Source organism: Salvia splendens, chromosome 11 (genome assembly GCF_004379255.2).
Source record: "Salvia splendens isolate huo1 chromosome 11, SspV2, whole genome shotgun sequence".
Taxonomy (NCBI): Eukaryota; Viridiplantae; Streptophyta; class Magnoliopsida; order Lamiales; family Lamiaceae; genus Salvia; species Salvia splendens.
In genome coordinates this window covers 33852143-33974038 of record NC_056042.1, presented here as the reverse complement: position 1 = coordinate 33974038, position 121896 = coordinate 33852143, and the positions used below count along the sequence as shown (strand labels likewise).

The 121896-nt window shown below is 38.2% G+C and overlaps 19 protein-coding genes across 24 annotated transcripts in view; 8 read left to right on the top strand and 11 right to left on the bottom strand.

Annotated features, from left to right (window-relative positions):
• Positions 1-318: 318 nt before the first annotated feature.
• Positions 319-3538, bottom strand: LOC121754859 (laccase-14). Its single transcript, XM_042150152.1, has 6 exons — positions 3464-3538; positions 3234-3385; positions 2915-3159; positions 2615-2743; positions 1195-2139; positions 319-455 (listed from the first exon to the last, which is right to left on the bottom strand). The coding sequence occupies exons 1-6, from the start codon at positions 3536-3538 to the stop codon at positions 319-321; spliced, it is 1683 nt and encodes a 560-aa protein (XP_042006086.1).
• A 2187-nt stretch (positions 3539-5725) lies between these two features.
• On the bottom strand, positions 5726-7360 carry LOC121754858 (calcium-transporting ATPase 12, plasma membrane-type-like). Its single transcript, XM_042150151.1, has one exon. It carries the CDS (start codon positions 7358-7360, stop codon positions 5726-5728), a length of 1635 nt encoding a protein of 544 aa, XP_042006085.1.
• A 402-nt stretch (positions 7361-7762) lies between these two features.
• LOC121755757 (putative calcium-transporting ATPase 13, plasma membrane-type) lies at positions 7763-15218 on the bottom strand. Its single transcript, XM_042151129.1, has 2 exons — positions 12390-15218; positions 7763-7886 (listed from the first exon to the last, which is right to left on the bottom strand). Exons 1-2 carry the CDS (start codon positions 13710-13712, stop codon positions 7836-7838), a joined length of 1374 nt encoding a protein of 457 aa, XP_042007063.1. The 5' UTR covers positions 13713-15218; the 3' UTR covers positions 7763-7835.
• A 1135-nt stretch (positions 15219-16353) lies between these two features.
• Positions 16354-22644, top strand: LOC121755756 (BRASSINOSTEROID INSENSITIVE 1-associated receptor kinase 1-like). The gene is made up of 11 exons (XM_042151127.1): positions 16354-17044; positions 17387-17519; positions 17607-17678; positions 19255-19398; positions 20159-20230; positions 20321-20392; positions 20489-20565; positions 20757-20888; positions 20971-21312; positions 21629-22023; positions 22104-22644. Exons 1-11 carry the CDS (start codon positions 16963-16965, stop codon positions 22416-22418), a joined length of 1836 nt encoding a protein of 611 aa, XP_042007061.1. The 5' UTR covers positions 16354-16962; the 3' UTR covers positions 22419-22644.
• Positions 22645-22928: 284 nt separating this feature from the next.
• LOC121756220 (protein RAE1-like) lies at positions 22929-27553 on the bottom strand. The gene is made up of 11 exons (XM_042151713.1): positions 27417-27553; positions 27232-27318; positions 26736-26813; positions 26460-26653; positions 26095-26236; positions 25727-25807; positions 25206-25334; positions 24163-24240; positions 24000-24071; positions 23366-23446; positions 22929-23264 (listed from the first exon to the last, which is right to left on the bottom strand). Exons 1-11 carry the CDS (start codon positions 27468-27470, stop codon positions 23214-23216), a joined length of 1047 nt encoding a protein of 348 aa, XP_042007647.1. The 5' UTR covers positions 27471-27553; the 3' UTR covers positions 22929-23213.
• A 9206-nt stretch (positions 27554-36759) lies between these two features.
• LOC121753692 (F-box/kelch-repeat protein At1g22040-like) lies at positions 36760-39730 on the bottom strand. 2 transcript variants are annotated; one of them, XM_042148931.1, is made up of 2 exons: positions 39558-39730; positions 36760-38534 (listed from the first exon to the last, which is right to left on the bottom strand). In XM_042148931.1, exon 2 carries the CDS (start codon positions 38462-38464, stop codon positions 37037-37039), a length of 1428 nt encoding a protein of 475 aa, XP_042004865.1. In that variant the 5' UTR covers positions 38465-38534; positions 39558-39730; the 3' UTR covers positions 36760-37036. The 2 variants fall into 2 exon arrangements, with proteins under 2 accessions (XP_042004865.1, XP_042004866.1); XM_042148932.1 differs by having other exon boundaries at positions 36760-38527.
• Positions 39731-40833: 1103 nt separating this feature from the next.
• Positions 40834-44346, top strand: LOC121754229 (trimethylguanosine synthase-like). The gene is made up of 6 exons (XM_042149604.1): positions 40834-41022; positions 41094-41358; positions 42169-42304; positions 42734-42825; positions 43570-43693; positions 43767-44346. The coding sequence occupies exons 1-6, from the start codon at positions 40950-40952 to the stop codon at positions 43839-43841; spliced, it is 765 nt and encodes a 254-aa protein (XP_042005538.1). The 5' UTR covers positions 40834-40949; the 3' UTR covers positions 43842-44346.
• Positions 44347-45263: 917 nt separating this feature from the next.
• On the bottom strand, positions 45264-46106 carry LOC121754857 (probable CCR4-associated factor 1 homolog 11). Its single transcript, XM_042150149.1, has one exon. It carries the CDS (start codon positions 46104-46106, stop codon positions 45264-45266), a length of 843 nt encoding a protein of 280 aa, XP_042006083.1.
• A 2881-nt stretch (positions 46107-48987) lies between these two features.
• LOC121753947 (chlorophyll a-b binding protein CP24 10A, chloroplastic) lies at positions 48988-50116 on the top strand. Its single transcript, XM_042149247.1, has 2 exons — positions 48988-49308; positions 49504-50116. Exons 1-2 carry the CDS (start codon positions 49094-49096, stop codon positions 50051-50053), a joined length of 765 nt encoding a protein of 254 aa, XP_042005181.1. The 5' UTR covers positions 48988-49093; the 3' UTR covers positions 50054-50116.
• A 306-nt stretch (positions 50117-50422) lies between these two features.
• On the bottom strand, positions 50423-52673 carry LOC121753948 (3-hydroxyacyl-[acyl-carrier-protein] dehydratase FabZ-like). The gene is made up of 4 exons (XM_042149248.1): positions 52300-52673; positions 52172-52232; positions 51935-52079; positions 50423-50861 (listed from the first exon to the last, which is right to left on the bottom strand). The coding sequence occupies exons 1-4, from the start codon at positions 52526-52528 to the stop codon at positions 50610-50612; spliced, it is 687 nt and encodes a 228-aa protein (XP_042005182.1). The 5' UTR covers positions 52529-52673; the 3' UTR covers positions 50423-50609.
• A 3481-nt stretch (positions 52674-56154) lies between these two features.
• On the top strand, positions 56155-57745 carry LOC121756246. The gene has a single exon (XM_042151740.1). The coding sequence runs from the start codon at positions 56230-56232 to the stop codon at positions 57499-57501; it is 1272 nt and encodes a 423-aa protein (XP_042007674.1). The 5' UTR covers positions 56155-56229; the 3' UTR covers positions 57502-57745.
• A 5167-nt stretch (positions 57746-62912) lies between these two features.
• Positions 62913-64531, bottom strand: LOC121753786 (peroxidase N1-like). Its single transcript, XM_042149039.1, has 3 exons — positions 64098-64531; positions 63677-63839; positions 62913-63565 (listed from the first exon to the last, which is right to left on the bottom strand). The coding sequence occupies exons 1-3, from the start codon at positions 64494-64496 to the stop codon at positions 63150-63152; spliced, it is 978 nt and encodes a 325-aa protein (XP_042004973.1). The 5' UTR covers positions 64497-64531; the 3' UTR covers positions 62913-63149.
• Positions 64532-70910: 6379 nt separating this feature from the next.
• On the top strand, positions 70911-72031 carry LOC121754903 (early nodulin-93-like). Its single transcript, XM_042150192.1, has 4 exons — positions 70911-71125; positions 71338-71399; positions 71499-71574; positions 71679-72031. Exons 1-4 carry the CDS (start codon positions 71041-71043, stop codon positions 71774-71776), a joined length of 321 nt encoding a protein of 106 aa, XP_042006126.1. The 5' UTR covers positions 70911-71040; the 3' UTR covers positions 71777-72031.
• A 2739-nt stretch (positions 72032-74770) lies between these two features.
• On the top strand, positions 74771-78000 carry LOC121753645 (5'-3' exoribonuclease-like). Its single transcript, XM_042148876.1, has 5 exons — positions 74771-75377; positions 76223-76347; positions 76591-76905; positions 76994-77163; positions 77379-78000. Exons 1-5 carry the CDS (start codon positions 75105-75107, stop codon positions 77768-77770), a joined length of 1275 nt encoding a protein of 424 aa, XP_042004810.1. The 5' UTR covers positions 74771-75104; the 3' UTR covers positions 77771-78000.
• A 31-nt stretch (positions 78001-78031) lies between these two features.
• On the bottom strand, positions 78032-81263 carry LOC121753736 (endoplasmic reticulum-Golgi intermediate compartment protein 3-like). Its single transcript, XM_042148984.1, has 13 exons — positions 80845-81263; positions 80546-80619; positions 80361-80444; positions 80206-80286; positions 80023-80103; positions 79842-79934; positions 79542-79721; positions 79392-79459; positions 79153-79204; positions 78744-78797; positions 78575-78667; positions 78382-78448; positions 78032-78306 (listed from the first exon to the last, which is right to left on the bottom strand). The coding sequence occupies exons 1-13, from the start codon at positions 80975-80977 to the stop codon at positions 78215-78217; spliced, it is 1152 nt and encodes a 383-aa protein (XP_042004918.1). The 5' UTR covers positions 80978-81263; the 3' UTR covers positions 78032-78214.
• A 913-nt stretch (positions 81264-82176) lies between these two features.
• Positions 82177-87596, bottom strand: LOC121756537 (protein LNK1-like). 3 transcript variants are annotated; one of them, XM_042152105.1, is made up of 9 exons: positions 87447-87596; positions 86902-87006; positions 85178-85752; positions 84780-85101; positions 84458-84539; positions 83844-84316; positions 82854-83002; positions 82619-82745; positions 82177-82531 (listed from the first exon to the last, which is right to left on the bottom strand). In XM_042152105.1, exons 2-9 carry the CDS (start codon positions 86923-86925, stop codon positions 82529-82531), a joined length of 1755 nt encoding a protein of 584 aa, XP_042008039.1. In that variant the 5' UTR covers positions 86926-87006; positions 87447-87596; the 3' UTR covers positions 82177-82528. The 3 variants fall into 3 exon arrangements, with proteins under 3 accessions (XP_042008039.1, XP_042008037.1, XP_042008038.1); XM_042152103.1 differs by having other exon boundaries at positions 82177-82528; XM_042152104.1 differs by having other exon boundaries at positions 82177-82528; positions 84464-84539.
• A 6975-nt stretch (positions 87597-94571) lies between these two features.
• LOC121754076 lies at positions 94572-100797 on the bottom strand. Its single transcript, XM_042149413.1, has 5 exons — positions 98712-100797; positions 98461-98623; positions 96392-96555; positions 95698-95956; positions 94572-95014 (listed from the first exon to the last, which is right to left on the bottom strand). The coding sequence occupies exons 1-5, from the start codon at positions 100256-100258 to the stop codon at positions 94907-94909; spliced, it is 2241 nt and encodes a 746-aa protein (XP_042005347.1). The 5' UTR covers positions 100259-100797; the 3' UTR covers positions 94572-94906.
• A 9036-nt stretch (positions 100798-109833) lies between these two features.
• On the top strand, positions 109834-114546 carry LOC121755152 (CD2 antigen cytoplasmic tail-binding protein 2-like). 2 transcript variants are annotated; one of them, XM_042150432.1, is made up of 10 exons: positions 109834-109987; positions 110295-110520; positions 111332-111454; positions 111524-111676; positions 112307-112433; positions 112525-112566; positions 113252-113416; positions 113499-113541; positions 113915-113992; positions 114226-114546. In XM_042150432.1, exons 1-10 carry the CDS (start codon positions 109911-109913, stop codon positions 114302-114304), a joined length of 1113 nt encoding a protein of 370 aa, XP_042006366.1. In that variant the 5' UTR covers positions 109834-109910; the 3' UTR covers positions 114305-114546. The 2 variants fall into 2 exon arrangements, with proteins under 2 accessions (XP_042006366.1, XP_042006368.1); XM_042150434.1 differs by having other exon boundaries at positions 109876-110017.
• A 542-nt stretch (positions 114547-115088) lies between these two features.
• Positions 115089-121896, top strand: part of LOC121755151 (potassium transporter 7-like) — a 7466-nt gene continuing 658 nt past the window's right edge. The window contains exons 1-10 of one of the 2 annotated variants that reach the window (XM_042150431.1): positions 115089-115566; positions 116483-116711; positions 116825-117073; positions 117189-117239; positions 117711-117971; positions 118855-118907; positions 119018-119132; positions 119505-119759; positions 120908-121430; positions 121760-121896. The exon at positions 121760-121896 is cut by the window's right edge and continues 658 nt beyond it. In XM_042150431.1, coding sequence (XP_042006365.1) covers positions 115321-115566; positions 116483-116711; positions 116825-117073; positions 117189-117239; positions 117711-117971; positions 118855-118907; positions 119018-119132; positions 119505-119759; positions 120908-121430; positions 121760-121896 — 2119 coding nt within the window. In that variant the 5' untranslated portion in view covers positions 115089-115320. Of the gene's footprint in view, positions 115567-116476; positions 116712-116824; positions 117074-117188; positions 117240-117710; positions 117972-118854; positions 118908-119017; positions 119133-119504; positions 119760-120907; positions 121431-121759 lie in introns of both variants that reach the window. The other variant, XM_042150430.1, reaches the window with a different exon arrangement.

Here is a 121896-nt window from a genome sequence, read left to right as displayed (position 1 = left end):
ACAGAGCCCAACAATACCAGTATCCAAGCCCATAATCTGAAATTTAATATAATTGCAAATGCTATAATGCATATTACAAAATATAAATATTTTTCGTTTAAATGTACAATTTCACCCTTAATTCCAGCCAATTACGGCTCAAACTTTGAGGTGGAATTATTTATGAAAATAATTAAAAATAATCACCGAGCATTGGTAACTTGTCTTTTGTTTTTTGTCTGAAAAATAATTAAATCCGGTTTTTAGCGCAAATAACTGTGATTATTTGTTCCACTCCAAACACAAAAGAGAATAAATTGCAACTTAATATTAGGATAATCAAACCGTGCATGAGGGCAAATCATGAGGTGGAGGAAGCAATTTGGTGTCCGAATCTGCACCATCTTTCACCACTATGACTGCACTCATCCCCCACATTTGATGCCTCTCCAAATGGCAATGCATCAACCACACTCCTGCACCATAACCATCATAATTTCATCTCACATCTTCTCATATTCTCAAGCATTCAAGAAAGATGTTAATTGTGATAATTATCTATTTAAACAATGAAATTTGGTCAAATTATGCGTAATTCCATAAGATTGAAAACAAAATATTAAACGATGTCTTTTAGTGAGGTTGAAAAACTGACTAGTTTCGTTGAAAAAGAAAAAAAAAACCACTTGTTCGATGAACAATGTCGTTTTATTTAAGCATTACCGAAAGACGTCGTTTTTTTAGGAGTGTGATCAGTGCAAAAAAGTAAACTTTGTGATTTAATCTCATGTTAATTGCTGAAAGAGCCATGAAATTTAATTAAATTTTGGCTTGTCTTGCAATATTAAACCATGGACAAGTCATGAAGTTTTAATTTGTTCGTAACTATCTCACGATAAAAAATCCGTCCGCACCGTCCGCATACATGTAATATATTAATCATATTTTTCAACTAAATGACGCCATGAATAAATGACATCCGTTAACTCACTAGTGGTAACATCCATGCATGATTTCTTGCTTGCCATGTCAAAAACAATTTATAAAAAAATCTCGTTTGAATAATTGCAAACAAGTCACTATTTCATTGTTTTTCCGACTAATATATATTAGTCCAAATTTCATGAATTTTTGGCTATTTTCTCTTTATTAGTATTTCATTTTGTCAAATTTCGTGATTTAAATGACTATTATTATTTATAAAATAAAACTAACCTGGATTGTCCGCTCTGAACCGGATAGCCACCCACCCGTTATTCGGGATCCCGACCGTCGTCACCTGCGGAGGATCAACCAGATTGTACCCCAACGGCCCGTCTCGCGGATCAAAGTTCCCGAACCCCCACCCGACCACGTAAAATCCATAGCCATGGAGATGCATCGGATGATTGTCGCTCGCCAGCACATTCGTCCCCTGTAGCACCATCTCAACGCTAGCATTGTACTCTAACACCACCGCCCTCGTCCCGAACTCCGGCACCAGAAGCTCCCCCGGCAGATCCCTCCCCGTGTAGTCGAACCCCTTCGGCGGCTTCTCCGGGAAATCCGCCGTGTAAACGCCGTGAATCCTCTTGTAATAAGCTTGCAGGATGTCGACTGAAGCCGGAGGGACGAAGCTCACGTTGTTCAGGCTCGCGGCGAACCGCCGGCCGAAGGGGCCGGCACCACTGCTGTTGAGGAGGTTGACGGAGGCGGCGACGAGGAGGTGCGTGTCGATTTGGGTCGGGACGTTTTGGGGGGAGAGGCTTCTTAGCCTTCTTGTGAATTGGGTGGCGACGGCGGTGGCGTTGGGGGGAGGGAGGGGTGGGGGGCCTTTTATTATTTTCCGATGTGGTATGAGTTTATAATTATTTTTATTTTGGTAGTGGAGGATGGCGGTGGTGGTGGTGTTGTCGAAGCCGGCGCCGAAGGCGCTCGAGTAGGCGGCGGCGGAGAGGTAGTAGGAAGATGGGGGTTGGTCGGCGGTTAGCAAGATGTCCATCGATTGGCCCGGGGAGATCATGATGTGGCCGGTTTCGAACGGTTTCGTGTAGAAGCCATCGGTTCCGACCACGGTGAGTTTGTGGTGGGATAGGGAGAAAAAGAGGCTTTCGTCCATGACGGCGTTTACGAGGCGGACGAGGTATGTTTCCCCGTATTTCACTTCGATCTTGAATGTTTCTATAAAAAAGGAATATGGCAAGTTAAAATTATTAAATCGGTTATTTGACTGGATTGTGACAAAGTTAGACATTTTACGTTGAGAGATAGGACGTGTAAAATTAATATTCATATCAAATTCAACTTGCAAAAGGTTAATAAATATGCAAAAGTTTTTTTTTTTTTGCTAAACATTCTCCGTATTAATCTTATACTTTAACATGCGACAAATTTCAATTTGTCAAATTTAAGTTAGCATCATAAAGTTTTAAAAATATAATTAAATAGGGAAGAAGATATATATAATTAACATTTGGTTTTTCAAGATTAACTTATTCTCAGATTGTCTAAGATTTAATTGGACGGCATTAATTTTGTCACACAGACTCACAACCAAGACTAACTTTACTAATGAGAGTATATATAGGACACTGATCGAACAATCATAAAACTTAATCTTATCTAATCCATTAAACCGAACACCACCTAAGATTACCTTGTCGTGAGCAAGGGTAGAAATCACCCGGTTGGCCATTGATAGTATAAGCATCAGATAACATTGGTTCCCCTCCCGTCTTGATTGCATTTCCTTCTATGTCCATCACGTTCATTTTCCACCATTCGCCTATCATTTCAAACAAGTTTTTTTATGTAACTAGGAGAAATTACACTACCAATACACTGAATATGAATATGGACTACAATGAACAAATCCAACCACACAAATGAGGCTTCTTTTTATAATACCACATCAACACATCCTGCTTTGATACCATGTTGAATTATGATAACATACCTAGAACGAGCGGAACCTCGGCGTAAGGCTTAGGAAAAGGATAGCCAACCCCATGCTTGGGATAAACAATGATGATCCCATGTAATGTAGCCCTTGCCCATCCACTATGTGCATGCCACCATATGGTGCCTTCTTCACTTGTCAATTGGATATTGTAAGTGAAGCTCTTCCCTGGCCTAATCGGGCACTGGTTCACATACTCGGCCCCGTCAGACCACGGGTTCCTCGGCTGCCTCACTCCATGCCTGCCCCAATCATCCGACTTCTAAAATGGTATATATCAATAAATTAACAAACCTTATGGTAAAATTTTACATACCAGTGAAGGGTTAAGTTATATTCCGCCTCGTTGCGAAATTGGACAATCAATTTGTCGCCTCGGTTCGCTCTAAGAGTTGGCCCTGGGAACTTTCCGTTCACCGTCAGAATTTGCTTTGTGCTGCAAAGTCTAGTGTATGAACTTGACTTCACCTACATTGTAAAAGTATCGAATTATTCAGTGATATATAGAGGGGCGGACGTAGAAAAATACGAAGAAAAAAAAGGTACCACAAAAGTGTGGTGATGAGTTTTGCCATAACTCAGTGGAACAAGTATTGCTAGAGAAAATATGGCAGCCAACATGTCTGAAAATCTTGTACTACAATTTGTGAATCCCATGTTTTGAACTGGAAATAAATAATTTCATTGTTTAAATAATAGTACTAGTATGTGAGTGTGTCTGAGTTGAGTTGGTCATTAATTATTTGCCACCGTTATATTGCTTCATGCTGTCCTGTTTTGAAATTTGTATTTGGTGATAATTTGGAAGGTGAATTAATGTAGTTATATTCCACTTTTATGAATCTTAATTATTATTACATGCCACAAAACAAAATACATACAAAGCTAGTGTATTGAAGTGATGGTAATAAATTGTGATGAAACGTGTATCGTTTTATGTCTAGAAGAATATGTTTCATTTTAAAAACGTATCTTTTATCAATTTGATTTAGATATTAGTATAAATTTCTTAGGATATTATTTAGCTTTTAGAATCCTCGAGAAATAAACTACTTACTCGGTCCACCATTAAATATCCAATTTTTTTCTTTTTCGTCGGTCCGCAAATAAATATTTCATTTTATTTTTTTACTATATTTGATAAGTGGATTTCATTCCACTAACTCATTTCAGTCCCATTTTATTATAAAAGTAATATATAAAAGTAAAACTCGCATTCTATCCACTTTTCTTTATAAAGTAAAATAATTTTTTAAAACTCGAGCCGGTTAAATATGGGACATTTGTTCATGGACGGGAGGGAGTAACATCTTTGTCATTCTGGTGAGAATCGTCGACTAACTAGGGATTATCTTCTTCCTTTTAAACTTTGAACGGATATTAAAGCCTGAAATAGCCTGACTATATTTGCAATCAACCTATTTATTCATTTTCTGCTAATAGCATTTTTTTATATTTTTAACTAAACATAGTCTTATAAATATTTTTACTAGTAATATTTTAACGTGACCTTTATTTATATTACTATAGGATGAAAAGAGAATTAGCTCCCAAAATTGAAACAAACTACTTTGCATAACTGATTTTAACAGTCAATGGAAATTCACAGTAATCCAAATGCTTCTTCGATCTCAAACGCCATTAGATCTTTTGAAGATTCATTGCGATTACGGTAGCTCTTTCGATTCTCCATTTTCCAGTTTGCAATTATATTAGTAATTTTATTGAGTTTGGGGAATGAAAGAGCATTTAATTCAACATGATTTTGCTAATTTAGATCTGTTTATGATTATATATTATCTCTATTACCCAGTGCCATTTTATCTGATTTCCTTAATCAATGCGATGCTTTGTTGAAAATTTAAACCATCAGTATTTGGATCCTTTTTTAGATGATTTGATTTGTAAAATGCTTACATCGATTTTCAGTTGGTAGATATTCGACAGTGGTTGTAGCCTTGTAGAAGAGCAAAAAAATTGAAGTCCTTGAAGTGAATATTTGATGGTAATGTAAGGTTAGATTGGGAGGGTAATGGTGTCGATTTACGAGTAATTTGGGCTAATAATTGTGCTGTGATGAAGTTTTAAATGACTATCCTTATGCTCTAGCACAGCCCAATGATTTTAAAAGTAACTTTGAGCTGATGTTGATGTAGCTTACTTATGGAAATTGGTTCACTATTTGAACCTACGATCTAATGGATGTTTGTGTTTGGATAATATTTTCGTTTTACAGCTGATGGTACTAAGTAAGTTGCTGCATAATAGGACTTGATCTCTTGTGGAGTTTCGAGGTATAAATGTATATACGACTATTCTCGTTGTGCAAGGAATTCAATGTCTTCTATGAAACTTCTGAATACATATTTGCTCTATCCTTGGGTCATGCACAACTAAAGATCTTGATGGGTATTTGGAGTTTTTGTCGGTTCAATAGTCGTTATGATGAAGTTGCAAAACTGTGTTCTATTTAGACAAGAATGAGACTTATAGATAGACTTGCTTGATTAGGATATGTGGAGCAAACATGATGGATCTGTTCATCTCGTATCTGCATAAGAAATTAGTGATATGCATCATGTTAAGTAATGCATTATATATTAGATAATGCATAGCTGAACTATGTTAACGGATCATGTTAATGAAAGACTTTCAGAGAAGCAAGGAACTTCTCTTCGTTTCAAATTAATTGAACTACAAGTGAAAAGGAAATTTCAATGACTAGAAAAATGCTAAAGGTCTTTAACAAAATGACTAAAGGAACTCATCTAAACATAAGTAATGAAACATTATTGGTGTGATTTTCAGCTATAGAGAGCACAAGTAAGGCTTCTCAGGAACTGGTATCCTTCTCAATAGCCAACCCACCAGCCAAGATATCATGGCAATTCCGATGCATGAACGCCATTGCGCCCAATTGAGCCTCTCTGTGTCTGCAAACTTTTTCAAAAACTCCACCATAATAACCTGCAGAATAACTATCATGCTTAGTAACATCCAGAATAGCCTTTTCTTTTTCAGTCTCTCAAAGATGTTTTTCCCCTTCACTGTGTTGAATATGGCAAAGATTTGGAAAAGGACGAAGATGTTGAAAATCAAAGTATCCTTTTCTCCACCACTCAGTTTGAAAGTTGCTTCTCCCTCAAACTGTATGATAAGTAAGATAATGATTTGGCACAGAGCTTGTCCTATGATGTCCCTCCACATTATGTTGGTTATAAATGGTTCCCTTTTTTCCACCGGCATCTTTTGCATAAGGGTTTCAGCAGGATTATCAACTGAAAGAGCTACAACAACTAATGTGCCTACTGCCAACTTCACCCATAAGAGTTGGAGAGCTGCATATGGAATCTTACCAGATGAAATGGATGTAACGATGTTGATTCCTGGGGGTTCTCCTGAGAAAATTGCAGTTATAGAGTCTGTTACCAGAGAGGCCATTGTAGCTGTGAGCTGGAATTGTGCATATATCTGGATGTTGTTGTAGATGCCTCTTCCCCACTTCATAGCTTTTGCTATGAGGTCAAAACTATCACCCGCGATGATAATATCTGACTTTTCCTTCATGGAGTGAGATTCTTGGATCTCGAGATAGAAACCCACATCAGCTTCTTCAAAAAGTTTTTCATCGCCTGGGCAGCCTCCAATAACTCCTACTACATGGCCGGAACCTTTCAGGCATTGTACCAGCAGACGCTTGTCCGAAGTAGAGGCTCTGGCAATCACACTACACTTTTTTGCCTTTTCTGACCTCTCTTGACCAGTAAAGCTTCTAAGTTCTCTGCCTTCAATGATGACATCTGTGACTGCTGTTTGATAAGAACTGTCTGAACTGAGTATGCCACATCCTAGAGCGGATATCTGTGCCTTCTGGACATCTTCTGTTGTGATCATTTTGACATATACTCTGGCTTCTTGGCATTCTTTCACAAATTCTATTATACCGTCCCGAAACTGGTCCCGTAGACCTAAAAACCCTATCAAAATGAAACTTTCTTGGTGCCCTGAATGAAAGTTTATGTCACCATTATCTTGAAGGTCTCCCAAAACAACGGCATGTGCATACGCTATGCAGTGGAGACCATTATTCTTCATCTTGTGTTCAATATTCTTCAATGTTTCTCTTGCAGTTTCACTGATATCTTTGATTACCCCGTCTTCTTCATAATAATCAGTGCAAAGAGCCAGAATCTCACCCATTGATCCTTTCATGTGGATGTGTACCCTGTCATCATCTTTTCTTCTTCGTATCCAAATGCGGCCATCTTTCTTCTGTTGGTCGAGGTTTTCAGTATCGAGCACGCTACACTTTTCCTTCAGTTGTTCCAGATTCATCCCCAGTTTTTGACTTGCCCAACTGCAAATTGCCTTTTGAGTTTGGAGCTCGCCGGCAAGAACAGACGAAGCTTCAGAGGTTGTATTCAGATCTATTCCCTCATGCATTAGTTCCAGAACTGATCTTGGTGGGGGTTTCTGCTCAAACCTCACCTGGCCCAGCCAGAACTCTTTCACCAGGGGTGGATTGGACAAAATGTAATGGTATCAAATACGCGACTCAATCTTGCTATCACAACAAGATCGATTCCGGAACAAGAAGAACAAACACTCGATATGAAAATGAATAAAGCCAAGAACAACTCTCGGAGAATTAATGGAAATCTTGTATTCAATTTTGTGGAAGATTACAAACTGATGGATGAAAAATCTTTTTTCTCTCACTCCGCTTGCACAGCTCGGTTATTCACTCTATTTGACTAACACTAATCTAACAACCAAAACAAATCCAACGGCTGTCATTTGAGCTAACTAACTAATCGCATCCGACGGCTCACGTTTGTCTATGCATCAGTTAATAACAACGGCCAACACCGAACTCGACTAAGTTCGGCTAATACCGAGCACTAATCACCGAGCACGATTAAGCTCGGCTAACACCGAGCTTGACTGATTGTGCAGTTTTGCCCCAATCCTCATAACAAATCTCCACCTTGGGACACAACTGGACAATCCACAGAGCATATCCATCTTCCACAATCACTCCAGCTGAATCAGATTCACCAAATCCATGCAATACTTCAACTTAAGTCCGGGTAACACCTTTGTTAGCATATCAGCAGCATTGTGCTCAGTAGCTACTTTCTCAATCTTTACTGAGCCCATTTCAACTTCATCCCTCACAAAATGAAGCTTAACATCCACATGCTTGCTCCTCTCATGGAATGTCTGATGTTTTGATAGACATATGGCACTATTTGAATCACATAATACAGTCACAGCTTCTTGATCGACTCCAAAATCCGAGCAGATTCCTTTCAGCCACATGCTCTCCTTTACAGCCTCAGCCATGGAAATATATTCTGCCTCAGTTGTTGAGAGTGCCACCACAGATTGCAAACTCGATCTCCAACTTACAGCAGCTCCATACATGCAGAAAACATAGCCGGATTGGGACTTCCTTGTGTCAATGTTAGTTGCAAAATCAGAATCACAATATCCCAATAGAGTCTGTGTATCAAAATTCTTACTTCCATCAAACAGTATGCCATAATCCCGAGTGCCATTGAGATACCTTAATATCCATTTTAAAGCTTGCCAATGCTGTATACCCGGATCAGCCATGTACCTGCTCACAACACTTATTGCCTGGCTGATATCTGGCCTTGTACACAACATGGTGTACATGATACTCCCCACTATGTTTGCATATGGGACCTTATCCATTTCTCTTCTCTGTTCATCATCTTTAGGGCTTTGATTGCTGCTGAGCTTGAACTGTGAACTCAGGGGCATGCTCACTGGTTTGCTATGATCCATCTGGAATTTCTTGATCACACTACTGATATAATCCCTTTGAGTCAGCCATATCTGCTTGTGATCTCTATCTCTGATAATTTCCATCCCAAGAATCTTCTTGGCATCACCAAGATCTTTCATATCGAATTCAGATTTCAGATCAGCCTTCACTAACTCCACCTCTTCCTTATGCTCTGCAGAGATCAGCATATCATCTACATATAACAGTAGATATGCTACAGCAACTCCACCTCTTCTCTTGATGAACACACAGTGATCATACAAAGATTTTTCAAACCCAATCTTCTGCATGAACACATTGAACCTCAGGTACCACTGCCTTGAGCTTTGTTTGAGACCATAGAGACTTCTTTTTAGCAAACACACTTTCTTTTCATCTCCTGGCTTCACAAAACCAGGTGGTTGCTCCATGTATATTTTTTCTTCAAGTTCACCATGGAGAAAAGCAGTTTTAACATCAAGTTGTTGCAATTCCCAATCTCTTTGAGCAACTATAGCAAGTAATAGCCTGATGGAGCTGTGTTTGACAACAGGTGAGAAAATTTCATTGTAATCCACACCCTCCCTCTGTGTGAACCCCTTAGCCACCAACCTTGCTTTGAACCTGATATGGTTGTTGTTGAAGGCCTCAACCTTCTTTTTGTAAATCCATTTGCACCCTACTGTTTTCTGATCAGTAGGCCTCAGTACCAAGATCCATGTGTGGTTTTTATACAAGCTATCAATCTCCTCTTGCATAGCTAACAACCACTGATCCTTTTCAGGGCTTCTGATTGCTTCTTTATAAGATGAAGGTTCATGGTAATCCATCTGTTCAGCCATTGCCAGTGCATAGTGCATCATGTCATAATCATTAAATCTAGAAGGGAGCTTAATATTCCTCTTTGCTCTGTTTCTAGCAATCACTCTCTCTGGTGTTCTGATTTCAGCTTGCATTCCAGAAGCTCCACCACCACTGACATCAGATGTAGCATTTAGATCAGTCTGAGTTACATCTGTAGTTACTCTCTGGTTCTCCACCTCAAAATGAACTTTCTGATTATCCTTGTTGAGGAAAGGCATTTCAGATTCTTTGAAGATCACATCTCTGCTAACCACCACTTTCTTGTTTCCTTCCTCACAGCACCACAGCCTGTACCCACTGACTCCCATCTGATACCCAATCATTACACACCTGAGAGCTCTAGGTTCCAATTTACCTTGCTTTATGTGAGCATAAGCTCTACACCCAAATGGCCTCAGTTTTGAATAATCCCCATAAGATCCATACCATTTGCTGTCTGGGGTCTGATTTTCAATGGCAGCTGAAGGACATTTATTGATCAAAACAACAGCAGTAGAGGCTGCTTCACCCCAAAATGGTTTAGACATTCCAGACGCTATTAACATGCACCTCACCCTTTCAAGAATGGTTCTATTGATCCTCTCAGCAACCCCATTTTGTTGTGGGTTGTGAGGGACTGTTCTGTGCCTCTTTATCCCCTTATCTTTACAGAATCCATCAAATTCATGGGACAAGAACTCAAGCCCGTTGTCAGTCCTAAGACACCTCAATGGCTTTCCTTTCTCCAACTCAACACCTACACACCATTCTTGAAACCTCTGGAATGTTTCTGACTTGTCTTTCATTATTACTATCCAAACCTTCCTTGAAAAATCATCAACAAAGGATAAGAAATACCTGCCTCCTCCAAGGCTATTCACTGGTGCAGGTCCCCATATGTCACTGTGAACATATTGGAGAGGCTCTTTCGATGTGTGCTTGCCCACTCCATATGGCAGTTTTTTGCTCTTACCAAGTATGCACTCCTCACAAGATCCAATGTGTCTTTGTACATCAGACTCAGACATCTGAATTATGCCTTGTTTCACCAACTGCATCATCCCAGCAACTCCTACATGTCCGAGCCTTGTATGCCAATTGATGGTTTGTTGAGTTGAATTTGCAGAACCATCAATAGGCTCAGCTTGTAGATAATAGAGTACATTACTTCTGATAGCTCTCATAATCATCTGGCCATCCTTTGTAACAAGCATTTCTCCACCATAAAGGGTCAATCTATAACCTATCTTCTCAAGAAGTCCCAATGAGATCAAATTTCTCTTGATGGATGGGATGTACCTTACATCAGTAAGCTTTCGCAGTGATCCATCTTCCATCCTCAAGCATATGTTCCCAACACCCCTTACATCACACACATGATCATCTCCTAGCAACACCGAGCCTTCAGATTCCTTTAAATCTTGGAACCAGTCAAGGTTGGAGGACATATGGAAACTGCAACCTGAATCCATGATCCACAGCCTTGATAATGGACTATCCTCCACCACATTGAGAGCTCTTGCCTCTTCAATTTCCTCAGTGATAGCTGCTGTACCATCTTCTTTGTGATTTTCAGCTTGTCTTTTCTTCCAAGCAAAGCAATTTTGCTTGATGTGTCCTGGTTTCTTACACCAAAAACAACTTCTTGACTCCTTCTGATCACGTTCCTTCGCACCCCGTGGTCTCCATTTATCAGATGAGGGTTTCTTGAATTTGAATTGTTTCTTTGATGCAGTCTTCACATTAAGGCTTTCAGCAGCTTGATCGATTTGCTTGCTGACAGATTTCTGCATTCCCTTCAGCTTTAATGCAGAATATACCTCCTCTAAAGTCACCTTCGAATCCCTTCCAAGAAGTATTGAGTCTTTGAATTGCTCAAAACTCTGAGGCAGAGCATTCAATAACATCAAAGCTTTATCCTCATCTTTCATGGCATCATCCACACTCTCAAGATCATCTATGCACTTGCGAAAATCTTCTAATTGATCTGCTAAGTTCTTGGAGTCAGAAAACCTGAAATTGAATAACCTTTGTTTGAGATGCAATCTATTTGAGATCGACTTCTCCATATAGATTTTCTCTAACTTCTCCCAAACTCCTGCGGCATCATCTTCCTTTTGAACCTCCCTCAAGACTCTATCGCTGAGGCACAAGACAATCGAGCTATACGCCTTGTATTCCAGTTCTTGAGATTTCGCCGCATCCATTCCTTGAATCTCCTCCTCATCCGCCTTGGATTTGACATAATCCCAGACTCCTTGCTGCATAAGAACAGCTTTCATTTTCAATCTCCACAGGCCGAAATCATTTTCGCCGGTGAACCGCTCAACGTCGAACTTCGTGGTAGACATTGTTGAATGCGTCGTCCTTCTTCGTTTTCCCACAGACGGCGCCAATTTGTAATGGTATCAAATACGCGACTCAATCTTGCTATCACAACAAGATCGATTCCGGAACAAGAAGAACAAACACTCGATATGAAAATGAATAAAGCCAAGAACAACTCTCGGAGAATTAATGGAAATCTTGTATTCAATTTTGTGGAAGATTACAAACTGATGGATGAAAAATCTTTTTTCTCTCACTCTGCTTGCACAGCTCGGTTATTCACTCTATTTGACTAACACTAATCTAACAACCAAAACAAATCCAACGGCTGTCATTTGAGCTAACTAACTAATCGCATCCGACGGCTCACGTTTGTCTATGCATCAGTTAATAACAACGGCCAACACCGAACTCGACTAAGTTCGGCTAATACCGAGCACTAATCACCGAGCACGATTAAGCTCGGCTAACACCGAGCTTGACTGATTGTGCAGTTTTGCCCCAATCCTCATAACACAAAATGGCAACGCTCCTGTCGATACAGATTACTTTAATCGATCCAATTGCCTCACAAGCTGCAAAGTTTCTGACCAGTGCCTTTTCAGCTGCCATTCTCTTGGTTGAATATGCAAGAGTTATTGTGGCAGCGAGTAGTAAACCTTCTGGAATGGCACTTGTTGCAATCACTATTGGCATGACTAGGATCCCAATGATGTCCTTGCAGACTTGAGCGATGCTCTTGTCTGCACTATAATCAACTGCTCCACTGCTATTCTTCATGTTCCGTGTAAAGTATTTGATCAGCTGTATCATGAGGACAATTAACGCCACAGCTAATCCAATCATAGCTATATTATGGGTCAGCTTGTGTAGCTTCACTTGTAAAGGTGTCTTATCTTCAGTAAGGCTTATCGAGCTCATGGTCTCCGCCCGTTTTGTTTCCATGCCTACTGCTGTGACAAGCATTTGAGCACTACCTTTTGTGACTTTGCTTCCAGCCAGCAAGAAGGGGTTATCATCGGTGGGCGAAATGTCCACAATGTCGATGGCTTCATTTACTTGAAATGATTTCCCTCGTATGTACAACCCATCTGCTGGAACTCGATCTCCAATCTGCAAGTGAACAAGATCTCCTACCACAGCTTCACTTGCTGGAATCTGTTGCTCCTTGTTGTCTCTTACGACACGAGTGGTCGTGTGGATGTTGGACTCGGAGAGCGCGTGGAATTGTCTTGTTGGCCAGATATTGCTGAATGAAATGGCAGCCACTACAACAAGTATAGAGACATATATGGACAGCCCATCGGAGACCCCTTCGAACCCTTTTTTGATCCCAAAACACAAGGAAAGCGAAGCAACCAGGAGTAGTACAACAAGGATTGGGTCTTTGAAGGTTTCCAGCACAATCCCTAACATCTTTGAAGATGGCAACTGAACTGTGTTCGAGCCAAAAGTCCGCCGCCGGTGGGAAATGGCTTCAGTGTCAGCCTCAATGCCCTTACTGACATCAGTTTTGAGTTCAGATGCCAGCCCTTGAACCCGTCCAAGCTCCTCCAGATAGTCATGGTTTCTCTCTCTCACGAGCTTACCGAGCCTCGATCCGTCGATCCCCGGGAAGTATTCTGATTCGACATCAATTGCCGTGTAAGAAGGAGTGCGTGAAAACGTTTTGAGCAATGCATCTCGATACTTGCTTGCTTGAGAGAAGGCACTGCTGCTGCGTACAGCTATAGAAAGTTTTTGCCACTTCCTGTGGGGTTTCCTGCGGTCCTCTTCCAGCGCCACGGGCGGCGCTGGTTCTGGTGAGGAAACGGAGGGCCTTTGGTGCATGATGTGGTGATAGTTGAGGAATTCGCAAATGGGATTCTCAAGAAAGGTACGTATCTTACCATGTGTGCTTTTGCCTCATATCTGGTTACTAAATTGCCATGTGTAAAGTGTGTGACATGGAAGCTTGAAGGAATGGTTCAATTTCTTTCATGATATTTAATTGGAAAGTGACATTACTACTTATCTGTATGTGTCCACATTGCTGATAACTTTTGGAGAGTCTTGGTCTGTTTATTGCTCTATGATTAATTTGCTTTACTGGCTTCCACTGCTTTCAAATATTTGTTGTTTTACCAGCCTTTGGCCAAGTCTCTTTCCTCACTACATATGAAAAATACAAAAAAACATGTTACATGGTGCTCATATTCGACTGGTGGAACCGGGCTTGGGTTGGGGTGAGCTTAAACTCACATTTTTATCGATCCATCTTATCGCTCAACGTAAACGCCTCTGGTCGTTTCACAATTCTAACACCGGTTACCACACTATTCATCGTCAGTTTTCTATTTACTTTGCTTTTTCTCAATTCTTTACTGTTGCATCAGTAATGGTATGGTAAATTTCATGGAAATTCCATAATTTCTTTAGAATGGCATGAGTTATTGGTGTTTGTGAGTTGTGGCCTTTTGGTGTCTAATGTATCAGTCTTGGTCTCAAGTCAACCACAGGTCCACAAGCTGCAAACGCGTAAATCAGAATTTAGAATGAAAAGGAAAAGTTGCCTTCAATTAATTATTAATACTACTATACATCATCCATCTCTTTTGCATTAAATGACTAGCATTTTTGGTTATATTTGAGTCTTAGCACATGTAAATTTCATTGTCCATCATCCATATTTTCTTATCTTTACATTTTCCGTTGTCATTAAATAGAAGTTATATGTATATTTGAGCTCCACCGGATCAGTTCTTGTTCAGAAAACTTATCCGAAACTGGATTTTTGGTTAACGGTTCTGAACTGAAACAGTGAGCGGGGTTTATACCGTCCATTTTGGTTCAGAAATTTGAGTACCGGCGGTTCACGATTCCAGACTGTAAACCATTCCAATTTTATTTTGTTTTATTATTTTTGTTTTTCTTTGTTTTGATTGGATGATTGGAGTATGTACAGATTCAAAACTCCACACCAAACTGTCGAGATTGAAGCATTTGGCTCTTCGATGATTTCCGACCATCTTCTACATTTGAGTAAATCCTAACCATCTTCTAACTTTAAGCAAATCTTCATACACTTGTCGGGGTGAAAAAGAAAAAATATGGGCACTAAGTAAGTTTTTTTTCGACATTCTAGTTTAGTTCCATCTCCTTATGTGGAATGTAACTCTACTTATGAGCCAAAATGGTTTGGTAAACGGCACTAAGATCATAACTCTTTTCCATACCGAGTCGTTTTGGAAATCGGTATTTCCTGAAAATAAGCTATACATGTGTAGACAGCAACAACAGTGAAAGATAGTCATGTTTTGTCAATTAAAAATAGTCTTGTTTTTTTTTTTATTTTGGACTGTCTATCAAAAATTAGTTTCCATCTATATACTTTAAGATTTTATCTAATGAGATCATCAGTCTCATTTTTCACAAACAATACTTTAATAACTTTTAGTTTATACCGCTCTCTTTTACTTATTAATTTTACATTAAAATTTGTATCATCTACAATACTACAACCAGGATTAAATTTTGTGGATGGAGGTAGTAAAAAAGTTATGTATTTCAACAATAAAAATTAGAGACAAAATAGGTTGTATCGGACTGGTCCGTGCATTAGCACAACTCTTCTATGCATACATCTTAAGACTACACAAAATGCATTATAAATTATAATATACACTTTTATTCACTATTTCCAAACCAACAAGGGTGCACTACCCTTTTCCTTTCAAGCTTCAAACAAAACATTCAACTAGAATATTTCATATTTGTCCCCTCAGAATAAATTATTCAGATATTATGTTTGACAAAGACCACCATCAAAGAAATAAGTTCCAGTGTTCCACTACTCTTTTTCAAGAATCAAATAAAGTACACTTAGGTTAGATTGTCCTAAATCCTAGAGTTCCAAGAACTTCTCCAAGTGCATATTATCACTATCTCCAAAATAGCAAATAGCACTCATTCACTTAATTTCTTCTTATTATTCAAAAAAATTAAAATATAAAAATTGAATATTCCAAAAACTACTTTCTTCACTAGAAGCCAATGCAATGGTGGTGAAAAAGAACCTTTGACTAAAAGCATCAAACCAGTTTCTATTTCTCCCTATTCCACTATTTCTAGCTAATCTCTCTGTCCCATAAAACAGTATTTTATTCATCTTATTCAAGATGGTTACTTTATTAAATTTCCAAGTATTAAAATAAAGAAAAAATATAATTAATATAACATACAAGAAGTAATACTAAGTTGTAGTTTAAATATGGAAAAGTTATATTTTCACTGGGAAAAATTGGAAAGGAAATTTAAACATCTTAAATGGAACAAATATGGAACAAATAGAGTATATTTTTGTTTGATTAGTGATCAAGAAACACTTTTTAGGATGACATTAAGTCATTCCACTGATTTATTTCCTTTTTGAAATATTGTAGAAAACAAGAAAACAATATTCTCTTTACTAATCTGCAATACCAACATTGCATGAAATTGCAATCGGAAACTTTTGGTCTTAACCTGCAAACTCGGTCGAACATGATTAGTCAGATTCTGCTAAAAGTGAGTTCGATATAATCTGTGCTCAAACTAAAAAAGAAATGCTATATCGTTTTGAGTGGGATGAAAGTAGTTTTGGAGGGACTGTTGGAACACTCTTCCCTCGAATATTATACTGGAAAAAACCGTAGTCTCATTTCTCAGATTCCACTAAAAAAGTGATACAAACACAAAAATTCAATAGAAAATTTGTCTTCCATTCTTTTTACTCTCTTTTTATAGCTGCTTGCAATTTCCGAAATTCAACTCCTCAATTTTGCATTGTTGCTTTGTTCAATTATTCCTTTTTACTGATTTCAGTTGTTGCTCCTATATTGGTGGTTTGGTTCAGCTCATTCTATCGAGTTTTCTGTTTTGTAGCTATTTAAATACATATATATATTTGTTTCTCTCTGCCTTTACCTTTTGGTTTAGTTGAGTTTGTGAGTTGGATGAGTGCGCAATGATTAGCTGCAAAAGCTGGGGTGTGGTACATGTATTGATGAAGCTTTTAGGTGATTAAGCCGTGATTGATTTTTTGAGAGAGACAAATTAATCGATGGATCGGGCGATTGCAGCGATCTTCTGCTGCTTTGTTATTGTATTCACGAGGTTTTCGCGCGTTTCTCCCAACGCCGAAGGTTTGCTGTTGCTATTGTTTACCTTGTGATGATTAATCGCTGCTTTAATTGTCGTTTGCTTCTGATTTGCTTCCACGTGTTGTTCGGGGAATTTGATTTTGGTGTGAGTTAATGCACGTTGACTTCGTAGACCTGAATTGATTGACGATATAGGTAAAATTCTACTTTGATTATTGAATATTAGAATAAAAGGTGTACTACTAATTAGTTGAAAACTTGTAATTTCTGTAAGATTTTAATGAGACGTGAATTTAAAGGACTGTGGATCATTTGAATTTGCTGTTTAAGTTAATCGTAATCTTCCCTTGTTTAAGAGGTGTTAGTGTTTTTTTGCGGGGGCAGGTGATGCTTTGAATGCTCTGAAGAGCAATTTGGAGGATCCTAACAATGTTCTTCAGAGTTGGGATTCGACCCTTGTCAATCCTTGTACTTGGTTTCACGTCACATGCGATACCGAGAATAGTGTTACTCGCGTGTAAGCCTGCTTGTATATCTCTTTTGTAATCTAGCAACGGACTTCGGTGTATTGGTTGATGGAGTTTCTTTGTGTTCATATGCACAGTGATCTCGGCAATGCAAATTTGTCAGGCGAGCTGGCTCCACAGCTTGGTCAGCTCTCAAAGTTACAGTATTTGTAAGTTACATCAAAATCCACCTTGTGATAATTAGCTGAACTATTGTATCTGTTTATTAATGAGCATAAAGTCAGACCTTTATGCACTTTCTCCCTATAGATTATAGTGAGTTGGTAGTGCTGGTCACTTTAGCTGGTTCTAGGACTGATACACACGTTTACTGAAGATGTAAGTGAAAGGGTGGGGGAGTGGTTAGTCTTCAATGCACCCATTATCATTATAATTAATAAATGACAGTTACATGAAGATGGAGGGTTGTTTCTATGCAGCAATTATCACCATCTATATTATTCTCATGAATAAGAGACTTTTGCAATTCCATGGTAGAAGTGCTATAGATTATCCCTAGAAGTCAGAGATATGATCACTTTTTATCTATCATTGTAGTTGAACGGCATTAGCCGGAGGCTTTCCTTGTTGGAAAGAGTTTTCTATTTACTTTCTTGTTATATCCTAATTGTGTTCAACCTAGTTATTATTATGGCGATAGTGCGTTATGCTACTTATGCCGACATACTATCTAGAATTCACGGCCCACCCGCCTTTCACTCCGTATCGAGGACATTGGACTTGAGAATGTCTGGGTTGATGCTGTGTGCTTCAACGTGTTGCTATGCTAGTTTCCCGGATTGGGGTCATTGGCTGCAATGCTTCGTGGGAAAGGATGGTTAAGCTATACATGTCAATTAACATAAGGATATGTGTTTTTATTTTGTCATGCTGGATATGGACCTGGTGTAGAGATTAGTGCAACTAACGAGGTCCGAAATCACCCCTAAATTAGAATGGGGATTAGATGCTATGTCAAGTTGGTGTAGTACCGTTTGGCATCTCCTTTTCTGGAAGATTAAACTTTACCTACACTACAGGCTGAAGCAGATATAGCCATTGCACTATCATTGCACAGTGCACACACATGGATACTGAGTTCACCATTTGCCAACTACTTAGAAGTTGGATGATTGGCCTTACGAGTGTTTCAGTTTGGTGGTCTGAGAAGGAACTGAGATGTGCGACGGTTGTTTATTCAGTCTTTTTAGACACAGAAAATGACGAAACTGAAAAGTGAAAATTTGATGGCTCTAAATTCTGATGTGGAGTGAGTATATACATACAATCCATGTTGGACCACTCTGCATAAATAAAGTGGTTTGATCATGGCGCTTCAAATTTGATAGAATCTTTAGTTCTTCATGAATTCTCTCTTTGAGTACTGGCTAAAGATGAATATAGTTTTTCATGTGACTTCATTTGGTAAGATCCGAACTGTAGTCCAGCATAATGTTAAGCTAGTCATTATGAAATTAAATTAGAATTGAACTCAACTTAGACGGAAGATATTAGTAATAGATTTGAAAATGGCACTTAAAACTAATTTGCTGAATGCTCAGCATTGCATTAAGTACTTACTATGTCTCTTTGTAAAATATTTTCTCTTTCTTTTTTTATTCCTTGGATGTTGAGATGTTCTGTTATCAATGGTTATTATCTGGATTCCCTCTTCTCGGCTGTCCCAACCTGTAACCAAACTAGTTGAGGGTAATAATCTCTTACTCTTTGTTTCTCTCCTTGCAGGGAACTTTACAGTAACAATATAAGCGGAAGAATTCCAAGCGAGCTTGGAAACTTGACAGACTTGGTGAGCTTGGATCTTTATCTGAATAATCTAAGTGGCCCAGTTCCTGGTTCATTGGGCAAGCTTCAGAAACTGCGTTTCTTGTATGTTTTTCTCTTTGTTGAGCTTCTAACTTTATATTCATGTCTTATCCTTTTCCTGAGATTTTATTTCTTATTTCTTTAGACTCTTTAGCTATTACTAGTTACTCCTTCCGTCCAAAATATACAGTAAGTTATTCCTTTTTAGCCTGCCCCACATACATAGTTCCATTTATACTTATTACATTCATTTACAAAAATACCCCTATTTACTCTTCAGCTACATTTAGGATTTAATTATCTGATTAAGCCCTACTCACTAGATAAGAGTATAATAACAAAATTGTATGCATAATATACTGCTCTGAGCTTTCTACAATCTATGGGGAAAAAAATGAGGAATACTGGGATTAGATATTTGTAACTGTCAAGGTGTGTGACACATCTGATTATGATTCATTGTGGATGGCGTTTAATTGGATGATACCATCAAATTTTACTAAGTTAGGCTTTTATGATATGCCATCATGATTTCTGCAACTAAGCAATTAGATTAATAGCAGAGTATGATGCCCAAGAGAACAAGATATCAATGATATTCTGAAGGCAGATTGACAATGATATTCTTTTACTGTCAACATTAAGATCCTGGCAACTAAAAATGTGCACTCAATATTTTTCTCTGGCAAAGAATGAAAGAGAGTTAGGAGGTCGTAGTTGGCTGACAACTGTATACAAGCATAAAACAATTTCAAGTATTTTTTTATTTATGTGTTTCATACTTCTTAGTGTGTGCTTATGCTTCTGAAATCTGAATCCATAGGAGACTCAACAACAACAGTTTGAGTGGAGAAATTCCCAATTCTCTGACAACCGTGTTCACACTTCAAGTCCTGTAAGTGTGAAGTGCTAATATTTAGTATCGTTGTTCTTATTTGATTTTGTCTTTTGACTAATTCATATATGTTTTTCAAAACATATACAGAGATCTTTCAAATAACAAACTCACCGGGAAAATACCAATCAATGGATCCTTTCAGCTTTTCACACCTATCAGGTTTATAGAACCAGTATTTGTATTTATCAAGGTGGACATAGGGATTGAGTTCGGTTTTTAACTTTTAATGATAACTAACTTCCTCCTGTCTGTCAGTTTTGCCAATAATCTCTTGGATCAGCTCCCAGTGTCTCCACCTCCTCCAGTTCTGCAGAACCCCCCTTCTTCTCAAGGTTTGTCAACCAACGCTGCTTAATCATCCATTCACAAAATGTTGAATTGGAAAAAAAGAAGTAATACGAACCTCATTGCAGTGTACTTTATCAGATTTTTGGGTCATTTTTTGTCAAATGAATTCGTAGGATGTATTTGATATGTGAATAAACATTTCAACACTGCTCTTATTTGTAAACTTAAATTGCAGTTGGAAACAGCGCTATTGGAGCAATTGCTGGAGGGGTTGCTGCTGGAGCAGCCCTTCTATTTGCTGTTCCTGCAATAGCACTCGCATGGTATCGGAGAAGGAAGCCACAAGATCATTTCTTCGATGTTCCTGGTTAGTGATGATAAATCTGTGAAAATGTCTTCCACACTGCATATATATTTGACTCCCGGAAATTTTGTTTTTTGTTTACCAGCTGAAGAGGATCCAGAAGTTCACTTAGGGCAGCTCAAGAGATTTTCTCTACGTGAGCTACAAGTTGCAACAGATAACTTTAGTAATAAAAATATTCTTGGAAGAGGTGGATTTGGTAAGGTTTATAAAGGCCGCTTAGCAGATGGATCTCTAGTGGCGGTGAAAAGACTGAAAGAGGAGCGCACACAAGGCGGAGAATTACAGTTTCAAACTGAAGTAGAAATGATCAGCATGGCTGTCCATCGGAATTTACTTCGTTTGCGGGGCTTCTGTATGACACCGACAGAGAGGCTGCTAGTTTATCCTTATATGGCCAATGGAAGTGTAGCATCATGCTTGAGAGGTAAACTCTCTGTTTCAGCTGCTCTTTAACTTGGTCAGAAATTACTTGTATGGCATCAGTTTTCATTATTAGGAATATCGCAGTAAAACATGTTTTGCTAAGAACTGGCCAATCTAAAGGTTAAATATCTTCACCATAATAGTTGCAGTTGATAAGGTGTATTTGATCCAAAAACTATCAATTCAAATGATATTGATGATATGATTCTTCTTGAGTTGCTTATGACGAGAAAGCAGAATGTTATGTACAAATAATGTTTAAGACTCTGGATTTGCCAGTATTTATTTCTAACAAGCTTTTGGGTGCGTTGTTGCAGAACGATCCGACTCTCAAGCTCCTCTTGCTTGGGGGATAAGAAAATGTATAGCATTAGGTTCTGCGAGGGGACTTGCGTATTTGCATGATCACTGTGACCCAAAAATCATCCATCGTGACGTCAAAGCTGCAAACATATTGTTGGATGGGGACTTTGAAGCAGTCGTTGGTGACTTCGGGTTGGCCAAATTGATGGACTACAAAGACACGCATGTAACCACTGCTGTCCGTGGAACAATAGGCCACATCGCTCCTGAGTATCTCTCCACCGGCAAATCTTCTGAGAAAACAGATGTTTTCGGGTACGGAGTCATGCTTCTTGAGCTCATCACCGGGCAGAGAGCATTTGATCTTGCTCGTCTCGCCAATGATGACGACGTTATGCTACTAGATTGGGTAAGCATTTCCTCCGTCTCACAAACTTTTTCTCGTTGGAACTCGTGATTTCAGCCACTGCTATTACCATTGTTATTCAGGTCAAGGGACTGCTGAAGGAGAAAAAATTGGAGACATTAGTTGATGGAGATCTCGCGGGCAATTATATCGACGTAGAGGTGGAGCAGCTGATCCAAGTAGCGCTGCTGTGCACGCAGAGCTCTCCGATGGAGCGGCCGAAGATGTCGGATGTCGTTCGGATGCTAGAAGGCGACGGGCTGGCGGAGAGGTGGGAGGAGTGGCAGAAGGAAGAAATGTTCCGACGAGACTTCCATCCCATCCGTCACCCCAACACTGATTGGTTAATTGATTCCATTTCTAATATTAACGCTGATGAGTTGTCTGGACCACGCTAAATCTTAATGTATATTTCAATCCGACAAAGTAATCTGATTTTTTTTTTCACCTTTGTATATGTACTTTTTGTATTTATTTTTTTTCCTCTTTCGATTTATGTATTTTTTAGAATTCTAGAATTTTGTTCATAGGGATCAATAATTTTTTTTTATACTTGCTAGTGTACCCCAGATTTATGAATCTTAATAGACAAACTTCGTTTAGAAATAAACAATTTTTCTCCTCCTTATTTCTTTCAAAACTGTGTAGGATTATCTAAGTTCTTTTTTTTTGTTCTGTTTGATGATAGACAAACTCTTCATACCCAAAAGGCTTTAGCTTTTTGAAAGATTAACAGCGTTTAATATGTGTAGCTTGAAACAAAAAATAAATAAAGCAGTGGATTGATTATTCACAACCTAATAACAGTAGGAAGAAAAAAAAAAATGGACATCACCTAAAACCAGAAGGCAGAAACAGAAAATAAAGAATGGTATGATTATTTGATCTTGTAACTAAAGGGATGGGGGTTAGTAAATTTCAGATTCAGAAACATTTCACCATTTTTCAAGAATTTGTAGGCTGTTTGGGGCTTTCATCAAGAACTGAGCTACTCTGGTAGAGACAAAATACATGCCTCCATCACAAGTCTTGCCACGATTAACATTATCGAAATGTACGATAAAATAGTTCAGCATAACGGAGATGACTACGGTACAATAACTGTGATTTAAGTATTTGAAGATAAAACTCTTAGCAAAATGGCCCATGTACAGATTCTGTAATTTCTCTTCATTAGCAAAAGGGCAGAAGCTTCACTTTCGGTTGCTTGTTCCGACCCGGGGTTTGCCCTTGACCTCGGCATCCTGCAAAGAAAGATGCAACGTTCAATATTACAAGCGGTGGAACTCGTGAGATGAGAGAAAGCAGAAACCAATACGTAATTTCAAAATTATGAAAATTGCACCAGGGGTTGGTGTAGGTAAATATTGGTCTTTGCTGTTGATGGATTGTGATTTTCAGCACCTTTGCTCCAGTCATAACAAACCTTCATTTCAGAAAGTAGAGAGCCGGATAAGAGCGCAAACGAAAAGGGTAAATAATAAGGCACAGATTGCATCAGAGAGGAAAAACATAGATAGGACATAACTGAGGTTTAAGATAAAGAGTGAAATATAGGAAAAAGATACTGAGATCAGAGAAAGGGGCCGACTCAAAATTCTCAAGTCGAATGCCTAAAAACTGCCTCGACCCAGAAATAGTGAAGGAATTTGGATATGATAACATCACTAGTTATTTTTGAGTAAATAATTTCATTAAGGTTACCTTCAACTATACAAAAATTAGAATACAGGGTACTACCAAGGCATTTACGGAAAAAATGGCCATAATTAACTTTGTTGTTATTATACAAAAGAGTGAGAAATTAAATGTTACTACTAAGTAAGATATATGGAACCACTTCTTTATTCATTGTTAATCAATTCAATAAGGCACAGACAACAGTAACAGATCTGTTAAGAGTGCTATTCTGCTTATCAACGCAACTATATTCATTGATAAAGTCAAAATGTAATTAAAAAAAAGCAGCCAAGGTATACCGAATACGCATATATCGACCCATCGTGGTTGAAAGCACTGGAAGTTATCGGCTGACTGCACCTCAGCATAGCCTAAATAATTAACAAAATAATTAATGGTATTCAGATAAATCTTTGTTAGACACTACAGACAAAATAATCACTGAAGCAGAATCGGTTAAACCTTAAGCCTCTGTTTGCTATCTTTGTCCCAAAAGTTAAAGGCACCATCAGATCCAGCAGTGGCAAATGTCTGGTGCACCTATAGAGTGGCCAAAAGCAGAACCGGTTAAGAAATGTAACTCTAGATAAGAGAGACATCAGAACTACCTTCTAACTAAGACATTATAGAGAGCCTAACAGGAAAGAAATTCAAGAGTTTAGACAAATTTGATGTTTTAACCAATTCATTAGAGGAGGACAAGATTAACCATTTGTAGCCATGTCCGCAATTGGCTGCTAGTAAAAACCTAAGGGATTCTGTTAAGTCTCAGGAACACATAACCATTATCTCATCATACTCATTATAATTAGACTTCTACATTATCTAGCAACGGAACATGCTTCCACATGATGAGACTGGCAACATTTAATAAATTGGCCAAAATAGTGAAGTCATGCAAATCTTAAAATTTTGGGTTGTTATGGCCCGAGAGTCTACAGACAAATACAGGACATTGTTTTAGCTAATTGTCACAGATGATACTAAAACAGCATCACTGCAAGTCTGCAACCCAAATCTTCAAGTGATGAGTCAATGGGCCTCATGTTTCCAATTTAACTAGACCTCATTAGCAATTGACAGACAGCTCGATTCCAGAGTCCTCAAGGGGCAGCATTATTTGCATAGTCAATGACACCATGATAAAATCCATAGACTCCAGCCAGGTTACTATCCTCTAGAAGAAAATACTTGGGATGTGGTTGCAAAAATATAAAATCACAGTTCTTGTCACGAACAACTCTATTTTGTATCATTTTGATGACTATTTGAATGATCATACAGGATAAAAGATGCATGTCCGGTATCTGCTTCACAATAGACTACATGCAATGGCTGATGAAAGTCCCAGTATGGTTTTATTTTACTGTCATTTCACCAATAGTCGGACAACTTAGAAACAATTCATTCATGCAATTGTAAGACAAAATCCAAATCCACAAAGAAGCATAAGAAGACAATAGAAAGGGAAATGGAATAACATGACATTAAGTACAATAGCTTACAGGATGAAAGTTCAGTGAGTTGACAGAGTAAATGTCATTGCCATCTCTGTGACATTTAAAAGTAAAATTTTTACTTGCTTGTGCCTCATCAAGGTGGTGTACCCCAACTCTGCCTTCAATTGAGCCAACCTGCAACAGAAATTAAAATTTTAGCTGAATTACTGTGAGGCGTGAGCAAATTAAACAGTGTGAAACTGAAGGTCAGCAATGTCGAGATTGAAATACCAATGGGGCAGGATGGATTCAAGTGCAAATGGAAATATAACTGAATTCATTAGACTAAAAAAACACTATAATTTGTTAAAGATGGTTTCATTCAAGCTCTAAGACAGCTGGATGCAGTCAACCAAGATTTATATAAAATGGGACAAAAGCCCCAGCAGAAAGTTCCAATTAATGTTAACTTATTGGTGGATTGTTAACAAGTTCAGCCTAAGGTAGCTATGTGAAAGCTAGTATATAGATACTTAGGTAGATACTAGTAAATATTTTCATAACAATTTCAAGATATGGAAACTTACTAAGAAGCCTTGCTGATCTGGGAATGCAGCTAAACACCTAGTCTGGTACTTCAATGGTGACACGACTCTCTTGAACTCTGTCTGCCATAACGAAAAAACAGTTCACCATATATAACCCTTGCTAAATGGGAAACCAGAAATTAAGTGGGCATAGGATAAGCATCTCATCTTTTATAGAAAAACTGACTCCATCTACTCCATCTACTCCATCCAGAAATAGAACATAAGACAATATCTAAAAGCAGGTGTACATTTAGGTTTGATGTTTTTCAAAAAAAATATTAACATTTGGCAATCGGGTGAGTTAAACCTTCATCTGTCTCTCACAAAGCAGATACAAGTGAAAGTAGTGTAGCATAGAAGCATACCTGAGGGTTCTGTAGGTTGAAAATGACAAGATTCCTATCCGCAGTGCCAACAACCATAAGGGGATGTTTAACAGTAAGCGCATAGCACCGCTCAGGAAGCTGCTGCACCCAAGTTGGATTCTGCTGTCTCAGATCCCAATACCTGAAAATATGTTGCACCTTATTAAATACAATGAATGCATCCTGTTTGCTGCAAATCTGGTCCTACTTCAAGAATTAGACTTAGCACCAAACATGCATGGACGGAACATCTTCAAACATGTAAAATAGCATATCTTATGATTACAATATTATATGCGGACATGCCTTTTAATAGTTTAATATTTCTAGCTTACACACAAACTACTAAGACACTAATGAATTACCTAAGTGTCTTATCCCAGCTTCCTGTGACTAAAAGACTCATTTCTGGGATCCAAGCAAGATCTTTAACAGGAGCATCGTGCATGGCTACAGTTACAGGTTGTCCACCGGATAATAATGGCCACATCTTGACTTGTTTGTCACAGCCACCAGAAAATACAGTTGTCCCATCATCCTTCCAAGCTGAGCATAAGACCTGCAAATTTTACAAAGTTAATAATGAGGAAAAGAACACACCAACCATAGTATATTATGAGAAATACTTAAATGATATATACCGGTTGGTCATGTGATATCGAAGCCTTAGGAACAGTGGTGATAGTGGTTCCTTGTTTCTGCACCTCCCAACATCGTACCTAAGAAAAAAATAAGCATATAATGAATGTACCAGCTTGCTCATCCGCAACAAAAAGAGAAAGAGCCAATTAAAAAAAATAGTAAAAAAACACTAATTGATTTTAAGTTCCCTCTGATAAAGAAAAAAAAGGCATCTTCATGAACAATCACAAAGAAAAAGTTTCGCAAATTCCCGTGAAGAACAAAATCGTTAGCTGGAGTTTTTAAAAATGGTAACAAAATTCCAATAAACTAGCAGCTGCAGACACATCTAATGCAGTATACCTTCACCCATTCTGCCTCAATTACAACAAACTAACATAACATAAACCTGATGAATAACTCGATTTCAGCACTGACATTGGACGAAAAATGTCGATACATTACGCACGTATACAGAGCAAAACGAGGCTACAAAAACGAGGAAAGAGACCATACCTGATTATCCCAAGACGTGGCGACCAAGTGATTGGCCTTAGAACTGAAACACAGGCTCGAAACTGAATCACTCGGAGGTGACGCAACCTTTCAGAAAATTCAAAATTAGATTAAACACCAAACGCATTTAAATAAATTTTAGCGAGAATTTGTCGAGTTATTTGAAAAAAAAATTGCTCGATTACCTCAACTGAGCGATTAGGATTGGCGTTAGCCGTTGAACCGCCGAATGCAGACATGTTGATAAACCCTAGTTCTGTAAAATCTTCGAAAGAGGATTTTTCTAGGAGAAATTTCGAAATATGGGTTTAAATTCGCTGACCTTTCGTAATTAGGGATTCAATTTACTGACCTTTCGTAATTTGGGATCGAGGTATGCGTATTTTTCGTAATAAGGGATTTCTGATATTTTAGCTTATTTATGTGCTTTTTAAATATTATTTCACTCTTACCATTTATCAATCGTCTAAATTACCCCTTCAAATTTTTTCCAAAATTCTATAAAAATAGAATCAGTTCCCCGATAACTCAACGGTCTGAATCAATATAAATCAGAATCTGAATCTTTACTTAAATCATAATTAGCTTATCTATCTTTTATAAGCATAATAATTTATACTTCTATAAATAATATTCGTATTTTATCAGTAATTAATATTGACGATGCAAATCGCTCGGGACGAATTGACATCATCATGATTAATTGGAGCAAAAAATAATTATAAATAAGATTTATAAGACTTGTGAAACTAGCAAAATTGACTTTCTAATTAAAAATTTAATGTTGAACTCGTCAATATTAGTAACTAAACCCATCGTGTATTTGTGTGTATCTCTAACTAAAAATATAAAGTTTAATTTGATTACCGACACGATGGAGCAAGAAATTAGGTTTTGAGTTGAGCCACCCCTAATTTTAGACTAATCTATTCATTTTATTTCCCATTTATTAGTTCACACCCCACCATATATATACTTCAAAATCAAATTTGCTAATAGTACGTACTGTTAATTAATCCAACTAGGTGGATGTTGAATTGATCGATCAAAGTCAAAAATTTCTCACAAGAAGTAATAATTGATCTTTGTCTGACAATTTTTTAATTAGGAGGGGCAAAACAATAGTCGATAGCAAATAAATAAATAGAAAGATAAAGAAGAAGATGAAGAAGTAAGATTGAATGGATAGTATTCACATAAATGGTAAGATAAATTTGAAGGGGGTAATTTAGACTATTGATAAATGGTTAGAGGGAAATAATATTTAAAAAACACATAAACAAGCTAAAATATTAGAAAATCCCCTATTACGAAGAATACGCATGCCTCGATGCCAATTTACGAAAGGTCAGTGAATTGAATCCCTAATTACGAAAGGTCAGCGAATTTAAACCCTTATTCCGAAATTTCTCTTTTTCTAGCGAGGGAAATTCACGAGCTTCAGCAAATTAGAGTAATGAATTAGCAATTGTTTGAGGTTTGAAAGAGGAAGGCCGGTTTAAGAGCATCCTCATGACATCTGCAACGGTTGGAATAGCCCAGCAATAGCTCAGCCATAGCCCAGCCACAAACTCCTCCTGCCACATCATCAACACTAAAAATCCTTCTGCCACATCATCAAAACAAGTAAATAGCTCAGCCATAGCCTAGTCATAGCCTAGCCACATCACTCAAAATTATATAAAATAAATAATTAACAATCACACAAAATACGGAATTAAATTTACGACACAGATACGAGAAAATTCAATAATATTATTAAAATTTAAAAAGTACATTAATTAAAAAAGTTAATTAATTAAAAAATGATTAAAGTTCATAATTGGTCCTTTACATTTGCCTTAAAAAACTTTTTAGTCCCTTACATTAAGTCTGCAACTTTTTAGTCCCAAACATTATGTTTTGGTCTAAAGTTAACACCTCCGTTAAAGTTAACGGTCAAATCTAATTTGACCATAATTAATGACTTAATTATGAATTTAATTAACTTAATTAAATTAACATTTTGTTTTTACTTAAATGGAAATTCTCTTTATTAGTTGGACAAAAAAATTTCAAAAATTAGCCTAAAATTTATTCTCATTAATACGTACTCAATATTAGTTGTTTGAGTGAAATTTACCTCAACCATACTCCTCATCATCATTAGTCATATCACCTTCACTTGTTTTTCATACTCCTCATCATCATTAGTCATATCCTCCTGATCATCATCCACTATTAGTTCAATTTCCTCTTCAATGTCAGGCACTTCGACTTCAGTTTCCTTATTAAGATCTGTAACTTCCTCTTGGGTTACTTGGCTAACTAGCATGTTGCCTTCCACAACTTCATCACCAGCATGGACTTGATATTCAACATCAACGACCGGTTCAAGTTCATTCACAACATATAAATCAATCACTCCTATTTCCAGTCCTATTTTCGCCATCTTCATGGAAGATTGGTTGTTGAATAAGCGCGTCAACCCTTCATCCATATTCATTCTTAATTTTAAAAAGTAATACTCCAACCAAGTAACATCAAGTCCTTTTTTTTCAAGCATGTCATCAACTTCCAACTTGGACCATCTATCTGGATCACAATTGCTCATATATTCAACTAAACCACCAATATACTCCTTCCTAGGTGATTTGCTCATCAAACCATTGTAGTGTACTCTGGTTGTGAATGTGCCATCTGCATAACACATTAAATCAGTCCCACACATTATTAAACATAATCAAATTAGTCATAAACATATAAGTGCAGTGTTCAAATTAGTCCCTTTCGACCATTCACCAAAAAGTTGACCAACATATGTGGACCACACTCCCTTTTGACCCATTCCCAAAAATTCAACCAGCATTCCAACAAAAAGTCATTTTGATTTTCCCAAAATAAACCATATTGCCAACTTCAAAAGAAATCCAGTCTTGTTTTCCCCAAAAAATACCATGGAAGAAAAGCACAAACTTATTAGACAATAGTATAAGAAGTCAATTTACAATACGGACAACCCTACTAATTAAACTAACCTATGTTCAGCGGCCGTGGAGGATTTGCAGGCGGCGGAGGATTCGGTGGCAGTGGCGGCGGAAGAGGCGGAGGATTCAGCAACGGAGGAGAAGGTTCGACACTGTCATCCTTCTTCTTTCGTCTATCATATCCTTTGAGGTTTCATTCGCCACCACTGTCATAGTAGAAACAACTCTCCATAATCGTATAATTCTCGCTGCTGCAGTGAGTGTAGAACCGCCGCCCTGCTGCAATTTTTTTTGGTGGAGAAGACTCTTAGTTTGAATTACTTAGGTTAAAATTGGGGATAGTGGGAGGTGAAGGAAGGATTCCCGTAAAACTATCTGTGGGATTTAATTTGATTAACTAATTTACTAATAAGGAGTATATTTGTTCTTTTAAATTAGAATATTAATTAACTATGTTAATTAAGTTAATAATTTAGGATTCCCGATAAATCCATTTGTGGGATTTAATTTGTTTAACTAATATTAATATTTTATCTTTTAAATTAGATTAATAATTAACTTGGTTAATTAAATTCATAATTAAGTCATTAATTATGGTCAAATTAGATTTGACCGTTAACTTTAACGGAGGTGTTAATTTTGGACCAAAACATAATGTTTGGGACTAAAAAGTTACATACTTAATGTAAGGGACTAAAATTTTTTTAAGGCAAATGTAAAGGACCAATTATGGACTTTAGTCTTAAAAAATTACATAATTAAAAAAAAAAACTAACGACGTGCAGTCCTACGCGACCATAACTCTTCAATTAAATCCTTTTGGAGTCGAATATGAGCCTCCGTTTGGCGCATGTCGGCATGTGCTTGGAGGCGGCCGGCTTCATCGTGAGGTACCTCACTCCGTACGTTGGGGGCGGCCACGCCGTGGTTTGGACCGGCTTCATTATCGTCGTTGGTCCAACTAGTCAGTTGTACACCTTCATCTTCGACAATCATGTTGTGCATGATAATACATGCGTACATTATATCAGCAATGCAGTCGACATGCCAAAAACGCGTTGGACCCCTAACTGCCGCTCCACGTCCTTGAGCGCCGACTCCTGCCGTGCCGCAAAGTAGGCCTTCATCTCATCTGATGCGCATCGGATCGTCTTCACAAAGACGGGCCACCTAGGGTATATCTCATCCGCCAAGTAGTAGCCCATATCATGCCGGTTGCCGTTGGCGACAAAACTGATGGCCGGACCGACACCCTGGCACTGCTCGTTGAAAAGTGGCGACGAGTTGAGGACGTTGAGGTCGTTGTTCGAACCGGCTATCCCAAAATACGCATGCCAAATCTGCAGCTGGTAATCAGCTACGGCCTCAAGGATCATCGTTAGATTCTTTCCCTTGTAGCCGGTCGTGTAGAACCCCTTCCAGGAAGCGGGACAGTTCTTCCACTCCCAATGCATACAATCTATGCTGCCTAACATCCCCGGGAACCCATGTTGTTCCCCGTGCATCCGCAAAAGATCCTGGCAGTCTTCGGGGGTAGGGCTTCGAAGGTACTGATCACTGAATATTTCAATCACGCCCAGACAAAAATACTTCATACATTCAAGGGCAGTCGTCTCACCGATGTAGAGGTACTCGTCCCACATGTCTGCCGCGCCACCGTAGGCCAACTGCCAGATTGCCGCAGTGCACTTTTGAATAGGTGTGTGGTCGGGTCTGCTAGCCGCATTGTGCCTGAAGCGGAAATACAGATATCGATGCTCCAAAGCGTTAACAATACGCATATACAGGGCCCTACTCATCCTAAAAAGGCGCCTGAAATGGTTGGCGTTGAACCGCGACTCCTGTGCGAAGTAGTCTTTGTATAGGCGCTGATGTGCAGCTACGTGATCACGATCAATCACTTCTCGGCGGTGGACCACTGGGCGAGGTCGAGGTACCGCCAGCTGCAACGCCCTCTGCATCCATCGATCAATCTTACGGTTCGTATAGGCCTCTAGCGCTTCGTTCATTATACGATCGTACTCCTCAGCATCCCCACCACTACCACCACTACTGCCACCGGCGTTACTCATTTCTCGGTGTTGATCTTGTATAGAAATTAAGATAGAGAGTACTCATTAAAACAAGTAGTGCGAATGAAAATGACGTGCAAACCGCGTATATATAGTGTTTCGAAAATAAAAAAAAATCCGCTCGGCGGTGCGCTACGCGATCCGGGCGCTGCAATAGCGCCGAGCGGATCGCCCAGCGCACCGCCTAGCGCCGCGAAACCGCCGAGCGCTCGGCGGTTTTTAATTCCGAAATCCACTGGGCGGTGCGCTAGGCGCCATTGCGGATGGCCTCAGTGTTGCGGATGTCCCGAAGGACATCCTCACGAACATCCCAAAAACACCTTCTGTCACGTCATAAGGACTTCCCACTGCACTGCCACGTCATAAGAACTTCTCACTGCACTGCCGCGTCATAAGGACATCCCACTGCACAGTGGCGGACATCCCCAAGGACATCTCGACGGACTTTCCACAATAATAAAAATTCACAAATTCATCAAATTAAACAATTTACGGAATTTAAACTTCGACACAAATACGGAGAAATTGCAACCACTTTATTTTAAAAAAACATACATAGTAAAAAAAACATACATAATTATTAAAAAAAATTACATAGTTAAAAAAACTGTAGTCTCACTCCTTGGATTCCCCGCCGCTAGTACCCTCGTCGTCCCCGCCGGTAGTCCCCTCGTCGCCACTCTCCGCCATGTCTCCCAACCCCAAATCGCGCCGCATACTGTTGATGATATCCTTCAGCGCCGACCTATAATGGCGATCGGTCGATGTCTGCCATTCAACCATTGCACGTAATAGGGTTTCATGTTGCACGACGCGAGCGAGTGAGGAGAGCTCGGGATCGTTTTGTGTAGGAGCTGCCGATTGGGCCTCGCGGACCCATTGGCGCTTCCACTCGCCATCCGCGCCGCGGACTTTTGCCCCACCGGCCGACGGCGGCGGCCGACGATGAAGGTGTCGGGAACTCTGCCTCGGCGGGGGGGGAGTTCGTGGGAACCAGCACTGCTACTGTACTCTCCGAATGCGCTGATCTTCGTCCGATTCAGCCTGCCAAATTCAACACCTATAGTAAACTTGGCCGAAGACTGCACCACAAGATACACCTCCCAATATTTGAATTCCCCAAAGCCCGCCGCTGCGTCGATGAACTGATGGTGAGACAGAAGCTTCACATCCTCGGCAGACATGCCGCTAGTTGCCGAGCGGAGGTTGTTTGTGTAAATGCCGGCGAATCGACTGAGTGTAAATGCCGGTGAATCGACTGAGCTGCCTCTTCAGCCGCTCCCACTATTTCCGGTATTACACTCCGTTGTGAGGCTTCCCCCCTGGCGGTTTGAATTGGAGGTAACTTTGGCTAATGCGCCACCACATCCTGTCGATATGCTGGTTAGCCCCGATATATGGATCCTCCACTATACTGATCCACGCATTCGCAAGCGCGATGCACTCCTCTGTGCTCCAGACGGTCCTCTTTTTCCCGCTGGATCCCTCCCCCACCTCAGCGGCCACCGCCTCACTATCGTACCCCGCCGCAGGCGAGGTAGTGCCTCGTCCCCTGCCCCTTCCTCTCCCTGTCCTCCCCCTCCTCCCTGTCGCCGTTGATGCGTCTGTGGGAGAATCTCGGATCGGAGATAGCCATAACTCCTCCATCGAGAACGTCTCGATGGAGGTGAACTGAGTCTCGAGAGGAGTACTCGGAGGGTTTTTCGTCGACAGTAAATCCATATAGGGGCGATGGACATTGTCCACCGGTGATTGAGGGACCCCCTGCTTACTCCCCCCGCAGGGACAGGCGAGCCATGCAGCATCCCCGACATCATCATCCCAGGCATCTGGGCGGCATCATCCCCGGCATTACGAGCATCATCCCCGGCATTGGGGTCATTCCGACACTCACCCCAGGCATTTGGGGCATCATCTCATACCAAGGCGGGTACATGTTGTAGTACCCGGGCATCATCCCCGCTGTCATTTGGGGTTGGGGCATCATCCCCGCCATTCCGAACATCGTGGCGGACATTGGGGTACTTCCGCCAACAGAAAAGATCGGTCCCTGTGACTCGCTCGTGGCGAGGGAATCACTATCGTGGTGCTCCATTTATCTTCGAAAGAGATGTATTTAGAGATAGAGAGATACTCGTTAATACAAGTGGGGCGAATGAAATGAAATTCAACGAGCCGTATTTATAGAATTATCAAAAAAAAAAAATCGGGACGTCCGTGGGGTCAATGCAATGGCGGGCGTCCGCAAGGACGTCGCCACGGACGTCCCGGGAACACCGCGGAACTCCGGTGTCCGCAGCAGACGTCCGTATCCGCGTCATCTTTGCACAATGGTCGGACGTACACCGGGACGGGTGCCATTGCGGATGCTCTTAGGCCATCCGCATCGTGTCTCGATGCTGTCTCTATCTCGTCTCGCAGAGACGAGACGACATCGAGACAGCGATGCAGCCATCCATCTCGGTCTCGTCTCGGTGGGCGTCTCGGCCCGGAGGGTGAGTAGGCGAGACGTCTCGTCACGCTCCAGCGCCACGTGGCGAGCGCTGGCGCTAGGCGTGACGCCCACTCGCCGGCCCGGGAGTGGGTGTCGTCATGCTGACGCAGTAAATAATTTTTTTCAGATTCGATTTTAATAAAAAATAAATAAATAAAAATGAAAAATCTATTAGCAAAGGGCGATAATGAAAGTAACCTAGAATATAAGCCATTTCCCAATTGATTATTGTTTTTAATTATTTTAAATATTACTATACTCAATTCCAATATTACCAAATTGCTAGAAGCTACAAAAATGAATTTCTAAGTAGAAGAAAATGAAATTATTAAAAAGCAATTTCTATATTGATAGAAACACACAACAAATTCCACATGATATAGGTATACACATAACAAGTGACGGATCCAGGACCCGAAAATGGTAGGGGCGGAATTTATATTTAAATATTAAATATTTAATTTAATATTGTTTTTAATAATAAAATAAATAATATTATATTAATATTTAAGTAGCACTAGCTTCGTTAATAAAATATAAACATGCTTTAGCTTGCAAATATGTATTATTCATTTTAAATTATAAAATTATTGTAAATATATATACATTCAAATTCATCATAAATATTATATACAAAAGTGATATAAGTAGAGTACTAAATATTTAGATTTCAAAAATATTTAAAATGTTTATTTTTTGTTACATAGAGAATAATTAAGATGCATAGATCAAATTATAAGTACTTTAGGACAAAAAACTTTAACAGAGGATTAAAAATGATTTTAACTAACGAATAAATATAACAACATGCAGTAATATATGCAACTTAGTAAAAGTTTAGATTTCATAAAGTATTTAAAGGTATTAGTTTGATAATAAGAAGAAATATGAATTGATAAAATAAAAAAGTAAAAAACGAAAAAAATTAGTTTTTGTTGAGGGTTGAACCGTAGACCTTTTAGTTAAAAAAGTGAACTACATAAATGGTACTTGATCTTTCACTTTCGCACATAAATGATACATGATCTTTATTTTATATCGGTTTTGGTACTTATAAATCACATTTTTTGTACCTGATCCAATTTTCACCCCAAAATGACCTCTAAACAAATACCTTTTTCCATTTGTGTCATAAAGAATATTTTTGGCATACACAAAACTAGTAAAAAAATGATATTATAATATATTCTCTCATTCTCCTCACTCTTTATACTATTATTATTAATCAATATTAATATTATTATTTTGATGTTATTAATTTTGATATTTTTTAATATTATTCAAATTTACTTAATTAAAATTATAGTTATAATTTACTAAAAACTAGTATTAATTAATAAACAATTAATGTATAATTATTTAAATTATGAATCATATAATATTATATAATAATAACTATTATTATTATTATTATTTTATATTAAATTAATAACTATTCAATATAGTCTTAATAAAAATTTAAAATTGTGAATTGTATTCATAATGATATAAACAATTGAATATTTTTAGTTAGGTGTTTCAACCCTAAAATGAGTATAAAATAATATAATTAAAATATTTAATTAATTTAATTAGTTTAAATAATTAATTTAGTTAGGTGTTTTGTACTTGATTTATATTATAAATGCAATTAGATGTATGTATAAAACTGAAAAGAAAGAAGAAAAAGAAAAGAAAAGAAAAAAATAGGAAACATAAGCTAAGAAGAAAAAAGAAAGAAGAAAGGAAGATATAATACTAAAAAGAAAGAAGAAAATGAAGAAAATAAGTAATAAGAAAGGAAGAAAAAAGAAATCACATGTTTAGTACTAATTAATTGAAAATTCCAAAAATATCCCCATAACAAAAAAATCACATGTTTGGTACCTAGGGTTATTTTTATCACATGGTACCAAAAACGATATAAAATAAAGATCATGTACCATTTTTGTGCGAAAGTGAAAGAGTAGATATCATTTATGTAGTTCACTCTAGTTAAAAACCCAACAACAAACCATTGGACTACTAATATATATTTATTGAAAACAAATATATTTCTACACTCTACGGATGGAGCGGATATGCTATTTTCAGCTCGATTCAAGAAAAAAATTAGGCTCTCCGGACGGCCGGGGAGGGGCGACCGCCCCTTCCTGCCCCGGATCCGCCACTGCACACAACCCAAGCATTCATTTACAACCCAATATATTTTTCTTCATCTTCAAAAACAGCAATGAGATTATCATCTGCTCCAAATAGTAGAAGATGCACAAGACAAACAGCTTCAAATGTAGCTACACATCAAGGATGACACAGCTCACTAGCTCCGCCGATCGAGCGTCTCTCGTTGCAACGACGTTCCAAACATTATGCGAAGACGGATTTCCAGACATCCGATGCACGCCATCCGCCACAGCAGCAGACGAGGAGGTAGACGGGCCAGAATCGAGCCGGTTCCTCCACTCAGCTTGCATGACCGAGATGGCGTGGTTCGCGTCTTTCGTGACGACGTGCAGCTTCCCGAGGAAACTGGCAAGCAGATACGGAGAGTCTGAATCAGCAAGGTCAGCAACAGGCACGTCTCCATCGATGGTTGTCCAAGCATCGCCTTGCTCGTTGTAAACCTTGATCCTGGCGGTGTCGAGAGAATTGGATGGGTCGAGGGCGTACAAGTCGCCGTCAACGATCACACTCAGCTTCGTCCCCGCCTGCTTGGCCGGCCAGCCGCCCCCCATTCCAGCTGGCATTTCAACCCACGAGTCCGCCTCCGGATCGAACACCTCGCCTCCAACATCCACGAAAAAGGGCCAGCAGTATAAGCTTTGAGGAACGTATAGCTTCCCCTTGTACGACGTCATCCCAGTCGCGATAGGCTTGAGCAGGTCGGATAGGAACGCAGTTGGCAGCACCTGGGCTTTTGAAAACGGCATGCTGGGCACATCGGACCATGTCCCAGAACACGGATCGAAAACCTCAGCCGACTGAAGAGGAGTCAGCCCACCTTGGCCTCGGGTAACGCCTCCAACGACGTAAAGCTTGTTGTTCAATACATCCGTCTTGCAATAAGCCCGGCCTGTGGACATGGGAGCCGCTTGAGTCCAAGCGTTTACAATCGGATCATACTGCCACACGGATTTCATAGCCGTAGCCCTGCAGAATCCACCCATCGCGTAGAGGCGGCCGCCAACAGCTCCAACAGCACAGCCACAGAACGGGACCTCCACCAAGGCATCTCTCCTCCCGAGCCACCTTCTAATCGCGTCCGCAATGCTGCTAGAGCTAACAGTGTTCCACAAACGGAGGCCAGCCACGCCCCTCCTCGCTCCACCTTCTGCAGCAACGTTTGGCATCAGAGGCAACCGTTGCCACACACGGGAAACTGGATCCAGCGCGTGCCACATGAGCTTTTCACCCTCGAGCTTGGTCAGTACGTAGAGCCACTCCTCTGTCGTGCCGAGCTCTCTCCTCACTTCATAGCATTCTCTACTTGTTAGAGCGGCTTTCCAGCTCCTTGAGACGAGCTTCCCGTTGAAATACATGATTCTTGGGATTCTAGCAAGAATCTGCATCGATATCTCATCAGGCAGATTAGGAATCAGCCGGGGATTCTCATCCCAATAGCTCGAAGACGTCCTTTGTCTCTTACACGCCTCATTTGGAGATGCCTCGACTTGCTCACTGCAGCTTGACTTTAGACTGCTCAAACTCAACCTTGCTCCCATGAGGATGCCCTTTTATCGAGTTTTCTTCGATTCTTGTTATGTCACTGCATCTTAAACATTTTCCTGGGAGCTTTGATAGAAGGAAACTAATTAGTCAAATATCCAAAGAGATTAAAGAAAGACTAAGAACATCAAAATAAGAACTATAACCATAATCTAACTATGCTTTTTTCGAGTTTGCTACGACTTAAAACATTTTATTGGGAGCTTTGATAGCAACAAATTAGTCAAATATCCAAAGAGATTAAAGAAAGACTAGGAACATCAAAACGGCAACTATAACCATAATCTAACTATGCTTTTTTCAAGCTTGCTTCGATTTTTGTTATGTCGCTGCAGCTTAAACATTTTCTCGGGAGCTTTGATAGCAACACCATCAGTCAAATATCCATAGAGATTAAAGAAAGGCTACAACATCAATATGAGAACTATAACCATACTCAAACTATGCTTTATCCAAAGAGATTAAAGAAAGACTAAGAACATCAAAATAAGAACTATAACTATAATTTAGCTATGCCTTCTTCATTTTTTTCTATATCAACCCAGTTTCTTGGCAACTTTGCAACAACAAATTAGTCAAACATCCAAAAAGAATTAAGAAAGACTAAGAAAATCCAAGAGCTATAACCATAATCTGACTATGAGTCAACACCAAGTTGTTTTAAACTACTATGATTTGTCATTTAGTCAACATATGGTAGAATTCAAGTTTTCACTGTAGTTTCAAGGAGAATACACAAATGCCTCAATGAAAATGCAAAATACATTCAAAACCCCATCTAAATATTTCAGTTTCATATTTCTGTCAAATATTCCATGTTACTTAAATTGCACAATCAACCATATTAAACCAAAATTCCCAGTCTTAAATGAAAACAAACACAGTAAATCATCAGTTTCTCAAGAATGCAACAAAATCACATCTTTCTGAGAACCCAGTTGATAAATCTTGAAATAAAACAAAAAAAATTCATATTCCATATTTTATAGCTCCACAAATTAATAACTCAATCAATTGAACATCCAAAAATCCTAAACGAAAAAAGAAGGTAAATAAAAATTGTGATCAGCTGAACAATTGCAACGATACCTGTTTATAGATGACAGGAAAAAACCCATTAAAATGGATGGACGACGGAATTTCAGACCAAAAGGTGAAGCTCGGACATGAAAGTGGGATTGTGTCTCAGATATTTGTAGTATGAGCAGTACAACGCAATACTCATTTTTTTTTTCTGAAGAAAGTATAATCCATTTAAGTTAATTTTCGTTTAAAAATAGAGGAAAAGTATTTATTTAATTGGTAAGTTGATGTGTTGCGTCACCGGCGCTGTCTTTAGATTTCATTAATCATAGCAAAGAAAAACCAAAATAAGGGTTTATGTAAAATGCGTTAAAACGCTTAAATAATAGGAGTAATTTACAAGTGTCACAATCATTTGTATTTAAATTTAACACACTGAAGTAAAGTCAATTATTTTTATTACTAGTAATATTTATTATAGCAATTTTCTTTTTAATTATAATAAAAAATTACAATTGAAAACGACAAAAACAGATAATAATAATAATAATAATTTAAAAAAAATACTACTCCACCCGTCTCAAAGAAGATGACACATTTGAGAGATGACACGAGATTTTAGGAGATATTATTTTATATGTTAAGTAGTGAGATAAAATATAATTTTATAATTGATGTGAGAGAAAACTTTTTTCAAAAAAAGAAATGTGATATCTTTTATGGAACAAACTAAAAAGGAAAGTGTGACATCTACTATGGGATAGAGGGAGTACATGACAAAAAAAGTAAAAATGAAAACAATGAAAAACACATCATTTTAATTAAAAACCTACTTCCAACAAAAATAAAATTTATAAAATATCATTAAAAACACAGAACTAAAAAAAATAATTAGATCCCGTTTCAGCAACCATTAATTGTGTAAAATGTGGTTAGCGTTTTCTCGCCGTAACTCCTAAGCACTCTGATGTGGATGCCCTCCAAATCAAGTTATAAGAATTTTTTTACAGTATTTATATATTATGATTAGAGTTGTCAACTGGGTAAACTGATCCAACACGACCTTTTTTCCATTAATTGCAGCAAAAAAGGCGATTCCGTCACCTTGGCAGCCCCCACACTCCGGGCCGACATCATGTGAGGGGGTAAATCAGGTTACGCAGTAGCTCGTTAATGAGAGGCCTTAACCCACTGACTGCCAGAAGTCCATCTCGCAAGGCCATTTAAAACTCGGGACCATCAGAAACCCAACCTAATCCTAGCCCAAGCACATCCCACGACCAATGTAGTACTATATAATATGATATCTATAAGAATCTTGAAAAAAGACCAATGTGTATATAAGGCCTATGATCTCATATTTTAATTTCTTCTATATATGTTCACTTAAAATTTTATGAGTATTTAGTTACTCCATTTTATGAATTTAGAAGAAACGAAGCTCCACTAGAATCAACAATGGTGGCAGCAAGAGCTTCCTCCGTCGTTCTGCAACCAACAAGAAAGCAGCGCAAGCTTCTCAAACGAAAAGGTATACACAATTCTCCACCTGCTGAGACCGAAATATCTTCTCACCGTCTTCCTTTTCCTTGGATTTCGCAGCGAAAGTCAGGGAGAAGCGGAAATCCATGAAGGAGAAGAAGCTCAAGGAAAAATCGAATGTCACTCCACTCGTGACCAAGTACTGGTTCCAGCGGTACGATCTCTTCTCCAAATACGACGTAGGCATCAAATTGGATGAAGAGGGGTGGTTTTCCGTCACGCCGGAGGAAATAGCCTCCAGTCAGGCCCGCCGCTTCGCCGGTGCCGGTGTTGTGATTGATGCTTTCTCTGGTGTTGGAGGAAACGCAATTCAGTTCGCGAAAGTGTAAATTTCTTCATGCTGTCCAAGTAATTTTAGCTTTACCCTGTCAATTGATGTTTGCTCACATTTGATATGCCGATATATAACCTAAATTTCGAATTGCATTTTACATGAATGGAAATTGGTAAGAGAGAAGAGGAAATGTTGTTAATCATAGTTAGTTCCTAGTTTGCTGTTTAAGCATATTTATGCAGAAAGCATATGTAAGTAGACTGAGCTGCTATATTGGAAATTCAAGTGAGCTGCTAAATTTGAAACACAAGTGAATATATGTAAGTAGTTTTCAGATGGAAAAATGTCTCCACAAGTTTACTGTGCTTGGATTGATTGTGTTTTCTCACTTTAGCTTAGGATAACCGACCATATGCAAAACGAGATAGAATGAGAAGACAAACATCTATTGCTTAGTTTAGTTTTGTCGTCGGGATAAGCAACGGCCTTCAAAACATATATAATGGGAAGACGAAGGTCAATTTCTAGTAGCTTATTTAGATGTACTTTTGTCGTCTGGCTATACATCGGCCTTCAAAACGAGATAGAATGGGAAGAAAAACGTGTATTGCTAGTAGTAGTGGCTATGATGAGTGGTTAAGCAGTAGAAAGTTTTCGACTTTAGACTAATATGGGAACTTGTAGTGCTCAGTATAAATGTTAAGCAGCAGTTCACTATGTTATTTTTCACTTACAATTGCAACCACTGTCAATTCCAGTGCTGCTAATACCAGAAAGTCAGAAACCGAGCATTACTTATATTACTACCCCTTTAAATTATGTGTCCAATAGCACTTAATTTGCGCTGTATATTCTTGTCAGGTGCCATCATGTTGTTGCCGTTGAAATTGACCCAAAGAAGGTTGCCCTGGCATCTCATAATGCTAAGATTTATGGTGTTCAAGATAAAATAGATTTCGTAGTGGGAGATTTTTTCCAGGTTGCTCCTTTCTTGAAGGTAGTTTCTATTGCCTAGGTGATAATGGTCTTCACACTGTGTTTTTTGTCAACACTGTGCTTAGTTGTAGCAGTACTTAGTAGGCAGCATACTAGGTAATGATGCTAAAGCTACAAACTACTCTTAGATTTGGCAGATTTTTCAAACTGATTGCTCCTGATGGTTCCTTTTATGTCTATTTTTTCTATATTGCTTGCACATACTTTTTTGAAGTGATTCAGTAGGAGTATTTGAATTATTGTTGGATATAAAGAATCTTGTCACTACTGTAAAAACAGAATTAACAATGAAATAATATAAGGTGAAAGCATGGTTCTTTACATTCATTTATCTTCAGATTTTTGGTTAATGTAGCTCTTGTAATGTTTGGTTCGTCATGCTGAAATAACATTTCATTTCTAAATTCATAATTTCTGGTGATTTCATTAGGGAGACGTGGTATTTCTTTCACCACCTTGGGGTGGACCGTCATATAAGGCAAAAGAAAATTTTACACTCGACTTATTGAAGCCAAAAGACGGGTACGCCATGATGATAGTTGTTTTTGATCAATTTCTCCATGTGTAAATAGTTACTTGTTCTTCTTTAATTTGTTATGTCCTTTATAAGTAATTCAGCATCTTGGGTGAGGTATCATATAATGTAATAATCTTTTTTTAACCTTCTATTGACAACTTAATTCAAAGCATCTGATGTCTAAGTATTACCTATATAGCTGTCGTGTAAAGAAGTTGTAGGAGGTCCATATTAGCTATATAGATGATCAACTTTTGGGAGAGGAGAGGCACATAAGTATTTTACTCTTCTACCTATCTGTTTACTGTCCAACCATGGAGGGTAGTTAGTAGTAGTTTTTTCTTTCAGTGATAGGTTGCAAAAAGACATTGCTTGAATAAGAAAGTTTGTACATAAGGACGAAGTTAACGCTCATCAGTCATCACAGAGTTCCTAAAATCCCATCTCCGTTTCTCTTGATCGTATGATCTTTTCAGATCTGTGGGAGAGAGATAGAAGCAGCTGTAATTAATGATGGATAGAAGTGTAAACCTGCAGCCATGATTAAGCACTTGAGCCGGTCTTTTCTAACAGCGTTTTCAGCTTCTTAAGTTTGGCATTTTACGCATACAACACCTCATCTTTCTTATACTTTAAAAGGTTTTAAGGTGCCCGAATTACGTGCTTGACATTATCTTGCATGTTTATAATCGTATTCATTCTTCTTTGGCAAGGTTTTACGGTTATAATTTAGAGTGCTTCGTTTGCAGCCATTCTTTGTTTCAAGTTGCCCAGGCGATAACACCAAACATCGTCATGTTCTTGCCTCGAAACGTCGATGTGCTCCAAGCAAGCGAGCTTTCATGGCTGTCTTCTCCTCCATTAGATATTGAGGTTATAAAACTGCATTTGATCCCAATACGTATATACTCTTAAATCTTTATACTGATTTTCTCTCTCTTTGAAGGTGGAAGAGAATTTGGTGCATGGTAGGTTGAAGGGAATTACAGTCTATTTTGGAGACTCGAAGTTGTGTCTGTAGCCACCATTTGGTTGTCCCTTGTCATAGAGGTAACATCAGCTGAGCCGAATGCCAGTAAGCTCGAGCAGTTGGATACTGAACTCAAGCTCGAATAGGTAAATATTCATTAACTTAAGCTCGCTTGCCAATTTTCTGTAACTGTTATTCAGGCTCGAGCTCGACTTGTGTTAAAAATGCGGAACTTGTTATTTGAGCTCGAGCACGACAGCCAAGGCATGAGCTTGAGCTTGTTCAAAAGCTTGTCTAACTTAAAATGAAGAGCATGAAGCATTGACACTTTATCATGAAGCTCATACGATATTGTTCGAGATTAATCGTACCATTCGCACTTTGCTATTCCTTGAATATATATGTGTTGCTAAACTCAACATATCGCCGAAATATATGTGTTGGAATTTGTTTGCAACAAATGTATTCGTTTGAAAAGGATGTGTATTTCTTTGGAAAAACATACTGATTAAGGTGGATATTTTAATAAATTACGCAGGCTTGGAATTTTATAAAATACTTACCTTTTCCGGTTTAAGTGATTCAGAATTCAGACCGACCGAAACAACAGCCCAACTTTGGCGGTTTAAATGGTTCGGACCGGCCCAAAAAATTAGCCCAACTTGGCACCAAAGTTTCTCATGCATATTACTAATACACCGTGGGAAATTGTGATCATCATTCTTTTTATACTATATAAATATTTAAATTTACTCATTCATCCCAAATAAGAACGAACATTATTAATTATAGGTTCTTCGATAACAATTGGTTTGGATTAAGATTAGTACTAATTTTTTTATTATCCATGAAATTTGTTAAATGGCTTTGTATATATCTGTTTTCAAAACTTGACTTTCAAGTTTAAAAAAGTGGCCGTCTTTACTTTTTGTCAGACTCGAAATAGTACGAAATACGAGGAAGATTGATTGTTAGAGTTTAAATTACGTGAATCTTAATGTCTATATATTTATGTTAAACCGTTTTTATTTGCTGAACTCTAATTAATTACGGCTTTTACTTCCTTCTTTGAGTGTATTTTCGTTTCAAGGAAACAAATCTTTCCTCTAATACATTGCATATAATTCCAAGACTTGAACTCCAAGGAACATCTCCAATGAATTCAAGATTTTTTTATATATATTTTCTTAACTTCAAAATAATAAATAATGCATATAACAACTCACTTATTTCAGATAGCTGACTTTTGGTGATTTGAAAACTAACTTTTTTTTGGGGAGATGAAATGTTATGTTTTTATCCCAGTCGACAAATTTCAGCATGCATATTTGGTACCTATTCGCATTTAAACCAGAATCATACTAGTATGAAATAATGAATGAAATTCCAACAAATTGAAAGAAAAGATGTTTATAATTTTATAGTTTCTCAAGCATGAACATGCTATAGAAACAAAAACAAATGTAGATGAATTCAATGAACACCTTCAAAGTGAAGCAGAGTTTCAGTCAATCCAAAAAACACATAATTAAACTCCTCCATAATCTGCTCCTCTTTCCCAAATTTCTTCATCAATTCCACAAAAACCAGCATTGTGAGCAAGCTATCTGATCCGGCCTGGTGGCTCCTCCCGAGGGCACGCTCGAGGCCCATCCCCTTCCCGATCGCCTCGAGCCCCCCGTGCAGCCCGCACGCCCTCGCCATGGGCTTCGCGTCGTACACCCTCGGCCCGAGGTGGGCGTTCACGAGCCCCACAAACTCCGCGAGGGAGTCGGGGAGGCGGCGCCCGGTGAGGATCTTCACCATGAACCCTAGGTCGTAGGCGCCGTGGAACGTCACCCACACGGCGCGGCGGAGGAAGGCGAGGCCGGAGAGCTTGAAGTGGAGGGCGAAGGAGCGGGAGTCGACGCCGGCGAGGCGGTTCTGGGCGAAGTCGATGCCCTGGCGGCGGAGGAGGGAGAGGGAGTCGGGGTTGTGGAGGTCGGAGGCGGAGTCGAAATCGGCGAAGTTGAACTCCCAGGCGCCGACGCGGCGGCCGTCGTGGAGGGGGAGGGCGCCGGAGGAGTCGGAGAGGGTGAGGCCGAGCTGGATCAGGCGGAGGGCGTCGACGTTGCGCTTCATCACGGCGTAGGTGTCGGCGGCGGAGAGGGAGGAGAGGAGGTGCTTCGTGATGTCGGTGGTTTTGATCGTGAAGACGGTGCCGGGGTACTCGGTGTCCATGGAGATGATCGGGAATTGGTGGAGGAAGCCTTGGATTAGACAGATTTCCGACTCGAGATTGCTCGCCCAAACCTTACGGATCTCGATTTCCGCCATTGATCGGAGGGATTTGAGGTTTAGGGTTTTGATGGGAAATTAGGGGCTTTTGGGGGAGGAGGAGTTTGCAGAGCTCTTTAAATAGGTTACGGAGAGAGAAAGTTAGAGAGAGAGAGAGAGAGAGAGAGAGAGAGACCGTTTATAATTTATAAATTGAATATAATAAATACCTTATTCCAAAGAGGATCGAACAATAGTAAACCATATTCTAATCTTAATTTTATACGTGGAATAATTACCATATTTAAAACAGGGTTTAGCAAAAGTTACATAATTTTGCCATATATAAATATATGGAATCTAATAACCAAAATAACACGGACGGGAGAATGCTAATGATTAATACCAATAATTAATGAGAATGCTGAATTATTTTTTTTTTACCATTTTCGATTTACATATAAAGTTATTTGTATTTTTTTCTATTTTTCATATATATATTTATACCATATAACTTCCATCTTTTTTAGATTATATTCTGAATTTAATTACGACTTCGATTTAATTTAGGATTTATTTATGTCAAATAAACTATACACACGTCATTTTAAATAATTTAAATAGTAAAAAAACGTTTTCTAATAAACATCCCTCAATGAAAAAATAAATCATATCACATGAAACTCAAATTTTTTAAAACAAGGTGTTCATAGAAATCTCAAGAGTAGTAATAGCCCACATAATAATATCTACTAGAAATACAATTGCCACTAAATATCCCATGACTAGTAGTAGTATATCAATTTGAAACAAGGATCCTCTCAAAATAAACCGAATGATGCTATTACACCCAAAAATACGAGAAACTCCCAGGAGTTTATATGAACCAACGATCCCGAGCTACCGTGAGATGGGGCCGGAGCGCCTTCGTTACCTCCGAAGCTCGGTGCCGGAGCCCCCGCAATGGAGCTCGGAGATAATGCTAGTGGAGAAAGAGCTACACCACAAAAACAAAACATGTCAAGAATTAACAAAGGGAATAAAATAAGCAATCCAATATAGTCGATCATAAAAAAAAAATTTATATGTTCAACAAATATAAACTAGTGCTCAAATCTACTTGGGTTATTAAATTAGTATCCTTTTGTATTTATTTAAAGAGATATGACTTGACTTCAACGAAAAGTTTAATATTTTGTGTTTTTATAAACGAAATAAACATTTTGCTAAATTTAATTATTAGATTTTTTTTATGAAAGTTATGCTTTTATAAATTAATGAAATACTATTTCACTAAATAATTAATAAATAAATCGATTTTATTGGAAAGATCATAAATAAATAAATTGATTTTATTAGAAGAAATTTACTTTCATAAATTAATTAAATATTTTACTATTATTAATATATAAATCGACTTTTATTTGAACCGAACAACAAACCATAAAAACAGTCTGATTAAATGCTCAAATATCTTTATAGACGTATTACCACTTTTCACATTTTTATATTAGAAATTATTATTGATATTCCATATAAAAGAAAAAAATCTAAACCCTATTATTATCAATTAAATGGATTTTATTTAAGAAAAAAAATCATTAAACTATACCCAAATAAATATTTAATCCAACAGATTACAGAAAATATGTTTAATAGCAATGTTTTAAAATCCGGACCGGCAAGCGAACTGGCGTCATTACTGGTTCACTGGTTCAACCGGTTCACTGGTCGAACCATTTTAGTGAATGATAGAATTTTATTAACTTTTTATCAACAAATATAATTAAATATATAAATTATACTAGTAGTAAGTTATTATAAATAAAAAATTTAATATTTATGTATAATTGTTGGTAAGTTCACCGGGAACTCTTGAGTTCGACCCACTATCAAGGCCAAAATTTTAGAATAAAATTTTGAAAAGCATTGGAACCGGTTTCCGGTTCCCGGCCAGACCGGTCCGGACGGCCGGTTTCGGCGGTTCATAGCGGTTGAACATGTCACTGGTTTTATAGTGCTAACCGGACCGGACCACCTAGCGGTTCGCGGTTGAACCGGTTGAACCGGTCGGTCCGGTCCGGTTTTTAAAACATTGTTTAATAGTTTAATTCACATATATACCTGGAGCAGCTCCAACGCCAGCATTCACATATATATTAATTTCGTGACTTCGTCCACAATCAATAGACGTTATTTTTTATTTTGATTCATACACAAAAAATAGTCCACATGTTACCTATGGTTTTGTAATTAATGTTGTATGTGTTACTTACTAATCTAGGGATGAAGTGCTATTTTTAGTTGGTCACACATTTTTCCTCAATTCAAGTTATTGGTCCTCTTTGTTAAAAAAAAAAACTTAGTCCACAATCTTGAGTTGACTGGGATGACAACTTTTACATTCAGAATTTTGTTCCGATTGCAATACCATACCTTCTGATTGTAAATATTTTCAGGAGTGAATGGGGAGAGAATAAGTAGATGAGTAATGATGTAGTAAAATAGAGTAATTGTGTATGGTGTTAAAAAAAGTAAATGATTCACTTTAGAAAATACAACCTAAAAAAGAATACAAGTCACTTATAGTGGGACAAATAGACTATTTCATTCTAAAATTTTCCAATCCGTAGATTAGATAAATATGATAAAAGTCCATATTATAAAAAAAAGTCGAACTATTCAAATCTAATATAATGTCGAGCAAACATCCCAAGATCATAGCATTAGTAACAAGATTTTCTGTAGTTTAAAACTCTACCATCATTTCACATGAAAAAAAAATGAATAAACAAATAATGAAAAACTAGTGGTCCACGTGGAGGCATTTAAGGTGAGGATGGATTTGTCAATCTGATTGGTTCAAAATCTAACAATCTATCCCTTGCATATCATGAATCCTACTTGGCACCCCACAAGACTCATCTTTCGATTTCCTTCATTTCACCATTTGCCTTTTATACCTATTTTTCCTCTTACATTTTGGCAATCCACACTCTTTGCTATCAATCTATTTACAAAATAATTGAAAGAGTGGAGAAGAAGAGATGGCTTCCACTTCAGCTGCATTGGTAAATGGCTTCTTGACCGGTGGCAAGAAGAGCCAAGCTCTCTTGTCGGCCCCCATCGCCGCCCGGGCTGGTGGCGCCGCCTCCCCCAAGAGGCTGATCGTGGTGGCCGCCATCGCCGCCCCTAAGAAGTCTTGGATCCCTGCCGTGAAGGGTGGCGGCAGCTTGGTCGACCCCGACTGGCTCGATGGCTCGTAAGTCGCTAGCTAGAAAATGTGTTGTATTATTAGTGGTTATTTGCTTGTAAATACACGAACTTTTAATATTTTCTTATTCTTACATGCAAATAACCTTATTATTAATAGGGAGAGACTTTTGAATTTGTTTAGATATTTTATTGTAAAAATATTTGTCCTACCACACAAAGTAAACACATGGTTACAATGCAGGCTACCTGGCGACTACGGCTTCGACCCGTTGGGGCTTGGAAAGGACCCGGCGTTCTTGAAATGGTACCGGGAGGCGGAGTTGATCCACGGGCGGTGGGCGATGGCAGCAGTCTTAGGCATCTTTGTGGGGCAGGCATGGAGCGGCATCCCATGGTTCGAGGCTGGTGCAGCCCCCGGGGCCGTGGCGCCCTTCTCATTCGGGACCCTGCTCGGGACGCAACTACTCCTGATGGGGTGGGTCGAGAGCAAGAGATGGGTGGACTTCTTCAACCCGGAGTCCCAGTCAGTGGAGTGGGCGACCCCGTGGTCGAGGACTGCAGAGAACTTCTCCAATGCCACCGGAGAGCAGGGCTACCCTGGCGGGAAGTTCTTCGACCCGCTAGGGTTCGCCGGGACACTCAAGGATGGAGCGTACATCCCGGACGAGGAGAAGCTCGACAGATTGAAGCTAGCCGAGATCAAGCACGCGAGGCTTGCTATGGTAGCTATGCTCATCTTCTACTTTGAGGCTGGCCAAGGGAAGACACCCCTTGGAGCCCTTGGCTTGTAAGCTTCAACTGTGACATTATTAATGTTGTGTAAACAAACGTTTGCAATGTAGAGAGTTTAATTATTGATCGATCATTGATTTGGGAGTTTACTCAATTGTCTAATGTTTGTGTCTTGGAAATCAAAGATTTACACGATTGTGTGAACCCTTTAGTAGTAGTATAGAAAAACTATGAATTCTTGTCATATAACAGAAAAATGTTGAAATTCATAGTTTTTACTACCAATTTTCAAAGTTGCTTAACAAACCAGAATTTGTTAAGTTTTTACACGAACCTTGGTGACGGAATTATTCAAAAGACGTAAGCAACAGAATTCATCCTCCATGCCTGACGGGCGACAACACCATGTCGCGGATGAGTCGTGGGCGAACATAACTCGTTATTAGCATTGAAGATCGAAGACTTTGAACAGTTTTTGCCTCTTACAAACAATTCAATGAAGAGGGCTATTTTGACTACAACTAAATTAGACAGCTAAAGCAATCACCAGATTCTGCTCAGCAAAGATATAAGAAGATGAATAGAAAGAAACACAAGCTATTGTTGGTGAATCATTTACGAGTTACCCATAGCCATCAAGAATTCACCTTCACAAGCCACTTCTCCGCCAACGTAAGCTTTGCCTTCCAACTTTGCTATTCCGAAGCGTTTCTGCAGCTTCACAAGGTTCATTCTCATCACTAATGTATCTCCTGCTATCACCGGCTTCCGGAATCTTACTTTGTCGATTCCAGCAAAGAAGAAACTGCTGCTCGACCCTCCCACCTCCGGCTGTAGCATAACTATGCCTCCAACCTGAGCCATCGCCTAGATAAAACAGTAACACGTGCATGTTATTATTTTCGAAGCTATGAGTCTTGGGGAGAAGGTAGTTCTAAGTTAAAGAGTGTTAAGACTTTCAAATGCTAATCAAAGAAAAACCACTTCAGAAAGGAACCTACACAATCATTTCCCAACTTAGAATAATACACAAATCAATGCATTTTATAACAAACAAAACATCAGCAGCTACAGGAAAATAAAACAAGGAATATGTGAAAGACCTAACCACTGACAAATTACAAAATTGTAACTTGCAAAACAGATAATAAGAGCTAGTTGAAGATACAAATGAATGTAATTCCTACATTGAAATTTTCAGCCTTTGGACTGAACGGTGATCAATGATCATTTCTTAAGAGAATGATAAACAAATAAACGAGTGAATTAGCAAATAATATTAAACGAGCCAGTTACATTTTGACCTCCAGTAAACTACTTGATGAAGTTACGTCTGAGGCAATGGATTAAGTAGCATATAGAAGGGAGTTTTACCAATACAACTACTGCATTGATACGAAATTTACAAGAACGAGATACGCAAAGAATGCAAAGAAAAACAAATTCGGAAACTCAAAGACTGCGTGTGTGCAATATCCATCAGGTGTCTTAAGTATTTGGTTGTAGCAACTAATCAGCCACTACTTAGAAGCATAAATATGATGTCAACGCATCAAAAACTACAAATCCTGCATCAACAATCCAAACATAAAAAAAAACTCTTGTCGTCAGGGGTACAAAAAGTGACTGATGCTCGAGCATCAGAGACGATAGTTGCATCCATAATCATACAAAATATGAGCCTAGATAAACATCATAAAATACGATTTTACAGCCAATACAATGCACTACTTAGAAGCATAAACATGATGTCAATGCAGCAAAATTATGAATCATGTATCAACAATCTGAACATAAACCCTTGTCATCAGAGGTGCAAAAACTTCCTGATACTCGAGCATTAGAGACTATGTGCATCCATAATCATAAAAAGCTCGATAATAGATAAGCTACGGTTTCACAGCCGATACAAATTCAATACTGTAATCACATTGGTTTACCTCAACCATGAGCACGCCAGGCATAATCGGCCTCTCCGGAAAATGGCCGGGGAAGAAATTATCATTGATAGTCACATTCTTAATAGCAACAACAGACACACCAGGTGTGTACTCAATCACTCTATCCACCAGCAGAAACGGAAATCTACAAACCAAAAACATTAACAATCAATTTTAGAAATTAAACAACACTGAGCTAGGAATGCAATTAACACAAAAAATAAAATAAAAACTAACCTGTGAGGCAAGATATCCCGAATCTGATTAATATCCATGACTGTTGGAAACGCAGGGTACCCTGAAGCCATAAATTGGTAAGAAATTGCAAACATCAAAGTGAAGAAGTTAAACAAGAGATAACATACTCAATTCAATCGGAAGCTCGGCGGAGGAGGGGTGGTCATCAGAGGCGGCGCAGGCAGCGGTGAAACTACGGCGGGGTTTGTTGAAATTGGCGGCGACGCCGTGTGAACTGCAGATGGCGTAAGGCTGCTTAACGGAGGCGGAAAGCGGTGGCTGTGCATTCTCGAGTGTTGGGGAGTGTGGAGAAGTGAGAGTGGAGAAGAGAGAATTCGGGAGGACAGAAGACGCCATTGTCGGCGGAGTGTTCGACAAAATGTTTGTGAGGAGAGTGAAGGAATAGTAGTACGTTGTTAAGGGAAGAAGGCGAAATAAACGAGGGCGGAGAAACCGAGATTTCACTACAGTCTACCAGCCTACAATGGTGGTGATTGGTGAATCATTGTCTTAGGGAAGAGAAATTTCAGAATAAGAGTTTAAATTCACTGACCTTTAGTAATTAATGATTCAATTCAGTGACCTTTCGTAATTCGGGATCGAGGCATGCGTATTCTTCGTAATAAGGGATTTCTGATATTTTAGCTTATTTATGTGCATTTTTAATATTATTTCCCTTTAACCATTTATCAATCGTCTAAATTACCCCCTTCAAATTCTTACCAAAATTCTACAAAAATAGAATCTGCAAGTGAATATAGCAATGGATTGAAAGAAATGCAGACCGTGGGGAAGGTGTTGCTGGTGTAGGAAATCAATAGACCGACGGTGACGCACTTTACGAATTTAGAAGCGGCGCTCATTATTCTTCGAGCAAATGGAGAAATTGATCAGTGATGGTGAATGTGAATGTGAATGTGAATGTGAATGGGAATGATCAAACATGTTTGAGAACCCTAGAAAAATGAAATGAAATGAAATCAAATCAAAGCATAAAGCATTAAAATTTGGGGGAGAAATGCAAATGTCTGCGTGGGAAGAGAAGATAAAATTGGGGATTGAGAGAAATAGGTAATGAATCGAAGGGGAGAGGAGAGATTACTGTAATCGACGATGTAGTGCCCTGTGTATTTGATAATTTCAGTGCAAATGTTGTCGTAAATGGTGCTAACGTCAACCTAGGCCTCTGGGATACTGCTGGTAAATACTAATTGAAACCATTAATCGACGACACGCCTCTACTTTTAACATTCCAGGCATATGTGCTAGCATTAGTATTTGCATGTGTAAATATATATTCGGTTGTTGACATACATTTTATTTTCTTGAACAGGACAGGAGGACTATAATAGATTAAGACCGTTGAGTTATCGTGGAGCTGATTCTATTTTTATAGAATTTTGGTAAAAATTTGAAGTGGGTAATTTAGACGATTGATAAATGGTTAGAGGGAAATAATATTAAAAAAGCACAAAAATAAGCTAAAATATCAGAAATCCCTTATTACGAAGAATACGCATGCCTCCATCCCAAATTACGAAAGGTCAGTGAATTGAATCCCTAATTACGAAAGGTCATCGAATTTAAACCCTTATTCCGAAATTTCTCGTTAGGGAATGGCTGCTGTGTGCGAGTGTGGACAAAACGCAGCAAAATCCTCACAAAACGCAGCATAACTTTTTTTAGTTTGGAAATTACTAGTATTATATTCAATACAATTAATCAAATAATACGATTAAATAGAACCATAAAGTCACCATTAATATGGATGCTGTCTTGTCAGCCGCATAAACAGACAGTACTTTTCTAAGTTTAGAAATCAGAATAATGATAATATATTATATTCTATACAAATGACCCAGATATTATATAAAGAAAAATAAGTTTAAAATTTAAATAAATACTTATATAGTATATGGACGATTGGGAGCGTTTTTAATAAATCCAAAAAATTTTAGAATAATAAAAATCGGACGAAATTTGGCAACCATTAGCCGATTTAACCTTCTCTTTTTTATTTCAATTATGTATTTATCGTATTTTTTGTCTATGTTATTTTATATTTTTTAATAAAATTATGAATTTTAGTATAAAATAACATTTAATCTAAATATAAATTAAATTTATCAGAAAAAATGAAATAAATTAATAGGATCTATGAATAGTGAAGAGAAAAAATGATTAAAAGATTGAGGGTTGTAGATGTTATCTTTTAATGAAGAGATGGAGTAAAAAGTGTTGTAGGTCCTATAATTAAATAATTAAAGAGATGAATATGAGATGGGGTTTTAATTTCTTAAGTAAAATAATTAAATTACATACTTTATTGATATTAATTATTTGGTATGTATAGGTCAAATTTGGGATGGATTGCAGGATGGACACTCTAATCTTCCAATTGATTGTTACTCCCTAAGTCCCAATTAATTGTCACTCTTTTCTATTTTGGTCCGTCCCTTAATAATTGTCACACCTCATTTTTACTATAAATGGTAAGTAGGTCTCGCATTCCACTAACTCACTTCACTCATATTTTATTATAAAACCAATATAAAAAAGTGGGTCTCACATTCTACTAACTTTTTCAACCAACTTTTCTTTACATTTCTTAAAACTCGTATCCGGTCAAAAAGTGACAATTAATCGAGAACGAAGGGAGTATTTATCACCATAAAGTTGAATTAATTATTTCATAGTGTCAATCGTTTAATTTCAACTAACTCATTAATTAAACCAAATGCTCCTCTGTATCAAAGGAATAAAATTCAAACCCGAACATAATATATACTCCCTCCGTCCCGCTTTAGGAGTCCCGGTTGATCAATTTTGGGCGTCCCACTTTAGGAGTCCCGGTTGGGATAAACTAATAAAAAATACCTACAAAGTAAATAAAAAAGTATTAAAAGTGGGCCCCAACATCCACTACAATATTTATTTATTACACATTCAATTAAAAGTGAGTCCCAACATCCACTACAACATTTATTTATTACACACTCAAACACTTTCTTAAAACATGTATCCAACTCAACCGGGACTCTTAAAACGGGACAGATGGAGTATATAATAATATCAATACATTTAATCGAACATATCATAAAATACTGTATATACTGTATGAAAATTGTTATATGGAAAAAAGTTAGTCTATTGATGAATAATACCAATACTACCGATATTTTTTTATATAATATGTACATATCAATATTTTTCATCTAGTATATGATACCTTCTCAACCCTAAGCAAGATTTCGTAGTTCGCCTGTTAGTAATTAATCATCTTAATTTACCATTTCTTGTTCATCAATGGATTAATTGTCTCATTTATTTTCACTAAATTTTAATTTTGAACCTCACATTTCACTAATTAATACATATATTAGTACAAAATTAAGACTCCTATTGTACTCACTTTTTTCATTTACTTACTATTATAATTTAACTAAGACATAAATTTAAAGGGGACAACAACTATTTAAATCATGAAGTTCGATTAAATTTTGTTGTACCATGAACTTTTAAATTGGTTTATAAAATCACAAAGTTGTAATTTTTTTTAAATGTACATCCTTTGCACAAATCAACATTTATTTATAATGTTAAAAAATGATAATATTTCAATAAAACAAGAAGAGAAATAATAAAATAAATAAATACTAAAAAGAAAACACTATACTACTTACTTGTTTTAGTAAAAACATGTTATTTTGAATATCGTTTTTAATGAACTTTTGTACATGAATGAAACAATTTTTGAGGAATATTGTTTTTAATGAACTTTTGTACATGAATGAAACAATTTTTGAGAAAAATTAAAACTTCATGAATAAATATTTTAAGTTTAAATTAGTGACAAAAAATTAACCCAAATTCACAATTAAAACTATTAATCCAAATTTAAAGGGCCCATCACAATTATTTGGAAATATTAATGCCAGGGGCAATCTGGTGATTAAACTCAAGTAAAAATATGGAGTAAACGGCAGTCTTTTTAGTGATAAGGTAACATAACTTCCACCGGAGTCGGCGGCGCTTCCTCCATTGCCACCACCACTACCATGGACTTCCACCTCCACGGCGGCTCCCCCTCTTCCACCTCCTCCCACCACCACCAAAATCCCCCCACCGACAACACCAACACCAATTCGGCCTCCAACGGCCACCACTCCTCCGACCCTATGCACTCCTGGTGGGAATCCATCTCCCGCGCCCGCTCCCGCATCCACCTCCTCTCCTCTCTCCTCCCCTCTCCCCCCCACCTCGATCCCCTCTCCTCCCTCGCCGATACCGACCGCCCCGCCCGCTCCCTCCTCCTCTCCTCCCCCGCCTACTCCTCCCTCTCCGCTGCCCTCTCATCCCCCTCCTCCGGCCACGCCGACGACCCCCTCTGCCGCTGGCTCTACGAAACCTACCTCTCCTCCGACCCCGATCTCCGCCTCGTCGTCCTCTCCGCCCTCCCCCTCCTCGCCTCCGCCTACCTCCGCCGCATCCACCACCCCGCTGCCGAATCCCCGCCATCCCTCGCCGGATTCGAGGCCGTCCTGTTAGCGCTCTACTCCTCCGTGGCGAAGTCGCGCAACGGCAAGGCGGTTACCGTTTCCATCCCCGATCTGTCGCAGCCGTCGCTGTATCACGCTCCGAGAAACCCTAGCCCTAGTTCGAACCCTAGCGGGACTTCGATCGGGATTCTCTCGCCGCCGCTGGAGCCGCAGATGGCGGTGAAGTCAACCAAGCGCGCTTGCATCGTTGGCGTCGCGCTGGATTGTTACTACAAGCAGATATCGCAGATGCCGAGGTGGTCGAAGCTTGATTTCTGCAATTTCGCTGCTGTTTGGGCGGGGGTTGATTGCCCCTGCACTTCGGATTTCGATGGGAAACCGGTGGATTTTATCGATAAGAATGACCGTCGTTGTAGTGGGAACGGATTTGGGGATGATGATGAAATTAGGGTTGAATCAGACGAGATTGATCGGGTGGTGGAGAGAGTTAGGGATTTAGAAATTGAAAACGGTGAAGAAGAGGACTTGAGAATTCCGCTACCATGGGAATTGTTGCAGCCGGTTTTGAGAATTTTGGCGCATTGTTTGCTGGGGCCTCTGAATGCTGATGAGGTGAAGGACGCCGCGTCTGTGGCTGTGCGGCGCCTGTATGCTCGAGCTTCCCATGATCTGGTTCCGCAAGCGATTCTAGCTACGAGGAGTTTGATCCAGCTTGATAAGGGGATGCGTGAAGCTGCTAATGCTGCTGCTGCTGCTGCCAATGGCTCTGATTCGAATGCTAACACTCCCAGTAAGGCTAAGAAACCCGAGATACTTTTAGCTTCCAAGTGATGGTGTTCTATCAGAATTTGCCTGTTCATAACTTGCGTTTGGTGTTCATTGTGGGTATCTGAGAATGTATTGATTTTGTGTAGATTATTAATTGTTACTAAAATTATACGTATAGATGAATTGTTTTTATGATGGGTAACGGGCCAGGCCAGATTGATGAGATATATGCTTAACGATGTGTAATATTATGAATTATGTTAATTTGATGTGTAGCTGTTATTGTTCAAATGCTTTTGTTTCTTTAGATATGTTGTTGATATGGTTCTATGGTGAAATATAAAATTCCACATTATTTAGTTTCTTAATCAAATGCCTTCTAATGTTTTTACTAATAGTTAACATTGAAGATTCATTTTTTTGTGGTGCTGTCTTTGCTATCTGTTTTATATAAACAAGGACGTAGAAGAAGGAATTGGGAATGTAAAAGAAGGGAACATGGATCGTTGAGTTTTCATTTGGTGAATGTAGAGATTGTTGATGTGCCTGTTAGGCAACATTATTTTTCATACTTTTTTGCTTCTTGGCAGTGAGTTTAGTTTAGTTTCTTATGAAGAGGGAGGGAAGCATCATTTCTGCTATTGCCTTTTATAATTTTTCAGTTTGCCTAAAGCATAGTAGTAATAAGTTATATAGTAGTTGTAGCATGTTTGGTAGGGTGGATAACTCATCTAGGGATGGAATTCCATGTCTTTTTGTTCATGGAATTCCATCCCTAGATGAGTTATCTCTCCTACCAAACATGCGCTTAATGATTAATGTGTAACAAAGGGGACATTTACATAATTCCCAAAAGGCTGTAGATTCGTTATCCTCACCTTGCTTGTTGGTTTCTCCTTAAGAGATTGTTCAAATGATGAGCTTTGCAGGATAGGTTCCCTTAATAAGCATTTGATAAGAATTCTATCAGTGTTTGAGTATGCATTAGTTGCCTACAGTGGGGAAAGAAACTGAATTTAGGAGCAACCTTCATAGTTTTACTAGGATGAAGTTTTGACATTGTTGAACTCCGTTCTAATATTGAGGTTTCAACACCAACCAGAACTTGAGACATGGTAGGTTGTTTATTCCATTTAAGAGGAGGTCATTGCTGGACACTTTATATAGTAATATATACTCCTCACTGAATGAGGAACCTTGGCTGCTCCGAAACTTGATGAAATACTGTTTAAATTAGTAAAGTTTCTGATCCCGGGCTCATCTCAGCGTCTTTTACTTCAGTTAGTGATGCGTTCCAGTCGACCATATTGGTCGACCTAGATCTGCTGCTTGGCTTGTTAGTTGTTAAGCTATATCTATGTTGGTCCCGGAAAGTGAACATGATTGACAAATATCACCAAGTTGACCCCTACTCTAACCTAGTGATGAGTTTACAACCCTCCCAGGTTGTGGAAATCCTTGGTCTAGTGCTAAAATTAGGATGATCCCTCCCTCCCCGAACTGTATCCTCGAGAGTGGGGATCACATCGCCTTCGATCTCGGGGCTTTGTGATTAACAAGAGTCGATTTTCTGATTACTGGAATGAGTCTTCTTTCTTGACTGCAGATGAGAAAATACTGTGTGAAAATGAGTCATTTTCTGATTACCTACATTACAAGCCCACAGTTCAAGTAGGAGCATGACCATCATTTTGCATAATATATTTAGTAAATGTATCATGAATTTCTTCATTATCTTATAGCTTTAGTCCTTGTAATGTTATTTTTTAACACTTTTCATTATCTCTCTGTAGACACATGCATGCTAAATTTTTGTATGAATTAGTATAGTATTTTCCTCTCATAATGTTTTTCTGTATTATTAGCTATCGTCATGCTCACCTGCACTACATTTATAGATTTTCCTTTTCTTTTTATTCTTACTCATTTTTCATTGTACAAATTTTCCATCAAAAGTTTAGTTTTTGTCGCTAATCTTGTTTTAAGAATATAAAGCACATTAGGAAATTAAATTTAGTTATGAGCCCTACTTTATGTGAAGTAACTGAAATAGTATTATGATTAAATTATTGATCTTATGGAAAAATTGTAAAAATTCTTAGAATTACAATTAATAGAATAACCTTAAAGAAAGTTTTAATTGCTTATAAAATCATTAAGTTTGATGTTTGTCATGCACATTTTAAAATTTGAATGATAAATTACTAAGTATTAACAATTCTCAATTGTATTTGACAAAATTTGTGTTATTTTTTCTAGTTTTTTAAGCTTAAAATGCCGTTGTTTAGTCGCCCACATCCTTTTTAATACACATTCAATATATCGACAACACCAAATTTTCAGTAAATCATAGGCAATTTACCTTAAAGAATATATCTACCTTCGTCATTGAAAATGACATTTTATAATCTATAATTGAGCAGTAAATTATGATAATTTACTGCTCAATTATAGATTATAAAATGTCATTTTCAATGACGAAGGTAGATATATTCTTTAAGGTAAATTGCCTATGATTTACTGAAAATTTGGTGTTGTCGATATATTGAATGTGTATTAAAAAGGATGTGGGCGACTAAACAACGGCATTTTAAGCTTAAAAAACAAGAAAAAATAAGCGAAGTTGAAGAATCAACGACTTACTCCCAAAGTGCCACGTGGTGATTATTCTATCCAAATATCTTTATATTTATTGGTTATTGCTAATTATTGTGCTTTGTCGTCATGCCGCATGAATAGTAAAAACACTTGACTTGATAGAAACAAATAATTGTAAGTTTTACCATAGTTATAGTTAGCTTATACGTAGATGTAATAATTTTATTTTATTACGATTATAATTAAAACTGACAAATTTAAATTGAAAAATTAAGAAATTTAATTGGAATGAATGTAACCTTAGGCCATCCGCAATGGGCGGACGATGGCACGCCCGATGGCGCACATCGTCCGCGCCATTCATCGTCCGCCCCCACTGTGGGTGTGTGGCATAGGCCGCGGACGATAGTCGCGGCCTATGCTTCGGGCGCGACTTAAACCTCGGACGATGGCCATCGTCCGCTCCATTGCGGACGTCGCGGACGATCCGCGACATCGTCCGCCCCATTGTGAAGGCCGCGGATGATGACACGCGGTTTCGTTTTTTTATATAAATCTCGTTTTCATTCAGTTGTGCATACGAACATATCGACTATCTCTCAACATATTCTCTCTCAACATCCAACGAAAATGAATCCCGGCGAAGACACCAATAGTTCTAGTTCGTCTGATTCCGGTCGTTCGATTGACGAAGCATTTGATGCAGCCGTTGAAGAGGCCATGGCGGCATGCTATTCGCAAATGCAGCGCGAGAAGGCGGCGGCTGAGCAAGTCCATCGTCCTATTCGACATAGGACGTATGTCCGACGCAACCACGAGGAAGATCACAGGCGTCTGGTTGAAGACTATTTTACCGATCAACCACGTTGGGGCCCGACTGTGTTCCGCCGCCGGTTTCGAATGTCGAGGTACCTTTTTCTCAGCATTGTTCGTACATTGTCTTCACGTGAAGAATACTTCACGTTTCGGGAGGACGGCATCGGGAAACCCGGCCTTACACCATTGCAAAAGTGCACGACTGCTATTCGTCAGTTGGCATACGGCACCACGGCGGACCTTTTTGTCGAGTACCTCCACTGTGGGGAGACTACAGGCCGCAGTGTCTGAAGTACTTTTGTCGGGGGATAGTAGAGGCCTATGGCGACACATATTTGCGCAAGCCGACAGCCACTGATTGCCAGGGTCTGATGCAGATGCACGAGAGGGCGCACGGGTTTCCTGGGATGCTCGGGAGCATCGACTGTATGCACTGGCAGTGGAAGAACTGTCCGACGGCGTGGAGAGGCCAATTCACAAGTGGATACAAGGGCAGCCACTCGACGATGATCCTCGAAGCCGTCGCTGACTATCGGCTTTGGATCTGGCATGCTTACTTCGGCGTAGCCGGGTCGAACAACGACATCAACGTCCTCAACTCGTCCACCCTCTTCACCGACCAATGTAACGGCAACGGCCCGGCCATAGAGTTCACTGCCAACAGACGCCAATACCATATGGGGTACTACTTGGCCGACGGCATCTACCCACGGTGGCCAGTTTTCCTAAAGACGGTCAGCTGCCCGATTGGTGAGAAGAGGGTTTTATTTGCGCAAAAGCAAGAGGCGGCGCGGAAGGATGTAGAGCGGGCATTTGGGGTGCTCCAATCACGGTGGGCAATTGTGAAAGGGCCGGCTCGTTTCTGGTACAAGGAAGTCATCGTCGATGTCATATATGCGTGCATAATCATGCACAACATGATAGTCGAGAGTGAAGGCGGAAGCATCACCGATTGGAATGACGACGACTGTGCATCTAGCTCTGCCGGCACATCAACCGAGACACCCGATAGAGGGTTACCGTTAGGTTTCGATGAGGTTTTATCTAGGCAGACCTCAATGCGCAACCAACAGGAGCATGCGCAGCTCATGAGCAACATGATTGAAGAAGTGTGGGCTCGTAACCGCCGTCGCTGAGTTTGCATTTTTTATTATTTCGCATTGTAATGTATTAATTTTTATTAAATGAATGAAGTTTTTAAAATTCGTATTTTTAATGTATTTTAGTTTTTTTTAATTCGTATGTATTTTGTAAATATTACAAAATTGATGATGTGGCGCGCCATATGGCGCGCCTTAGGACGCCCACTGCAGGTGGAGAAGGAGGAGGATAAAAATGTTGACGTGGCGCGCCATAGGGCGCGCCTTAAGGTGCCCCACTGCTGATGGTCTTATACAAAATTCTGTCGCGACCAATTAAAAAGTAAGTAGTGAAATCAAAACATTAATTTCGAAACAAGTGCGGAGTCGGAGAGAAGTCAAAGTTGACTGATTTGGACGTGGTAAAGCGTAACACATTACACATCATTGACTTATTTTTTTCAAAAAAGATTACATTAATGCATGTATATATAAAAATATTGTACTAAATACTAATAAAACGTCCATAGAGAAACTGAGAGTCGAAAATATCTGATTTAAAGTAATATATGTAATCACTTATTTATACTGGCTTACTATCTGTATCGCAAGAGATATATAAAAAATACCACAAAATTTAAAGTAATATGGACTGATTTTTCGATATAGAAAATATTTTATAAAAAGGTGGAACGATATAAACCCACTTATTAAAAAGGAAATGATTTGTGACATAATGTCTTTATACTATAATATTTTTTATAATTATATTTTAGTAGGAGTAGTATATTTTAACTCTTATATCCGCATGCAATTTTGATTAGGGATAAATCAGATTTAACTGAATATCCTTATCCAAAAATTTAAATTACGACATTTAAATTTTTATATTGACTTTTATTTTATGTGATATTTATGTATTTTTTTCAATGTGTGTTTGAGAAATGTTAATACAGTATATGATAAGGTATGATTAAATTCTCATAAAACTGAAAGTTTTCAAAATTATTAAAAATCGAAAGTAATACAAAATTACAAATTAATTTTTATTATGGCAAAGACATTGCAAATATGACATTAATCCAACCTTAACAAAACACAAAGCGACATAACAAAAATTTAGTTACATGAACAAATATTCCAATTTTAGTTACCTGACCACCATAACTAAATTCAGCCGCATCTAAGCATCTAACAAATTGTCGCCGCCGCCATAACCTAATTAACCGCGGAGCAAACTGTACGGATCTCGCCGTTGGTGCCCGTCTTAACCTCGACATTGCTCATCTTGACCATCGACCTCCCGAACTCGATGCCGAACGTGAGCCCGGCCACGCCCCTCACGCCGATGAAGCGCTGCACGACGCTTCTCGTCGAGGCGTCGCCCCACAGCCGCTGGTCCGACTCGAGGACCCCACGCCCGTCCCTCAGCTTGGCGAAGTAGCCCGCGTCGAAACGGGTCTCGCTCCCATTGTCAAGCCCCACGCGCCTCGTGCCGTCTCCCCCGTTGGGGCACAGGCCGCGGAGCGTGGCCAGGAACGCGGGATCGATGGTCGGGTCGGGCCCGCCGTTGGTGAAGTTGTACAGACGGTAGCTGAAGAACTGGCAGGCTGAGGTTCCGATGGTGTGGCCTCCTGCAAAAGGTTAATAATAATTCAAATTAATATTTTTTATTGTAATTACATTATTGATATTAGTAAACTTGGATTAATTAATTATAATTAATTGGAGATGAAGCGGCTTACCAACTAAGGCAACTAGGTCTTGAGTGTTGAGATTTTTATCTAGAAACTTCTGCTTTTGGACGTCGACGGAATCGCGGAAACCAGGTAGGTTGGCGGTGGCGCTTGCCTGTGACACCCGGCCGTCGCGCCGCCCGGTCGGCACAGCCCAGCTCCCTCCGCCACTCTGCACCAATTAAAATTAATATGTTTACATTAATTCATGTCTAAACTTTGGATTTTGGTATAAGCTCAAAAGTATAATTAAGTGACTGATTGAACCTTATAATTAGAATATTTTGACCACTAATCATATAGCTAGGGTTAGTAATTAATTACTCATTTACCATTTTTTTATTATTATATTCTGATAAAGGTGACATTCTACTAACTCATTCAACTCATACATAGAATATTAATTCAAATTCAAAAATTTGATACTTACGACGACGACGGAATCACGAGCAGCAAGAGCGAGAATGTCGGCACAAGAGACCACACCAGGGCACACTCGCTCGATTTGCTGTTTAGCATCGTCGATGACTTCGTATCCTCTCAACAGACGGTTGGGCCCCGCAGTCTTCTCGGTGTTAGGACCATCAATGAGAATGGAGCCGTCGCAACCCTCAACAAAGCAATCGTGGAAGTGCATTCTGAGCAAACCCGCGGCAATCGTAGGGTTAGTCCGGAAATGCGACCTCACGGTCGTCTGAACTATCGACTCGGCACGAGGGCACGTGGTCGCGTAGAACCCTATCCTCGTACCTTGGCCTTGTGACAAGGCCACTAAGGTACTTAATACTACTATTACAAGAATTCCATTGATGTTGTTGGGAAAACCCATTTTTAGTATATAGTTTGTAGAAAGAAATAATCCACTCAAATTGTTTGGTTTGTGATTATAAGTGGTGGAAATTGAGGGTATTTATAGGGTGGAAATTGAAATTGAAATTGAAATTGAAAGTGAAGTGAAGAAAGTCAAAAAGGTTTAAGCCTTGAGAATAAGTAAACAAAGCCGGCTACTAGTGGTGGCATTTTCCATCTAAAATTCAAAAGAAATTTATAGTATCATCGGGTAATGAGTTGTCATGCAATTCCATTAGTATCTTCTTTGGATTATTTAATTTAGATGATGTGACTCATGGCATTAGACCATCCATAACGCGGTCACTATACCGTCCCTTAACTGTCCCTTAAAACACTATTTGCTGGCCCCACTATACTTTTTTTACTCCATCCCTTAACTAAGGGACGGAACGTGCAACCCTTCGTCCCTTAACCGTCCTTTAAATTACTATTCATTCAATTTCATTTTTTTCCAATAAATTCAATTAATAAAAAACACACTTCATTAACAATAAAATAAAATTACAACATAAAATAAAAATACAACTTAAAAGTTAAAAAATTAAAAAAACACACAATTAAAATCCTAAAAAAATAAACGTGGCATAATTTAAAATACAATTTTATAGAAAATAAAAAAACTACTCCGCCGGCGAATCATCCCCTGAAGGCGGTGGAGGTGCACTAAAGCCGGTAGGAGGCGGAAGGCCAAGTTGGGCTGCCAATGCCATAAAGACAATTCCGTTCCACCAGGCTTGGTACTGGGCGGGCGTAAAGCGGGAAGTGTCCACCATTGTGGCGGTCATGTACATGGCCATAAGGGAGTTCGAGCCTCCCCTCCCCCTCCCCCGAGCCAGCCTGGCTTGATTCGCCTCGGCCAAAGTGAGCGTGAAGCATCTTATATGTGCGGCGGCGGGACCCCTTCGGCTTAATCTGGTGGTAGGCCTCAGAGACCTTTTCCCAGAAACACTTCCAGCTTTGTTGATTCCAGACGATGGGATCGTATGAAACACGGATCTAGGCGTTGTACACCGCCATCGTTTCTTTGCTGCTGAACGGATGCCGGCCTAGATCCTCCTCCTCGCCCGCCTCCGCCTCTGCCCTGGAGCTTCCACCGCCTCGGCCTCCTCCACCGCCTCGGCCTCCCCCGGAGTGGGTTCAACGGAATAATCCTCTCGAATCTAGGATAATCCCTGCGAATACCGCGAGGCAGAGGGACGGGCATATGCATCCACGTCAAAATTGGGTGGCTGGTAGCCCCCCGGCGTCGACGAACCCTGGGTGCCCGGCATCGACGAACCGGAACCACCCAATGTGTTGTACATGCTCCCCCAGTCGCCGAACGCGTTGAGATCCCACGCGTCGGAGCCGCCACCGCCGGAGTTTCCGTCGTCGGACATTTTGTGATGAGATGTTAGATGAAACTTGGAGAGGAAATGGAGATGATTTGGGGAGAGAAGATGCATAGTTGTGTGTGAAATGAGGATGAATTAGGAGTATTTATAGAGTAAAAAAATAAAAATTAAAATAAAATAAAAAATGGATAATTAAACGGTAATATTACCGTTTACAATTTTTTTTTAAATTCGTTTTTTTTAAATGATTTATTATTTCAGCGTGACGATGCCCACTCGCGGGGCGGCGAGTGGGCGTCACGCATGGCGCCTGGGCGCGCCATGTCGCCTCAGCGCGTGGCAAGACGGCTCGTCACTCGTCACGCCGTGACGGAACGTGGGACGGGATCGGGACGAGACGGGGCGCCGCAACGCGTCGCGCCGCCGTCCCATCCCCCGTGACGGAACGCGGGACACGTGTGGCGGGTGCCCTTATTTGTCACCGACATGCATGGATTGTATGTAGCAATTAAGCACTATAATCTTTTTTTGTGTTGTTAGAATAAATCTTTGACAAGTTTAATTAGGAGAATGATTAGGTTAAACAAACACGTTATGTAACCTTTTGACTTTGAGGGGATTCGTAATACAATATACCAAAAGTAGCAAAATAGATTTAGAGGAGCTTTGAAATTAGGAGAAGACGACAATAATGTAGCGTTGTAATTAGTTAAGTTTTAGTATTTGTTTAATTTGACAATGAGGTGAGTGGGGTTGCAGGTTTAGTTTTAATTTATTGTATCAAGGGAATTCAGACTTTGTGGCGGATTTTTGACGAATTCGAATTAATCTGAAAATTCAAATTTGGAAAGAATATATATATTGTAAATATCCATAAATTCAAAATTTAAATAACTAAGTCCAAATTGAACCCAAAAAAAATTGAAATATTCAAATATATGTAATACTATTATTTTTAATATTATATACATATATATTATTTTCTTTTTACAACCAAAAAAACTAGGAGTGAGCATTATATACATTAGGTAAGAAAATATTTTTTGAAATAGTACTCCCTCCGTCCGTCATTAGGAGTCTCATTTCTTGGCGGCGCGAGATTTAAGAAATGTTAAGAAAAGTGAGTGAAAAAAAGTTAGTGTAATATGAGTCTCACTTGTGTATATTAGTTTTAAACGAAATGTGAGTGGAATGAGTTAGTTGAAGGTGAGACCCTAATATCGTTTATGGTAAAAGTGAACCAGGTTCATGGACGGACTAAAATGGAAAAACGGGACTCCTATTCGCGGACGGAACGGAGGGAGTAGTATTATGTAATATTAAAATGAAATTTGAAATGTATGATAATTTAGATTTTTTTTGGAGAAAATAATCTTATCCGATGCGAAAATCTAAGAAATTCAACCGAGTTTAATATTTCTATTTTATTCAATTTTGTCCAGTTTTACAAATGATACTCACATAGGGAGTAACATTTTTCTATGACAAAAGTGTAGGTTAAAATTTTAAAAAAATTATTGGTAAACACGTGAAGCTAGCCATCACCTAAAACCTTATAATGTGCTGAGAAGAGGAAGTTTCGTAGGCAAATTTGACGCTTGCTCATGAAAGCTACACTTATGAATTCGTCTTTATTTGCTAAGTCAAAAAAAGTTGCACAGTGCTACAATATTAATGGATAACATGAGAGATAGAGAAGATTATTATTCAATGACTGAATTGGACAAACATTTCAACCAATTGCATGTATTAATGAATAACAAATGCCTTGTCTATGTAATGGCCAATTAGTAGAAACTTCTTGTTATATAATGCGCCATTTGCATGAGCACTGTGCTTTATTATCAGTTATCACCTAACTTTTGACTTTAAATGTTCTATTCATACATGATTATATTTTTACTTCATATTGAAGCAATACATGTATGTATGTACGTATATATGTATGTTGAAAGAATTTAGTATCCTAAGGGCATAGGTTCGAGGGTCTCATTTTCGGTCTAATTTCAGTCACAACATCTGCAATGAAGTCGGTCTATTTTCAACTAATAACCCGACTCACTAAAATTTTTTTTTACTTTTTATTTAGAATTTAGAATTAGAAAACTAATAAAAAGTGTTTAATTGAGTTATAAATTAAAATTACTTAAATAACAACAATGAAAATAATATAAATTAAATTCGTTTTCGTAAAAAAATTGGCCATGCTGCAAACCTGTCGTGCTCCGACAGTCACATTTTGCAGTCTTATTGTGAATGAAGAGTAAGTAATATTAACAAAATTCAAGGTAAATTCATGTTGAAGATAAATTCCAAAATATTGGATATACACAAGAAATTAAATGTTAATATCACAATCAATATTTCTTGGAGTATATTGTATCTTAATATCTATGAAGTCAATATAGACTCTAACGCACACACACACACACGCATATAAGTGTGATCAGTATATATAAATATAAATACAAAATAATTTATCCCCAATAAGTATATATATTATGTTTGGAGTACAAAACTAAGTGAGTGAGTCAACAACTAATGATGATCATTTTTTTCATTTTTCGATTGGAAAAAAAACATTTGGCACATATATTTCATCGAAAATATGATTAATTTCTAGTCCATGTTAGTAGTATTTTGTTTTTGGGTTAATATCTATTGATGGAAATTTGACGTGGATTGTTATGAATTATTGAGTCCGCACCGTGTGGACTGCTGCACGCAAGTTTTGGCCTTTTCATAATACATAAGAGGGTATTAATCTTAATTTTGTTAGGACAAAATATCAAGAAAACCATGAATTTTGGTCATTCTGTATGTTGCCCAACAACATAATTCACGGGCAATCTCATATTTGTATAGTAATATTTAAAATGTCATATTATATATAATTTCACTCGAATAAGATAGGTGGAAAAATATTTAAAAAAAAGTTAAAAGTCATAGTTTTTACAACTAATCATTGAATCAGAATTTGATCAAAATTCATAATTTGTTAAGACAATTTGCCCATTTTTAAATAACAATTGATCTAGTTAGACTATATACATATACATGTCTATTAATTTTTATTGATAACTATATTAACTTTCAAATCAATTACTTTATCTAATAGGAGTACATGTGTAATTTTTTTTTCATATCAAGTTTTAGGTTAAAAATCATGAGTTTGGATCAATAATTGGGTTCAGGTTCGGGTGAAAGAGAAGTTTGAGCTTTGAGTTAAAATAAAACTTGACTTTGATTAAAATCAAGTGGGCTTCTTTTGCTGTTGGGCTTGAAAAAATAACTATTTGCCAACTTAGAATGTAAGCCCACGACTCCAAATCAAACAATAACTTTTTAGTTCATCTTTTTTAATTATCACCCCATTGTTATTTTTTAATATTTATTATTTTTTAATTTAAAATAAATAATTTAAATGTATAAATATTAATTATATACCATAAATTACATAATTATAAATTTTAGAATCAATTATCATAAAGATAATAGATGAGTTGTGAGTGTTTGATGTTGTATTTAAAGATAAAAATATAGTTTGATGTTTGTATTTAAAGTTAAAAATATAGTAATTCCTATTAATATTATTTTTGTGTTTGCCCCTGATGCTCTTAGTACCTACCAAGTCCAAATTCAGATCATTAGTGTAAAGATTTATTCCACCCACAGTTAGATCTTGAACGAATGAAAATGGAATAAAAATTGCCACATTTAGATGCATAAAACATTAAAAGATGCATATAGATAAAAAAAATGAAATAAAATATAGGGCCACTTTTATGGATGTTTGTGATTCTATGATGTAGTAAAACTTAAAAGTGAAAATCCCATTACACAGCAGCTGCTAATGTTTATAATCAAACTTTACTCGATGCACCGCACATGGCCTATATAAAATAGTTTATATAGACTGAATTTTAATGTACAAGTATAATATAAGAGAGAATATAAAATGGTTGAAATAGTAAACCATATAAGTGTTAAGATACAAATAAGTAGATGTATGAGAGTAATAGTCATAAAATTTTCGTGAAGACTAATTTTTATGGCCAAACTAAAATAAGAAATATACAACTATTTTTTTTGGATACATAATATAGTGGAAATTGCAGCAATATTATTGTGTGAATAAAAATAAAATAATTTCACAAATTAGAAAAGTAGGTGCAAATCCAGATAAATATTGATGGGATTGGTTACCCATGGTTTTGAGATTTTATTGCTATCTGGAATTCTAAAACCAGTGGGTGAAAGTGAGTTTATTTTACTATTTGCCAACTTTTTGGGTACATGAAAGGAAATCGGATTAATAAAAAAAACCTTTTCTTACATAACTTTGCGTTGATGCATGTATATTAATTACTCGGCTCAAAAATATTCTAAAGTATTCAAACTATCAATTTTCCGATTCCAACAAAAGAATTCAAAGGCAAAAGATATTAAAACATTAACAATAAATAAAGAAAAATGGATAATTAATATCTAAATCACAACGCTTTGTTGACTGGTCTTACTATGAGCTCATTAATGTAAAAAAGTATTTCCTCCGTCCCTATTTAATTGTCCCTCTTTGACCGGACACTAGTTTTAAGAAAGGTAAAGAAAAGTTGGTTGAAAAAGTTAGTAGAATGTGAGACCCACCTTTTATATTGGTTTTATAATAAAATGAGAGTGAAGTGAGTTAGTGGAACGTGTGACCTACTTACTATTTATGGTAAAAATGAAGTGTGACAATTATTGAGGGATGGATCGAAATGAAAAAGAATCACAATTAATCAGGGACGGAGAGAGTATTAAACTTGATAGTGGAAGTTATCACAAACCTTACAGTCTTCTGATACCAGCAACGATCTTATTCATTGTATATCTGATTCTATGAGTTTTTCTTTTAGCTAGAGAGTAACACCCAAATCATGAAATTGGGAATTGAATGGGGACAAAGGTAGATTAAAAAAAGCAATGGGCATGGGAAAACCCAAACTAGTGGCTAGTATCACCTATTATAAACAACTGACTCCCAAATCCATTGCAACTCAAACCATCAAACCCTCTTTCCCACTCACCAAATTCACACTATATATAACTACACTTCCATTTCACTACAACCATCATCCACTCACTACAACAACCAATTCTAAAAATAGACAAATAGAGTTTGAGAATTTTTGAAGCAACATTATTATGGCTAGAGACCTTCATCTTGCTAATAAGCCTTCCTTGTCCTCTGTCGACCAAAAGCTAGCCCTCGCCAAGCGATGCTCTCTAGGTCCGTGCCCGTGATTATCCGATCATTCGTGCCTGTTTTTGTGCGCTTTGCCTTTTGTGTCATTTTAAAGCAACATTATACCTAGAGACTACTATTTTTTTTTTGTTCGTCTGTTGCTTTTCTTCTATAGTGATTTTGAACAGATTGTTTGTTTCTTTCTATGTTAGCATTCCCATTTTAACATGTGAAAAATGTGTATATAATGTGTGCAGAGGGTGCATTGGCAGGAGCTAAAGCAGCTGTTATTGCTACTATTGCTACTGCTATTCCTACTGTAAGTTCTAATTAATTTATACTCCACAAATTAAATTTCTAGATATCTACTTCTGAAATTGCAATAATAATACTAATTGAATGCATATGTTTTTTGCAGGTGGCAAGTGCAAGAATGTTGCCATGGGGTAGAGCCAATCTCAACCCCACTGCACAAGCTCTCATTGTCTCCACTGGTGAGAAATTAAACCTTGCCTTTAATTAATTACATTATTAGGTGTTGTTAAATTGTGATTAAAATAAATTATTGCCTTAATTTTGATTTATTACATGTATACAGTGGCTGGAATGGCATACTTTATAGTGGCTGACAAGACTATCCTTGCAACTGCTAGGCGCAACTCCTTCAATGGCACTGACCAACCTCATAATTTTTGAAGATGAATGTTTAGTGATTTAATTAAGATGGATACTTTTGGTTAAATCATCTTTTAATTTCTATGTACCAACCATCTCTCTATATATAGTATGCTAAATATAGAGTTGGATTGGTCACTTATGTGAAAGTGCTTCCTGATATCAATCTATTATTGTATCCAAATGTTGCTCAAAATGTTATGATGGGTGTTACTTAATTATGGTTGATAAATTTTAATAAAAGTTCTCTAAAGTAAGCTACTATCTTGACAATAATAAATGAGTCAATCTGGTGCTTGACGCAACTTGCAGAATGTCTTTACAACGTGAAAATTATTTTTTTAAGGCTTCATTGGTAGCTATGTTTTATCGGAACAATGAGAGATATCACGTCTACTATGAGAGTTATATTAATTCTCTCGTCTATACTAGCTCGATCACACTCATAATTATGTTTTGCTGAGTGGTGCACTTTTTACTAGCACTATAAATACATGCAAGTATACAGAGTAGGAATAGTATAGCTAAATGTCAGTATTAGCCGATCCTGGGAGCATTAGCCGATCTGGTACATCAATACATGTTCCTATGCCCATTCCAATCTTGTCTAACTTTGCTAACTCCCCCTTATCAACCCCCCCTTATCAACCCCTATCTTGTTCGTACTGGAAACACGTCTTCCTATTCCATCTTTTCTCGAATCTCCTTTAAAGGAAGAAATCAAATAGAAGCTCGAGAAGGAGTTTACTATGGTCATATGATTTTAGATTTGCTGGGTGTCGGCCCGCAACCTCTTGCTCTGGGCCCTGGTGGCTTTAAAAGCCCTTTTTTTTGGGGGGGGGGGGGGGGGGGGGGGCAAGGGGAGTAGGGCGTATCCCTACATACTCTTTTTCTATCTAAGTCAAGTTTAGTCCAGGAACTGGTTTAACAAAATGGGTCCAGAACTACATCGATCTGATACCCGCTTACCTTGGTAGGTTATGTAGGAAGCAACCGTTCCTCGGTTGTTCGGTCGCAAATGGCCAAATAAAGGTATTCTTGTACCGGGATATCGAACACAGGGAATATAATTGCAACTGGTTATCATGTACTAAGCGTCAATTACTATTTACAGAAACAAGAGTTTTGGGGATTTTTTTGAAAATAAAACAAGTAAAAGCAAGTAACCAACTAATTGCAAACAAATCACAAAGATAAAAGATAAAAGATAAGAGATAAGAGAATTCTAGGAATGTGCATTCACTGTTATGGTTATACAAATTCCAACTACAACACCCTAGCACAGTTCTTACTTTGATAGAACGAGTCACCTAGCTTATGCTTATGCGATGCAAACGTTGATTACAAACACTAGGGGCGTCAATCCTAGAAACGTAACTCATAAAAGCTCCTAAGACCCTTGAAAAGTCTCCACTCTCAATTAACAGTGTCGTTTTAAAGGAAGCTAATTATAGTGTCTATTAAGTGGATCTAACTCGCCAACCTCCTCTCACGATTATGTAGCAAGTTATATTAAATCATCACCGAATGTGTCACTCAAACGTGAAGCATTATGGAACAACTTAAGGAAGAAACAAAGTAAGAACAATCAGATATTAAATAGAAAACAGAATTGTATAACCAAAGTCCGTGAGTTTAGTTACACATGATAGAATAAACTGAAAACATAGATTGGAGGGAAGACCGTGAAAACATAAGAACTAAAGCAAATAAACCTAAAGGTTGAATCCTTGTAGCCTTGATGATCTTCTTGAATCCTTCTCCAACCCCTTACACAATGAAGTACTCTTAACTTTTGAACTTTGGAAATATTAGGCAAAGAGAAGGTCGAGATGATAGATTAGGGTTGGAGGAGGAGCCTTGAGGGCTCTCCAATTTTGGAGGCTATTAATTTTATTAATGAAGTTATGGGGTATATATAGGCTTGAAAAATGTTTAAACATGGTAAAAGGTGTTCTCTAAGTAATAGGAAAGATGGAGTTTTCGTGCCTCATAGGTTATGGAAAAGATTTGGCTTAACAAGATAATAGTTTCTTTCATTCCTTAAATTCCCGCCAGCACTTGACATCATTGCGCAATCTTCGTAGAATTGTCATAACTTTCTCCACAAAACTCCAATTGAGATGATCTTGGTACCAACGCAAAGCTCTTTCAAAGACGAAGTGAATGGTATGTAGAACGCCCTAACCAGACTTCAGAATCGACGGAAAATTGAGTTTGAACACAGGCTATCGTGCGCGACCGAGCACAACGGGCCGCTGGACAGCTCCAGAACTCTCTGGAATGGTTGCGGCGACTGCTGCATTGGGTCCAGCGGGCCGCTAGGTTGCGTTTCAGTTCCAACTTCCAGAATTTGACGTTTTTATGATCTTTTTCAGCTCTATTTTGCACATTTCTCACAAAATACGTCAAAATACCAAAATGAATAAAATATACTCTCTCCGTCCCATGCTACTCGCACTTTTCATTTTAGGCCGTAAATTTGGGATTGATTTTATTGTGTAATTAAAAAAGAATTTTAGGTGTAATGAGACATCACTTAATAAAAGAGCTCTTAACTTAAACTAACATATTAATTAAATGCAATAATTCTAACTTAAATTATAAATAGTGTAAGGACTTTGTGACGAGCCGAAAAGCAAACGTGCGAGTAGCACGGGACGGAGGGAGTACAAAATATGGACATGAAATGTGATTTTGACATTAAAAATAGACCAAATAATAACCTTAAAACAATGCACATGTGAGCATATTACTGAGTTAATTTAACCTATCAAATAGATGAATTTATTTCTTCGTCTCGAAATTTCAACTCTATTAAGAACATAACGATGTCATTTTTTTGTATCGATTGCAGAACGATTGTATAGTTATTGAAATAAATAAATTTGTTAATTTGAGAGATTTTTCATACTACATAAATGTATAATTTGGGTCTTGTAATTAAACATAATTAAAAGGGCGTAAGTGCAATTAAGAAGATTGCTGGAAAACTTCTCTGCAGAGTGAGAGTCAATTTTTTACAGTTTACCCTTCTTCGCGATGACGACGAACGGCCGCTCAATAATCAATTCATTAACAGAAATTCACACAATTTTGAATTAAAACAAAATGCAGAAAATAGGGGAAGAATAATTTCCCTTTGGCGTATTGGTCTGTGAGCAAACGCCCTGTAAAGAAGAGCTCCCCAGTTTCCATGTATATACATTTAAACACACCTCCTCGATCCCACCGCTGCCTCTAGAAACACTCCCATTTCCTCCATTCTTTCTGCAATTGCTATTTTCACTAGTTGAACAAAAGGGGAAGCATAAAGATTCGATTTTTATTCTTCTTATTGCGGGGAGCGATGGGCGATGGTGAGAAGAAGAAGAAAAAGAAGCGAGGTGGGGCGAAGAGGAAGATGACAGTGGAGCAGACAGCGGCGTACGGAGCTGTGAGGGAGTGGGTTTTCTTGGAGCAGTCGAGTGGTGGTGGGAATTCGATGATTGTTGATGATGATTTTGGGGTGCAGTGCTATCAGCCTAAGGAGAAGCTTGTGTTTGAGTTTCATTGCCACACAACATGCAGTGATGGATTCCTGTCCCCTTCTAAGCTTGTTGAGAGAGCTCATCACAGAGGGGTCCTCTCTCTCTCTCTCTCTCTCTCTCTCTGTGTATTGCATGTGTGTTTGAATGGATGCTGTTTAGGAGAAATTGATGGTTTGAGTGGCTGAATGTTTACTTTTAGATGTGAACTTTCAATGGAATGTATGAGTGAAACTGTGGTTGATTTTTTGAGGGTGGTGAGCAATGGCCTTGTTGAAGCTGAGTTGATTTTGTTTTTCAAATTTCAACATGTGTAGCACAGGATTTGATAAGCTGTCAGCATGTGAAGAACAGAATTTGTACAAGAAACAGTGTGGGTGTACTGTGTGAATTTGTACAAGTGTTTTGGAACTAGGAAGGGATTTGTCTAGTTAGGAATACTACTTTTGGATCAGCTTTAACTGCTTTAAGTTAGGATTTAGGGTTTAGTAGTATTTGATTCCCTGTGTAGGTTTATTTGAGAAGCTTTGACAGACTGTATTCAGGTCATTTGGAGCTCTACATTCTATCTTATATTACTGTTACTACGAACCCCGTTAAAGTATAAAATACAGATGATTATGGTGTGGTGAATTCGTTGTGAAAAATGATGGATTTGTAACTTGTTGGAATCTACACAGATACTACATCACAGTAGATCTTCACAACTGAAGAGCCAAGAATAGTTATATTTTATAGTTTCTTGTTTGAACCGTACCCTATTAATGACAATGTTATTGTGTTGTCTTTGTTGATTGTTATTCAGGTTAATTCATTTGGAAGTTGTCAGTGATGCTTATAATGCGATTAGAAATTACTTGAAAGTGACTGAATGTTTAAACTTGAGTGATTCAGTTCGAGTAAACTTGAAAGTGGCTGAATGTTTAAAGGCATGGAACAGGTGAAAGTGTTGGCTTTGACAGACCATGACACGATGTCTGGCATCCCCGAAGCCATGGAAGCAGCTCGCAGATTCGGCATCAAAATTATTCCTGGTGTTGAAATCAGCACAATTTTCTACTCAAGGTTGGTTGTACGCTTGTTCTTAATTTGAGTCCGGTGCTCTGCTCGACAAAACAAAAGTAATTCTAAATCATCATCATTTTGTACTCTATGGAATAGTATTTCTTGTGCACTTGCTGTCACTAATCACTGCATAATATGGCCATCTTAATTACTTTATGCCTCGAAAAAATAGAAGTAAGTTTACATTGTTTTTAGTTGTTTTGTCAATGATTATCTTATTGATGTTGGCAAAATGGCTCACAGAGGGGATTCGGGAGCACAGGAACCGGTTCACATACTTGCTTATTACAGTAGCTGTGGTCCTACAAATTCCGCAGCATTGGAGAAGTTTTTAGGGGATATTCGGGACGGCAGATTCCTCCGTGCAAAGAACATTGTTTCGAAGCTGAACAAACTGAAGCTGCCAATTAGGTGGGAAACCGTGACAAAGATAGCAGGAAAAGGCGTTGCACCTGGAAGGCTTCATATTGCTCGTGCTATGCTGGAAGCGGGACACATAGAAAATCTGAAACAGGCATTTACCAGATATCTTTATGACAACGGACCTGCTTATTCCACGTAATGTTCATTTGGATTACGTTTCATTATTTTTATATTGCTCTTCAACAACTTCAATTACTAAATGGCTTGGTTTTGTGTGTTTCAGGGGAAGCGAGCCCAGTGCAGAGGAAACAATCCGTTTTATACGTGAAACCGGGGGTGTTTCCATATTGGCGCACCCATGGGCACTGAAAAACCCTTCTGCTATAGTCAGGAGACTTAAGGAAGCAGGTTTACACGGTATAGAGGCTTATAGAAGCGATGGGAAGCTGTCAGGTAGATGTTTTCTTTTTCTTCTGCTAATTCTGACTGAAACTATTTTAGTGGACGCCTAAGTCACACACCACGTAAATGATTGAACTTGAGGCTATAATTCTTGACTGAAACCGTTTTAGACTACACATACGACACCTAATGTCATGCCTCAGTTGTTTTTATCTCCGGAATAATATGCAAAACTTGAAGTATATAGTTTTGGTGGTTGCATGCAGTATATAGTGATCTAGCAGATGTGCACGATCTGTTGAAGCTTGGAGGATCCGACTATCATGGGAGAGGGGGGCAACAAGAGTCGGATGTGGGAAGTACAAGCGTTCCTGTGTTGGTTGTGCAAGAATTCCTCAAGGTCGCCCGGCCAATCTGGTGTAACGCCATCCAAGACATACTCGAAAACTACATCAAGGATCCTTCCGACTCAAATTTGCAAGGCATTGTCAAATTCGGAAGAATGGCAACTTCCAAGACAAGTTTGAGTTCTGGCAGTGCGAGCGACTTGATCAACCAGTGCTTGGCAGCATGGCTGTCCAAAGAAGAACGAGAAAATTCCGAATTTGAGGCCATCAAGCTGGAGTTGGAAGCCCATGCTGAAGCAGGTAGATGTTAAACTGCATTTTTCTTCAATTCTTTTTTCCTTTCATACAAGAGACCGTTTCCAGAAAACAGGCATACATTCTTTATTTTACAAATTCAAATTATGTCAGTTTCTACTCATAATTTCATGTCACAAATTTTTTTGGACTTAGAAATTGATTGTTTAGGTTCATGTTATATTGTAAGTATTCTGTATTGAAATGGCTTCAACATTTATTAAAGTTTCCCAATTATTATTCTGTTGATTTGATACCAGTTAAATCCCAACCCAGAATTTGCAAGTGAAAAAGGCACAGCTCTTTATAATCTGGAAAATGCAAGTACAAATGAACAAATTCTACAGAATCGATTACTACAAAATGAAGGGCAAAATTGTCAAAAAAAGCAGCAATTTTGTCAACACACTATGATGGTTTCACTGCCCTTTCTTCTTCATTTCATGATAAATCACAGGCCTTCATCTGAGTTTCCCTAATTCTGCTTTCCTAGTTAGTGCCTTCTTCCCGTGGTAAATGAACGAGTCGACTATCCCGGCTACTGTGAATACACCTGGAAAAGATGAAGAGGGAGGTTAAGTAAAAATGTGAATGTGTATTATCTAGATGAAATAATAGGTTAAGTTACCTCCTACTATGGCACAAATATGTGTCAAGAAGTGGAGGAACGACGCATGCACCTCGGTGTGAGTGACCTGTAAAACACACACACATTCAGATACATACACAAGAGTAGAAAATCCCTACAAAGTCACAGAATCTGTGATAAAATTGTATGTAGCTAAGCTGTAGGTGGATGCAGATTCGAATTCTGGACTAACCATTATAGGAGATAGGTCGTAAAAGAAGAAAACGCCGGGGGGAGATTTATATTGGTTCAAATCGGTGTTCTTGAAGTGTTCGGTAACTGAGAACTGTGTAGCACTTTTGTGTCATAATATGAAAAAGTTGAGGATTAAAGAAATCAATTAGATTTTCTCACTTAAGTACCTGATTTGACTGGGTAGTGTGCCCTCTAATGTCAGTGTATACGGTCGGAACCACCTGCAAACGTGAATGAGACGGTTAGGCAAACGACCGTTGTAACTGAGTTGGAACTATAAATTGATGCAGCAGAGAAACTGGATTGACAGAAAAACATGTAATGCAACAAAGGATGTAATGATGAACCAATTCAAGTTTGGTTGGATGTGTTCTAACACAACACTGCAGGGTAGTATCCAAATGGTTCTGTCAAGTTAGTCTAACTTAATACCATATGTAATCATTAAAACAAAACCAGCATCTCGTCCTTCAACACAACGGTACGAGGTTAGTGTGTTTAACGGATTCAGTACAAAAATATGCACGAAGATATGCGCTAGGAAGGTAATACCAAGGGCGATGTAACATCACTGACCTTAATAAAATACTGATACACACCGTTTGGTGATGTTTGCTTCCATTGCACCCTGAGTATCAACAGAATGTTTGTTTTCAGTTATTAATCTAGAGAAAGTAGTTCTTTTCTCAATGAAAATGAAGCATAAATAGCATTAAAGTAATGAATGGCACAGATAAAATGATCCAGATTCGACGTTGTAGAATCATTCATCATGAATACATACAAACATATCGACGAAAGTTTGAAGAGCTTACCCATCCAGTGGGTTTACAGCGCCGGGAATAGCATCCCCGAAAGATAACTTGTTAATTTTGTGGCTTATCTGCATCACATGGGACAAAAGCATTATTACAGTGGTCGAATTGAGATTCAGAAAGATACTGGGAAATACAATACGTTCTTACGTGATAACTCTCTGTCTGTACAGTTATCAAATCGAGCAGATTTATAGTTGAATGACTAATGCTTTTCCCGGCGCCAAAATGAAAATTCCCAGCTACTCTGTTAACCACCAAAGATCCATGTATATTACATCCCTCACCTTCTTCCTCGTTCACTTGCTGAACAAAACCTTCTCGTTGGCACTACACACAACAGACCAGAGAAGACAATTATTTGACGGCAAGTGTAATTAGTTAGACTTGGCACGAAACAGCTATGCTTCTAGTTTTTAAGATGTTACTCAGATAATCACTCAATCATACCTGATCAATCAGATCAGGATCTGTCATTCCCCAGCCCCTCTTACGATATGCTTCACGAACCTCTTCACACGAATTACAGCAGTGATCATCAGCCTGCAGGAAAATTACAAACACCAGCCAACCATAAACCGATGTGCGTAGGTATGAGGAGACTGGAGCAGCATGTGAAGATAGGGAATACCGTTTCTGCACCAAAACATGACCCGCAGTATTCCTCGTTGTGCTCAAGCCTGCCGCCATGTTTCTGCAAAGGCTTCTCAATCTGAATTGACCAATACACAACAAGGGATTAGTGAAAAGTAAAACCTAAAGGGAAACTTATGGAGCTATACAGACAGTAAATAAAGCAATAGCTGTCATGTACCTTGGGTGCACCAATTTTATCTTGCCTCGCTTGTATCACATTGCCATAGGAATCAATTCTCTTTTTGATAATGTCATGTTTCTGTAAATTTATTGCAACACACCACATAAATAGTCAGATCATAAATAAAAAGAACCAAAGGCATCATCGCATACAATGTCGAGATGTTGCTCCCCACTGATATCTATGGCATCGAGACTCAGCAACGCACATGGAACGCTCGGAAAAGTTACATCAAACTGCAATTGGATTAAGATGCAAGGAAAGTAAATCTCACGACCGAAGGCCTTAACAAGTCTCCCTCCCTTAGGCACTTGAAAGAAGACAGTAGTTATCTTACATTGATAGGTAATTTTCCTGCCCTTGACGTGTCTACCACAAGCTGTGTATCTGTAACCGTGTGGAGGTATAATCCTGCCAGTTGAAATGCCATTAACAGGATATCCAGTTTTAAGTAGAAAGAAATGCGTAGCTTCGTTGAAAAAATTAAATTTTTTAAAAAGTCCCGTGATATTAGGCGCCAATAACCCTTCCGATAAAAGCAAAAACAACCAAAAATCAAACATCCCTTTATGCTCAACCAGCAAACTATATAAAAAAAAGAAGCAATAGATTAGGTAAGTAGAGAAGAAGACATACTGAATTCGGAGATGAGGAGCAAAGCAATGAAGAGAGAGGAGGCGATAGTGATAACGCCGCCGGACAAGGAGCGGCTGTAGAAATCCTCATTGACCTTGGGGTAGGCGTCCAATTTGCGCAGCTTATTAAACATTTTGTCGAGGAGAGGTTGATCGGCAACGGAGAAAAAAAGGGAGGGTTTGACGGAGGTTGATTGGTCAGCCAACCCAACCCCGACCCTTTTTTTCACGTTACAAAAGGAAGAAAACAGCAAGAGCTCAGGCAAACAGATTTTGAATTGCTTGTGATCGTGATGCCTATTTATACAAGTTTGAAATTTGCGGGAATTGAAGCTCGGAGATTAATTTGCGGGAATGTATGATTGCCAATGATTTGTGGGGTTCTGTTTTTTCTTGTTCAACGGTTTCTACAATCGTCAGATTTTGCAGTTAATTTACGACTATTCTTAGGACTTTTGTCCTATTTGATTTGTTATTTGAAGGAAGTAACAAATTAATTAATTATACTACTATTATTAGCATGACTATTATATTCGTTTCTTCATTTGTAGTGGTTAACATTAAGATGTGACATATTCTTTATTCACTATCTTCATAGTACTTTCCTTTATATGGTTCTACACTTTATGTCCACTAACACTTTTATTTTTAAATTGGTAAAATAGGAGATAATTCGAGTAAAGAAAAAAGATTGAAACATTACCCATAATTGATTTTCACTTTATTAAAAACAGGAACTTATTAAAAAGTAGGCTAATTTTCGTGGACAATCTGAGTTTAAAAAAATATCACTAATAATTATGGACGAATGAAATATTAAATTAATATTCGTCCAATTCTTACGTGATGAATGTTAGCACTAGTCTTCCATCTTTGTGAGCTGGAAAGAAAAGAGGCTCAGTGTGTAAAAGATATGAATACATGTTAAAATTTTGTCAAAGATCGAGATAGAAACAATAACAAATCACTGTTTGAATTTAGGCGAGATAAATTTGAATATGAATTTTTGGAATAAAAAACGACAAGATATCATGACATGTTTTCTTTTAAAACTCCAATGCAAGAAAACTTATTCCACATTGATTTTGTAAGGAAACAAACATACTAGAATTCTTGGTTTAGTTCTCCGCCTTAACGACAGAGAAAAGATTGATCAAATTCTATTGAGTATGATTCATTGTGATCATTTATCAAAGAATGGCTCTGGTTATCAAATGATTGAACAACCGGGAGTGAAATTTATAGACCAAATGGACACTTCTCTTGATATACTCCTAGTTTTTAGATAAGTTTGCGTGTTTGATAATAAGTACTGTATAACATTATTCATCAATAAATCACAAGAAACCTAATATTTGAAATTGCTTTCAACTGTATATTTCTCTTCAACTCACACTACAATCGCAGTTAGGGCAGCTGTGTTAGACCATGTAAGTTCTCCCATGATCAAAAAAGAAAGTTGAGCACTAGCTCTAGACCAGTTGAAAATTAGACTTTTTTTACTTTACAAGACTATAAAAGCAAGCAAAATTCTTAATACAAGAACTTTAAAATCCACCCAAATACTCTCAACTCTGTGAGGGTAATTGTTTGCTGTCAGTGGCCAGAGACCTTTGTGTAATATCTGCCTCTTCACTGTCTATCAAGGTCTTCATTGCAGCTCTACTTGTGTCAGATCCACGTACCTACTAGCGTGCAAGAGTTAATCGTTAGTTACACATATACGCTCATCTTCATCGTAAGGCTAGAGGGTAGACATGAATTCAAAAGCTTACCATGCTTGGTGACTTGAATGGTAATGAATCCTGGGCAGGCACAGGGGATGACTCGGAAGGTCTGTGAAACAGCAAATGTGCTACTGAACGATCAACGGGATTTGTATTTGTTTCGATATCCATGAAGCTGTTACCAGAGATGGACGTAACAGAGAGTTAGCATGCTGCTATTATACTTTTCTTTTTGTAATAGTAAAGTAACAGATGAGAAAGTTGGGAAGAGTTCTAATAGTACCTTTTTTCTCCTTCAGTTACTAATGTTCCAGAGGCATCTCTTCCACCATCAAAGCTGCTGTTTGACTTTGCATGGCTATGCCTTTGTTCAGCACTCCGAGCAAGACGGTACAAACTGTCTCTTATGCATATCTTTGTTCTCAAATCCAACTGATCCAACAATGGACACAGATAATTTCAATAACCTAATAAATTTTTTGTATAATCATATGTGGTGTTATTGCTGCATCAGGTTTCTTCAATTATTTCAGGCATTTATATAAATTCTTTGATGTCCCCATATGCATTCCAAAATATTAACTCCTCATCCATTTCAGACAGTCGTTCGACATTTCATTTGAACAAATGTAAGGGAACTGCTCATACTTCATACAATTAGATCAGTATACAAGACAGTGTTGACAAGCATGTAATTGTGACGAACCCATTAAAAGGAATATCTGAAAGGCAAGACGATTTCAACGTACAAAGGGAACCTTATCCCAAAGCCTAAGCATGTAAAAACTAAAATGATAAGATTCGGGACATAATCCAATTTTCAGAAACTAAGTTGTGAATGTATATCATGTAGAATTTTGAAATACATGACATACTGCGCAGCTTCTATCAAGTTAGCATGTTTGAGGCAATTTTAAAGTGGACAGGCTTGGTCACATAGTTTGAGAAAGACTGGAAAGCTACATCAGTTTCTAGGACATGATATAGTAGGAAAATAAAATAGAATCCCAACTTTAGAAGAAACTGGATAAATGAACTGAAATAAAACAGACTTGGGTACTGTCCGCTTCAACATAATAGAACTTTGAAATAAGTATCAGCAAGTGAGTATCAGCAAAAGAGAATCACCAAACTTCACATACTCCATCTATGTGTGCCACGATACCAGAAACTAGTTTTTGACCTTTATTTCAGAACAATACAGTGCAGTTTTTGTGATTACTATGAAGTTTAATAAATTATTAATGTTCATAATTTTAGGACCAAATGATACCTTCTCCATAACAAGCTGAAGCTGGCGAAAACTATCTGCTTCCAGAGAAACATCATCCATGTCAGAACTTGTTGAGCTTTCTTGAGCATTTGAGAATCCGAATTCTGCTGGAATAAAGTGGCAGACTTCTGCTGAATAATTATGATTGTCTGACTTATCTCTGGCATAATGGGCTTCTTCTGTCAGAGAACCAGGATCGCTTGAGGTGGCTTGCACCACTAAGCTTGCAGGCTTTATATTGTTGCTGTTGACCAAAGATTGACTACCATGACGACTATGTAGCTTTACTCCTTTTCCAGTTCCTGTTGGAACTGGCAGAGGAAGAGGATGGTCATGAGAGCCCTCGACAGATGGCAACAGATTTGATGTATGGGAAGAATCTCTGGTTGATGAAGATGTCAACTCATTTGCCTCAGTTTTAACAGCAGAAGATGTTGGACTTAGTGATGTCAGATCAGATGAATGACTGTTATCTGGATGCACATACGAAAGGTGATTTTGTAAATAATTACAGGAATATGTAGGCAAAACATTTTTCGGTTGTTGCTGGAATGAGAAAGTTTGATGAGACTTGGCCCTAGAAGGGGACTGCACTATCTCATTCGGAAGCTTACTTGTACCATTTCCATAGTTATGCTCTTTTATTTTTCCACTGGACTGGTTCTGCAGCTTCACCTGCTTCTGGTGCCCGTTCAGCTGCCATACAGTGAAGTAATATTAAAAACTGCGCTACAGTTTGTAAAGCTTCCATTTGACATGCACAAACAAAGTACATGTCTATACATAAGTGATATTTTCAGCACTATTACTCAAACTCATACCCTGCCACACCCAAGGACAAATGGTTCAGGGTGGCAAGAAGTCCCAAACTGATTAGGATAGAAAACACTCATTTCATATTAGTAAGTCCTCAAAAACATTAGGCTGTATACTCACATGTGCTCTAGGGGTAAACTCTTGCTCGTCATTTGCAATAGCAGGTCCATCCGCAAAAGACACGTAAGAATCAGGTTTCTCTGAGATCCAGGAATTGTCTCGAAGCCTGATAGGTGCACCCATCACGGCACCATCATTTGAAGAATGGGCCTTTAGAAAACCATGGTTTGATGAGATATTTTCCAGAGAATTCAACTCAGGTGATGGAAATTTCACATCTGAATTGGCAAGTTCTCCAGTGCCTCCTATGTTATCTGATGCTGAATACCAAGGGAATTCATCCTCTCTACTGGCCCCTAGTCCAAATGTCGAGTCACAACTCCTGAAATGCAGTAGGCCATTATGAACAATAACAAAAAGTATAACTTGAGACTTATGGTGAAAGAGTGCAGCATTACCTAAATATCCTGTCAACATCTTCAAAGTTCTCTATTTCAGGCCAACCAAAATTAAAGAAATCACTTGAATCTTTGACCTCGTCGTTCTCAAAGAAACTGAGATCACTGCTAGCATGAGTTATGTCACCAAGTGGATCAGTAGAGGAGTTGTTTAAAGAGCCAGTGGTCCCAACACTAACAACGGTACCATCAACACAGAATTGATTACCATGGGTATCTGTGTTACTATTTTCATGAACATGACTTGAGGATGTGGTTTTCTCAGAAACTAAACTAGATGCATCTTTGATTGAGTCAGCATCTGCAGGAGAAGAAAATACACCACTTGGTACATCCGGCCTAGAATCTCTTTCCAGCATTATGTATTTCCTTTTACTCGATGACGATAACTCTCCTTCTGCACTTCCTTGATCAACATATCCAGTAGAATACTTGTCCTGAGTGTTATATGCAACATTTGTTTCTTCATAATGAGGTTTCTTGCAGCTATCACGCAAGAGAGAATGATCTTCCAAAGTACGAGGCACTATATGATCATCACTTTGACAAAGATCATCCCAACCTATGTCTTCCAACTGTGACAGGAGTTACAGAGTTTTAGCAGTAATAAATTCATAGGATACTTATATAAAGGAGTAAAACTGTACAAAACCACAATAGGTCATGCAGTGATAAACCAGTAGTTGCAGTAATGGGTTCTAAAATCACTAGGAAGAAGTCTGTGGACCTCATGAAAGCAGCTGTATTTTTATTGCAAGTTTTGCATTTGCTATATGACAGATTAGAAGAGATGCCAAAGATTAAATATAGTATCAAAATATTTCCTAGCCTTCCAGCCACGGCATGAACCTTAAATAAACTGGAAAGTATATATATTTGACTCATACTTAGTTCAATTATCCTTTATAATAACAGGTAATTGGGGCTTACTAAATACTATAATTCCCATACTGAAAGAAAAATTTGTGTTGCATTTAGTATGTAATTCATGAACTAATCCACTTTTTCGTCTCACAAATTGGCAGGACTAGCACTTAATGGGGCTGATTTTTTGCTATTGAGAAAGGTAATAGCCAGTTCATCCAAATATTTACTCAAATACATTGTGGTCATTAGAAGGAGAACCTGTGTCAGCGTTTAAAACGTTCAGAAGTCCATAGTACAGGATAGATGTGATATCGATATTGAGTAATTTGGATTATTTGTTAAGAAGAAAAAACCTAATACTAAGCATAGATACCATCTGAAATTCTTAGTTGCAAAATGAAAATGAAAAGCAGAAATGTAGGCAACAAAATCACTTCATGTATAACATTCAACATGCTACCTTACCCTTTTTCCTGGATTCTAGAGTCGGAACCTATACTGTAGACATACTAACATATGCTTTAAGAAAATGTGCACAAACAGAACTATATCTAATCTTTTTAGCTAGAAAGTTTATTCACTTAACAAATCAGCTTGTCTCCCACAATAGTGTTGACAATTGACATGGGTTCTGTTAGTACTTACTATATATACTACTCCTAGCAGACATCTTTTACACATGAACAGTAAGTACACAAGCCATTATGCGTTCTGGCCATCACAAATCATGTATTAGAAAAATAAGATGAAGATGATTTCAAGTACAATTTCTTCAACGCAAAAAAGAGTTCTCCTCTTTCCCTTAAATAAAATAATGCGATATGCAATAATACAAGAACTGGAAAAGATGGACTCACCTCATACATACGCGAATCAGTCATTACTTAAGATTAATTTAACCAGCACTGAAGCTGTAAGCATTTTTCTTCATATTCATGCACAAATCCTCTTTCACCTCCGTCCTAATATCCACCAATAAAAAAGCAACCGGAAAAAGTATCAGAACCCAAAAGTAAAGAGATCGCAGTCTTTTAAACCACAAGGAACAAGCTATCCTGCTAACACCAATTTGATGTTAACGCCAATTTGATGAGATAAAAAAGCAAATCTCAACCCTCTCAAAATTCAAAAGGCATAAAATTCATTTTCCTACTCAAAATAAATTAGTATTACTACTAAATAACAGTATCAATTAGCCAATTCAAAACAAATAATCTGTCACGACGCATCAACTTTTTCATTTCCCTTATACCAATAGTAAATCAGCAATCACAAAGTTCATCTCTCACTTTCCAGTTCCCCAACAATATTTCAATTTCACAGGAACACCACAACTGAACCAGAACAGTGTAATCAATAAAGACAGCTGATCTCAACTAACCGGACACTCCAGAAAACTCACCGGAAAACCAAAATAGGAAGCAATTACTCCTCAGAATAAGGTGAGAAGCTGATTTCAGCAACAGCAAAACCCTAGCAACAGCAACGAGAATCCGGAGTCACAAATCTGGGGAATTTCTAGAGAGAGAGAGAGGAAGGGGGGAGCTTTGGTTGGCAGTCAGGGAAGAGAAAATTTGTTGAGATTTTTTAATAAATAAATAAAAAGAGAGTCGTGGAGGGTCCGCCACGTGGCAAGTGGATCAATACGGATTAGTATCAGAACTAGTGGACGAGAAGGCGGGTCGGGATACGATCTCTTTCTGCGCTCTCATTGGTCCGCTTGCCTTTTCGGGTTTTCGGATCCTTTTCGCGGCTCTCAATCGTTTGAAATCGGATCCTTCGCTTTTAATCCACCTTTGGAAATTTGGATTGTGTATTGATTTATTTTATTTTATTTTATTTTATTTTATTTTATTTTATTTTAGATTGTGTTTTTCTTTTTCTTTTTCTTTTTCTTTTTCTTTTTTCATGTATAAATGAGTAGAATTTTCCTTGGGCAATTCTTGGCCACAAATTTAGTAAAACCTGTACTGCCAAAAATCATAAATCTAGGTAGACCTCACTCAACTATTCATGCTTTTCTTCACTTTTTATTTCGTTTTTTATTTATCTTTAAATTGTACTAGTATTTTATTTGAATTGAGATATTTTTTAATACAAATATATAATTAAATTTTAAAAGAATTATAAATAAAATAAAAATAAAACTCATGATTTTATTTTAACAGTAGTACTAAAATTTAAACACGAAATTTAACATTAAAAAAATTAACCATCCATAAACAAAATTATAATTTATAACTAAGAGCACCCACAACCGTGCTCTTGCCAACGAGCACGGTTGTGGGCCAGGCCCCACTTTTTCTGTCTGCTCTTAGGCAAGAGCACAACACCCACAGCTGTACTCTTTCGCAAGAACGAGCACAAGAGTCCCACCATTCTATTATTCAATTTAAATAAAAACATTTCCATAATATTAAAATTCATTAAAAAACCGAAATAATATTACAAATTACAAATAAAATAAAAAAGACATAATTAAAATCCTAAAAATAAAAATTACATAATTAAAATCCTAAAAATAAAAATTACATAATTAAAATCCTAAAAATTAAAAATTACATAATTAAAGCTAAAAATATCCCCGTGGAAGACTATTCATCCGGCGGCACTACCCCCAATTGTTTTTGGAGGCCCAATATCATGTCCTCGTGCGATCAAAGTTGCGCGGGGGTCATAGTTGACCTATCGGCCATATTGAATTGGGCCAAAATCCCCACAACGAGTTGGTGGGGGTGGAGGTGGCGCATAGGGCACGGGAGCGGGTTCGGGAGCATCGCCGGATGGAGTCGCGGCGCGACGGCGGTTGGCCGCCGCCTTCTTCCTTCCTTGCGGTCGGCGTTGGGAACAGCTCAGGGCGGCGTCGGGGCTACCCAAGTTAGCTCCGGCGAGTTGGCTAACCACGTCTTCGGAGCCGGCGTCGGATAGGGATACCGACCTTGACCGTTTGGAGGAGCCGCTAGAGGAGGATGTTACGCCTCCCCTATACTTCGGATGCGACCGCATCTCCTGCCAAATGTTGAGGTACTTGAACGGCTTGTAGTTCATGGATTGGTAGGTGTTCATCGCGGCAGTGATGACGTCGACCTCGCTCCGGTCGCTCCCCGCCGACCGCTCTTCCTGGAGGTAATACCCCTGGAACTTTTGGATTTCTTCGTTGGCTCGGTAGATGGCGTTGCGCTCGATTGTTCCCGCCTGCCGGTTTTCATTGTACCGGCGACAGATGCGCCACCAATAGTGATCGCCAGATTGGTTCGTGCCAACCTCCGGATCTTCGGAGATTGACAAGAACGCCTTGAACAATTGCTCCATCTCCGCCGGAGTGTACGGTGTGCGGACACCTCGAGTAGGAGGAGTCGGAGTTTGAGAGGGGGCGGTCGACCTCGCTCTAGGCTCGGGTGTCCACCCGTATAGCCCTTCGGGGGCATCTTGGTCGTCGATCGTGTAAGGCCGGTAGCCACCCGGAACTCCCGAACTTTGAGTTTGAGGAGGGGCCGAAAATTCCGTTTCCAGACTAGGAAACAGTTGTGAACCGAACCAATCGGAGTTCCAACCGTGGGAGCCCGAGGGGTGATCGCCGTCGCCGGACATTGTTATGTTGTAGGAGTGAAAGAAAGATTGAGAATGGAGATGAGAGAATGTAGATGAGAATTGTGTAGTGTGGTGTGAATTTTTCGGTGTGAAAGTGGGGTATTTATAGATGAAAATGTGTTTTTTTGGGGAAAAAATGAATAAAAAATGAAAGTGGGTAGAAAACGGATATAATTTTTTTGGGAAGGGGGAAAATAATTTTTTTTTTATTTTTAATCAGTTTTTAATTAAAAACCGATTTTAAAAAAATATTCAAATGCAACGGCTATGTCGTTGCCCAATCAGCGCCGGCCACGTCACTTGCTCGCTAGCACGGACGTGCTCGATGCATCGAGCAGCGCCGTGCCAGCGGCTCGAGCGCAACGGCGGACAGCGTCTCCGTGCTGCTGGCACGGACGGACGGACGCCGTCCTGCTCACCGTTGTGGATGCTCTAATACTCCATCTGTCCATGAAAAATAGTCTTATTTTGTCATTTTGCGATGTCAATTAAAATGGTCTCATTTCTAAAAATGAAAATTTATCACTCATACTTTATCCATTTTTTCTTATCTCTCCTACATATTTTAACCTCTTTTTTCTCCATATCACTCTTACTTAACAACTTTTTTCTTAATCTCTTTTACTTTACCAATTACTCATTAAAACTCATATCATCCAAAAATGAAATTATTTTATATGGACAGATGGAGTATTGAATTTAAAATAAATAAGAAAAGAAAATTTCAACAATTTTGGGAGGAAAAAGAAAAATGGAAAGGGTTTTGGAAAGGGAAAGGCTTGGTACAAGAAAATAATATTACACCTAAAAACAAGAAAAAGGAAACAAAAAAATTGTGTTACACTCGTTTTTTATTGCGTTACGAGTATATTATATTTATATGAGAGTTGCGGTACACAAACTTCGACTGCTTCTATGCAACACTAAACCTTTTTCACATTATAGTCTTGGCTTTGTTTTCGATTGCATTGCGAGTATATTATAGTTATATTGTGATGATGGATTATACTATACGAAGGTTATTTTATAAATATTACACTTTATTTAGTTAATGGTTATGATTTAATTGGAATTGAGACTTAGGACATCGACATCCTATTGCAAATTTGGATTGAATTATTGTAGGTGGATGACTTTATAATAGTTATATTTATATTTATTTTAATATATAGGAGTACAATTTATTTAATGTAGGTAGATGACTTCTTTTGGTTTTGTTGGATGAGCTTTTACAAGTCGGATATTCTTTTTGGACAAATCATCATCCATTGAGTGAGAGAGATGTCTGAGATGATTACAACCAGCAGATATATCATTCGAGGTTAACGGTTTCGAAATCGTTGGGATGATAGTTCAGTACGTAAATCTATGTTCCATGGTTGGTGCTTCCCCAAGCTAAAAGCATGGACAGAAAAAGGGTAAAAAGATAGATATAGTGAAGTAAGAATATTTGAGTTTATCAATGCAATTTCCAAGTGGCGTTGATAGTGGTAGTGGTAGTGGTAGTGGTAGTGAAGTAAGAATATTTGAGTTTATCAATGGAATTTCCAAGTGGCGTTGATAGTGGTGCTCAATTTCCGATAGAGGGAATCTCTCACTCACACACACACACACACACACAAAAGGATATGAGAGAGAGAGAGAGAGAGAGAGAGAGAGAGAGATATAGATAGCTTTTGATGCGATTGTGTGTGTTTGGAGGTAAACATTGTCACGTTGGAAAAAATGTGAATCGAGAAGATTAAGCAATGTGGGTTTTAATTTGTGACGTCTCATTGGTCCACTTGTCTTATTGGGTTGTCGGATCCTTTCCTCGGCTCTCAAGCGTTTGAAATCGGATTTGGATTGTGATTCTATTTATTCTTATACTCATACCACTATCCAAGAAAAATACTTTTAAGTTTTCCAATAAAATTAGTGTTATTTTTTCAAAACATACATAATTAAAATGAATAAATCTCATTTAAACATTAAGAACATAATTAATTTTATATGACAAAGGTGGAGTATTTCTATTGATCGGTCATATAGGCCCGAGTTGGACATCCAATTGCTTCGATTTGAATTGATCAACAAGCTAAAAACACAATCACGAATATATTGAATATAAAATATAAAATATAAAAATAATTACAAAGAAAAGAAAAAGACGTGGTGCAATGAAATAACTAAGCATAGAAAATAAGAAAAGGAGAGGAAAAAGGAAAAGGAAAAGGGAATAAAGAGAAAAGAAAAAGGAAAGGAAATTTATTGCCATATGTTTATGTAGAGATGAACTGATGAAATATGCCTAAGTAGATGTTTTTAATACTATACTGTATTTATTTGAAGATAAATTACATATAAGAGCATTTGCCCGATGCATCGGGCGGACTATCATCTGTCATTGTAGCCATGCGGACGATGCCCGATGCATCATCTGCACCCTATGCTTCGTCAACGGACGATAGGTCTTGGAGCACGCATCGTCCGTAGTATCGTCCGCCCCACTGCGGGCGACGCAGACGATGCAATGCGTTTTACATTTTTTTAATTCTTTAAAATTTATATATATACACTCTTTCATTATTCACTCTGCCATTCACTCTTTCATCTCATTCTCCCTATTTCACTTTATAAAAGGAATCTCGGTGATTTTCCAAGTCCGAATAGTCCGATGTTCGGTGGTGGTGCACGGTGGCCGAGTACAGACCCTGATGAATATCGGCCCTTCGACTCCAACACCCAGTACGATCCCGATTTCAGCACAGATTCGTATGGGCTGTCAGACATGGAGCCGTCTCCCTCCCGCGCCCCGCCCCACCCCGCGGCCGCGCCTCTGGCTCCGCCCCCGCTGCCGCCGCCGCCTCGGGCTCCGCCACCAAGAAGAAGCAGAACAGGCAAAGAGCCCAGAAGTTGCCGCTTCCGGAGAAGAATGAAGAATTCGCCACAGGGAGGACGAGCTACAACCCGGATGAAACCATTGTCTTAACGAAGTGTTGGATTGATATTTCAGAGGACCCGGTGTTTGCCAACAACCAAAAGCAAATCGCGTACTGGGAGCGTATCATTGATCGCTACAACGAGGCCAAGCCAGCGGCCGCCTACAAGCGTCATAGGGAGCAGCTCTGCAAGCACTGGGATCAGGTGAAGAAACAAGTCAATTTGTTCTCGTCGGAGTACAAGAAGTGCTTGAGAGAGCAGGGCAGCGGCGAGAGTTTGACTGATGTGCGCGATAGAGCGCTTGCGTCGTACATTTCATTGTACGGCGATTTCAAGCATTACAACTCCTGGCTCCTCTTGAAGAACAAACAGAAGTTCCAATGAGGGATTCTGCCCCTATCGGCTGCGGCGAAGAGGACGAAGAACACCGCCGCCGGTGATTATACGAGCAGCGACAGCGGCGCACCTCCGATGGACCTCAACCAACCGATGTACGAGGATGAGAGTTCTGGCACACCGATGTCCTCCCGGCATCCCATTGTCAGCAAGGCTGCCAAGAACATGGGCAAGGCGAAGGCGACATCCTCACAGGCCCCGGGCCCGGCTTCGGCTGCGGGACATGCCTACGCGGAGTTGGTGGCGGCCGCCAACCGGAGGACGTTGTTGGACACGCATCACGCCCTCAGGCAGCGCGAGGACCCGGGCGAAGCCGAATACCTTAAGTAGATGATTGATGATCTGCGCCGCAAGTTGAGAATGATGTAGAGTATGCCCTTTTTATCTATAGTGAACTTGTTTTTTTATTTCCAACTCTTGTAACTTTTTTTTAATTAAGTAATGTAGGATTTGCCTTTAAATCGTGGTGATTTTTTATTATTATTTTACATGACATATTTGAAAACATAAAATTAATTAACAAAATAGTAGTGAAAATTATAGGGCGGACTTTAGGGCGTCTCATTGCAGGTGGAAGAGTAGGAGGATAGAATAATGATATGGCGGAGTATAAGGCGCCCTATAGGGCGGACTATAGGGTGCCCCATTATGGATGCTCTAATAAATGTTATTTTATTATTTTCATCCTATTTAGTTAATGGTTCCTCCTATGATTTTGATTTAGTATTATAATTTTATCGTGATATTATTAGTGTCAAATCTGTTTTATTTGGCGGCTTTGGTTCCTCAATTTTAACATCGAATATAAAGAAAACAACGTAGATAAATTCATGCTATACTTAATAGTAGTATTAATTAGAATTATTAAGTTTTAATTAACGTGATTAAGTATTAATTAGTACTATATATTTAATTTCAGGCCATTGTGTGAAATATGAGAGCATCGTGCAGAGTAGCTCTTTTAAAAACAGTCATTTTTATATATACATACGACATAGTAACTTATAACTAGACAATTAAAATGTATGCATCACAAGTATTACCTTCTGTCACGCCAATTATATCGAAAAAAGCATGGAAGTAAAAGTTAGAGCAGCTCACGTGTTACATCAAAATTGTATTTACCTACAACGAATGATCTTAGAGTTGTATTGAAATCCAGATCAAAAAATTTAGAAACACAGGGAAAACATAATTCTATTTATGTGACAAGTTTCAATAAACAAAATGAATATGCCTTTTTATCCCAATTGATGTTTAGCCAATATAGTGAAAAGGTTTCATTGGATTATTATGATAAATCATCATCCAATTTATTATCAATCAAATCAAGTAATCAATATAAATATAAAGTTTATCTAAATAAATAGAGATGTATGCAAAGACACATCGATATGAATAACGCTTCCATTCCCTAAAGAAACATTTTCCAACTTGCTAAAGTAGTATAGAAATGCTTTCTACAGATAAATTTTGCACTCTAAAACAATATATTGATCCAGATTATGCAAATTCTTGATCAAAACAACAACAAATTCACCATAGATAACCTAAATGCACAGCTTAGATGGCAGAAAACATTCGATATACAGACTCTACATAGCAGCAATCAAAAAGCTTGCAAATTAAACTGCATAACTTCGGCCTATATACACTGTAAGTTAGTCAAATGGAGAGTATCCAACGAGTGCGTGGATAAAACTTAACTCGAGCGTACACTTGACAACAAAAAACAATTATACAAATCCAGCAATCCTGTGTTTCAAGTGACTAGAGGAATGATTGCGTTTCTTTACACTCTTCTGGTAAGCAAAAACCTGGGCCAAAGCAGTTTTGAGCAAGATTGACAAAAGATCTGGTCCTTTCTGAGCACGAGTGACAGCAAACTAATCACACGTGGAGCATGTTAGGATATGGAGTCGGACTCAGACAACACTGGAAGGAGACTGCAGTTCACCTCTTCAAAACCTTATGAGAGAAGATCCTCTTGGAATATGGACTATTCCTTGAGACCATCTTGTATGATTCGATTGCATTCAGTAAAGAACTGTGTACAGATCCCTGATTGTGACAAAAATATCAATGGTTTGGTCAAGAATATCACAATATGAGTACTTACATTAAGCAAAAATATTGCTCTAAAGCATTCCGATGCATAGTGAAAAAAAATTAATGAACGGGGGCTGATTCAAAAGGCAATCAAACAGTATATTCATCAAAGATTTGTCAAGTTAATCCTCATTTTTGGCTACACAATATCAACTGAAGTAGCAGTAATGTAGCTCTAGTGCACGAAAGGGTGAAAAATTAGTAGCAGTGTGTCATCTTGCATTTCTCTAGTTCATTAGGAGCTATTGTAGTGGATCGATATGTGGAAACATTTGTCAAGTCAATAATTAGAATAGTTATAGTCGAGAAATAGAAAAGGATATAGTCAAACATTTTTCAACGAGACGGTTCATTTAGACTAAGGAACACCCATTAGGTAAATATGATTCAGTGATACCTAAATAAGGTGTTGGGTAAGGTAGACAGGGCAATACTTGGTATATAAGTTTGTCTCCCACAGTAGGTGTTTCCACATAAATTAAGATCATCTTACTATCCATATAATGTTACCTTCTATCGTAAGTGCAAGTTAAGGTAGTGATTACAGTCTTACAAAAGAATTGCAGTCTGATAGTGAGAGATTAAATTGTCTTAACACCAAATTGTTAGCAACAAAATGACAGTTAAAAGAATACCTCAGTAACTCGAAGAGCTGTTTGGACAACATAATTTGCATGAGGATCCTGAATCAACTGCTCAAAGTAAGGGGCAGAGAGCAATTCATGGATGATCTTTGACCGTGTTTCATCATTACATACCACAAGGCACTTTTCAATTACATGGCTGCTAAACTTTTGTCTTGATAGGTGCACATAGTTACCCTCAAACTGGCGTGTCAGCTTGGATGTGGCGGATGGGATCTTGAGTTCCAAAATGAACTGAACGACATAATTTCTGCACATAAAATGAAATTGGTCTCAGGAAATATTGTTTTGCACGAATAAAAATCTTAGCATTTTTATGAGTTATTTTCAATCTACTACTAAAATTTTACTTTAAAGGGTGGGTGAGAGAGAGAGAGAGCAACAATTATCAATGCCATACAAAAATCAGTATCAAGAAAAAGGAAGTGTCAGCAATCACGTACAAATAATGTTTCAGTTATTAACTCGACTTAAAGTACACTTTTAGCATTTTACTTAAACAAGATCCCTAAGCTTGTGATGAAGTGCAAAATTCCTAAACACGAAGAACTAAATTTCTTGAATTCTTGGTACTGTCTTGATCTAGTAAATAAAATCATAATCTCACTAAGCAGGGGGGGGGGGTGTTCCAGCAAAACTAAACGTGAAACAAATATAAAAATCAGGTTTCTGATGACTTGAATACCCGAATGCATCTTGAGCAAGTAGGAGTCCATTTGCTGAAATCTCAGCAACCAAATTTTCTCGAAATTCTCCCGTGGAATGTGTGATGCATCGCTGCAGAACGCAGCACCCATGCTGGTGCATTGCAATATCCAGACAGTACTTTGCAGCACCAACAAAAATGAACTGCAAATGTGATTCGTTTGTGTAAGTAAAAAAACATTGAAGAAGACAAGTGTAAATGTGCAATATTTCCTATTTGTAGAAGACTTTTACCACCATTTAGTATAGGGTTCTGGAAGAAAAATGCTGAAAAAGTGGGGAAATCTTTATCCCAATTAACACACAAGCTAGTTATATTCTGTAACCTAAACCAAATTCAGAAAAATTAGAGCAAATATAAAACAAATGTTGCACTTTGATCCCTTTCTAACTAGTGATCAGATATGACTGATGTTGAATTCCTTCTGGAGTTGAATGCGGATAAGAGACAACAGATTACTGCTCTAAATGCATGAAGGAGCTCTGAGTTTTCAACGTAACGAAACTAGTCCTTAAGCATACTGAGCAGAAGAACATTTCCTATCTCATATGACTTCCAGTATCAATGAACACTTCAAATAAATCATGAGGAGTTGTTTGAGAAATTTCTACTTCACAAACTTAAGTCTTTCTTGTAGATAACTATGATTACGTTAGTTGATAGTTGATTCCAAGGGGTGAGAAACCATCCTATGTTTTCAAATTCAGAAGCCAGCTCGTGATATTTTGTAGGTTTAATTTGGGCACCATATTCTTTAAAGTTTTGATCATTAATTTTAAGCATAACACAAGACCTCAATCTCTTACTAAGGGAAGGACACAATCCTAAGGAGAAGGTAATACCGGGTAAATGGATATTTGCAAATTCCTCAAAATAGGTCCAACTCCCAAATTCGCAAATTAAAAGGATATTTGAGAGAGAAAAACATAAAAAAATTTCTCAAAGTTGGATAGCAAGGAATTATTCATGAATAAGTTACTGTAATAAAATTTCCAAAGTAGCAGGTTGAAAGATTAAACTACACTGTCAAAACAGCTCTGGCTAACAACCTTTTGCATATAATTACATTTTTTCTAACAGATTAGGACTAATAAGGTCACTGAGAGAATATTTGTACACTAAACATCCAATGGAATACTTTAGAATGCAGCATCTTTGAACTCAATGATGGTTTATTATAGGCCAGATATGTAATGACTATTTATTCCACAAAGTATTAGAAGAGAATTACATGCAACCCTTTTGAGAATAACTGTCCCTCTTAATGGCAATACTTAAAAGAGTACATGTGGTGAAAAGGCTATCTAGTTTTAGAATGCCCATCAATAGCGGTGCATGAAAGCAACTGAGCAAAGTTCAAAGCATTGTTGTATTTCATTCGTAGCAGTTTAAAACTAAAAGAAAATCGATGCATGCTTAAGGAGTCAATGGTTATTCATTACAAAGCTTTACACAAGGTTTCAGTAAGTAACTAGCCATTTATTCATAATAAAATTCAGAAACTTCTCTATACATCTTACAATATCTTCTACAAGGCCATTGGATTATATTGAAAAGCACATGAAACTACATCTTATTTCCACATCTAAATTAGTGATATCCACACAGAATTATAAGCAAATATTTCAAATGGGTATTGAGGATAAAAGTTCAGTTGATGAATGTTTCAGAAAGATGGCATAGAGTAAAATGATCAGAAGATGTAAGTGCAACAAAAGATGGACATCAATTTTGAATTAGTGTTATTTCAAGTTCTCCAAGGTCTTTATTGAATGGAAGTGGCATCCAATAAAATTGGATGTCAATTTCACCTGCACAGTGTCTTATTCCTACTACTAATTAACTGACTCTTAAGTCATACATAAGAATGAGTTATCACAAACTGTTGTAGAAAAACAAGTCATGTACAGCACAGAGCAACGAGGAGATGCACTCAGCTGAGGCCCAACTATGATAGACGATCTGATATGGCATAAACAATAGCAATACAGAATGAGTCTATTACATCAAGAAAAACCTTTTTAGGAAATATATAGAAGAGTAGTTACCTTACTATCTTCTTTAGTGAAGCATTGCAAGCACCGCTGAACAACATGATTACCATTTAAGTCCTTGATAAGTGCAAGGAAACCAGGCTCAAGAGCTGAGATAACAAGTGATACTTGTTGTCTTGTTTTAAGTGTCTCGATTAATTTCTGAACCACCCGAGTGCTGATACAAAAATAAATAAAGAGCTTGAAATAAAAGTGATATCAGCCGTCTTGTTTTAAGTGTCTACAATTAGGCAATGAAAACATACCCATGCGTGTTCAGAGAGATCCTAACAAGTTCCCCCTGCTCCTCAGTCAACCTTAGCAATATGTGTGTTGTCTGCTCTTCATTGCATACTTCCAACAATTTTTGCATAAGATAGTTTCCAAATGGATTAACCATAAGCTCAACAACATGGTCAATTATCTCATTGAATATTATCTGCACATCTTGAGAAGTTCCATGTTCAAATATCCTTTGCAAAATCCGACAACCATGATGGTCCTTTGCAATGTCATGTATGAATCCCTGAGCCTCTGCAAGGGAGCTACACTTTGAAGGTACGGAGGGAGGACAGACCATCCTTGGACTGTGGTAACCATCACGAACTGCAGTAACACCAAGACAGCCATTTAGCAGCAACCTCTCTTCAGTCTTCTCAGCAGCATTCTTCTGATGATGAAGGCCCCTCGGATTGTTTCCCCTTAAATGCTTGTGTCCTCTATCCATCCCATAATTTACACCCTCCCCCTGAATGATCAAACAATCCTCACTGGAAAAGGTATCAATACCCACTTGAGGCACTCTAACGTGGGGAGGCACTTTGGTTCGTCCATTAGGCACTGATGGCTGGTACTGTAGTACATTTTCTTCACCACAACGTGGCAGAATGTGCGTCAACTGAACCACATTAGGTGAATAAAAAGCATCCCTTCCGTCAACCAGATTCATCCCATTTCGTGAAGCACAACGAAAAGTGTCACCAACTGAAGACCTCTTTAAACCCGAGGACACACCCGGTACCACAAACCCCTGAGGGTAACTGCCATCTCCAAACACATTACCTCCAAAACCTGACGGGGAAAACATTCCATCAAACCGACCAGGTGAATGCCACAGATCACCACTCCTCGAATCACGCTGCATTTCCAAAAATGCAGAACCGTTCTCCCCCTGAATCCTGGAATGCCCTCTGGCACTGGAGAAGCTAAACCCCCTGCGCCCCAAAAACCCCTTCCTATGATCATCAAACGCCTCGTAACTCTCAAAATTCATCAGAACCCCTCCATTCGGAGCTGCCTCACAAGATTGGACACCGTTAGGGAACTCCTCCTCATCAGTAACGTACATTTTACTAAAATTTCTCGACAAATCAAAATCACCGAACAATTTGTTCTCATCCGGCCAAAAGGCTTTCAGTTCTTCCAAATGCGATCCAGTCCCATACAATGACCGCGCGCCGCCACGGAACAGACTCGATGAAGAACCATCGGTAGGTTTCACAGGAAATCCACTAACAGGGGAAGAAGACTCACGCGCATAGGTGCGCTCAAAGAGCTCTACACCGTCGTCATAGCCACAGCCATGGCTATTCCTTTTGTGAACCACACGTGATGCATGACCATAACGAAATCCATTACCACAGCCGCGATCGACATGATTACTACTCTGATGCTGATGGCGATGTGCATCGGAATGGAGATTAAAGGGTTCTGTTGCAGGAGAGATCTTACCGAGTAACATTTCCAGCTCATCATCATCGTCTCCCTTCATGCTCTCCGCAGCCTTGGGATGAATCTTCACTCCCTCAAACATCACAAAAACACACGCACACAACAAGCGCTAAAACACACACACACAAACAGAGAAACCCCCCACACACACAAAAACTAGAAAAATTACAACACTAGATTGAACAACAAATCAAAGGTGAAAAAAAACACAATAATCAAAATACAAAGAGATTTAGCGATTTTCAGCGAAAGTTGGAGTGATAATTATGGAAAAGTGGGGCAGTGAGATTTGAAAAGGCATTGATTTTGTTTTCGGTTCAAGGAAAAAAGGACTTTGGTTTCTGCTTTAATTTATTTCTTCTTTTAGGTGGTTTCGGTTTAGGGATTAATTTCTGGAAAAGAGATGGTGTAGCATGCAAATATGAAAGGATTGCTTAATTGATTATACTACAACGGTATAATGTAGTAGCACACAATTACACACTGTCTCACGCCATTAAAGCTGGAGAAAAGGGGCGCTCTCTCTGTAATTCCTGCTCTCCTGACTCTGCATACACAGCCGTACAATGTCTTTCTGCTGTGTATGTATGCTGTGTATGTATGGAGAGAAGGAGAGATTTTATGAAGAAAAGAAATGAGAATAATAAGTTGGCAGCGGCACTGGCAAACGATGCTATACTATTGCGCTTTCAATTTGTTTTCATCTAACGTTTACAATTCTACTCATAATATTTGAGCACTATTTAATTTTATAATTAAATATAAATAGAATTAATTACTAAGAATAAAAAAAGAAAATTATGATATACTACTAGTATTTAATGAGGGATGGAGAAAGCTAAACCCTAAGCACTAATGGTCTCACTAGTTACTTTTTTTATTTATTTTGGATTTTAGCACGAGATTTTATGTAACGTTCTTTTGTGAGTTAATGAAGAGAAAGTAAAGTAACAGAGGAAAAAGTAGAGAGTGTTGTTTTCCTTTTTAGAAACGTTTCATTTTTAATGGAACAACCTAAAAAGAGAAACATTTCATTTCTAATGGGACTGATGAAGTATTATTTTGAAAAATGTTACTGTAGTATCTTTAAATTAGAGCATTCACAGTGGAAAGCCCTATAGTCCGCTCTATCCTCCGCCACATAGCATTTTATCCTCCTACCCTTCCACCTGCAGTGGGATGCCCTATAGTCTGCCCTATAGCGCCACAATTTAATTTTGTATTTAATTTTTATGTTTGCAAATATATCAAGCAAAATAAATATAAAAAAAAACACCACAATTAAGGCAAATCCTACATTTACTTCATTAATAAAAAAAAGGTTACAAGAGTGGAGATAAAAAACAAGTGCACTACAGATAAAAAACACATACTCCAAATCATTCCCAACTTGCGGCGCAGATCATCAATCATCCACTTGAGGTATTCGGCTTCACCCGGGTCCTCGCACTGCCTGAGGGCATTGTGTGTGTCCAACAACGTCCTCCGGTTGGCGGCCGCCACCAACTCCCCGTAGGCATGAGCCGCAGCCGAAGTCGGGGCCGGGGTCGAGATCGGGGTCGGGTTCTGTCAGGACGTCGCCTTGCCCTTGTTCTTGGCAGCCTTGTTGCCAATGGGACGCCGGAGGACATCGGGTGCCCGAATTCTCATCCTCGTACATCGGCTAGTTGAGGTCCATCGGAGGGGCGCCGCTGTCGCTTCTTCGTCCTCTTCGACGCAGCCGATATAGACAGAATCCCTCCTTGGAACTTCTGCTTGTCCTTCACGATCAGCCAGGCGGAGTAGTGCTTGAACTCGTCGTACAATGAAATGTACGACGCAAGCGCTATATCGCGCACATTAGTCAAACTCTCGCCGCTGCCCTGCTCCCTCAAGCACTTCTCGTACTCTGCCGAGAACAAATTGAGCTGCTTCTTCATCTGATCCCAGTGCTTGCGGAGCTGCTCCCTTTTCTTGTAGGCGGCCACCGGCTTGGCCTCGTTGTAGCGCTCAGTGATGTGCTCCCAGTAGCGATTTGCTTTTGGTTGTTGGCAAACACCGGGTCCTCTGAAATATCAACCAACACTTCGTCAGGAGAATGCTTTCTTCCTAGTTGTAGTTCGTCCTCCCTGGGGCGAATTCTTCATTCTTCTACGGAGGCGGCAACTTCGGGGCTCTTTGCTTGTTCCTCTTCTTCTTAGGGGCGGAGCCCGAGGCGGCGGCGGAGGTAGAGCGGCCGGGGTGGGGGGAGGCGGGGGCGCGGGTGGGAGACGACTCCATGTCTGACAGCCCGTACGAATCCGTGCTGAAATCCGGATCGTACTGGGTGTTGGAGTCGAAGGGCGGGTATTCGTCAGGGTCTGTACCCTGCCACCGTGCACCACCACCGAACATCGGAAATCCGTCGGGACTATTCGGATTTGAGAAATCACCGGGATTCATTATAAATTGAAATATAGAGAATGAGATGAAAGAGTGAATGGAAGAGTGAAAGGAATAAATAGAAGTGTGGTGTATATATATAAATTTTGAAGAATAAAAAAAAAGGAAAACGCGTTGCATCGTCCGCGTGACCCACAGTGGGACGGACGATATCGCGGATGATGCGTGTTCCGACGCCATCGTCCGCGGACGATGCATAGGGTGCGGACAATGCATCGGACATCGTCCGCAGGGCTACAGTGGCAGACGATAGCCAGCCCGATGCATCGGGCGGAAGTACAAGCTGGTGAGCGATATGCGATGGCTTATTGAATTCATTTGTCTGACCAATGTATCCATGGGATTTGAACTCCTGGTTCGGCAGTTTGCCGTTGCCTTTTTGTTGCTTTGTCGTTTTTGGACCGATCAAACTACTATCACTCTACCTGAGATTTGAGAGGAGATTTGAGAGTTGGGGGGGGGGCGGTGTTCGCTATGGTTGAGTATTGTCAAGAAGTAGATAACTTCATTCTCTTCAAACCACAATTAGTCGCCATAGAACTTGGATTAATCATTTAAAGTCTTTCACACCTCCTCATTTTTGAATATTTTATTTGATCCTTCTAAAAGACTGAAAAAATCATTAGTAGCCATGCCACTCGGCCATACTTTCTTGAAGTTGTTGATGAGCCACAAGAATTTTGAAACCACTTTAAAGCAACCTTCATGCTACATGGCACTTTTTTGTTAGACCGCAGGCATGCCGCATGTTCCATATGTCGCGCCATTGCCATGGCTTGTTGTGCCTAAACAACACACCGCTAGATCCAGCTTTAGACACATCTCGTGTGTTTCATTTTTTGTCACGCTATAATTTTCTTATGAAAATATGATATCAATTTGAATAAAAGTGGTTGAAATATTTGTTTGAGGAAGGTTACCATGCTAAACATACAAAGTTCATGTTGTCAGTGAAGAAAGTGGTGGATAAAATGTAGATAAATTTTTAAGAGTATTATAAGCAGTGGCGGATCTAGGGGGGGCAGGAGGGGGCGGTCGCCCCCTCCGTGCGACTATTTTTCCTTTATCGGGATGTAATTTTACCATGTCCGCCCCTCCATTTGCCTCCGGCGTCGCCCCGAATAACCAAAAAAATAGCCATGTCCGCACTAAACCAAGCTAATATTATATATTCCGCCCCCTCCATTTCCGGATCCTGGATCCGCCACTTATTATAAGGTAGTATATTCATTGATTTATATACGGAGTGTTATATAAGCAAGGTTAATTGTGATATATTTTATACTATATACTAATGTAATGCACGAGTTTATTCTGAAATCATAACAGTGATGATTATTTGAAGCATAATTACCGCAAATAGGGGTAGTATATTGTATAGAAGAAAGCGTGTAAAACACGTTCAAATCTGTCACATGTAGTGCCCCATCATTTTTAACCCCACGCCTTTTTATCTGTTTAACAACCGGAATTTCTTAATACTATATGAATAAGAGGCATAGTATTAGTGGCGTAGTATATATCGGTAATAAAAAGTGACTTTTTTTTTGTAGTTAAAAGTTATGCTTGCAAAAGTGATCGATATTCTTAATAAAACTTACTCTTTAATTTTGTTAAAAGTACCGTGGAATTGTACTTAAATGTGTTTTTTTTTCTTTTATTTGCATATTGTAATTATGTTAGGGTCCGATAGTTACACATAATCAGAACTGAATTGAAATATAAGTCTGTGAATTAAATTTAAAGGAACTGAATCAATTCAGAAAGATATAACTGATACGAAATTGAATTTGAAGAATTGTATAGTGCGTGTGCAAGTGTGTGTTGTATGTTAAGTGTGTGTAATGTGTGAAGGTACCCAATTTTGTGCACTATTTGAGATACCAATTATCTACTTTTGATATGAAATTCAAAGTGGAATCGTGAGGAATTAGAATTGTAATCCAATTCCAATCCAATTCCACTGGTCCAATTTTTTGTGACACCAAACATTGCATTTGGAATTGAAGACTTCAATTCCAATTCCACTGGCCGAATTTTATGATACCAAATCGAACCTACATGATATTACCAAATCTGTTGTGACATTTTCATTATAAATGAAACATAAATATATCATCGCAAATTGATTAGAATTGAGCTTAACCCACAATTGATCTACATAGATTTTGTTGAATGCAAATGGCAAACTAACTTAGAGCATCCACCATGGGGCGCCGCCCTATAGGGCGCCCTATGCTCCGCCACATCAGCATTCTATCCTCTTATCATTCCACAGGCAGTGGGACGCCCTAAAGTCCGCCCTATAGTTTTCATTACTATTTTGTTAATTAATTTTTTATGTTTTCAAATATGTCATGCAAAATTATAAAAAAACACTACGATTAAAGGCAAATTCTACAATACTAATTAATTTTTTTTACAAGAGTTAGAAATAAAAAACAAGTTCACTAAATCCTACATTACTAATCCTTCATTCCCAGCGTGCGGCGCAGATCATCGATCATCCACTTGAGGTATTCGGCTTTGCCCGGGTCCTCACACTGCATGAGGGCGTGGTGCGTGTCCAATAACGTCCTCCGGTCGGCGGCCGCCACCAACTCCGCGTAGGCATGTCCCACAGTCGAAGTCGGGGCGGGGGTCGGGGCCGCGGCCGCAGCCTGTGAGGATGTCGCCTTCGCCTTGCCCTTGTTCTTGGCAGCCTTGACGCTAATGGGACGTCAGGTGGATATCGGTGTGCCGGAACTCTCATCCTCGTACGTCGGCTGGTTTAGGTCCATTGGAGATGCGCCGCTATCGCTGCTCGTATAATCACCGGCGGCGGTGTTCTTCGTCCTCTTCGCCGCAGCCGATAGGGGCATAATCCCTCCTTGGAACTTCTGTTTGTCCTTCAAGAGGAGCCAGGAGTTGTAATGCTTGAAATCGTCGTACAATGAAATGTACGACGCAAGCACTTTATCGCACACATCAGTCAAACTCTCGCCGCTGCCATGCTCCCTCAAAAACTTCTCGTACTCCGCCGAGAACAAATTGACCTGCTTCATCACCTTATCTCAGTGCTTGCGGAGCTGCTCCCTATGGCGATTGTAGGCTGCCGCTGGCTTGGCCTCGTTGTAGCGATCAGCGATGCACTCCCAGTACGCGATTTGCTTTTGGTTGTTGGCAAACACCGGGTCCTCCGAAATATCAATCCAACACCTAACCAAGACGATGATTTCATCTGGGTTGTAGTTCGTCCTCCCTGGGGCGAACTCTTTATTCTTCTCCGGAGGCGGCAACTTCTGGGCCCTTTGCCTGTTCCACTTCTTCGTGGTGGCGGAGCCCGAGGCGGGGGCTGCGGCGGCGGCGCGGCAGGGTGGGCGTGGACGTGGGCGCGGGTGGGAGACGGCTCCATGTCTCACAGCCCGTACGAATCCGTACTGAAATCGGGATCGTACTAGGTGTTGGAGTCAAAGGGCCGGTATTCATCAGGGTCTGTACCCGGCCACCGTGCACCACCACTGAACATCAGACTATTCAGACTTGGGTAATCACCGGGATTCATTTTATAGTGTATGGAAGAGTGAGAATGGAAGAGTGGAGTGAATGGAAGAGTGAAGTTGGGGTGTATATATATAATAAATTTTGAAGAATTAAAAAAAAGGAAAACGCGTTGCATCGTCTGCGGTATCGTCCGCGTGACCCGCAGTGGGGCGGACAATGCGTGGTCGAAGCCCTATCGTCCGCGGACGATGCGTAGGGCCCGAACAATGGATGTGTCATCGTCCGCATGACTACAGTGACGGATGATAGTCCGCCCGATGCATCGGGCGGACGTGCATCAGAATGACAATCTCATTTAACATGAGTACTCCATGTATTGTTAGGATCCAAATGATATATTTCAAGATTTTCAGTATGTTAATAATTGAAAACGGAACAATGATGATCTTAAAGGCAAAAGCATATATAGGCTATGAACAATTTCACGTGAAATTGATTAGGTACACTCTTTAAATCTTCAACTCCGCGACAGAATACAAAACGCTTAGTACGTAACAAAGTTTAAAAACCCTAACTCACCTATAATAATTTCTGTGTCTTTTATTTCAATCTAGCCCCTCAACAAATTGAAAATCATTGCATGATAGTACATTTTAAACTCGTAAATATTTTGATATACTCTAATATTTTACTCCATTAGATTACTATGACGGGGAAAAGTTTAAAAACTAGTAGTACTATATTAATTAAATAGTAACTTGAATTGCTTGATTGTAAAGTTTCTTCTGGTCTTGAGTGACACATTTTGAATATGAATATAGTTTTTTTTAACTTCTTTTCTTTTGGCAGTTGGATTAGACCAATAAGGTGAAATTATAGACTTCATGGACCATAGTCTGTCACAATCTAAATCATTGTCAAATAGGCATTATGGTTGTGGCAGATAATGCATGCTGTTTACATACCCCAACTGTGATTTGTTCTATATTCTACATTACTTTCTTTTTATTTTTACTTTGGGAAACTTTAGTGGCTGAGATTTCATTTGTATGCAAAGGGAACCCTCCTATAAACCTTTTTTTTATATTTCAAGTTTCAAGGCACATACCCCAACATTCCATAACCCCATTCACTCATTTTATTATAAAAAAATAGTATTCTACAAATATATAAAAATGAGACTCAAATTGAGACATTGAATGAAAGCCTCCAATAAATATTTTTCCATTTACTAATCTAGTAAGGTACTCTCTCCGTCCCACAAAGATTGTCTCATTTTTCTATTTCCGTCCATCCCACAAAATTTGTCTCATTTCACTTTTTACCATTTTTATCGTGGACATCATATTCCATTAACTCATTCATACTCACATGTTATTATAAAACTAATATATAAAAGTATGACCCACATTCCACTAACTTTTTCAACTCACTTTTCATTACATTTCTTAAAACTCGTGTCCGATCAAAGTGAGACAATCTTTGTGGGATGGAGGGGGTACTAGGAAACAAATAAATATCCAAACAAAATTGCTTAGCGTCCAAGTATTGCAATTTTTGAAAACTAGTATTTACACCTGAGCTATGCACATGACATAGGAGTTTCACATAATGAATTCAAAATATAATAAATATATAGAAAATAAGAATTCAAAAAAGCAATGTGGAGATTTACAAAAATAGAAATGTGCTTATCTTGTCTCACTTTAAATGAAGAATTTACTATTCCCAATGAAATAATTATGCAATTATAAGTGGAGTAAAAACAATAAAATTAATGACAAAAAGAAGACGTGAGACTAATGATCAAAGAATATGAGTTAATTATAATAAGATATAAAATAAAGAAAATATGTGTGAGTAAAGATGTTTATTGACAGTGTTATGCACGTCATTAATCCAAATAAATGGTAAATTAATATATAAATTTAATAGTTTAATTTTGAAAAAAATTGAAAAATATATATGGAATATTAAACATACCCACATTAAATATATAAATAATTTAAATCATAAAAATTTTAAACTTCTTTGAGAAGTCAAGTTAGAAAATTGTATTGCCCAATAATTACATTTTAGTTGACTATTTATTTCTTATGTTTAATTTCAGAACATAGCATAACTTGATATACATGACCAAAGACTAAATGATTTTTTTATATTGGAAATAAATAAATTTCTTTCTTCCCGCCACATATACATATAAAAAGTAAATTATCACTTAAAATAACGATAATATTTTATGCATCTGGTTTGTTTTGAATAATGTGACAATTTACACTACTCTTTATGTTAAGAAGTACAAACTTTGTAAGTTAGATTTAATTTTAAATATATATAATTTTATCTTATTCCGTAGTTTAATCTATAAACTTAGTAGTATTTTTTAATTAATTAGAGGCAAATTATTATATAAGAATTAAAAACTATAATTGAGTAAATATAGGATGAAAATTGTAAACATTACATATTTGTGTTGTCGTTTAGCTCGTGAATTAATTCGGAAAAAAAGTATTACAATAAATGATTAAATCTTAATTTTAACTTAAATAAATGGAAGACAAACTAAACTCTCTAGCACAATTCCAATTTTAACCCAAATATAAGGCTAATTACTATATAAATTTATTAACTTAATTATAAAAAAAATAATGGTAGTGCACTATTTAATGTGTTTTAAAACTTCTTCAAGAAGCTAGCGTTTTGTTGGACCATTATTTGTTCAATTATTTTTGCCTTAAAAAAATATTTTTAGATAGAAGACACTTCATATTTTCATTTTACCTCCAAAAAGGGTATCAAAGTCTTTTTTATCCAATTTGCAATAGATAATAAGACTTTAATTCTCGTAGGCTCGTTTCTTCATAGATTAGTCCACTAGTATTTAATCATTGGCCCACTTACATGTAGTAAATGAATGAATCTTGGACAGCTTATAGTCCTTCATATTCGATCTCTTGGATAATTATTGAATTAATATTTCTTTTCCTAATTGATTCAATTTGTCCCTGAACTTAATTGCTGATTTCTAGTATCAACAAGCACAGTAATTTGCGATCCTTGAATTGAATCAATATGATTCTAATATATTAGTGCTTATTGTCACAGAATACTGCAATATCAATTCGATATAGCATATGATGTTATTAGATAGAATCTATATGTACAAATAATAAAGTTCAGACAATCTATCATGAATGACTGTAATATGACTCTAAAATAGTAGCACTTATTATCACATAGTAGAATATTGCAATACTAATTCGGTATAGTATGTTGTTATGTACTCCCTCCATCCCTCAAATATTTTCTCACTTTGACTCGGCACAAATTTTAAGAAATGTAATGAAAAATAAGTTAAAAAAGTTAGTGGAAGGTGAGTCCTACTTTCATATATTAGTTTTATAATAAAATGTGGGTAATAATGAATTAGTGAAATATGAGGTTCACTACCAAAAATGGTAAAAAGTTAAATAGGATAAATTTTGTGGAACGGACGGAAACGAAAAAATTGAACAAACTTTTAGAATATATTTGTATAAATATACAGTTTAGACAATTTATTATGAATGACTATAATATGAGTAATATATTGTTTGTTGTCACATAATAAATTTATAATATACGACAAATTTATCTCAACATCAATTGCTTATCATAGTCGGCTGAAAGTATATTCTAGTTGTGTTTTAATTGGTGAATAAAGTTTAGAAGATAAATATATTCTATTTTAAATTATTCTATCTTATTTTTACATACACGCTTCTCTCTCTCTCTCACACTCACACACACACAAAACACACGTCGCAACACGCGCTCCGATTCGTGTAATGGCGGAAGAAGGGTCATCGCGCGGCGGCCTGAAGCGCTCCTTCGTCGAAGACGATGACTCAAGCAAACCCCTGGCGTAAATTTCTCTCTCCCTATACTCGTGCATGTATGGCGCTAACTAGTTTCTGCTAATTCGACGACGTGTTTGATACTAGCCCTAGGGTTTATGCAATTTACACGTGCTTGCATTTTCATGGCGGAATTTGTACTTTTTGTCATGTATGCATATACAATTGAAGGAAAATTTAGGGATTTTGATTAATTGGGGGCGAAAGGGGGAAAAAGTAGAAATAATTAAGCCTTTTCCTTGGATTGGATATTTTGTTTTAATGGAGAATCTGCTTTCTGTGTTTATTTTTGGGTTTGTTTGCTCACTTGCGCAGGGAGAAGAGGGTGAGGTTTCCTAAAGGGAAGAAGGTGAAGCAGGGAGATCATGTTGCAGGTGCTGCACTGGGCGACGATGCTCCAGTTGCGAAGGACCCTAGCATTGCTGCCAGAAATCGTGCCGTGAGAAGAAGTAAGTTTCAGAAAGTGCTTACTGAAGAGTATGCTGATGCTGAAACCTTTGGTTTTGCAACTGATGTGAGGAAAGCAGAATTCCAGTACCAGGTAATTTATATAAGGGGACCTAGATAGATGCTCATTTGTGCTGTTGAATCGTTGATGCTTGTGCTCGAATGTGCTTTAGTAGGAATTTGTTATTCTATTCGTTTTTGTAATTTTGTTAGAGCAGTGCTTTGAGCTTAGTATAATTCTTCTGTTTATAATTGTTGTGCATTATTTTACTTATGTGCTCAGTGAAGTTGATTCTTGCTTTTATTGAACTCGGATTTGCCAATCACTTGCAAGAAGTTGTGAATTATACCATGCCTTCCGAGCTTAGACTGCTAAATTTGATTGCTATGCAAAATTCTTGCTCGTACCTGTGGTATCATATCATAACCGTGGATCATTTACCAACTCTGTGGAATCATCCAAGTTACAACTTTAAAGTACCTTTCTCCTGGGTTTCAAATAGTTCTGTATATATAATGCACTTGTTTCTGTCATCCTTCTGCACTTGCCAAATGACAGTACTATTTCATGTGTGCCAGTTGATGGTTGGGCTGTTATGGAGTAATATTCAGTTTTAAAATAGATTTACCAATGAAGTGACCAAGAACATTTTCATTTGTGATTTGGTTGTTTGGTCTCTTGCACTTAGTGTTTTCCATCTCTAACTCGATTTATTTCTTTTGTGCTTGAGGCCTTCTACCTTCCTTTTCTTACAGTAGTAACAGTACCTTGAATGTAGTTAACCCCTTCTCCCACATCTAGGCTGATTTTGTGGTCCTATTGTAAATTTGTAATTGGTTTTGTTTTAGACTTACTAGTTTATTTTCCTTGGATTATACTTATCGTCAGTAATGAATTTTTTCAGGACAATGAGGAATTTATTGATGAAGGCGTCCCGTTAGAACCTTTTAATCTCGAACAAGAGAGAGAAGAGGGCTACTTTGATGATAATGGAAATTACGTTGAATACATGAATAAGCAAATTAAGGTACTAATAGTCTTCAGTGTAATTACTGATTATTTTATTCCTGCATCATGCTCACATAAACTCTTACAGGATGCCTGGCTTGATGGCGTGGATTTGTGTGAAAATTATGTTGAAAAGAGGTCCACGCCCATGAATAATGATGAGAAACCTCATGACCTATCAACCGAAGAGCTTGCAGTAATTAATCGGAGGATTGCAGATGCTCTTGAGCCTGGAGAAACAGTAAGCTCTAGCTATTATATTTTATTTATTCCAATATCTTACATTGTTGTAGGGTGTGATTCAGAATAATCGTTCCTTACAAACGTGGGTGTCATTTTGCTCTTTCTTTTTATTTTTTCCTGCATGTCAGTCTCTGCAACAGAGGTAAACGGTTTGTTTAGAAAAAGATGTGATGGGTTTTATGTTTTAATGAAATATGCATCATCTATCCTGTCAAACTTGATTTGTATAATTGTTGCTTATTGGTACCCTCACCTTCTGTAACCTAGTCTTGTTACCGTGAAACAAACTTGTTTGCTTGAGTGGCTGAACAAGCTATAAAGATTCAGAGAAATACAATGTCTTCTGTAGATAATGTCCATACAAAAACTTTATCTCTCCTTTAAATTGTTCGCTTTTATATATTTAAAACTACATTCATGTTCTAGAATAGTTCATTTTTGTTTGAAGGGAAGAGGCCATATATCATTTATTGGGTGATAACTGATAAGAGAGAGTGTAGAGTTAATTTTTTGTTTATCTCTTACATCTTACATGATTTTGAGTTAATTTTTTTTCGTTCAATTTTGAGCTGGCCATGTTTTTCCAGTTGAATTTTATCTCATCAAAATAGTCTTCAATCTCCAACAGGTTTTGCGTGCTTTGAGGAGATTAAAGGGTTCAACTGATAAGAGGCAAAAGATGTCTGCAGAGACCAAAAATCTGTTTGACCAGCTAACTGAAGATGCCATGAAACTGATGGAGAATGGCGATTATAGTTGAGCTGTTCTATTTCTGTCTGAAGAGCCTGCAACCTTTAAGACATTTTCACTCATCCATTTGTATTTGTGGACTTGTTTGCTCTGCAGATGTCTATGATGAAAAGCAGGAACATTTTGAGCGTGAAGCAGGTCCGATCGCGTGACTTTTCATATTGGTTTTTTCGTTCTCTTTTGATACTCCTCTCTGATTATTACTTCTTTATTTTATTATATTATATTATTAGCATGAAACATGACATATTCTTCTAGGCATTTTAAGGTTCTACTATTTCATTTCCAGGAGTTACGACTTCATTTTTATGTGCATGACATACAGACATCATACCTTTTGGCAGTGGTCTTATCTCAAAAGATAATAGACTCATTCCTTTTTTCTTCTTGAGTCACTCTCCTACTCACACGTCTCTTTCTAATTTCCCGAAATAAGAACAAAATGGAGGCAAACTAGGACCTAATCAATGTACTGAGTAGTAGTGTGTGCTTCTGTGCTTTAGAAATTGGTTTCTGGGATACTGTTAAAAATTAGTACCCCTTTAATCCAGCCACTTGTGAATGTGAAAATTATCTTCTGTACATCTTAAGCTCCATACCTTTTTTTTAGACACTTAGCTTGTTATACTCTTCTAGTTTTTAGTGGATTTGTACTCTCATCGTAAAATCTGTTTCTCTAAAAAACTTAGAAAGAGTTAGTCATAAAAGCTTTTGCATTGAAATTAACTTTCTTCCTTGCTCTGAATTTGTTATTTTTTCTCTTTAGCCATGTGTTTATTGTTGATAAGTTGATTATGAGAAATGTTATATTGTAACTTTGCAGATGGTTATGAGAAATTAGTCAATGCTAGAAAGCATGGTCTCCCAGAAGGTCTGGGCAAAGAGACATCTGAAGACATGTTTGATATGTTTGGAGACGATGAAGGGAAGGCTGCGGATACTCCCGCCACTACTGGGAATGGGTCATTTTCGGTCCAGGCCGTTCAGGGTATGCTTAATCCCAGCATCTTGAAGTATATGGTATAGGGGAAAAACTATTGTAGCTAAGTTGTATCTGTATGTGCTTGCAGGTGGAGAGATGCAGAATGACTACGTATATGATGAGTCTTCTGGGTATGTCTCATCTTTCAATTTCCCTTTATGTGGTTTATGTGCTAAATATACAAGTTCAGCTGCCGGTATCATAAAATGCATTATTAAACAATATATTTTTTCTTTGTTATATCTTCTATTTTGCTAGCGCCTAGCTGAACATGTGATGAGTTCAATCAACAACATATTGTTCTAGGTTTCTAGTTTTGAGGACTAGCTTATACAACTCTTTTGCGTCTTGAAAGCAACTTATATTATCTCTCGGTAATAGTAATGAACACTGAGATAGTCAACTCTGCCAATATGTTGTCACTCATCTCATGTGGTTGGGTTGTTTTTTTAAGTAGAATGGTTTTTCTGAGCTATCCTCATACCCAATCACTTACTGTTTCAGATATTACTACAACAGCAATTTGGGCTACTATTATGATCCATCCACGGGATTGTATGGCTGTGCAGCAACTGGGAAATGGTAATGTGGCAGTAATTATTCTTCCACTTCATCTTCTCACGCATATGCTAATATTGTCATACAACGAGTAGTCTGATTTACTTGAGCAAAATGATTATATGGTTAAAGGATGGACCGGGAAAACATGTCGTTGCGCCAGAATTTTTTGGTTAACCATAAATAGGCTATTTGCTTCGTCCAGATATAAAGTTGTCTTATGGCTTACTTGTGTTTCCCTTCGTCTGTTGGTGCAGGTATTCCTATAACGAAGAATCAGGGGCATATGATGAAATTCAACAGGATGTGGACGCGAATGCTGCCGGGATGAGTTGAAGAGGGGATTGGATAATGCACAATATGGGGGATTTAGTGATACCATCTGATCCTGTATCATATAATTTGTGAGCTCTTGGATTTTAGTGATATTAACTTGCAATCTGACAACTCTTTCATGTGAATGGGGGATAAAGTAGTTTGAACCATTGCTTAGGTTTTACTTGTGGAATGATCATGGAAATTTACTTTTTATTAGTTTAGTTCTATACTTATACTAGTACTATTAGATTGGTGTTTCAGCTGGTAACCTTCATACTTCTTCTTTTGATTCTCCATGTCAATATTTCACATTTTCTTATTTTTTATATTTACTCAAATAGGGGAAAATATTATCACTTGTTGAAGTGAAAATAAGCAAATAACAAATCGGAGTTTTTTTTATAGAAAAAAATTTGTTTGAAGAGATCACAAATTTATATCCAAACAGTGTTTTTCATGAATTGATTTCAGGAGAAAATAATTACAGACCATATAGAGTTTTTCTCATTTTCAAAAGTTAGGTGTCGTAATTGCATATTAACTCAAATTAGTAATCGAAATGAAAGTTATCCAATTCTAGAAAAACAAATAAATGAAAATTATCCTATTGCTATATACTATTAGCGTGGTCAATCTAATGGGCCAGACAAATTGGGCCAGCGTGGGTTAGAAAAAACGGGCCGATAATTGGGCTTTGAGCCTGTCGAAATTCCGGTACGCACCGTCGGTGCACGTTAGACTTAGCTCCAGTCTTTTTCTTTCGTTGCGCTCTGACCAAAAGCTTTCTTTTTTCGAGAGCTAACCTTTGAATCAAGTTGGTTACATTCATTTCACACACACAACACTCACTACCAAAAAGCATACGCACAAAACCCGATCTCATCACACGAAATTCAACAAAATAGTTTGAAGAAGATGAGCCAATACATATATTTATGTGTGTCAGTGTGTGTGTTTGTGTATTGGTAAATCCATGTGTACGTGCAGCTAGAAGCCACGACTACGTGTAGAGAGAGAGAGAGAGACGGAGAGAGATGACGGAGGAGGGATCGGAGAGGGGGAACAAGGGGTTAACCTCGATGGATTCGATGGAGTCGCGCTGGGTGTATCAGGATGAGGAGGGCTCGGAGATCGACAACGACGGCGGCTTGGAATCGCCGCAGAAGGATTCCGACGACGAGGATAATGCGGAGCAGAGGTTGATTCGCACGGGGCCTAGGATTGATTCATTTGATGTCGAAGCCCTCGAAGTTCCCGGAGCTCACAGAAATGATTTTGAGGTGCATTTCGTTTAGCCTAATAGTACATGTATTCTAATTACATTTCAATTAGACGTTGAGCGCATTTGAGCTATTTTTTTGTTCCGTTTTCTTTTAAATTTCTGAGGATTTTATGTGATAACACTTATAAGAAGAATAATTACCCGAGAATGAGCTCATACACCATGTTCTATGAGGCTGTTCTGTTCTTCAGGAGAGCAGGGTAAATGCAGTGAACAATTATCCAATTAGCTACGAAATAAGAGCACTTCTAGTTGGCGGTTTTCCTTTTGATCAGTGGTGGAATAGGATAGGTCGATGACAATAGTATTTATGTTTCTATAGTGTGTTCTCTAATCTGATCTGAACTAAGTCTCCCAAAAAGTTACCAAAACTTGCTGAGATGATGAAACTAATTGCTGTTTCTGATATCATGTGAACCTTTACCTATGTTCTCTTGTGCAAGTATCAAAGAAAAAGAGGTGTGGGAGAAAAGAGGTTTTGGAGAATGATGGACTAAATATTTGTAATGAGGTTTTATCCTGAAAGACAAAACCCAGTGAAGGAGTGGATGTTGAGTTTTGTGATTGAACTGAGAACTAATAACAACCAAATAATATTGATGTGAGAGCTGCTTTGAATCATATGTTAAAGTTTTGTAATATTTTAGTTTTTCACTCCACTAGTGCATTTTACTTGTTTGTCACTGTTGAAGAGCTCACTTTTACCGACAAACTATTTAGGTCATTGTGCCTTAGACTAGGTTATGCTTATAAAAGTCCCATCTCTTAGCAGCTTTTACACTCGTACTACCCACAGTTAAAAGTAAGTTTCAATGTCTAGGAAACTAATTATTCAACCTGAGTTTCGATGCAATTATATTTTATTAATGGGCTGTTTTTTTGTTGATGTCTTGATTTTAAAAATAAAGTCACAGGATGCCACTTTAGGCAGGAGAATAGGACTTGCATTTCAGACACTTGGTGTTGTTTTTGGTGATGTGGGGACTAGTCCTTTATATACCTTCAGCGTGATGTTCAGCAAGGCACCTGTAAACGGGGATGAAGATGTTATTGGGGCATTGTCTCTAGTTTTGTACACGTTAATTCTGACTTCACTGGTCAAGTATGTGCTCATTGTTCTTTGGGCGAACGATGATGGCGAAGGTATTTCGCCTTTTGATCTTTTTATTTACATTTGGTATCATTTTTAGAACAAATGTGCATGTCTATTCACTCTCTAGATGTCGTATGACTTCTACTTTTACAATTTCCTGTAGGTGGTACATTTGCTCTCTACTCATTGATATGCCGGCATGCCAAAGTCAGTCTTCTTCCAAACCAGTTGCCTTCAGATGCTCGAATATCAAGCTTCAGGCTTAAAGTGCCATCAGCAGAACTGGAAAGGTCCTTGAAAATAAAGGAAAGACTTGAATCTTCTCACACATTGAAAAAGCTTCTTCTTATGTTGGTTCTTGCTGGTACTTCTATGGTGATACTTGATGGTGTTGTTACACCTGCTATGTCAGGTGCTTTTTAACGACCATTTTAGTATATTTGATTCCTTGAGGCGTTGGTTCTTAAGTAGTCAAAAGATGAAAGAGTTAAATGTAGTTATGAACTATTTCAAAACTGTTTCTGCAGTTATATCTGCTGTTGGTGGGTTGGATGTTGGAATCTCTGGGTTTGAGCAAGGTGATTCATCCTTCACTTCTTATTTGTATCAGAACTGTTTGCACCTTTTATGTACCTTCCGTAGTTTGACAGTGTTGAGTGGTATGACAATGAAAAAGGTACATCACTAGTGATTCTGTAGATAGCTGATCCCATAGCACATCAACCTGAAAAAGACCGGAATGTTGCTTCCTTCTCATTTGTGGATATTGAACTGCGAGATACAGCGTATAAGTACAATAGCAGCATTTCCATTCAATAATTGGCCGGCAGCCTCTCAATTGTACTTACTAATCATGTGGATCATGTTGGAACCTCATGTAAAAAGATAATCAGTTGGACCATTAATTACTGCACATCAGATCCATATCACATTGCATGACCTAGCTTAGTTTCTGCTGTTTACAAATGTATTGACAATAATAATTATTATTTCAGTTTGATCCTGTAGAATGGTCAATAACTGAAAATATTTATTTTTCTGAAGTGCAGAGCACGTCGTGATGATCTCGGTTGCATTTCTTATAATTTTATTCAGTGTACAGAGGTATGGAACAAGTAAAGTCGGGATTGTTGTGGGTCCTGCCTTGTTTATATGGTTTTGTTCTCTTGGAGGCATTGGCATATACAACCTTGTCAAGTACGACAGTAAGGTTCTGCGGGCATTTAATCCAATACATATTTATTATTTCTTCAAGCGCAATTCAACAAAGGCATGGTATTCTCTAGGGGGCTGTATTCTATGTGCAACAGGTAGAATCTGATGTTCAGTTTTTTTCCTTCCAATTGACACTTTTTTTGTTTCAGTTGTCCTTTAAATCTTGAAACATCGTTAAGATTAATTATTAATTCAACTTTCTCTATTTTTTTGGTGTATTTTAATCTGGCTCACTTTGCATTTGGTTCGAGTTTGAAGTCCAATATGGAATGACCATTTATATGTTTAATCACATTTACCTGGTTGTTGTCTCCCCATTTGTCAATGAAGCATCCCTTTGATTTGTACTCCCTCCGTTCCCTCATAGTTGAGGCGAAACTTTTCGGCACGGAGTTTAAGAAAGGGATGTTGAGTGTGTTAAATAAATAGATAAAAAATTAAGAGAAGGAAAAAAGTATAGAAAATAAAGTAAAAAAGTGAATAAAGTAGAGAGAATATAGTAAGATAGAGTAAAGTAAGAAAGAGAAAAAGGTTACTATGTATGGAAATGACTCAACTATGAGGGAACTTCTCGAAATAGAAAAATGACTCAACTATAAGGGAACGGAGGGAGTAGTTTATGTGGTAATGTAAATATCTTCAGGAGTTTTCACATAAATCGATCAGATATCTGCATAATTGAAGTGCCTTGAACTGGCCATTCTTACAACTTAATTTGTGAGAGCTTTCTTGTTTTAACTTTTCCAATAAATTTTCAAGTTTCAATTCCTCAATATTTTCCAATCTAAGAGTATCCGTGAACTGGGTATCATACTTTATTTTCAAACCTTTTAATTTCTGAACGTGAAAATCAGCTGCTAGCTTATGCTGAACTCTATGATGCCCAAATGAGTGCATATTATTTTGAAATTTATTTTATTTTCTATAAGAATGGCATCATATTTTCTGATTAATCTGATCATCAGTTATGTGACTCAGGTTCCGAGGCAATGTTTGCAGATCTTTGCTATTTCTCTGTAAGATCAGTGCAGGTAAGTAGTGACAGTTCGCCAAATTATTTTAGGGTTTAACCTAAAATTCAATAACATGCTTTTAGAGATGTATTGTGTTCTTACAAAAAGATTTAAATTATTTGTGACAGCTTACATTTGTGTTCCTTGTATTACCTTGCCTTCTGCTGGGTTACCTGGGCCAAGCTGCATATCTTATGGAGAATCATGCTGATACTACACAGGCCTTCTTCTCTTCTGTTCCAAGTAAATACAATGTATTCCTTTTCATTGTTGATCTGTGTGATAGTTGGGTAGCATCAGTAATTGATAAAAGTACATAACAATCATTTTACATTTTTTTGAGGGAAATATTTTACATTTTACATGTTCTGTACTGATAATGCTTTCACATTTAGATAGATATACAAGTTAAATTATGCAGCAAGTAATACATTGACAGACATCTCATTTCGGTTGGATCTGGCATCTGCCCAGCTCAACTGCATATAGTGTTTTGTCCTTGCTAGGTTGCAGCTTTTATGTCTTAGGAATCAAGGCTGATTAGGCCTTTTGAGTAGGACAATTTTTATGTTTCAGTCAGCAAATAATATGCGAGTTTCCTTTGATCTGATGCAGGTGGAGCTTATTGGGCCGTTTTTCTCATAGCTAATGTAGCAGCACTGATTGCTAGTAGGGCCATGACAACAGCAACTTTCTCTTGTATTAAACAATCCACAGCACTTGGGTGTTTTCCTCGTCTTAAGATTATACATACCTCGAGGAAATTCATGGGCCAAATTTATATTCCAGTCATGAACTGGTTTTTGCTCGCTCTAACACTGGTGTTAGTCTGCAATATCTCTAGTATATATGAGATTGGAAATGCATATGGTAAGTCTCTTTTCACTCTATTGAAATTTGACTCTCAGTACAACTGATCTCTTCTAACTCTTTTCGCATCTGCGTATTCTCTTTTTAGTTTTCACCTTTCTTTTTTGTTTGTTTGCATGTGCAAACTGACCAATTTGCTTACGATTTTGAGTCTGAATGTGATGAATGGTGATGATATCTTTAATAATGAGTAAGTGTGAGGAGTGAATGTGAAGTATTCAAAGCTTATAACATTTTCGTGTTGCATTAAGTTTAACTATACAATGGGACAATCTGATTAGGTTTCCTAAATAACTGTGTGCTTGATAGTTGTGTTTTGGTCTCAGATAAAGTAATAATCTTAAGGTGTAATATCCAGAGATAAGCCATATTGTTCATTAGCTGCTAAGTCATATAATAAGCTAACAAATTTCAAATTTAACCGAACTTGAGGGAAACAAACTGCTCAGGCATTTTATGTTGGATGTTGAAATTGTAAGTCTAAGCTTAGACGTATTACATTGTCTTTGTATATCTCCGAATCCCCCATCACTGTCCTCTATCCTTGCTTCATGTTGGTGGAGTATCTAAAATCAAAGCATTCGATAGCCTAGTGGCCTTTTTACTCACTATGTTACCATGTGAAACCTAGTACCAGCTACCTATTTTTTATTTTAATATCAATACCCGATAGACCACTTGAATTACTATATCGGAAACTATTATTTTTCTTTTAATCTCAATGCCATATAAACCACTTGGGTTACCATATCTGGCAACTAATAACTTGCTAGAAAAGTTAAATTGATTTGACTACAGTAGAAAATGAAATGAATAATGGATTGTGAATACAGGTGCAACTGTGCAAGCAACATATAAGTAGCATGACATGAATGATCTGTAACTCCTAGGGGTTTTTTCATTTTATAGATAACAGTTGCTATGTTCAGAACACTTCAGGTTCAGAAGCATAACTGAATCTCCTGTTTGTGACTTTGATAAACTGAAGGAATATCTGATCTGGAATTCGTATTTGACCTATATCAGTATATCCATTTGATTGTAACTGAAACTGCTTAGACACAATTTGATTCTTCTGGTTGTTTTGTAGAAACAATCTTCTGAGATAAAATTACATAGGCCTCGTTTTGATTGGTCTCTTTTTGCAGGCATTGCTGAACTTGGTGTTATGATGATGACAACAATCTTAGTAACCCTTGTTATGCTTCTCATCTGGCAGATAAACATTTTCATTGTTCTGAGTTTTGTTATCATTTTCTTGGGATTAGAGCTGACTTTCCTTTCTTCAGTTTTGTGGAGTGTGGGGGATGGAAGTTGGATTATATTGGTATTTGCCATTGTCATATTCCTCATTATGTATATTTGGAACTATGGTAGCAAGCTAAAATATGAGACAGAGGTGAAGCAAAAGATGTCAATGGATGTGCTCCGAGAACTAGGTCCTGACCTTGGAACTGTTAGGGCTCCTGGAATTGGCTTGATTTACAACGAGCTGGCGAAGGGGGTACCGGCTATATTTGGGCATTTCCTGACAACACTACCTGCTGTGCATTCAATGATAATATTTGTGTGTATAAAGTATGTTCCTGTATCTGTTGTCCCTCAAAGTGAAAGGTTTCTGTTTAGACGAGTCTGCCCCAAAAGCTACCACATATTTCGTTGTGTTGCCAGGTAAACTGCAAAATTTGAGCCACATATAAGCTGAGATTTGTTCCATATTATTCTAGTCAAACTTGCATGTTGTAAATCATCTCGGGCAGGGACTACAATGTTTTCTTCCTAATTAATTTTCCCAGAGGCTTTAGTGGTTCGCGTTTGTGCTTCTACAAATTCTGGATTGTGCACCTCATGTATTAGGCTGCTAGAAATTGTTGAGTTATAATTTGATAGTGTATTGGTGGATACAGGTTCCCATTGAAAGCCTTGCTAGGCTATATTACTTGTTTCGAAACTGTTTAAAGAAGATTTTATTAATACACTCCTCTTTCTGCTGGTAACAGATATGGATACAAGGATGTTCGCAAAGAAAACCACCAGACCTTTGAGCAATTGCTGATTGAGTCTCTTGAGAAGTTCATTCGGCGGGAAGCTCAGGAGAGATCACTAGAGAGTGATGATGATGACTCCGATGCCGAGG

What these genes read in the sequence shown, in the direction of transcription:
- LOC121754859 (XM_042150152.1), bottom strand. Translation starts at nt 3,538, where the DNA reads ATGTTGGCTGCCATATTTTCTCTAGCAATACTTGTTCCACTGAGTTAT. An exon ending in CTCATCACCACACTTTTGTG is followed by an intron (nt 3,386 to 3,463) that starts GTACCTTTTTTT and finishes TTTACAATGTAG; the next exon opens with GTGAAGTCAAGTTCATACAC. An exon ending in GTTCAGAGCGGACAATCCAG is followed by an intron (nt 456 to 1,194) that starts GTTAGTTTTATT and finishes GTTATGGTGCAG; the next exon opens with GAGTGTGGTTGATGCATTGC.
- LOC121754858 (XM_042150151.1), bottom strand. Translation starts at nt 7,360, where the DNA reads ATGCATGAGGGAATAGATCTGAATACAACCTCTGAAGCTTCGTCTGTT.
- LOC121755757 (XM_042151129.1), bottom strand. Translation starts at nt 13,712, where the DNA reads ATGCACCAAAGGCCCTCCGTTTCCTCACCAGAACCAGCGCCGCCCGTG. An exon ending in TTGCCATTTTGTGTTATGAG is followed by an intron (nt 7,887 to 12,389) that starts GATTGGGGCAAA and finishes ATTTGTTATGAG; the next exon opens with GATTGGGGCAAAACTGCACA.
- LOC121755756 (XM_042151127.1), top strand. Translation starts at nt 16,963, where the DNA reads ATGGATCGGGCGATTGCAGCGATCTTCTGCTGCTTTGTTATTGTATTC. An exon ending in CTTCAGAAACTGCGTTTCTT is followed by an intron (nt 19,399 to 20,158) that starts GTATGTTTTTCT and finishes CTGAATCCATAG; the next exon opens with GAGACTCAACAACAACAGTT. An exon ending in ACGTTATGCTACTAGATTGG is followed by an intron (nt 22,024 to 22,103) that starts GTAAGCATTTCC and finishes ATTGTTATTCAG; the next exon opens with GTCAAGGGACTGCTGAAGGA.
- LOC121756220 (XM_042151713.1), bottom strand. Translation starts at nt 27,470, where the DNA reads ATGTCTGCATTCGGCGGTTCAACGGCTAACGCCAATCCTAATCGCTCA. An exon ending in CCACGTCTTGGGATAATCAG is followed by an intron (nt 26,814 to 27,231) that starts GTATGGTCTCTT and finishes TTTTTTTCTTAG; the next exon opens with GTACGATGTTGGGAGGTGCA. An exon ending in AGCTGGGATAAGACACTTAG is followed by an intron (nt 26,237 to 26,459) that starts GTAATTCATTAG and finishes ACATATTTTCAG; the next exon opens with GTATTGGGATCTGAGACAGC.
- LOC121753692 (XM_042148931.1), bottom strand. Translation starts at nt 38,464, where the DNA reads ATGGGAGCAAGGTTGAGTTTGAGCAGTCTAAAGTCAAGCTGCAGTGAG.
- LOC121754229 (XM_042149604.1), top strand. Translation starts at nt 40,950, where the DNA reads ATGGTGGCAGCAAGAGCTTCCTCCGTCGTTCTGCAACCAACAAGAAAG. An exon ending in CAAGCTTCTCAAACGAAAAG is followed by an intron (nt 41,023 to 41,093) that starts GTATACACAATT and finishes TGGATTTCGCAG; the next exon opens with CGAAAGTCAGGGAGAAGCGG. An exon ending in TTATTGAAGCCAAAAGACGG is followed by an intron (nt 42,826 to 43,569) that starts GTACGCCATGAT and finishes CTTCGTTTGCAG; the next exon opens with CCATTCTTTGTTTCAAGTTG.
- LOC121754857 (XM_042150149.1), bottom strand. Translation starts at nt 46,106, where the DNA reads ATGGCGGAAATCGAGATCCGTAAGGTTTGGGCGAGCAATCTCGAGTCG.
- LOC121753947 (XM_042149247.1), top strand. Translation starts at nt 49,094, where the DNA reads ATGGCTTCCACTTCAGCTGCATTGGTAAATGGCTTCTTGACCGGTGGC. An exon ending in CCCGACTGGCTCGATGGCTC is followed by an intron (nt 49,309 to 49,503) that starts GTAAGTCGCTAG and finishes GTTACAATGCAG; the next exon opens with GCTACCTGGCGACTACGGCT.
- LOC121753948 (XM_042149248.1), bottom strand. Translation starts at nt 52,528, where the DNA reads ATGGCGTCTTCTGTCCTCCCGAATTCTCTCTTCTCCACTCTCACTTCT. An exon ending in CGAGCTTCCGATTGAATTGA is followed by an intron (nt 52,233 to 52,299) that starts GTATGTTATCTC and finishes TTATGGCTTCAG; the next exon opens with GGTACCCTGCGTTTCCAACA. An exon ending in CGGGATATCTTGCCTCACAG is followed by an intron (nt 52,080 to 52,171) that starts GTTAGTTTTTAT and finishes TTTGGTTTGTAG; the next exon opens with ATTTCCGTTTCTGCTGGTGG.
- LOC121756246 (XM_042151740.1), top strand. Translation starts at nt 56,230, where the DNA reads ATGGACTTCCACCTCCACGGCGGCTCCCCCTCTTCCACCTCCTCCCAC.
- LOC121753786 (XM_042149039.1), bottom strand. Translation starts at nt 64,496, where the DNA reads ATGGGTTTTCCCAACAACATCAATGGAATTCTTGTAATAGTAGTATTA. An exon ending in CTCGTGATTCCGTCGTCGTC is followed by an intron (nt 63,840 to 64,097) that starts GTAAGTATCAAA and finishes TAATTGGTGCAG; the next exon opens with AGTGGCGGAGGGAGCTGGGC. An exon ending in AGACCTAGTTGCCTTAGTTG is followed by an intron (nt 63,566 to 63,676) that starts GTAAGCCGCTTC and finishes AACCTTTTGCAG; the next exon opens with GAGGCCACACCATCGGAACC.
- LOC121754903 (XM_042150192.1), top strand. Translation starts at nt 71,041, where the DNA reads ATGGCTAGAGACCTTCATCTTGCTAATAAGCCTTCCTTGTCCTCTGTC. An exon ending in CGCCAAGCGATGCTCTCTAG is followed by an intron (nt 71,126 to 71,337) that starts GTCCGTGCCCGT and finishes TAATGTGTGCAG; the next exon opens with AGGGTGCATTGGCAGGAGCT. An exon ending in TTGCTACTGCTATTCCTACT is followed by an intron (nt 71,400 to 71,498) that starts GTAAGTTCTAAT and finishes TGTTTTTTGCAG; the next exon opens with GTGGCAAGTGCAAGAATGTT.
- LOC121753645 (XM_042148876.1), top strand. Translation starts at nt 75,105, where the DNA reads ATGGGCGATGGTGAGAAGAAGAAGAAAAAGAAGCGAGGTGGGGCGAAG. An exon ending in AGCACAATTTTCTACTCAAG is followed by an intron (nt 76,348 to 76,590) that starts GTTGGTTGTACG and finishes AATGGCTCACAG; the next exon opens with AGGGGATTCGGGAGCACAGG. An exon ending in AAGCGATGGGAAGCTGTCAG is followed by an intron (nt 77,164 to 77,378) that starts GTAGATGTTTTC and finishes GGTTGCATGCAG; the next exon opens with TATATAGTGATCTAGCAGAT.
- LOC121753736 (XM_042148984.1), bottom strand. Translation starts at nt 80,977, where the DNA reads ATGTTTAATAAGCTGCGCAAATTGGACGCCTACCCCAAGGTCAATGAG. An exon ending in CAGGAAAATTACCTATCAAT is followed by an intron (nt 80,445 to 80,545) that starts GTAAGATAACTA and finishes ATCCAATTGCAG; the next exon opens with TTTGATGTAACTTTTCCGAG. An exon ending in TGTATCAGTATTTTATTAAG is followed by an intron (nt 78,798 to 79,152) that starts GTCAGTGATGTT and finishes TCACGTTTGCAG; the next exon opens with GTGGTTCCGACCGTATACAC.
- LOC121756537 (XM_042152103.1), bottom strand. Translation starts at nt 86,925, where the DNA reads ATGACTGATTCGCGTATGTATGAG. An exon ending in AGTTTACCCCTAGAGCACAT is followed by an intron (nt 84,540 to 84,779) that starts GTGAGTATACAG and finishes ACTGTATGGCAG; the next exon opens with CTGAACGGGCACCAGAAGCA. An exon ending in GTAACTGAAGGAGAAAAAAG is followed by an intron (nt 82,746 to 82,853) that starts GTACTATTAGAA and finishes CTCTGGTAACAG; the next exon opens with CTTCATGGATATCGAAACAA.
- LOC121754076 (XM_042149413.1), bottom strand. Translation starts at nt 100,258, where the DNA reads ATGTTTGAGGGAGTGAAGATTCATCCCAAGGCTGCGGAGAGCATGAAG. An exon ending in TCACTAAAGAAGATAGTAAG is followed by an intron (nt 96,556 to 98,460) that starts GTAACTACTCTT and finishes TCACATTTGCAG; the next exon opens with TTCATTTTTGTTGGTGCTGC. An exon ending in CTTGCTCAAGATGCATTCGG is followed by an intron (nt 95,957 to 96,391) that starts GTATTCAAGTCA and finishes TTTTATGTGCAG; the next exon opens with AAATTATGTCGTTCAGTTCA.
- LOC121755152 (XM_042150432.1), top strand. Translation starts at nt 109,911, where the DNA reads ATGGCGGAAGAAGGGTCATCGCGCGGCGGCCTGAAGCGCTCCTTCGTC. An exon ending in ACATGAATAAGCAAATTAAG is followed by an intron (nt 111,455 to 111,523) that starts GTACTAATAGTC and finishes AAACTCTTACAG; the next exon opens with GATGCCTGGCTTGATGGCGT. An exon ending in ACATTTTGAGCGTGAAGCAG is followed by an intron (nt 112,567 to 113,251) that starts GTCCGATCGCGT and finishes GTAACTTTGCAG; the next exon opens with ATGGTTATGAGAAATTAGTC.